The sequence below is a fragment of the Crocodylus siamensis genome, chromosome 6 (assembly GCF_052110815.1).
Source record: "Crocodylus siamensis isolate JL-2025a chromosome 6, ASM5211081v1, whole genome shotgun sequence".
Lineage (NCBI taxonomy): Eukaryota > Metazoa > Chordata > Crocodylia > Crocodylidae > Crocodylus > Crocodylus siamensis.
In genome coordinates, this window is record NC_143400.1 from 18,578,959 (window position 1) to 18,722,769 (window position 143,811).

The following is a 143,811-nucleotide window of genomic DNA, read 5'->3' on the forward strand; positions in this document are numbered from 1 at the left end:
CTGCCGACTCATGTTCATCTTGGAGTCCACTAGGACTCCAAGATCCCTTTCCACTTCCGTGCCACCCAGCAGGTCATTTCCTAGGCTGTAGGTGTGCTGGACATTTTTCCTCCCTAGATGCAGCACTTTGCATTTCTCCTTGTTGAACTGCATTCTGTTGTTTTCTGCCCACTTGTCTAACCTGTCCAGGTCTGCTTGCAGCTGCTCCCTGCCCTCCGGCGTGTCCACTTCGCCCCATAGCTTAGTGTCATCTGCAAACTTGGACAGAGTACATTTCACCCCCTCATCCAAGTCGCTGATGAAGACATTAAAGAGTATCGGTCCAAGCACCGAGCCCTGCGGGACCCCACTGCCCACACTCTTCCAGGTCGAAACCGACCCATCCACCACAACTCCCTGGGTGCGACCCTCCAGCCAATTCTCCACCCACCGGACTGTGCAGTAATCCAAGTCACAGCCCCTTAACTTGTTCACCAGTATGGGGTGGGATACCGTATCAAAGGCCTTCCTGAAGTCCAAGTATACGACATCCACCCCTCCTCCTGCGTCGAGGCGTTTTGTGACCTGGTCATAAAAAGAGACTAGATTGGTCAGGCACGATCTACCTGCCACGAACCCGTGCTGGTTTCCCCTCAGCATAATTTGTCCTGCTGGGCTCTCACAAATGTGAGCCTTGATGATTTTCTCAAAGATTTTGCCAAGGATGGAGGTGAGACTGACTGACCTATAGTTACCCGGGTCCTCCTTCCTCCCCTTCTTGAAAATGGGAACCACATTGGCCCTTTTCCAGTCCTCCGGGACTTGACCCGTGCGCCACGAGCATTCAAATATTCCCGCCAGTGGCTCTGCAATGATGTCAGCCAGTGCCTTCAGTACCCTCGGATGGAGCTCATCCGGGCCTGCCGACTTAAAGGCATCCAGTTCCTCCAAGTGACCCTGCACCACCTCAGGGTCCACGCATGGAAGTCTGGTGCCTTGCTGCTGCCTCCCTACACTCCCAGTGAGAGACTTGTCATGCCTCTCGCTTAGGAACACTGAGGCGAAGAACTCGTTGAGGAGTTCAGCCTTGTCCCCTCTGTCCGTCACCAATTGTTTCTGCCCATTTAGCAGGGGTCCTATTCCTCCCTGGGCCTTCCTTTTACTCCCTATATATCTAAAAAACAATTTCTTATTGTCTTTTACTTGGGTTGCCATCCTCAGCTCCATGGTAGCTTTGGCCTGTCTAACTGCCTCCCTACAAGCACGAGCAGAAGAGGTATATTCCTCTTTGGTGATCTCTCCCTGTTTCCACTTTTTATGTGCTCCCCTTTTGGCCCTTAGTCTGCCCTGGATTTCTCTGGTCAGCCAGGGAAGCCTCCTGGCCCCTTTCCCTCTTTTACCTCGCACGGGGATCGTCTCGCTTTGTGCTCGAAGGATAGCTTCCTTAAGGCACAGCCACCCTTCTTGGGCTCCCATCATTTCAAAACTACTACTCTGCAGTGCATCCTTCACTAATCGCCTGAGTTTGCTGAAATCAGCTTTCCTAAAGTCCAGCACGTTCACCCTACTGGTTACCTTACCCACTCGACAGTTTGTGATAAACCTGGTTGAATGTAGTATCAGACTTAACTGATTTGGCTCAGACTGCTTTATGCAGTGTCTGTCCCAGACCCCTTGCTGGTTTAAGTTAAATCAGACTCTCCCAGCATCCTGGCGTGCTCTCTGAGCTGGGCGGAGCTCTGCTCCAGTGAGGTGGGCTGACGCCTCCTCTCTGCTCTCTAGCGCAGGAGTTGTCAACCGGGGTATATGAACCCCCAAGGGTACTTAGAGAGGTTGTAGGGGGTAACGCGTGGGTGGTCAGGCAGGCAAAGACGGAGCACACCCCGGGGCACAACAGCGGTGTCTCCCCTGGCACCTTCCCATACTTTGCTTCTTGCCTTGGGGAAGGGGAGGGGCACGCTGTGCGCTGCTGGCCCCATGCAACACACTGCAGCGCCTCCCCACCCCACACTTCAGCTCATTCTCTATTCCCACTCCCAGGAGCAAAACCAGGCGGGGCGAGGGCAGCGGCGCCCCTCCTGAGGAGCCTCAGCAGCCTGTGAAGCTGTACATGCAACCGGCCACAGGAAAGCAGTGTGGGGCATGGCAGTGGCAGCATGGGGCAGTGACAGCCACCACATGCAAGACCCACCCCCCCAGCCAGCTGGTCAGATGGCACATGTGCGGCCCTCCCCTCATTCTCGATCTGCCCTCCCCTTTCCCCCCCACACACTTACCTGTTGGGGTATGTGTGTCTGTGTCTGTGTGTGTGTCTGTGTCTGCATAGTTTCATAGATGTTTGGGTTGAAAGGGACCTTAGCAGATCATCAAGTCTGACCCCCTGCCCTCGGCAGGAAAGAGCGCTGGGAAGCCCATTCCAGGTTTTGGCAACCCTTACTGTAACAAAGTTCTTCCTGATGTCTAACCTAAATCTGCTCTCCCTCAGTTTGTGGCCATTATTCCTAGTGACTCCAAGGGATGCCCTGGTAAACAGAGCATCTCCTATTCATTGCTGTGTCATCTCCCCCCACCCCCGATGAATTTGTAGCTGGCCACAAGATCATCTCTCAGCCTTCTCTTGCGGAGGCTGAAGAGATCCAGGGCCCTCAATCTCTCCTCATAGGGCTTTGCCTGCAGGCCCCTAAATGTACTAGTGGCCTCCTCTGAACCCTCTCAAGGTTGTCCACATCCCTCTTGAAGTGTAGAGCCCAAAACTGGTATGTGCATCTCTGCACGTGTGTGTCTGTGTGTATCTGTGCCCACAGGCGACTGGTAGGGGGAGCATGGGGGGGACACATGCCCCCCCGAGACTGACCCCTAACTCAGCACTGCTTAGGATGGGGCAGTTTTTTTGCTGCATTGGCCAGCAGCATGTTGCGGGGAGGGTGGGGGGCACTAAGCTGCGGCACAGAAGTATAGGAGTGGGGGCTTTTGGCCTGCCTCCAGACCCACCCACAAATTGTGCCAGATGTGTGCAGCTCCTGCCCCTGCCTCTTGCCCCAGCCTCACTCCCTCCCTCACCACGGGGGCCTCAATCTGCACCCCCACACACACACACACCCCTTAAAGTAAAAAAATATAAAGGGGTACATGAGCTGAAATTTTGAGTCAGAAGAGGTACTTGTTAAAAAAGGTTGAAAACCCCTACTCTAGCTGAAGCAAGGGCAGGATGTGGCCAAGCAAATTCCCCTCTCCTTCCCCTCTCCCTCCCTCCCACACCTCCGCTGACAAACCCTGGGGACTGCAGCTGGGTTTTGCCAGCCCCAGCCACACCTCCATGGCTTGCTTGCAGCCAAGCAGGGATGGAGTTAATTCCTTCCTCTGTCCCCTCTCTACCCAGAAACCCCTGGGGATTTGGCTGCAGTCTCTGAGGCTTGCCTGCAGGCAGGCAGGGATGCACCTCTGAGCCCAGAGCTAAGACCTTCAGGACCAGACTAAGAGGTGGGAAGTGCTGGCAAAGACATATCAATCATCACACAGGCTAGAATTAAGGGAAGTTGCAGACAGCTTCACCAAAGAATTCAGACAGCTACATTTACATTATAAAGCAGAACATGTAAAAGCTGGGAATACCTAAACAAAGCCTTTCTGAACGCCTGGCTGTAAGGAGACACTCAGAATAAGTAAAACCAATTTTTGTCTTCCTGGTTTACATTTTAAGTTAAACTAAGTTGTCTATGCTGCGTTTTACTGGACTGTATCTTAGCTTAGACAAAGATTTTTGGTAGTTCCCTGTTGTATGCTTTGCAAATTGCTGTGTTCAATACATGCTTGCCTCAGAGAAAGAACTTTCTTCCCATCCCCACTCCTCAGTCTGGCAGCAGTCTCCCCTCTCCCCTCACTGGTGGCTGGCATCCTGTGTGTTGTGCTAGCCATGGCTGGTGCTTGGCCACAGTCCTCCACTTCAGCTGGGAAGGGTGAGAGCTTTGGAGGGTGCCTCTCTTCCCTTCCCTTTGGCAGTGGTTGGCAGGCATGCTCTAGCACTTCCCAGCTTCTGGCTTGAGCCACTGCAGGCACGTGGCTGCATTCCTGATTTAACAAAGAATGTCTGTCCAGTTATTAATCAGTTTAAGCTGTGCAACTTAGACTAACCTGCAAAGAGTGAATCAATTCAGGTTCAGGCTTTTTGAATGTCTGTCCCTACCCTTAAGGTCCAGGAAGTTCTGATTCAGAGGCCATGTCTGTCACTCCTGTGCTCAATAGTTCCTCATGTTCCTTCTTTCCTAAAATGATGTGTTCAATCCCTTTTTGAATCTGGCTAAACTGTCAGCTTTCACTGCACCTGTGGGCAATGAATTCCCCACCTATTACATGCTGGATGGGAAAGAACTTTTTTAATTTTAAACTTACTACCTACCAGATCCATTTTGTGACCCATAGTTCTTGTCTGGTGAAAGAGAGTCAATCATAAGTCCCTATATACTTTCTCTTTGCCATTTAATATTTTGTAAACATTTATTGTGACTCCCCCCCCGAGAAGGCAAGAGCTCCCTAGAACCTGCATCTTTGGCTTCCTAGACAAGTGCTCTAACAACTCAGCTATTGGAGATTAAGCATAGGGGGAGGCCCTACTCTTACTCTCCCCCCCTCCTTTTGCTTTCCTAGGCCTTACAGTCATGTACAAATGTAGCTAGCTAGCTAGCTGCCTAGCTGCCCAGCCAACACGTGACTTAGTCCATGTGCACCTGTATTGCAGGGGAAACAATTTCAAACTGTGATTAAGCTGCAAAAATGTCACTTGTGTGGCTAAAGATCTATCATTTTATGTACAAAAGGAAGCAGAATCCCACTCCTGGTGCCCCCCCATTCTATGCACCGTGTCAAGGTAGCTAACCTGAATTGCTTTTAGCTGTGTCTGCAGTCACTCCAATGACTGTATAGGCAACCTAAGCCCCTACCTGGTCACTGTGAATCTCCCTTTTGGAGAAGGAGTGCAAGTTAGGTGGGAAGACACTTCCATCATACTGCATACTGAGACAGCGAATCCTGACCAGTCTTCACAGGCCAAGAGATGTTGGACCTATGCTTAGTACCAGCTCACACACCCTTGTATTTTCCAGTCCTATTTGGTGATTCATTTAAATCTTGATTCTTTTTCAGTGAAGGCTTACCAGAGCAAAAAGAGACAGTTAACAATACTTTTAGGCAAGCCTCATTTTTCACTGTTGAAATGTTTATTCTAACGCTGCCTGGTTATGATGATCTATTAACAAAAGCAGCAGGCAATGCAAGGTGCTTCATTTCATTGTACCAGGGCTACATTCATTGTCACTATAATGCCATTTTAATTAAAAGGCAGCACATAAGCACAGACAATAGGATTTTTCTACCACCAGTCAGAAAGGAAAAAGTACACTATGGGCGCATCTACATGAGACACTTTACTGCACAGTAGAGCTAATTATTGTGCAGTAAGTATCTGTATTTACACGTGCACGTGCTTACTGCACAGTAATTGGCTCTAATCATGATTAAATTGCTACCTGCAAATGTAAGTAGCAAATTTACTTGAGATTAGTAACTGTACAGTAGTGCACATGTATACCCCTGACCAGGAGCAAATGTGCTCCTGGTCAGCCATGCAGCAGGAGGCAACAGGGGTGGGAGGTTGCTCCCTGCCCCAGGAGCTGCCTGCTGCTGGGCCACAGGGACAATGTCCCCCTGCCCTGGGAGCAGGGAGCTCCCAGCCTCCACTCTGTAATCACAGGGCCAGCACTGGGAGATCCTTATCTCCCAGTGGAAGCTCTGTAGTTGTGGGACTGGCACTGGGAGATCCTTATCTCCCAGCCAGAGCCCTAACAGACCAATCACTGTCTGTTAATTTTGTCATTGGTCTGTTGATTAACCACCATTTTATCATTGAGTGCCACCCTTTCCCTTGTGGCCTGGAGGGCTCTGGCAAGGGCCAGGGGCTACAGGCTAACCTGAAAGCCACAGGGAATTAGACCTATGCTTGAGTTCAGGGTTAATTAAAGTTGTGCTTGGGTGAATTCATATCTGCAAACAGCATATATATACATTTTTATGGCTGTAAGATATCTATTATTGTGTAACATTAAACTGTACACAGTTAAGAATCACTGTGATTCCTGGTTTGCTCTGCTCTGCTCTGCTTTGCTCTGCTGCGTAGGGAAGGAGGTGAGCTAGCCTACAGCTAGGCAGGCACACTCCCCATAGCATATACTGAGGTGGCCAAAATACAAACTGCGGGCTAGATCTGGCCCACCAGGCCATTCTATTCAGCCCATGGGGCCCCTAAATCATTTTGAAAATTAATATTTATCTGTTCCTGGCTGCCTGTCAAAAACGACAGGAGACTGGGGCAGTAGGACCCAGGGGGAGCTGCCAGCAGGATCAAGCGACTGCAGAAGCAAGTCCAGCCAGGCTCAGCTCCCCCTACAGCCCCGCCTCCCCCAACCTGAGCCCCAACCAGAAGCCTCTGCCTATCACGGACTCCTGGAGGCTTCTAGCCTTGGACTGCTCTTGCCTCCCCACACCAAAGGAAATACAGATAAGGAGGAGGGAGAGAGGCAGGGGAGGACCATGGGCAATCACCCCAGTCCTCATGGCCAGCTGTGCCAAGCTCCCACAGCCCTGGCGCTGCAGCTGGGAACCACATTGTGGCAGAGTGCAGTGGGCTGCACTGCTCAAGCAGGGAGAGGAGGGAGCCAGCCCAGCCATGTGCTCCTGCCCTCCCACTCTGGGCCCCACTGGTGCTGGCCCCATGCTCCTAGAGATCCTAGTGTCACTGGGAGATACTGGTGTCAAAAAAAAAAAAGCACACCATGAAAAAAGCAGCACACATCACATGTGGCAGCAGTGTGTGCTACCAGAAATGGAGCCTGGCCATCCAGAGCCATGCTCTGCCTACTGGCCAGGCTCCATACAGCAGGATTGGAGCTGCTGCTGCCCTGGGAGGCCCCCAGGACCCCAGGTAAGGCTTCTGGTACCAGCACAGGTCCTGGCTTCAGCCTCCCCTATTCTGCTCAGGACAATTTGGTGTGTGCCAGAGTGCATGTGCAGAGGCATGTCCTGGGGCACAAAGCAGCAGCACAAATATGTACCACTGCTATTTGTATCATGGCAAACACATGCCCATGCATGTGGAGGCATGCCCTAAGTTCCTGAAGCACTTGGATATGGGGCATCTCAAAGGAAGGCCCTTGATTTTGAATGGATGGAGGAGTCTGATGTGCAGCCCTACTTAGGGTCCAAAGCTGCAGGGAAGAATGGGGTTTCAAACACATTCCACTGCTCATTGTTGCCTCTTCCCTTGCTCCAGGCACCTCTCTGGTTGGCCACTGGGGACATTTACCTTTCTCCATTGACTGCATAGAGAAAGTATCTGCTTAATCCTGCTTCTCTGAATCACCTCCTGGGGACAGGTGACTAATGGTACAACATGCTGAAGCTGGCTTCACGATATACAGCAACAAGCCTCTCAATACTGTGCCCAGAGCTGGAACGAGCACTTCATAATGATGTTAAGCAATTGGAAAAAGTTCAGAAAAGAGTTTTAAGAAGATTCAGGCCCTGCAAGTCTTGACATATAACAAGAGATTTTAAAGTTCAGTCAGTTTTTCAAGGAGGTTTAGAGAGTATTTGCTCCTGGTTTGCAAATACTTTCATGGAGGCTCAACCAGCAAAGACAGTAAGCAAATCCACTGTCTTTTCAACAAAACTCTACTAGATAAAACAGTGTGACCCAGCCAGTAAACACAAGGACATTCACTAGATAAAGCATGCTGCCAGGAGTGGCACTGGAATACACATCAGCTTTCTCTCTATAGTTATTTTCAAGGCGAAAAAACCCCCCAAATTGGTAAATAAATGCATTCTAACAGTGTTATTTATTCACATTATCTACTCTTAAATTCTTCTCTTTGCCAGCTGCAATTTTAGTCCCAAAGTTAACTGCATACCTACAAATCTGGATTCCCCTACTTTCGTTGCTGAAAATTATTTACAGAAATAAATAATCATGAAATGAAGGCATAGAAAGAGTCATGTAGGCTAAATGAATGAATTCCACCACCTCCTAAAATCTCTGCCTGGATCATTCTGTCTTTTCCCATAGATGCCTAAAATTCTGGGGGCTAAAAAAAGGTTACATAGATGCCCAAAGTGCAAGTGTGAATTCTGCTGCTCACTATAGGTGTGTAAGTGCTCCCATGATAAATACAGGAGCATGCCTAGGCAGCCACAGAGCAGAATGACTTGCAAGTCTGTGTGCAGGCAACCCAGGGTCCAGACTGGCTTGTGTTCAGTCTGGCTGCTCACAGGAGTGACGGGAGGGCACTGCCCCGCTCAGTGCCACGTCCTGCCTCTACCCCTGACTCTGCCCCAGCCCAGCACACATAGCAGTAGTTTGCACACAGGAGACTGCACAAGGCTAGACAACTCTCAGGAGCCCCACAAATACACATGGGAAGATAGGCACTGCCTCTGTAGGCCTCCAAACAGTCAGTGAAAAACAGCAAAGGCGATGACTAAACCCAACTGGCATTCTGTTGTCCTGGGGGTAACTACATCTCTGGACCATCAGCTTGGCTGTCACCTCTCCCCCTTCCCCTATTTCTGTTGTTGGAGTGAGTGTGAATGGAACAGAGTGAATTCAGGAGTGGAACCGGGGACTTGCTCAGACATCTGGACCCAATTCTCTCCACCCCCGTCATCCTCGATGGGTAGATGGGGTGTCAAAGATCCCCTCCCTGTTTATCTCCTGCGGCAGGCCCTGCGAGGCAGGCAGGAGTGAGCTGGGCCTGTGGACCAGCTCAGCTACCACACAGTCTATCCAAATGGCCTGAAGGCTTTAACTGAGCTCCCAGTGGGCTGGGCTAAGTGGCACATCTGCAGTATAGTAATAGGGCCCAAAGAAAGAGTGAGAAACTGGTATCCATGGATAAGGTGAGGGACGAGGGCATGGTGTGGACAGAGCCTGGGAGGTTCATGTTATCTTGTGCTCTGACCCCTGACCCCAGGAGCTTGGCAAGGCCTCAGGGGCTGCCTCCTTTATCCTTTGCCTGTCCTACTCCTTCCTCAAGACTCCCACCCTGCTCCCTTCCACCTCTGGCTGCCTTGGCTTTCCCTCCCAGCTCCCCACTGCTCTTTGGTTGCATGTTCCCCTAATCTTCAATCCAGCCTCTCCCCCTGGTCCCTACGGCAAGAGTGAACACCCTAGCTGATCTCCCTGGGGTTTCCTCAGTCATTTCTCTGGTGCCTGCCTCATTTGCACCTGCCTGGCCCTGCCCTACAAGAGGCCATGGCCCTTGCCCCCTCCCTTTACTGGCCCCAAGTTTAGGGAGACTGCTGAGGCACTCAGCCCTCTCACCTGGTTTGGAGGCAAAGTCTGTATAGCCTCATTTTGCACATGACTTCATTTTTCTAATGCAGAGGGCTGGAAACACATAACTGAATGTCTTTGTATTACAAACAGCTGAACATAAAGATGTACAGGTCATTCACACAGCTATCTTTAGCCACATCCAGGACCTCTGCACCAAAGTCACCCCAGACATGGGGAGACCCATGGGAACAAAAATTAAAATGCCCATTTAGCTAAGTCATGTATGTACCTACCACCTAACAGAAGGCCACACTGAGCATCTCCCAGGTGCTTACATTTCGGCAGTGCCAGTGGCAGTGGCAGTGGTGGTGGCAGGGCAGGGGAATCCTTCCAGTATGGCTTGCTGCAGACCACACACCCCTGCTCCTCTACTCATTCCCCACATTGTGCGCCAAAGGAAGTGCCAGGCTGAGCTGACCATGTGCTTGTAGCAACATCACCCAGCCACAGCTCTCAAGCACATGCAAAGTCAACACTTTGTCCTTAACTGAATCATGAACAGTAACTATGTGCAGAACTCATAATCTTGTGATCAGCAACACAAATGAGAGGAAGGTTGCCATATGCCAATGTCCCTTACACCTGTGACAAGACTGAGTGCAACCAAAGGGAGTGTAATAAACCTGTATTCTCAGCATTTGCTGGGATCTCATGCCCCGTAATCTGTATGCACCCCAGATCTCAATACATGCATGTCATGGAAATGCTGGCTGCCCATTTTTGCTCACTGGGAATGACTACAGCTGAGACTCAGGGGGAGAAGGGGGGAAACTCCAGCATCACACTGCAGTGCAACAGAACATCCACTTCTGCTAATCCAACCTCTACAAGCTCCACCTCTGCCTCCCACTCTCTCATGCACACATTTGCACCCACAGTCCCCACATGCACACATCTTCAAGTGGATCCCACCACCCAGGGAGAACCAATGAAGCAACTCACACATTCAGTCTCTAACTCTCAAGAATGCATGTAGTTGGTAGGAGCACCTGCAAAACCAAACAAAGCAAAGATTGCTGCAACAAATGGATAGGGCAAAATGGGGCCCAACTATGACCATGCTTTTCTCCAGGCCAGAAATTATGGGAAGAAGGCCCCCACCACACCCTGGGGAAACTAGAACCCAGGTGGTGCCCTCTCCCTGTCATGTGGCCTCAGAAAAAAAACTTCCAGGAGGTGCTAGCCAGCAGCTCCAGGGATCCAAGCAGAAAAACAGCAGCAGAGTAGGACCTACAGATATGCAGAGCACTGTCCCCCTTCCTGACTGCCTTGCCTCCACCCTGTGATGAGTCACAATCTCGTCATTTCAGTACCACTGCACATCTACCTTTCTAAGCCTGTTTGTCTACCTTTCCTCCTGCATGCCTGTCTGCTCTCCATTCTCATTTCTCCCTGTTTTGCGAATCCTTTCCTAACTAAACCCCAAGCACCAGCCCCAACGATTATCATGAAACGGGCATGCTTTTTGTTACCATCATATCACTCATTTTATTGCTGCATTTCACCCTTTCCCCACCATGGCCTTTTTTTTTTTATTTAGATTGTCAGTTCTTTAGATTGTCAGCTACTGGCACTGAAGTCTAGTGCATTGGAAGCTGCTCTTGGTTGGCTCCCAGGCACAATGACAACAATGACCAGGTTGACAGTAATGATGAAGTAGAAAGCAAATTCATAGTGCATTTGACTTGATATGCATGATGCTTTCATTAAGAAGCTCTATCAAGTAGATGAAGAACAAGGAGGGTCTTAATATTTGTGTCTACCTAGCTTATTGAGAAACCTATGGTGAGAAAGAGAAAATGCATACTGGTCCCAGGACCATATTCAAGACTAGAAACTCCACACATGTGGCTGGTGTGTTATTCTGGATCTTAGGAAGAGGCAGGGAGACTCCTTGTTCTCATTAAGCCTTTATTGTAACAACTAACCCCTGACCCAAAATTGTCAACCAGCCGCTTCCTGTGGATGACATCCTCTTTGGTAAGGGAGTTAACTCTTACTTCTACATCCCCCTTTCTCAGGGGAAAACTTGATGCAAACTTAGTTACAAAAGGAACCTAAACAAAGTGGAAATATTGGAAGTCTATTTGTTTAGACCAGATTAATTCACAGGTCTAATCTCTGGTGGAACTGAGTCACATCCAGACTTAGTGTGGTAAACAGGTGAAAGTTGACGGAGATGTTTTCAGTTCCTACGGCAGAGACCATTAGGTGTCTCCATCCATATGAATGAGGGGTATCTGCCCAAGCCTGGAGGATCTGAGATCCCTGGATTTGGGATCTAAACTTCCTGCTGGCGTGAAAGAGCAGGTACATGTCTTGAAGCATGCCTGGTGGTCATAGTTCTGTCTCTGGTGGTCCTTTATCTGTTTGTCTTTCTTACGAAATTCCTGTGGATCAACAAGTTTTGGAACCAAGTCATTGATCATACTTGGGAGGGCTGTACGGAGTCGACAACTTTTAAGCAATTCAGTTGGTCTCCACCCATACTCCAATGGCGATGAGCAGCAGATCAAGAGTGCCTCATAGAGATCTTCATTCTTCTGAAGCAAATTCTTCACAATCCACACCTCATGTTCTACTTCTTCATTACTATGGGGGAAATGTGGACTGCTGGTGGCATGCTGAAAGTCATACTGGGCTGCAAACTACTTAAACATGACTCCATAAAATTGTGGGCCATTTTCAGTTCTTAAAACTGAAGTTATGCCATGGCATACAAATATACTTTTAATTCCCATTATAACTCTTGCTGTTGTGGTGCTCTGTAATTGTACCATCTCCAAGTAATGGGAATAATAATCATTACCAATGAGCAGGGATCTGGGTCTTCCTTTTCCCACAGAAAAACAGAGACAACCACAGATTTCCTGTTTTTAGCAGAGAAAACATGGATTTTTTCTTTTAGGAGAGAAACCTGCAGATTTCCCTGCTTTTGCAAAGAACTCTGCAGGCAAGCTGAGCTCCAGCCTGCAAGACCTGTTTGCAAAAGGGGCAGGAAAAACCCAACCCTGCCCTGAGAGGCAAGAGGAGGGGGAGAGAAAGGGGAACGGTGGCGCCTGAGGCATTTAGTTAGTCCCAAGTGTTGGGTCAGGCTCCATTTCCTTCTAGAGCCTGTGAAGAGGGAAGTGGGGCTTGCGCGTGCTGGTGTGTTGTGGGGCAGGGTTGGGGGGGTGAACAATCCCCCCCATACAAACCCCCAGTCCTCACTGGAGTGCCTGGCTTTATACCGATGAGGACTGGGGGGGTTGCCCGGAGGAAATCACTGGTATAAAGCCAGCCACTCAGGTAGGGATCAAGGTTTGCAGCTGGCCAGAGTGCCGGGCCAGCTACAAGTGAGGCATGGAGGTGCCGAGCCCAACTGAGCCACTAGCATTCCACATGCCAGCAGGCTGGCACTCCGACCAGCTGCAAACCCCTGATCCCTGCCACAGTGCCCAGCTTTATACTGGCGAGGATTGCCACTTGCCCGCAAAGCCCACCCCCTAGCCGGCACGCAGCTGCCACCACCTTGCACCGCTACGGAGCCGTGCAGCCGGTTGTGGGGCATAAGCAGTGGTGCACTGGTGGCCGCTGCATGCAAGGCCCTCTCCCGCCCACCCCGGCTGGGTGGTGTGTACGTGGCCCCCACACAGCAGCTGCCACTGCACTGCCGCTGCCCTGCCCTGTGCCACTTGCCCGCAAAGCCATGCATGTGGCCATGGGATGGTAGCACAGGGTGCAGTGGCAGAGTTGTGATGGAGGCCTCCATGTGCAAACCCCCGTTATGTGGGCCGGCATGTGTGCAGCCCTCAGAGTGGCACCCCTGCCCTCACCCCCTGGCCCTGCTCCTGGGAGTGAGCACAGGGGCAGGTTCCCTGCCTTCTTAATCTAATCCCCCCAGCACCTTCCCTTTCCCCCGCCCTGCCCCACCTCTTCCCCCCACATACACTTACTTGATGGGGTGGGTATCAGTGTCTGTGTGTGCATCTGTGTCTGCATGTCTGTGCTTGTGGGTCTGGGGGACTGTTGTGGGGGAGTCAGGGGCATCAGGAGGGCTGAGGAGGCTGTGGGGGGAGTGCAGGACACCAGCAGTGCTGGGGGGGTTTGGGGGAGCCTTTAATTTTTATCACAGATTTAATTAAAGAATTTGCAATTTTTAATCAAAGGAAACCAGGATCCCTGGCAATGAGGTAAACAAAACCCTTCCAGGTGAATACATCAGCTCCCAACATCTGTCACAGATGGGCTGGTAAATCAGTCGTAAGGTACAGCTCCACATGAACTGGTCAGTGTTGAGTGCAAACCTTACAACTGACCACCCAGTTCTGTATGTCATCACAGATGGAGGGCCACCAAACTGTCTGGCAAGCCCTGGCTTGATATTTTGTAATGTCCTGGTAAGCATCATGAATCTTCTCTAGGATTTCCTGGCTTAGTGTTGACGGTTGTGTACTCAGTACTCTGTTGTGGAACATGACATGGTCTCTGACAAATGGAGACTGAATCGCTCTTGTTGGTACTTCTCCAGTTCGCAGTTCTTGAATCTTACTTGAGGCCATCCTTCCAAGCAGTATTTCTTTATCTTTTGGCAAGAGGAATCAGCTTCCTGAATTTCCTGAATTCTCATTTGTAGTGACACAGATATAGGTATCCCATTCACAATAACATCCACATAAACAGCAATATCTCTCTCCTGGTGGAGTTCTTCCAGAGAGAGTGGAGTCTGTAATGGTGTCCTAGAAAGGGTTTCAGCTGTTTGTAACTCTTTTCCCAGGATGTGTACTATATTGTAGGTGATTTCAGCCTTCTCTGGATTCTTGGTGGAAGTTCACTGAAAGAGTTGTCTCCTAACAGAGACACGAGTGACTTGTGATCAGTTTGTGAAGTAAAATTCAGGTCCACAAGGAAAGCTCAGAGTCGCTGTGACAGAGCACCTTTTGGGTGTCTTTCACTTTAAGGGCTGGGAGCAGGCAGCTGGCAGGTGCTTAATGAGGGTGGCCATTTTAGAGCCCAGCTCTCAGGGCTAGAGCAGTAGTTTTCTGCTAGCCACCAAGGGAGTAACAACGCCAGGCTGAGCTGCTCCTTCAGGAACACTTTGGAGGTAAGGGAAGGAGCTATAGGGATAGCAGGAGGCTCCTGGTGCTGGGCATGACCTGAAACTGCACCCTGATGCGGGGGGCAGGGGTCTGGTGGAACTCTTTGTGGTGTGGGAGTCCTCAAGAAATGCCAAGCCAGTTACCTCCCCTGGAGTGATGGACTAGGCATACCGGGTAGAGGCATCTGAGCCTACAGGGCTGTAAGACCCTGGGAACCTAGTGAGAGGGAAGAGTTAAGGCCAGGCAAGCCTAGAGAGAGGAACCTGAGCCTACAGGGGTGTAAGACCCCAGGAACCCAGTGTAGGGGTGGAGTGTTGGCCCAAGGAAAAGGCAAAGTGACCCAGTGAGGGGTAGGGGCAGAGTAAGCCCAGAGTTTGGTAAATTGCCTGGCCACTGTGCAGATGAGGGTCAGGGGAAGAGACCCAAAAGGCTGCACCAAGGCTGGCCAAGGAGTGGAGAGTTAAGCCTGATGGCCTCCGTGGTCGCTCAAAGGAAGCAGGGTGAGGTGTATATGGCACAGAAATAGGGCCATGTGAGAGAGTCCTGGTGAGAGGGGGAGGAGTGTTAGAGGCCCCTGTGAGAGGGGGGGCAGGGTGTGTGAGGCCCAAAATAGGGCGGTATGCAAGTGTAATTATGTAATAAATTTGGCCCGGCTTCAAGCCATACTGGTAACAAACTGAATGACATCTGTGAGGCATGGGACATGATAAAGGGAAGGTCAGAGTCATGTAAAACCTGCCTTTGGCATCAAGGCACTTGAAGGGCAACCTCCTGCCTAGTACCATCTATGAACTTATTTAACAACAAGGCATGGCAAGAGAGGTAGGCAGGTGGGTTGCCCATAGACAGGTGGTGGGCCGGTGCTGGAACCAGGCCTGGGAGTCTTCCCTTGTCATAACCACTCACATGTCCATGTAACTGCTAGTGCTGCTTTTTCTATTTGTGCATATTGAGTTTCAGGTGGAGCAAGCACATCTTGACGCAAAAGCAATAGTGGCTTAGTGGCCCACTTCCTGACATTGTTGTAACACTCCTCCAAGCTCATATGTCTGCTGCAATATGAGTTTCTCATTTTGGATCATATTGGGCCAGTTTCAGGGAAGAACTGAGTATAGATTTGATCTCATTGAAGCTGACTGCTGTAGTTGTCCCCAGAGTGATATGTTCTTGTCACTTAAGGGGTCTCTTAAAGGCTTTGTTATTGTGCGTTCCATGAAAGGAAGAGTGTATCTTTCTCTGCACACATACTTGTTCAGCTGTGTGAGGTCAACACATCCTAATCTTACCATTGAGTTTTGGCACAACCACCATCCCAGAACACTAGGGAGTAGGTTCTTCAGCCTTTGTAACTACTCCCATTTTCTCCATGCATGTTAGCTCTTCATTAACTTTGCCCATTAGTGGCAAAGGTATCCCCCATCTTGGAGTAGTTAATGCATATGGAATGGCATCGGCTTTTAGGCATATCTGATGTTCATCTGACATTTTTCCCAGACCAGAAAAGACTGATGGGTACTTGGTTCTGTAGTACTGCTCCAAGGATTTCTGGTCCACTATTTCATCGAGTCACTGGACAAATTGAAGCACCTGTATTGCCAGTAAGCCAAGTAAAGGCACAGCAAGATTACCAATCATATATACATCTCAGCTTCAGTGTCATCTTTGCATTTAAATCAGGGGTTTCAACCTTTCTTAACAAGTGCACCCCTTCTATCTCAAAGTTTCAGCTCATGTTCCACTTTATATTTTTTTCTTGTTTTTAATGTTACCAATTATGTTCCAAGCCACTGCCACCCACCTTGAGCGCAGCCCTGGCCCAGCCACCCACTGGGAAGAGCCCAGCTCTGCCCTGACCCCAGCCTACATAGGTAGCCCACCGTCACCCTGCCTGCAGATCTGGGGTCACATGACCCCCATGGCCTCCTGGGGTGCATGCATTGACGGGAGCCATCACCTCACCCCCCGTCCCCATTCCTCCAGGACAAGCTGCTCACGGCTCCATTCTGCACCCTGTCATGGCTGTGCAGTGCCTGCCCCAGACCCACTCCCTCCCTCACCACAGGGGCCTCAATCTGCAGTCCTCCCCCCCACCGCCCCTTCCCTCACAATAGACTTACCAGCCGACCTGGCTGTTCTCCATGCTGCTCTCCCAGCTCCCTACATGCTGTACTGTGGCTGCACATGCATGGGGCATTTATCGGCCACATTATCAGCCAAAAAAAGCCAATTGCCTATACTTGTACATTTGTTCTGCATACCCTCTACGACCTTTTTAAGTACCCATAGGGGTACGTGTACCGCCAGTTGATAACCAGTGCATTAAAGGATCCCAGTACTTTAAGGGTAGTGTTGCCTGGTCCCCGTAGCTGTTTAGTAGGCCTGTGCAAAGTGGCTAGTATTGGCTTTGGATTCGGCTGATTTGGGGTGTGGCAGAAAGCCACCTTGGTTTCTCCCCAAAATCTCTGCCCTGTGACAATGTGATAAAATCTCAGTGCTGTGACCATTTGAGTAGGGTGGGCCCAGCAGAGGAGCCCACACCCTTACCCTGTTTCTTTAGGTAACTTGAGCTGGCTGCATTCCTGAGGGAGGGGGGAAACCTGCTCCCTCTGCCCATGTGACTGGTACCTGGGTGAGGGGCATCTACCTGGTGGGCTGGAATCTGCCCAGTAACAGGTGATATATTTCAAATTGGTTGGCTGACAGCCAACCAGGGCTGGCCTCCACTGGCCCAGGTGAATGAGGTCACAGGGGCTATATAAGTTAGGACAGGCAAGGAGGCAGTCTCTTCGGCCATGAGGTGAGGCAGCAGCCATGTGGGGGACACAGAGAAGCTTTACCATCTAAATTGGCTCTCTCCCCCAAACTCACAAGCTAGAAACTGCCTGCCTCCAAAGGGAAACTTCACCAGCCTCTGGAAGATGCATGTGAGTAAGCTACTCGAGATCTCATTGGATATCTAGCTGGCAGTAACTCAGATACGTGATCAAAAGGCTACCTCAGCCACACTGTTTGCTCTTTAGGATTTCTAGGATATTGCTCAGTCTTGTACCCTATTTTCACCCTACCCCTGTAATCAATAAAGTCTTCCTTTGTGAGTGGTGTGGGAGGCTTATTGAGGGGTGGGTCTAAATTATGCCTAAGAGACCCCTTAGGTCTGCGGACTAAGGGAGACTGTACTTTTTGCCCCCGGACATGGGGAAGTGCCCCAAGTGCCTGTACTGGGTCGAGTACCCGTAGGACATTAGGCCTGTGTTTCCCCAAGGACACAGGGCTGGGAGTGAGTCCATTCTTGGGATGGTGGCCGCGACATTACCCCCAGGCTAGCATATGTGCTCCAGGAAGGGCTCAGGCCAGACATAAGGCGCCCCTAGGGAGGCATTCGGAGCCTGGCAGGTGGTCGGGCGCAGGGAGGTGGGCGGCTTAACGCAGGAGCGCCCCCTACTGGCCCGCCACATGGGCCACAGTGATTTGATTCTGAAACCAACTTCCAAGCGAAGTGGTGCTGGCTCCTACCCCGGGGGTCTTTAAGACAAGGCTTGACAATCACCTTGCTGGGGTCGTTTGACCCCAGTACTCTTTCCTGCCATGGCAGGGGGGTGGACTTGATGATCTGCTCAGGTCCCTTCCAACCCTACTAATTATGATTCAGTGAAGTGGCTGAATCTCTGAATTGGCCCAATCCCCTACCCACTCTCCCAGCCCCACCAATGGCTGCCCTGCCTGGCCCCAGCTCCCAGGTCTTTGAAAAAAAAAAAAAAGCCCATCGCTCACCAGCTGCTGCCAGGTGTGGGGGGCGATTCCCCACTTCCCCCTACTGCCCTGCACTGCATGGGGGCTCTGTCACAAGCCCCCATTCCCCCGCCCACTCTCCCAGCTCCCTGCTCTTTAAAAAAAAAAAAAAAAAAAAAGCCAAGCACTCACAAGATGCTGCCAGGTTGGAGGGGGTGAGCCCCACTGCCCCCCACCATGTGGGGGGTTCTGCCATGAGCACCCTGACCCCCACCTGCTCTTCCAGCCCCATCCATGGCTGCCCCAGCTCCCAGCTCTTAAAAAGAGCCCCAGAGTCATTGGATGCTGCCAGGATGGGGGGCGATCCCTGCTGCCCCTCCCCCCCCCCCCCGCTCTGCACTGCCTGGGAGGTTCTGCCACAAGCCCCCAGAAGCCCCAAGGCCACTGCAACAGCCGATGGGTGGGGACTTTAAAAAAAAAAAGAGCCAGAAGCTGGGGCGGGTGAGGCAGCCATGTGGGTCCTGGGAGAGAAGGCAGGGGTCGGAAGGCTCTTGGCAGACCCCTCCCACATGGCATGGGGCAGTGGGGGTCAGCAAGGATCACCCCACCTGCTTGGCAGCATCTGGTGAGTGCCAGGCTTTTTTTTTTCTCCACAAGCTGGGAGCTGGGACTTGGAGAGCAGGTGGGAGATGTGGTCTCCTGAAAGAGACCCCTATGCAGCACGAGGCTGTGGGGGAGCAGTGAGGATCACTCCCCTGCCCGGCAGCAGCTAGTAAAGTGCCGGGCTTTTTTTTCTCCAAAGACTTGGGAGCTGGGGCCAGTCAGGACAGCCATTGACAGGGGGGTGGTCTTCTCTCAAGTTGGACCTGAAATCAGAATCCCAAGTATTTGGAGCAGATGTACTTCATCACAAAGTATGTCTGGAAATGTACCTGAAGAAATATGATAAGACAACACTCTTAAGTGGGCTGTTGCCCAGAAAACACCCTCTCTTAAAGATACAGCTTTCAAGAAAGCAAGTGAAATTGCAGGGCCTATGTTGAAAGATGGTTATGGCTTCATGCTTTCTGAAGTAAGAGATCTCCTAAATGATTTGGTGGGTAGTGACATAATAAGGAATAATGAAGTGAAGATGCGTTTACAAAAGTGCCATGGAGATGGGATACATTTCAGTTATTCAGACTGCAAAATAATGAGCCTATAATGATGCTTTCTGCTGATTTAACACCAGATTAAATCATTAAGCACATCAGAAAAGTAGATACCGTTAAAACAGCAGAAAAGGACATATGGGAGTCCTTTAAGAAAGCAGATTCTGGAGTAGAAGTTCTGTGATTCTGAAGAACTGAGGTCAATTTGGTCAAGAACTCAACTGCCAAACGAACTTGTCGCATTTTTCTCAGCACTACTCGGTGTAAGTAAGGGGGAGTGTTAATATCCAATCCGATGCCCGAGGAACACCAGCATGATCTGTCAAAAGAAATGCCAGAAAATAGCAGTGATGAAAGTGATGGTGAAAAGTGAGAGAAGGGGACATCTAAAAACTTTCATATTAAAGCAAATCAACCCTAAATGCTAGAGTACTGTTTTAGAGCCTATATTACGCAGTTCATAATGGCTGGAAGAAACCTCACTTCAGATCACGACTGGCCATGCAATATACAATAAATGCAAAAGCAGAGAACTGATTACTGCCATGAACAAGTCATTAGTGTCTATAACCTACAAAAAAGTGCAGCTTTTTGGCAGGAAACTGGTAGCATGCATTGTTCATAGCAGTGCTCATGGGGAAACTCCTTTACCTGCTCATTACAGAAAAGAACACTTTACACTCATAAAACATTGAAAATGTTCATGGTCAACGTTTATAGATAACACTGATCTGTGGTGTGCAGTTTGCAGTGCACAGGGAGCACTCTGTTTCAGGTGAAGCCTGGCCCCAGTGAAGTTCCAGTAAAGCCAAGAATTTCTGAAACCGAAATGACCAGAAGTGGAACCCATTTAATGAGTGAGCTGCAGGGCCAGAAAATTTGACATTACAGACGAGCACCTACTAAACCTTGACTACCTGGAGATTTCTGGGTTGATGACTCCCTTATACACTTCAAACACAATGTTGAACCACAAGCAAAATTAGAGTTTGTTCTCTCCTTGGTGAAGAATGGGATTCCAGATGAAAGCTCATCAGCCGCACCCACTCCTACCCGGCTGGATATCATGCTTTACTATTAAGAGTAAAAAGACCACTGATGCATATTGGTTTCCTGACACTAATTCCAAAACCTGTTACAGGTTATGCAACAGTTTATACAGCCCTTTGAAACCTTCAAAGTGTTCTCTCTCAAATGAATCAGACATCTCTATCTGTCTTTTGTAATGAGGTAGTACAGGCAACCCCCGCTTAGTGCTGTTTCACTCTAACGCTCATTTTAAATTGATACCCGATTTCATTTAGTGCTCAGCAAGTTTTGTTATAATGCTCACAGTTGCCATCCTGGGTCATAAAATACTTTCAGTTTCACTTAACACTCATTTTGCTTAATGCTTGGTTTTTCAGGAACCAATTAAGAACACTAAGCGGGGGTTGTCTGTATTCCAGATAGTCACAGATGTAATAATGTGTAACCCATTTGAGTTTACAGATATTGTTCCAATGATGGGAAAATTTTCATTGTGCTCAAGTTGTCGTGCACATTATTGGGAAGTACCTGCATGGGGGTGGTGCTTAGGGGGCTTTGGTGGAACGTGATGTATTTTGTGTTAAAGTTGTGGAATCATTTATGAAAGGCAGTCACTATGTGAGGTCATTCAAGGGATTTCCCATCTTGTCAGAAGTCGTATAAAAACCGAAATGGGATGCCTTCTGGAAAATCATGCCCACTGACAAGTATTCTACAGTATTCGAAGATGCACAAAAGCTGAAAACATCCTCTCACAGCTAAGGATGCAAAGACGCCTCAGGACACCTATGAAAACCTTTTACTGCTGATTAATGATCTTTGTGAAGATTACAAGGCTTTCAGCACTTCCTCTCAGGCGAAATCTGAAATGTGCAAGTATTGGGATAGTTTCATCAAGCTAGTTCAGATGCTCAAAAATCTGGTAGCCACTGATAGAGAAGGTGGTTGGGAGTCACATGTTCAAGCTGTACAGGACCTCCTCCCTATGCTTAGAGAATTGACAGCATTAAAATTACTTGCACTATTCATCTTGGTACCTTGAAAATATGAGAGATCTCCAGGCATGACATGCAGATGTGTACCAAAAATTTTTAGATTGCCATTTGGTTACCCAATGACAGAACAGGTCATTCCGTGCAGTTTCTCCTGATATGAAGCTGGAACAAACTATTCAGAGATCTCAAAAAAGTGCTGGTAGAGGTATAATTGGACAGACTGGGCAACAAAAAAAAAATATGTTAATGAATGTGAATTTGTTCATCGTGAAATTCTCACAATCAGCAATACATTCTGAGAATTAACAGGGTCTGACAGAACTAGATATTGTGAGACATGCACTCACAATGAGTTGCCTGGGAGTTCAGCCTCAAATATTGCATCATGTGTTTCCTGTGTGTTCCCGTTCATGGAGGGTAGAGGGAATCCATATATCATATCCACTCAGACAAAACTTAAGTATTTTCCAAGAGAGGTAGCTGAAAGACTGCTTTCATTCAGAGAACATGTGAAAGGAGGCTTATATGCAGTTCTAATGATGAATGTTTCATTAAGAAAACAAACAAAGGTTTTGGATACTGTAACAGGTCACCCTCCCCAGTGCCATCCTCTGCATTATCCGCGCCCTATGTGGGGTGCCCTTGGAGTCCCCTTAAGGTTTCTCATGTCCCACTTTCTACTCCCCTGCCACGTCTTGATGGAAATATTATACCAATGTTCTAGTAAGTGGGAGGCTGCCTATTGTTTTTGTATGCTGGGGTCCTCCACCACCACTGGCCTTGACCCCAGTCTCTCTAGCTAGGCCTCCCTGTCCAAACTCACCAATAGGGTTTGACGCCGAGGCTCTAGCTCTTTAGTCTTGGGGCTCATGGCCCTCCTTTTTGCTCCAGTCTGGAGCCCAGCCTCCCCCACCCAGAGGCCTGTCCACTGGCCCCATAGCCAGGGGTCACGAGTTCAAAGCCAGGCAATGGCCTCAAACCTCTACCATACCAGTCCAAAAAAACCCAAACAAACACATAGTTGCACCAGGTCACCCTGGCCTTTTAGGACTGCCCTCTCTGGTGCCAGGCCTGGGCCCCTGAATACTGCACCCACACTGGCACCAAAGTCCCCACGCTATAGTGGGGCTCCAATGAGGCCTCCTCCTTCCCCAAGTAGCCTCACCCAAACCACTGGTGTTATTCAATAACAAAAAAATATAAACAGTCTGTCCATGGGCTATAACCACCACCAAAAAAATATGATTAAAGAAGGCAGCATGCCAGCATACATTTACTCAGGGGGTCGTGCTTCTGCTCCCCACCATCAGCTACAGTCCTTCTTCTGGGGTTGCTGCTGCTTCTCCAGGGTCCTCAGTAGTTCCCCTCCTCCAGCCTCTGGACCGCTCATCAGGCCTCTCTGTGGCGCTCTCATACACACTCCTTCCCCTTTGGCTGCTGGCCTTTACTGCTGCCCAGCCCAGGGTTTTTATAGTTCTGGCCTGCCCCCCCGCTTCTGGTCACCTGATCAGGTGGCCTGGCTCAGATTTTAACCCCCATTTTACCAGCCTGCTGTGTGCAGAAAGTTCTGGTTTTAAAGGGGCTGACCTGCCTTCTGGTAACAGGACTAGGGTTCCCTGTTTCAGATACCATTAAGAAGGTTAAATGTCCACTATTTGTTTATGATGGAGATAAGCAGGTAGAAAAACCTAAAACATCTGCAGCATTGGAAAAGAAATCCTACTCTCCAGCTGACAAAATCCTTGACATAGCAAAGGATCGAGGAGAGTTCATCAAGAACATACTGAAGAATGATCTACTGCCATATAACACGGTATTTGATGATTGTGGCCTTCATACTAAACCAACCAAATCGGTTCTTTTAGAAGAGCTTGAGGGAAAACTGCAGCCATCTGATTACAATTTCCATCAGAATAGCAACAAAAAAACCTGTGGTAATTGTAGACTTTATGTCTCAAGTATGCCAAGTCTGAAGCAAAGAAATGAAAACTTTTCAAGAACCTTTCAATACCATACAGAGGCAAGCTATCCAATTCCAACTGGTTCAGGGGTAGATATCGTGTTTGACAGTTATGTGAAGTCATTGAAAGAAGGTGAATGAGAGAGAAGAAAGACACCAAAAGAGTTTGTAAAGCTGGATCCTGACACTCCTTTACCTGTTCAGATGGAGAAGTTTTAGCCTTCTTCAGCAAACAAAGAATTATTATAACTATCAGCCAAACAGTACTTTTGTGAAAAAGGAAGAGAGAGTAGCATATATACGACAGTATTAAGTGGAACCATGACAGGAGAAAGTGAGAGAAGGGAGGCCATCATTATCACAGATGATGGAATTCATCTATCTAATCATCTGTCTGCTGCTCTAGAAGAAGCAGATACTCAACTGGTCATCCATTTATTTGCTCTAGTTTCACATGTGTCATAGTGCTGTCTAATGATACAGATGTTGTTGTCCTTCTTTGATATCTGTTTCAACTGTTTGAAAAAGGACTTCTGGAACTTTGGATTACAGTAGGCTTGGGTGATAGTGTAGGATTTGTTCCTTGTCACATGCTTGGACAGAAACTAGGACCAACTTTGTGCTGCATTCTTATTAAGGCTCACATTCTCACAGGACGTGATGTCATCAGCAAAGTGAGAACAAAACTGTCAACATCGAATGCATCAACAGAGAAATTCCTTTTTGGTTTTGCTGAAGATAGCCCACTTTATGAGGATGTAGTTAACAGAGCTGAAGAATACCTTGTTAAGGTCCTACTGCTATCACTTCATTGCAAAACAGTTGATGAGCTTTGTTTGCACTGTACACAAGTAAACTGATCTCACAGCTTCCCCCCATTTCTTTATTCAAAAGGGACATCTCAGGAGATTGTTCTTTGTGGCACATGAATGCTTTATCCTGGATGATGGCAGCTACAGATGTAAGTATTTGAAAGTTTTTGGGTGTTACAAAGACCTGACAATGGTCTTTTTCCCAACAAATATCTCCATTCTGTTCCTGATGAATTATTATTGACATGTAACTGTGCAACATGCAAAACTGCAAGATGCAGGTGCCAAAAAATTACATTTGTTGTACTGAATACTGTATATGAGGATGAAAATTGTATAAGAAAAACCAACTAGTCTATTGGATGGTGTGTTGGATCACCCCAAAAAGTTACAAGAAAAATTCTTTCTATAGTTACATTAATTTGTTTAATATCAAGTTGTATGTTATGGCACTTCTTATGAATTCCATATTGATATTCCAGTTTTATATACAGCATTTAGATTTCAACTGCTATGTAAGAAAAAAATTCATAAATAAAGTAACAGTGATATAATTTGCCTTGAGAGAATTGCAAACCCTACTTCCTTTTGCCACTGTGACATTGGAAACATCTTTATTGGATTGTTTTACCTTGAAACATTGGGTTGGGCACCCAGATTACCTTCGTACCATGCGTGGAAGAGGAGATACCAGTCACCAAAGAGCAACTGTTGTCAAGTTCAGAGATGGCATCCTCCCACATTCCATGCACTGAACGGTGAAGTCTACCCAAGTTTTTTTTAACCCTTCACATGTGTTTTCTTAAGTACAGGTGGTTACCTTAGGCAGTTTTGACTTTTGTATGGGGGTCTATGCCAGGGACAGGACTATAGCTGCTCTGCAGCTGGCAGCACTTGATGGAGAAGAGTTATTGTATCTATTGCAAATTGACAGACATTTCACATCATTGGCACCAAAGAACATATAATGCATGCCACAGTGCACTGGCTTCTTTGTACTCCTGTGGTAAATAAGCTATTTCTTCGGGCTGCATAAAACAGCACCATTCTGTTTCGACTTCCATTTTGACGTTATGACGAGACAGTGTTTTGTTTTGAGTTTCATTTTGTTTCAAAATCACTGGTCCATTTTGTTTCCTTGAAACAGAATCAAAACAGTGAAACAGTTTCAACATTTCGCCCAAGGAGAAATCCCTTTTAGGTTTCGCTATAGGCTATAATTGGGGAAGCATGAAACTGTCTATAACTTTGTCATTTCTTGCCTGATTCAGATGAAACTTGCAGGGATTTTAGCCCCTTCTGAGGCCATGAATTCTGCCACATTTCAAGGCTGCTGACAAGCAAAACTCATGACATGGGTGACACTGTGTGTGTGTGTTAAGGCCCTCACAGGTGCTGGGGCCTCTACATGACATGGTACAGTGCTCCAATAAGGCCTTCTCCTCCTCCCATACAGCCTCAGTCCAGTCCACCACTCTAAATGACAACAGGTAATAAGTTTATCAGGGGTGACCACCAGTATCTGGGGGAACGTTTGTTCACCAGAGCGCCCCAACGGATGACATTTCAGGCTGGACATAAAGAAGAATTTCTTTACTGTCTGAGCCCCCAAGGTCTGGAACAGCCTGCCATCAGAGGTGGTTCAGGCACCTACATTGAACACCTTCAAGAGTAAATTGGATGCTTATCTTGTTGGGATCCTATGACCCCAGCTGACTTCCTGCCCTTCAGGTGTGGGGCTGGACTCGATGATCTTCCGAGGTCCCTTCCAGCCCTAATGTCTATGTCTATGAAAATAACTTAGTGAGCACTAGCACAGTAGCACCAGCAGCATCTCAGGCAGCCAAACTGTATCAGAGCCTTTCTTTCCACTCCTGCAGGAGATTCTTCTCCAGCGTGTGTGTTAAGGTGCGCCCTCACTGGCACTGGGGCCTCTACGTGACATGGTAGTGTGCCTCCTCCCCTATAGACCCATCCAGTTCACCCCTTTAAATGACAACAGGTAATACTAATAATAACTCAATGAGCAGCACAGTAGCACCAGCAGCATCTCAGGCAGCCAAACTGTGACAGACCCTTTCTTTCTTCTCCTGCAGCTGCCAGAGAACTCTCCCTGCCAGCCCCAGCCCTGGGGCTTAGATGTGCCCAGGGCCCTACATCCTTCCTGTCAGGTGCTAGGGGTGTTGGTCTAAGGACATGGCACTGGCAAACAAGCTCCTTTCCTTTGGCTCAATCTAATCTGGTATGTTTTTGCAGACCAGCTATTCAGAGAAATACATCTTAGCAAGCTTTTGGGTTGAAAAACCCTTTGTCAGGCCAAGGAAGCACCTGCAGTTGGTGTGTGTGTTGTTCCTGGATGGAAAGAATAGTACAGAAGTCAGAAGCTGGCATGCAATGCAGGCAAGAAAGCCAGTCATTGAAAATAGAAGTGGAGGTATCAGGGCTGGAGTGAGAGGGTAAGGGGGACATAGCAGCACAGAGGAGTCACATATCTGGCAGGTTGTATTGTGTAATAAATCCAATGTCTATACTGAGTCCATGAGTTTCTGTACCTAGGAGGCTGATGAAGTGAAGTTCATAGGCCCAGCTGTGAAAAGTGTTTTGTAAATTCAAACAAGCACCAAACCTTGCTAACCTAACCTGATCACCAGAAGACAACTTCCTACAGCTCAAAACACAAAACCTGACAACAATCTCCAGTACCCCCACAAACTGCACACCAGAATCTATCAAAGACAGGAATACCCAACTGCCTGTGGGGGCACATTTCTCAAAAAAAGAACCATTCTGTCTCCAGCCTCTCAGGCCTGAAAGGGAATTTACAAACCACTTTTCACAGCCAGGCCTATGAACTTCACTTCATCAGCTTCCTAGGTAGTAGGTACAGAAACTCATGAACTCAATATAGACAGACAAATTCTGACACACTACAACCTGCTGGACATCTGACTCCCCAGGTACCTCTCTACTTTTTCCTGCGCTGCTACATCCCCCTACCCCCAATCCCAGCCTGTCCCTTACCCCTTGATGCATCCATTTACATTTTCACTGGCTTTCTTGCCTGCATTGCATGCCAGCCTCTGGCTTCTTTACTATTCCTTCCATCGAGGAACAGCACACAGACACACCAACTGCAGGTACTTACTCAGCCTGACAAAGGGTTTTTCAACCCAAAAGCTGTCATCCAGGGCAGCTAAGCTGAGCATACCTGGAGCCTCACAACTCCACTGCAACCAGCAAAGCCTCTGACCTGTCAAAGACATGATGTGTCTGGGCTTTTCCCAGCCAGAATTGTGTGCATGCCTGTGGTAGTTAGCAGTTATGGTGCCTCCTATCCACCTTTCACCAGGGGATCCTTGGTTCTAGCATTTCCTAGGGCTGCCATGCCACCAGCAGTTCCACAAGCCCTCCCCAACCCTGGCAGAGTGCAGTTTTAGTGGTCATGCCCAGGACGTGGGACCTCTTCCTTCCCCATAGCCCCAGCCCATACCTCCAAGTTTATCCTGGCACAGAAGCTCAGCAGGGATATGTTCTTCCCCTGCTGGCTCGTGATGCAGTGAGTGACCCCTCCAGCTCTGAGAGTGGGGCATTAAATGGCTTCTAAAAAATGAAAAAAGGAAATAGGTGTGCATGGAGTGAAGAGAGTGGCATTCACTCCATCTGCACCTGGAGCTTGGGAAACTCCAGCAGCAGGAGGTTCACTTTGAGGAACACCAGCTGCTCCACCAAACTAGGATCCAAGGAGGTGTGGTGCGGTATCACTGCATCACCAGCGATCCCTCTCACTCAGAACACTGGTCAGTGGACAGGACAGGTGCTCACAGGCAACTATAGCCAGATCTGGCCACATCTGGCTATGGCTTGCCCAGTAGGCCAAGGGGTCACACAGCAGTGCCTCCACATCCTCAGCAAGATAGGCAGCCACCAAGGCCTGAGTGCTACATGCCTGATGGTGGGGTCTAGTGCCTCTGGACCCCACCATGGAAGCCACGCCCTTAGCCCACATTGGCAGTGCCTATGGTGGAGGAGGAGACTGGATGGTGTGATAGCATGAGACAATGGTTCCCCCTCTTCCATGTCTCCCTGCCTCTGCCATTCTGCCTCCCTGACTCTCTTCACTTGCACCTCCATCCACTGATTCAGGTTTTGGCTGCTGCATATGCTGCCCTTCACCTTTGGGTCACATATGTGCTGCAGGGTGTTCAGCTCTGCCTGTTTGTCCTGCAGCATCTTGCCCCGCTTGATGCTCTGACGGAAGTAGCCTGCCACCTTCCTGCATTTAGAAATGAGCTTGCTGGTGGTGCTGGCACCTTCACCAGCAACCCTGTCCCCCTCCAAGGTGTCCCTCACAATGAGGTGGGTCTTGTGTGCTACACAGCAGATGCCAACAAAGTAGGCATCACAGACCACCTTGACCATATTGGCCCCATTGTCAGTGACCATGAACCCATGGATAAGCTCACACTGCCCAATGAGCCACCCCTGCACCAAGCAGTTCATGGCCCCCTTGAACTCTGTTGCTGTGTGGGACTCATCCATCACTTCAGCTTGAAGGAGACCCCACCAACAGCTTGACTGGTCACACCAGTGCCCTGTGAGAGAGAGGTAGGAGTGATCTCCACCTTGGCTACTCCAGATGTCCAAGGTGAAGTGCAAGGCCATCTGTGGACCTGCCTTGCACAGCTTTTCCCTCAAGTACTCCCTGCATGCCTCATACAGGGAGGGCACCACCATCCTGCTGAAGGTGATATGTGTGGGTACTTGGTAGGATGGGGCCATGAGCGCCATAAGCCACCTGAACCCTGGTCACTCAACTGAGGAGAACGGCTGGCCATCGACAGCAAGCATCTCCCCAGTGCTCTGGGTGATCTCACTCACCCTTGCAATGTGCCCCACTTTCTGTCCACCTTTTCTCCTTTGTTCCAGGGTGGCCTGCCTCTGCTTTGAGGGGACGGGAGCTTTGGAGTGAGAGAGGGACTTCCCTTTGGTAACACTCCCACTGGTGCCAGGTTGAGGAGGAGCAAGGGCAAGGGGGTGGTGCTTGCAGAGATGCATCGGCATCCCTGTGGTGCTCATATGTTTTGTTCCCTTGCCCCAGCTGGTTTTGGCTCAGCAGTGCAGGCAGGTAATATATGTGGGATCATCTGCCACCTCAAAATGATCACAGACCACACTACCTGCTCACTTCTGGGGTGCGGGTGCATGTGTGGATGCTACACTTTCCCCCTCCTCAGCAGGCAGCGGCACAGCAACAGGAGGAGAAGACAGCTGAGCCGCTTGCCTCCGCATCCTCTACCTCAGCCTCCTCTAAAGTGCCTTCTGGGGAAGGAGACCCTGCTCAAGAGAAACTTGAGGGGTGTGGTGCAAAAACACAGCTGATTCCCACTCCTTCCCCAGAATTTCCCTTGCTAGGGCTCTAAGATCCAGATCCAGATCCAGCTCTTCTGGCACTGGAAGGCTCAGCATAGGAAGTGAAATGGGGGTGGAGGAGACTGTCATGCTCATGCTGGTGCTGCTGCTGGTTGTCATGATGTTGGTGGGGTGTGGGGGGAGTTATGGCTGTTGCTCTTGGAGGGGATTCAGTCTCAGGCACAAGCACTAGCACTGCTCCCTTCTCCTTGCTGCTTCTGGAAGCCTCATTCTTGCCAGTTGTAGGAAAGATGCTGTGTTTAAGTTTGGGGGTAGAACTTACACCTCTCCCTTTACCCCCTCTGCTGCCCCTCCCTAAAGGCTTGCCAGCTGCCTTTCCACCACACTTCATGGTGTGTTTCATAGTGTCTCATTTTTATACAAATATATAAATGTATCTGCATTCCTATATAAATTCTATAATGTGTATGTAAAATGCTGCAAGGTATAAATATATAGAATTAAAATATAAATGTATCTCCCTTCCTATATAAATTCTATAGTATAATATCCAATATAATTATAAAATTGAAAAAAATAAATCAATGAATATAATAATAAAATAAAAGGGTCTAGAAGAAAGAAAAAGGTATTGTGGAATCCCACTTGCTAGGCTAGCAAGTAGGAAATCATTCAAATCAATGCTAGTAGTAGCCTTCATTGTCTAACATTCCTGAGCTGCTAGAAGATACCTCAGTAACTGTCAGACCCCAAGTTAGAAAGCAGGCCAGTTTAAACAATGCTGCCTTTTATGCTGCTTTTCTGGCTCTCCCCCAGAGGACTGGGATTGGAAGGGACTTCAGGGAAGGATCACAGTCACTGGCCAACTACACAGTCAGTATGAGAGCAGTCCTTCACCCCTCTTCCCCGCTCTTCCCCCTCCCTCTCCTTACTTTCTGTTTCCCTGAAGGCAAGCCCAGCTTGAGCTTCGAAACTTGAAACGTTTTGAAACTTTCATAATGTTTTGACTGCCCTTATTTCATTTCAAGGCTGTTTCAAAGCCCTTTGTTTCATTTAGATTTTGCTGTTTCAAGCTCAAAACAAGTTGATGAAATGAAACAGCCAGCAAAATTTCACACAGCTCTACCCTCTCTCAAAGGGTGGTGATAAGGTTGGGTGGGAGTAAGCTTGGTCTTTATGTTTGTTTCCAGGTGTTTTTGAGGACTTCTAAGCTTTTCTTGACAATCAAAATACAGGCTTTGCACAAGCATCCCAGACAATACAGGCAAACCATATGGTCTGTGCCATGCAGGAGACCAAATTAGATGATCAAAAGGACCCATTCTGGCTTTTAATCTGTAAATGACTCCATGGTCTTCCCACTCCAGACAAATACACACAGTAGTTTGAAAGCATTGCTTTTACTCTGCAAAGCCAGGCTTACAATGCCAGGACCACCTGTGTCTTTTCCAGCATGAACACAAGACCTTGCTTGATGTAAATTCTGTTGAAACTGACAGTTCTGTTCCGACAACCATAAAATGTCACTGGTAAATATTTTCAGTTACAACCATCGCTCTCTGCATGGAAATGAGAAATTGGAGAAAAGTCACTAGGTCATCTCACACTACATACCCAGCTTAACCTCACAATACTAACTGCCAAATGTATGATTATACCGAGCTTCCTTTGCCTGGCAGGGGTGGGAGAAAAGATGTGTCACATGGGTAAGTGTCAGTTGCGGAAGTGTGCAGAGGGTCTCCAAGGTCTTGGCCAACTGGGTGGGCCCCCACTTATACAAATGGATGAAATAACCAAACATTAAAAAGGGAAAAACCATAAATGCCAGGAGAAAGGAATAAATCAGATCTTCAGAGGGTGCTGGTGCCTATGCTGACATAGCAGAATTAACTCAACCTTACCTACGTTCAGCCTCCTGCAACCAGCTTCCTGATTATCAGGGGCAGGTATCACCTAAGTGGAACACGCAATTCAACAAGATTGTTGTACTGACTGCATCTATGAAATACTAGGCACTTCTACACATGCCCCTGACTGCACAATTTAACAAGTACTAAATGCAGTAATTGGCATTACTGTCCCAGCAGTGCATGGGTCATTTTAAACCCTATTGTGTAGTAGCAATGAGCTACTACACAGCGGGCTACCTACATGTGTGCATTTGCTGCACAATAACCAAAATCACCGTGCAGTAGAAGCATGTGTTTACATGTGCATGCCCGTACTGCACAACATGGCGACTTATGCTGACCTCAGTGTAAATTTGATACTTGCATCATGTATCAAATTTATGCCCTATTAGTTACTGTGTTATAATGCACGTGCAGTAACATTATGTGTGTGGACTGATTTGGGACTAACTTTAGTCCCAAATCAGTCCACATACAGCATTAATACACTTTAAACACCTGCATGGGTAGATGCCAACCTATCCCAGATTACTGCACAGTAATTTACTGCACAGTAAATTTAAGCCAGCATAAATACACATGTAGACACACCCTGTAGTTCATTGCTACTGTGTAGTACTGTCAACATCCCAGTTCATGCCTACCAATGCTACATCACCGTAGCGACCAACTACATCACCATATTGTTTCACTACAGCAACTTGGCATCTCATGCAGAACAGCTCACTGAAACACATTCCTTATTCCTGACTTGCTGCTGCCATCCACTGGCCACTATATAGAATACAGAGGTCTCATTTCATTCCTTATCTTCCTAGGCCATCCTGTGGTCAGCCTCACCTCAGTCCCTAGAAAAATCATGGAGCAGGTCCTTAAGGAATCTTAAGGAATCTGTTTCTAAGCACTTGGAAGAAAAGGAGACAATTAGGAACAGCCAACATAGATTCACCAAGGACAAGTTGTGCCTGACCAACCTGATTGCCTTCTATGATGAGATGACTGGCTCTGTGGATGGCCATGGAACAGGGTAGGCCACAGAACAGGGTAGCCGTGGAATGGGGCGGGCCACCCGGGCCATGGCCTGACCAACTTTTAGCATGTTTATTTATATAACCCACAAATGTGCAATTGTCATTCTGGTTAAAATTGTATAGCTATTCTTTTAACTGCATAGCTAGCTAAATTAATGTGCTAAAAGCTGGTTGGATAGAAAACTGGGTGGATTGTCAGGCTCAGAGAGTAGTAATCAGTGGCCTTCTGTCTAGCTGGCAGCCGATACAAAATGGAGTGCCCCAGGGGTCAGTCCTGGGGCCAGTTTTGTTCAATGTCTTCATCAATGATCTGGAAGATGGCTGAGTGCATCCTCAGGCAAGTTTGCAGATGACACCAAGCTGGGGGGAGTAGTAGATACACTAGAAGGTAGGGCTAGGATTCAGAGAGATCTCAACACATTGAAGGATTGGGCCAAAAAAAATCTCATGAGGTTTGATAAGGACAATTGCAAAGTCCTGAACTTAGGATGGAACAATCCCATGCACCCAGCTGGTCAAAACCTCAGAGATCTGAGTGGCTGGTTGGCAGCTCTGCAAAAAAGGACCTGGGGGTGACAGTGGACAATAAGCTGAATATGAACCAGTAGTGTGCCCTTGTTACCAAGAAGGCTAATGGCATACGGGGCTGCACTGGTAGAAGTGTTGCCAGCAGATCAAAGGAAGTGATTATTCCCCTCTATTCCTCACTGCTGAAGCCACATCTGGAGTCCTGTGTTCAGTTTTGGGCTCCCCACTATAGAAAGGATGTGGCAGTGGTGGCCTTAAGGTTGTTGGGTCCCTAGGCAAGCAAGTCATTTGGGGCCCCTTAGAGTCTAAATTTTGATGACCTACAGTTGTATTGTGGATCCTTTTAATAGCCTTTGGGGAATTAGATAAATAGTCAAGTGTTAAAACTGCAAATAGAGCCACTTCCTTGCAACAAATTGATGCACAGAAACATTTGTTGCAAATTTTTGGGCCCCCCTAAAGTGTGGGGCCCTAGGCGGTCACCCAGTTATCCCTCCCCTAAGGCTGCTACTGGAAGTGGACAAATTGGAGACAGTCCAGCAGAGGGCAATTAAAATGGTTAGGGGTCTGGGGCACATGACTTCTGAGGAAAGACTGAGGGAACTGGGCTTATTTAGTCTGGAGAAGAGAAGAGGGAGCAGGGATTCAATAGCAGTCTTGAACTACCTGAAGGGTTGTTACAAAGAGGATGGAGCTGGACTGTTCTCAGTGGTGGCAGATGACAGAACAAGGAGCAATGGGCTCAGGCTGCAGTGAGGGAAGTTGAGGTTAGATATTAGAAGAAACTTTCTCGTTAGGAGAGTAGTAAAGCACTGGAACAGGTTACTCAGGGAAGTTGTGAACACTCCATCCTTGGAGGTTTTTGCAACCCAGCTAGGCAAAGCCTTGGCTGGGATGATCTAGTTGGGCATGGTCCTGCTTTGAGCAGGCGGTTGGATCAGATGACCCCCTGCGGTCACTTCCAACTTTCATTTTCTATGATTCTATTATTCTAAGGCGTAGTAGGCACCTTTGAGACAAATGGAAACCATCCGTGACCAAACAGCCTATAAGGCAGTCAAACAATGGGCACTCTAGTAAGGTGTTTGGAAAAATACAGTAAGTTCTATCATAGGCAACGCATGATGGGGGGGCACCACATGGGGAGCACATGGGAGCATGGGGGATTGCCCCACACTGGCCAGGGAGTGGGGGCACGGAGAGAAGTGCCAGCCAGTGCCCCCCCGAGATTGGCACCAGCTGGGGAGTGGGGTGCTGAGAGAAGCGCCAGCAGCACTTCTGGTTTTGCTGCCAGCACTTTTGGGGTAAGCAACCGGTCGCTGGGGGCCCTGCTCCCTGATCGGTGATAGGCCACTGGTGCCCCCCCAGACTCAGGAGGCACCAGTCTCCCATGAGTCCTAAAAGGGTTTAGTGACCATGAAGTCATGGAGTTGGGAGGGACGTCAAAGGTCCGGTCACCTACACGAATGTACCATCTCAGACAAATGATTATGCACCCTTTTTGACATCCCCAGTGAAGGAGCCTCCACATCATCCCAGGGAAGCTTATTCTGACTGGTAGGAAGGTTTTTCAGACAGTTAATCCAAATCTGTCTTGCTGCAGTTAAAAACCCAGTGCCATAGCTCATATCCTAGTTGTAGTAAGTGTTCTGTGTTTTTTTATTATTATTTTTTATTTTATTGTCATTTTATGAACATTTCTCCGAAGGAAGGATTAAAATCTGCAGGCTTTCTTTAAGAAGAGCGTTTAGCGAGAGGTCTGGAATGCATGATGTTGCGGAGGGGCGAGCAGGAGGCTTAGACTCTGTTATTTTCTATACTATTTCTACAGCACCCTTGAGAGTGCCACTGAGCAGCTTGCTCTGCCCTGACCAGACCCAGAAAGGAGGCCGGGGAGCCCTGCTGAGTAGTGGACACCCTTTCTAGAGTCCAAGGCCTGGAGAGCAGTGCATTTCAGAGCTCGGCAACGTGGGATGGGAATAGATGGGAATGGATGGGCGGTTGGTGCCTCTCAGCATCGATTTTAGGAGTGCAGAGGATGTAGCACAAACTTTTTTTTTTTTTTTAGTTTGCGTCTGAGGCCAAATGAGCCAAAACTAATTCCATATCCAAAAGTCCAGAAGTATAGGTAGCCCTACAACCGGCAAACATCCTCCACCCACACCTGGGGCTGCAGATGTTTCCAAAACCTTTGGCAAACATCCTAATTGCAGGCCCAAGCCCGGAGGCTTGGGGCTCGGATGCCCCCCGAGTTTTGCTTGGCCTTAGCCATAAGGCCCTCGGAGCAAGCAAGGGAGGAGACTCCCATTTCCATAAACTGGACTAAAGCGCTGCACCTCGCCAGAAGAGCAGTTCTCCTGCAAAGCAGTTCAGGAAAACTGCCTTCTTGAATATAGATACACGGTGTTTCTCCTGCGAGGTTAAGAAGCCACTATGCTTGATCTGAGCCTTCAAGAGGCCGACAGACATGCCCAGTGTGTCTCCTTTCTGTCTCTCTAGAGTCTGGCCTTCTAGGAGGAGCACCTAGCAGCTAATGGGAGCCAGGTTTTTAAGAGCAGGTTGGACAAACATTTGTCTGGATTGGTGGACAGGCATGATGGCATCCGGAGTGAGGGCTGGATGAGGTCCCTGCCAGGCTGATTTCTCTCTGCTCCTATGATGAGGTTGATCCTACATGAAGAAAGATTAAAGCTGTCTCAGCTCCAAGTCAGACCCACTTCAGTGAGCATTTCCCTCAAAACCCCAGATGGCGGAGGGCTAAGTGCTGGCCCTAACAAGCTGGTGTCATTTTCACCCGGGACACTTTGTTCTTGACACGGACGATTCCTGCATGGATCTTCCGCAGCTTGGGTAGCGGCGCCGTTCTGTGGCCGTGAGTCCCACAAGGCCATTACTTCTTGAGTTGAAAAATCATTTATTTTTGCTGGCTTTAAATGTGCTGCCTTTCATGCTGGCTGCTGCAGAACGAGAGCAGCTCGGTGCAAATGCCAAGACAGTCTCTTCCCATGTCCCCCCATTGTGGCAGAGCTACGGGGTGCAGAGAAGGGCTGGGAGACAGGTCCCAGCACCCAGGCTTTCACCTTCCCTCTCCTGCTCTCCAACAAAACTGGCCCTTTAAGCTTGTTTGTGGTTTGCTTTGCCCGGATTAAAGGACCTTCCTGCCGCCTCCCCCATCCCCATGGTAACCCGATGCCATGGGGACACTGCCCTGCCGGCCTCCCAGGAGCAGCCTCCAGCTGCAAAAGTGCTGGAGCAGAGGACAAAGGCAGCCCGGGAGAGAGGGAGGGAAGAGAAGAGCCGGGAAAGTGCATCAAGGGGCGCTGGGAGCAAGGGATGGAGGAGAGAGCAGCCCAGAGCACCTGGGCAGAAGAGCCCCAGGTAGGAGCCAAGACACAAGGACAGGACATATGCAAAGGGTATGTGTGTGTGTGTGTTGGGGGGGGCCTTGCAAATACTTGGGTAGAAGTTGAGCCCAAGGGACCAAGGCACAAGAAGAAGAGCTATACAAAGGGTGTATGTGTGTGTGTACACATGTGTGTGCGCGCGCTTGTGCAGGAGATACGCAAAGGGAGTGGTGTGTGTGTGCATGTGTTGGGGGGCCTTGCAAATACTTGGGTAGAAGTTGAGCCCAAAGGGTGCAGAAGGGCAAGGGGCTGCTGTAAAGGAGCAGGAACAAGATGCGCTGGGCCACGGGCATACAGAACGCCCACCCCGGGGCACAGAAGTCACAGGCCCGGGGGAAAGAAGCCGGGCTTGCACGGGGGAACTGAGAAGTGCAGGCTGGTGCCTTGGGTGGACCGCCGGGCAGCTCAGGCTGTGAGCCCTTGGGGTCTCGGGAGCTAAGCAGAGCCAGGCCTGCTCAGGGAAGTCTTGATATTGGTGGCTGAGGAAGGGACACATGTCTGCCTGGAATTAACCCTATTTCCAGATTGTGGGGGGGTGCTGCTTGCCACCCTGGGAGCAAAGCATGAAACAAAGGGGCTCATTTGGCAAGAATAACGGAGCACATTTTGCAGATGCGTGTAGGAGCCCGGTGCGCTGGGCCTCAAGGCCTGAACCCTTTGAAGCCTGGGGAGGATCCTTGCTTCCCAGCTCAGGCCTGTCTCTGCTGAAGTCTAGCCTGAGTGATTACATTATCCCCAGGCAGATCCCTCCTGTACTTCAGCTGAAGAAGTTATTCCCCACTGCCCGTTTTCCAGCCGTCTGTGTAGCATTAATATTAGCAAGGATCGTGTGCTGAATACTAAGTACTGCACGGAACAAAGAGGAGGCATTTCCCTTCGGTCGGGAAGCTTAAAATCAAAGTGCTGCTGGCTTAGAGCAGCTGCTAGACCTCGTTCTAGTGGTAGCCGTGGACCAGTAAAGCTTCCATACAAAATGTGCTTATTTATGTGTATGCAGAGAGGACCTGACCCAGCGATCAACATTTGAATCTCACAAATTCTCCAGCCCATCTCTTGCGGTGCTTTGGGAGCTTGTGTGCATGGCAGATAAGCTATGTTTAATACTCATATTTCTACTCACACTCAGGCTGACCATAGACTTTCATTACTTTTGCTTGTGGGACACTTTTCTGTTGCAAGCAAGCTGTTGTCTCAGATTTAAGCAGATATGGGTGTGTGGACACTAGGTGTTGATATTTGGTACCCTTCCCAACAATGGCTCAGGGCAGCTAATGGGACGAGAGCAAAACAACTCCTAAAACAGGAGAATGAACAAAAGAACAAACCAAGAGAACTGAACAAGTCACAAAAGCCAATACGGTGTCAAAATAAAAGAGAAGTCCTCTGAATGAGTGCTGTACTTGCTGGGATTTGTCTTTTACCATCAGACCTGAAACAAAATTGGGGGTCAGATTCTCAGTTGCTCTAAACCAGTATAACTACATGGACCGCGGTGGAGCTATGCCATTGAACATGAGCTGAGAATTTGACTTTTGGTCTTTAATGGTTGCTGGAAAAAAAGATGATTTCAGCCTGGAAATAGCACAAGCAGCTGTTCCCTTTCATAGATATTATGGCCAGAGGTACCGTCAGCTTCTGTATGCCTTACAGTTAAGGCAAACTAGATCTGTCATGGGTCAGGGCTGATCACACCTTTGATTGCATCCCCTTAGGCGTTGGGGATGTCTCTCAACTTTCCCTGTCCACTCCTTATACTGGGACCCTGTATACAGTGCTGTAGCTCCTGGGGTCCCAAGTGCCAGGACTCAGCAGCCCCATCTGGACAGGGATACATGCAAGGCTACTTTTTTCCTAACTGAGCAGAGATGAATACAGGGCCCCCAAACAGCCACTCATTGATCACTCACAGTAATAAGAACAAAACCTGACAAAAGAGAAGGGGTTTGACCACAGTAGAAAGTCTACATGCGTGTCTGTCTTGCTGTAGGTTTACTGAGACCAGACTTATCCCAGACACCCCCACCTGTGGAGCCTGGGGCTTTCCTTCCATCAGTCTCTGGTCCTGTGTCCTGCTCTTCATGGGCCACCTTTTATCCACCTTAAAGGTCTTTGTTCCTCTGTCCCAGTTACCAATTCAGTTATTCTCAGCATGAGTGGAGGTCAAGCTCCCAACACTTACATTGAGCTTTTAAGTATTGTAAATGGGGCTATCTAAAGCTTTTGTCCCTGTAGGAGCAGTCAGTGTGCTGGAATAAATGTTTTGTAATCACAGATCAAACATCACAATATGTCTGAGCCAGAGACTATCTTAGCATGGTAGGAAACAATTCATCTAAGTCCCTAAAACTTAAGGTTTGCTTGATTGTCAGACCCTCCTCGCCTACAAAGAATGTAACCCCCTGTACCCCTGGTAGGCTGCACGAGTAACTTAATATACTTAATGAAACTGGATTTATGGATGCTTATCTCACTACCTGGATTAGTTTTTGTGCCCCTCTTTGTTCCTCTGGGTTTACTGCCCTTTGCTTTGCTCTCAGCACTGCTCCCATCTCTTCTCTTTCGCTCTCCCCTCCCTTATCTTTTGTATTCTGCTTTCTCTCTCATTTCACTGTTTTTCTTCCATTCATCCAGCCTCTGATGAAGTGCACTTGGGTTTACGAAAGCATGTGCTCTCTATATACATATACATCTTATTTAGTTATGCCATAAAGGTGCATATCACCCCTGCCTTCTAAATTGTGTTAACATGCACCAAGTATGTATCCGTGTAGCTACGATGTGCAGAGTCCTATATTAATCGGACAGCTCTACAGAGCTGTGTAAATAGCCATGATTAAAAAAAATTTCTAACAACTTGGGGGGGACTGGGTGTTGCTTAAAGGTCTTAAAAATGAGTTTGTATGTACACTCTTCTTTATCAGAGAGTGTTGACAAATAATAAAAGAGATGTAGAAAATAGATCTTCCTGGTTGACAAATAATAAAGCGATGTAGAAAATAGATTAAAATGATAAATTATTAAAATGCAAGGAAAAGAAAGAAAGCCTGTGTGTACATGTGCTAGCCTGTGATTGGATGGTTCAAGGAATCATGCATGGATAAAGAAGTATGTTTTCAAGAGAGCATTGGATTTGTGTCCCCTAGCATGTGGCCCCTCCCTTAGCTAGCCTGCCCAGCCGGCTGACGATAAATACAGACTGCTTGGTTTATGTGCAACGTTGAACCTGCAGCAGTGGGGCTGGAAGAAGCATTTGTGGGGTCTGGAAGCTGCAACACACAATAAAACCCAAACAGATGAATATATAAAACTAGTATTTCATGAATATTATATAGACAGGATTGGGGACAAAAAAATTCAACTTGATTTAAATGTCAAATGACAGACAATCCCCCCACTTCACCAAGTAAATTGTTCTAATACTTGATTACTATCACCGTTAAAAAATTGCACCAGTTTGAATTTGTTTTATTTCCTTTTGTGGCTCCTTGATCTTGAGAAGTCTGAATTCAATCACATCACCCTTTCCTGAACCTTTTCCAAACATTAATGTCCTATTCAAAGCTATTATACCAGCACTTAATGCAGCTGTAGAGATAATACTGCTTTCCCACTTACTTGATATCCCCCCATAGCCATCCCAAGCTTGCATTTGCCAGCCCTGTAGTTATGACCTGTAATCATGGGGGTGAGTGGGAGTTGAGACAGGGTTTTTCAAAGGTACAAAAAGCCTTATCCCCCGGTGACTTTTTCTGTGTGAGCCGAGTACTTAATTGCCCTTTCTGCAACTTAAAATACCCCCAATTTTGCTGCTAGAATTACCTTGCCATAGTAAAACGCATAGGTTTTGTCTGGATCCATATTAGTTTTTAAACACTCTCCCCCTCTCTACACTTTTGGCCATTACACCCTCACACTCATTGTCCCAGTCAGTTGTGTCATTGTAAAATATTTCTTTTCCTTTTATTCTGTTTGAGGTCTTAAAGTGGCACAAGCATTGCAAAGCAATTCAAGGGCCTAGATTAATTTAAAATGTTTAATTCAGAGACATACAAGCAATGGCTCATGGAGCACTGTCATCTGGCCCACGGTGCTGCCCCTAGGTCTCAGAGCAGACCTGCATGCACAGCGTGCCCTGAACAGGCCCGCAGGCCCCATGTAGCATGCATCAGTCCCAGCCCCGTGCACTGCATGGGTCAGGGCTGGGCTCGGGCGCACACTGCATGGAGTGCCCACATGAGACTGACCTTGTGGCCTGGATCTGGTACATGGGGCCAGTCTGTGGGCCCAATCTGGCTGGCAGACTATCCCCATGCCACTCATCTAAGACCACGGGGCTGATGAGCTTGATGCCCTTAGTTTAACTCAAGGGTGGGCAAAATACAGCCCATGGGCTGGATTCAGCCTGCCAAGGGATTTTATCTGGCCCTCAGTGGGTCCCTCAGCCCTGCCTGGCCCTGGTATGGGGAGCAACCTGGGCTGTGGCATGTGCAGCCGGTCCCACCATCCCCGGGCGTGTGGAGGGCAAGGCCAGTGCGGCAGCCAGACTGCACTTCCCAGCAGCTTCTGGCTGCTGCCGCTAGTGTTTCCACCACTGCTGGCCCAGCTCCACTGCCCAGGCACCCTGACCTGCCTGCCCCACATCCATCTGCTGGGCTGAGCACACCCTGCCTGCGGGGAACCCCCACTCACCTGCTCCATCCGGCATGTCCACTGGTGGCCCAGGCCAGGTAATATCAATTGCCTCCAGCCACCCTCCACTGTGCCAGGGCAGGTCAGCTGTCCCAGCCCATAACTGCTCACCCAGATGTCTACAGTGGGCCAAAATAATTACTCCCCCCCCCACGGTTTAACTGATGTAGTTTAAGGTCTTAGATAGTCTGAAGTAGCTTAAAGGCATGAACAAACACAACTTTGTAGAGACTTCGCAAGAGGAGCGCGGGAGAGCCTGCAGCAGTTGTTAGCCAGTAACAACTATGCCTGCATGAGCCTGGAGCAACCCGGCACAGCAGAACGATCCCACATGTCCAGTGCTTCTGTCCCAGCATGGCTCAGCAGCTCACCGATAAGCTCATAATCCACCCAGTAACAAAATGCAAGGTTCACATTTGAATTTATCACAGAGAAACCAGGCCACCATCCTACTGAGCAGACTCAGCAAGAAGGGGTAAGTCAGCAGGGGCAGAGTTAGGTAGACCTTTGAGTCAGAAGCTTACGCTTAATGAGCCAGGGCAGAGGCGTGAACCTTTATATCAAGTAGATCATGCTGATCCACATGCTTGTCGGTGCTCACAAAAGAACTGTAATAGGCTGCTGTGACAAGCCTGGCTTTTCTAAAAGGCAATCATATCTCTTCCCAGCAAGTTCTGCTCATCCTTTTGCTGAACAGTCCTTTTTTATTATTGTTTCCACTAGGCTGCCAGGCACAGAAATTAGACTTATTGGCCTGTAGTTCTCTGGGTCCCCTTTGGAGCCCCTGTTTAAAGACCTGAAACCCTCTAGAACCAAGGCAGCTGTTAGCAATAGATCGCATACTACAATAATAGTTTTGCATTTTCAGATCTGAACTCCATCTGGACACTAGGGTGAATGTCATCAGGTCCTGGTGATTTGTTACCGTTTAGCTTACCAGTTTCCCCTAAAACCTCATCTCCTGACACCTCAATTTGGACCAACTCTACTGATTTGCCCCCTGAAAAGAATGGCTCTGGCATGGGAAACTCTATACTTCTGTCCATAATAAAGAGTGATGGAAAGAACTTGCTTTGTTTCTCAACAGTGTGCTCATCCTCAAGGAAGTTTTTTCAGGTCTAACGCAGACATTGACAACCAGTGACCCATGGGTAGAATCCAGTCTGTGAAGCCATTGGATCCAGCGGTGGAGCTGGAGGGCTTTCAGCAACAGAAGCTTTGCCCATGCTGCATCCCAGTGGTGGAAAGAAGTGGCAGTAGGTCCTACAGCCAGCCTTCCTTGGACCTGAGCTGGGTCATTCTGACCCACCACCAGAAAAACTGCCCAGCTACCCTTCAAATATCCCAGTCTCCTGTGTTGCAATTTAAGGCTGTTTCCTTTTCTCCTGTCTGTGTATGCAAAAAAAAACAAAAAAAAAAAAATCAATGGATCTGCCTCCACTTTATAACAGCCCCTTTCGTATTTGAAAAAAAGTTGTCAAATCCTCCTTAGTCTTCTTTTCTGTACATTAAACAATCCCAGTTCTTTAACTTTTCCTCATGTTTTCTAGACCTCTGCTCCTGTTTCTTGGTCTCCTCTGGCCAGATGAAGAATGATAATGTTTGGCCAGACTCATGCCAAGCTGCATCATATCAGCAACATGAAGCAGGTGGCTTGCAATAGAGATAAACGGTGAGTGTGTAACAGGATTTATCATCTGAAGGTGGGTGCGAGTCCCCCTGGTGCCACTCTAACCCATGTCCTCTGCTTAATCTAGGTACCTCACTGTACTCACCTGCCACACCACTGGCTGCGTCCAAATGAGCGCAAACATTTGGTTCCCTGGGGACAACTAGTAGTGGGACACCTTGTGCCACTGCTAGTTGTCCCCAGGGAAGGCCCGTGCCACATGCCTTCTAGCACACAGCAGGTTACCCTGGGTGCTGTAAGGGAGGCTGGGGCTAGCACAGTTGCTGGCCCCAGCAGCTTTACGTGGGGTCTGGGGAAGCTGCAGCCATGGCATGCCTGCAGCTTGGAGCCTGGCCAGGAGCTGAAGTGTGGAGTTGCCAACCCTCCCAAATTGGCCAGGAGGCTACTGGAATCAGCATCAATCTCCCAGTGACTACTGAAAGCAATCTGGAAGATTAATGTTGTGAATGGGTCGAACAGTACAATTGATGACTAAAGGTACACCAATACATTGGTCCCATATCGGATTGGCACTGATATAAAGAAAATTGACAGTATCAGCAATCAGCTTTTGTTGGCTGACGCGCCCAGTAATGTTGCTGATAAATACCCCGTGCATGCATGTAGCTGCCGCACAGCATGCAGGCAACCAGAAGTGCAGCCCAGCAGCATGGAGAGCAGCCAGGTCCAGCTGGTAAATCTGTTGGGCGGGGGGGCACAGATCGAGGTCCCAGCAGTGAGGGAGGGAGTGGTCCTGGGGCTGCACAGCCTGGGCGAGGCAGGGCATGGGATGGAGCTGTAAGCAGCTCATATAGTGGGTGTGGGAAGGAGGTGGCAGCTCCCACCGCTGCATGCACCCCAAGAGGCCTTGGGAGCCAGGTGCCCTGGATCTGTCCATAAGGCGAGGGTAGGCTGCCGCTGTGGGCTGAGGCCAGGGGCAGCACAGGGCTCTTCCTGGTGGAGGGGTTGGGCTGGGGGTGCACTTGGGGCAGGCAGCAGTGCTGGGAGGGGGGGGCTACAGTGAATTTTGGGTTGGCTGCACCCTCCCTATAGCCCTGCTCCCAGCACTGTTGCCACTGCCCACCCCAAGGACAGCCCATCCCCCTGCCAGGAGGAGCTCAGTGCAGCAGCCTGCCCCTGTCCTGTGCACAAATCCAGGGGCACATGCCCCCCGTACCCTCCTGGACTGCGCATAGCAATGGGAGCTGCCACCTACCTCACTCTCCAGACAAGCCACTCGTGGCTCCCTCCCACTCCTTCTCTCACTGCAGGGGCCTCAATCTGCCTCCCACACACCCCTTCCCTCCCCTCCCCCCTTGCCCCTTCCCCCACAACAGACTTACCAGTTGGACGCTGCTTTCCAAGCTGCCCAACTGCATATCAGCAATCAGATCAGTATCAGTCAACATGACTTGTTAAAAATTGGTTTTCACCCCCCCAAAAAAAATCTCTATTGGCCCACCTCTATTACTGACATGATGTCATGTTGGGGGGGGGGGAAATCTCTTGGAATAGCTTCAGTCAGAAGTGGCAGCCCTAGGCAAGCCAGGCTCCTGTTTTGAGTGGCACATGCTGTCCCAGCATGCTGTGCCCTGCTTTTTTTCCCTGAGCATTTTTTGACCCCTGGATCTCATCTAAATATGGCCATTGATGTTATTTTTAATCCAGGAGGCTGCCCCAGTCCACCAGAGTGATTCCTTTTCTCCTTAGCTCTCTCTCTAGGCCTTGAGCCCTCAGCTCAGTCCAGTTCACTGAGCTCTCACCAATCAAGTTCAAGTTCATTGGACTCTTGCCTCTCAGCCTCAGCCCCAGTCTCTAGAAGTGCTTTGTCAACTGTAGCCCTTTCCATAGCACCCACAGTGGCCTCCTTGTGAGGCATGAGAGTGATTGAAGGGGCACAATTCAAAATGCAGTGATCAAAACTCTAGCACAACTCCTTTGCAACTGAGGAGCCTTTCTAAAAGCCTTCCCCAGGTTTGTGGTGGGCCAGTAGGGAGAGCTCCTGCATTGAGCCTCCCACCTCACTATGCCCATCCACCTTCCGGACTCTACAGGGGTGCCTAAGCCTGGGCAGACCCACTTTAGAGCCCCACCACAGAGTCCAGAGGTAACGTGTGCTGCCACCACCCCGAGAAGGGACTGTCTAGGACATGCGTCCTCGGGGAAACGCAGGCCTAATAGTCCTATGGGTACTCGACCCAATACAAGAACTTGGGGTACCTCCCCAAGTCAGGGGCCAAAAATAGTCTTCCTTAGTCCACAGACCCAAGGGGCCTCCTGGGCATAATTAAACCCACCCCTTAATAAGTGTCCTACACCAATCACAAAGGAGAACTTTATTGCTCCTGACAGGGTGAGATAGAATAGGGTAAGAGGTAGAGCACTATCATGGGATTACCACTGAGCAAAACAATCTGGCCGAGGTAGCCATTTGATATGCAAATGCATCACTGTGAGCTGACTAGCTCTCTAGAAACACTTACAGGCATCATTCAGAAGATGGTAGAGATCTGGGTCAGAGATTTCCAGAGAGAGAGCATTTCAGATGGATCAGACTCTCTCCCAGTGTCCTGATGCTTGTGCCATGCTGGTAAAATGGCTTCTTCTCTCCTTCTTCTTGGACCAGGCCCTTATATAGCCTTTCTGACCTCAGCAGCCCAGTCCAATAGAAGCCAGCAGTGTTGGCAACTAGCCAACCACTTTAAAAAGCATCACTGGTTAACTGGGCAGGGGCTTTTCCCTCCCCCCACTCAGGTGACCAGAGGGACGACACCCTAGGCACCAGGCTTTTGTCACATAGGCAGGGAGGAAAATCCCCCCTCCCTTAGGAATTCAGCCCCAGTGTCCCCAGCTGACAGGGACAGATTCCTGGGGAGAGACACAGACAGTGGCATTTCTGCCACAGGTTCCTACCCAGTCCTGCTAGCTTCTGTCAGCTCTGGCCCTCCTGGGCCTACTCAGTTCCCTTAATCTCTGGTACCACCTCTCAGCTTCATGCAAGGACCTCCTTCTGCTTGCACAGGCTGAGCCAGACTCCACTTCCTAGCACAGCTTCCCTCAACTCCTACCAGAGAGTTTCTGCTTCTAGCTCTGTCTAGGCCAGACTGCCTAGCTGTAGGGCTTATATAGCCCCTGACTCCTCCTTTTGGTCATCTGCCCTGGGATCCTGGCAGCAGGCTGCAGATGTTTTCCATTGGTCTCTTCAGCAGCCCCTTACTAAATAAGCTGCCAGCTGCTTATTATCCGGGGCTCTGCAGCTTTCTAACTCTACCGGTAGCAGGGCTTGACCCCTGTTACAGAGTGATACAGACAAGCAGCATAGTGAAGTTAGCATAAGAGGATGAGCTGCGGGGCAGAGAACAGAAGTGAAGGAAAGATTCAGAAGAGGAGCTTACAAGATCTAACATGTTAAAGGAAGACAGTTAAAGAAATGAGGTCATACTTTCTGCTTCCTTTATATACCAACACACCTTGAGCATAAAACTGATGCTGCGCTGACAAGGTACCCTGCCACTTTTGCCACAGGAAAGAGAAGCAGACTTGCCACTGCAGTGCCTTGGGAACAGTAGCAAGACAGATGCATTTAATCCAACTGTTAAAAGATTGTGAGGCAGCTAAAGGAGAACAAGGTGATCAGGAAGAGCCAGCATGGAGTCACCAAGAGCAAGTCATGTCTGATCAACCTCATTTCCTTCTATGATAATGTGACAGACTCTGGATGCAGGGAGATCAGTGGATGTGATATACCTTGATTTAGGAAGGCTTTTGACACTGTCTACGATGACATTCTCATTAACAAGCTACGGAAATACATTCTGTAAGGTAGATACATAACTGGTTACATTACCATGCTCAACAAGTAGTCATCAATGGCTCAATGTCTAGTTGGAAGGAGGTACCAAGTGGGGCTCCCCAAGGATCTATCCTGTGTCTGGTACTGTTTAGTATCGTCAGTGATGATTTGGTTGATGGGATCAAGTGCACACTTAGCAAATTTATAGATGACACCAAGTTGGGTGGAGTTGCAGATACTCCAGAAAGTAGAGCCAACATCCAGAGTGACTTGAACAAGCTGGAGAAATGCTTTGCAATCAATCCGATGATATTCAATAAGGACACTTGGGACAGAATTATTAATAATTCTGCACTTGGGACAGAATTATTGCATGCACAAATACAGACTGGGAAGTGACTGGATGGGCTGAAGCTCTGCAGAGAAGAACCTGGGGGTTATGATGGACCATAAACTGGATATGAGCCAATTGTGTGGTCTTATCGCAAAGAGACCAACAGTAGGTTGGATTGCATTAACAGCCGTGTTATTTGCAAATCAAGACAAGTGATTCTTCCACTCCGTTCAGCACTGGTGAGGCCAACCCTGGAGTACTATGTCCAGTTTGTGGCCCCATGCCTCAAGATGGACTTGGACAGGTTGGAAAGAGTCCATCACAGAGCACCAAAATTATTAAGGGCCTGGGATGCAAAACTTACGAGGAAAGGCTGAAAGAGCTAGGGTTATTTGGTCGACAGAAGAGAAGTTTGAGGGTGGGGATTTGATAACTGTTTTCAAATACCTGAAGAGCTATTAGGAAGAGATGGGGTTTTCTCTGTGGTTGTTTGGGACAGGACTAGGAGCAATGGCTGTAAACTGCAGCAGGGGAAATTTAGGTTGGCGACTAGGAGGAACTTTCTTGCTATGAGGAGGGTAAGCATTGGAACAGGCTGCCCAGAGAAGCTGTAAGTTCTTCATGCTTGGAAACTTTAAAAAGCAGGTTAGACAGACAAGCTGGGATGGTTTAGTCAGGGATGATTTTGCCAGGAGCAAGGGGTGGACTAGATGATCTTGTGAAGTCCCTTCCAGCCCTGCTTTCCTATGATCCTAAGAATATTTATGTGTAGGTGTCCACTGGCCATATGGTTCAGGCCTGCCTAATATCACCTGCATTTTTTGTGACATGTATGCATCTTCCAAGTTTGTCATGCATTTACACATTTTTTACAGGTATGCAGACTGTCAAGATCTCCACCCTGTGTGTGATATGTGCCAGCACAACTGCTGCTGCTCCGACATGTCTGCCAGATATTGGAAATGTCTACATGTGATGCTGACTGTTCAGTAGCCAAAAAATACTGTGTAGTAGTGCATCACAGCATGGACAGTGCTAATATGCTGCTGCACATCATTATTAAGCTATTCTGCAGTAGTGTGACCTAAAAAACATTCGCTGGCACTACTGTGCAGTACCTCTAGTTGCTGTTCATTTATTTAGTATTTGCACAGTAGCATCTTGTGTAGATGTGCCCTGTGTTTGCTAAACAAGGGATTAAAACATTTGCAAGTTGTCCCTGCATATATTTGTACCTACAAAATTATACTTAAAAATGTGCCACTGTTTCATTCCAGTCTGATTCAGAAAACCCACTGAATAGTTATCTTGTTTTTAAGAGGCTGAGAATCATAGATTCATACATATTAGGGACTAGACGGAAACTTGCAAGATCATTAAGTCCAGCCCCCCTGCCATAGGCAGGAAGTCTGCTGGGGTCAGATCACCCCCACAAGATAAGCATCCAACTGCCACTTGAATGAGTCCAGAGTAGGGCTTGCACCACCTCTGGGGGGGAGTCTGCTCCAGGCCTTGGACACTTGGACCTTAAAGAAGTTTTTCCCTATGTCCAGTCTAAATCGGCCTTCCAGAAGTTTGTGGCCATTAGACCTTGTTATCCCTTGGGGAGCCCTGGTGAACAACTGCTCTCCCAGTTCCTGGTGCACCCCACTTTTGTACTTATAGGCTGCCACCAAGTTCCCCCTGAGCCTTCTCTTCTCCAGGCTGAAGAGTCCCATGTCCCCCAGCCTTTCCTCATAAGGCTTGCTCTCTTGGCCTTTGATCATGTGGATGGCCCTCCTCTGGACTCTCTCAAGCTTATCCATGTCCCTCCTGAAGTGGGGGGCTCAAAACTGGACACAGTACTCCAGCTGCAGCCACACAAAAGCCAAGTAGAGCAGGAGGATGAAGTCCCTGGTTTTGCTTGAGATGCATCAATGGATGCACGCCAGAGTTTGGTTTGCTTTGCTGGCCACAGCATCACATTGGCAGCTCATGTTCATCTTGTGGTCAATCAAGACCCCCAAGTCTCTTTTGGTCATGGTGCTAGCAAGCATAGTACTGCTGAGCCTATAAGTATGATGCTGGTTTTTCCTCCCAAGGAGCACCCTGCACTTCTCTGCATTAAATGCCATCAGGTTTTTGTCCACCCACGTTGTGAGCCTGTCCAGGTTAGCCTGTATCCTCAACCTGTTCTCCAGCGTGACTGCTTTCCCCCGTAGTTTAGTGTCATCTGCAAACTTTGCCAGTCCACATCTGATGCCCAAATCCAGAACATAAATGAAAATGTTGAAGAGTACTGGCTTGAGTACTGAGCCCTGAGGGACACCATGAGTCACCTTGCACGATGTTGATTTGCTCCCATCAACCAGTGCTCTTTGGGTCTGACCCCAGAGCCAGTTCCCCAGCCATTGGGCCATGAGATGGTCAAGACTGCAGTTTTCCAGCTTATCCATGAGGACAACATGGGAGACCGAGTCAAAGTCCTTCTTGAAAGCCAGATATATGATATCAACCTCGTCTCCCTTCTCCAAGCAATGCAGCAGTTGGTCATAGAAGGAGACGAGGTTGGTCAGGCAAGACTTTCCAGCAACAAAGCCATGTTGGCTGGCACTCAGAAAGTTGCCTTCTCTTAGCCTGCTGCTGATGGAACCATTGATAATTTTCTCCAGGATCTTTCCAGGGATGGACTTCAGACTAATTGGTCTGTAATTCCCTAGGCCTTCCTTCTTTCCTTTCTTGAAGATTGGGGCCACATTGCCTCTTTTCCAATCCTCCAGTACCTCTCCCGAGCGCCACAAGTTTTCAAATATCTTCGCTATAGGGCATGCTATGACGTCCACCAGCTCCTTCAGGACTCTTGGGTACACACTGTCCAGGCCCACAGACTTGTGGATGTCAAGTCTTTTGAGGTGTTCCCTCACTTGACATCAGTTGTGTGCCCATCTCCCATCCCCAGGATGCTTTGCGTCCTATCCGACAGGGTGACCCCTTTGGACAGGTAGAAAACTGATGCAAAGTAGTCATTTAGGAGATTCGCCTTTTCCTGAGTGTCAGTCATCAGCTGTCCCATTTGATTTAGCAGGGATCCAATGTTGGCTTTGTTCTTCCTCTGACTTCCCACATTTCTAAAGAAGGACTTGTTTGTTGTCCTTAATTCCCATGGCTAACCTGAGTTTGGTGTCTGCCTTGGCTTTTCTGGTCTGCTCTCTACAGGTGTGGGCTAGCGCTGTGTAGTCCCCCTTGGTGATGACTTCCATTTTCCATCCGCTATAGGCTTCTCTTTTTAGCTTCAGGATGTCTAAAAGTTACCTATTGAGCCAAGGGGGCACCTCACCCCATTGACTGCACTTCCTTCGGGATGGGATGGACTTTCCTTGTGCTTTCAATATTACATTCTTATAGAACAACGATTCCTCGTGGGCTCCCCTTTCTCAAGGGCCAAGGTCTCTGAGTGCCTGGTTAACCAGCCTCCTGAGTTTTTGAAAGTCAGCCTTCCCAAAGTTGAGGATTTCTGTTTTACTGAGACACTTGCCTACCCTGCATTGGACAGAGAACGTGATCAGTTCATGGTCACTGTCACCAAGCTTCCCTTTGACCCTCAGATCATTAACCAGATCATCCCCTTTGGCCAGAACCAGATCCAGCAGTGCCTTTCCCCTAGTCGGCCCGTAGACCATTTGCATTAGGAAGAGGTCATCAATGCATGCGAGGAAGCTACACAACCAATCAGATTTGGCTGTGTGCTCTTCCTGCAAGATGTCAGGGAGCTTGAAGTCCCCCATGACAACCAGACATCTGGACCTTGCAGCCTCAGCCAGTTCCCTATTGAATTCTCAGTCCAGCTCTTCCTCTTGGTTGGGAGGTCTGTAATAGACTCCTACAGTTATGTCCCCTTCCCCATGCTCCCCCCATATTTTAACCCAGAGGGTCTCGAGACACCCTCCTTGGTTGCTAAACTTGGTTTGAAGGGAAGCGTATTGCTCCTTCACGTAGAGAGCTACAACCCCACCCCTCTTCCCAACACAGTCTCTCCTGTGCAAAACATAGCCTTCTATACCTACAGACCAGTTGTAGGTGGAGTCCCACCAGGTCTTCATTATCCCTATGAGATCAAAATCATTGTCATTCAGGAGCAGGCCCAGTTCCTCTTGCTTGTTCCCCAAACTCCTGGCATTTGTGTACAGGCAGCTGAGCCTGCCATGGGAAGCCCTGGGCTTCCTGTGCACTGGGACATGACTTTTCCTTGGGCTGTGTTCAGAGTGGGTTCCCTTGGGCTACTTGGTCTGTTACTACTGTGGCTGTTGTGACCTGGGCTAGAACTGTTAATTGATCGCCTGTCCCCCGTAATCCTAGCTTAAAGCCCTGTCAAGTAGGTCAGGAATCCTGGCTGAGAAGAGCTTCTTCCCTTTCAGGGTGAGGTGGAGGCCATCTCTCCCCAACATGCCACTGCCTGTCTCCCTAAAATGAGAACTGTGATCAAACAAGCCAAACCCCTCGCTATGGCACCTTCGCCAGAGCCTTCAATTGACCTCTCCAATACACCTCTCCCTCCAAGACCCATGACCCGTGACAGGAAGGATCAAGGAAAAAAACTATGTGTGCCCCCAGACCCATGAGTCCAGCCCCCAGAGCCCTGTAGTCACTCATGACCCAGTCAGGATTGTTTCAAGCTGTGTCATTGGTGCCCACATGGATCAGTAGCATGGGGTGATGGACGGAGGGCCGCATGAGTTTGGGGACCCTCTGTTACATCCCAGACACACGGACCTCGGAGGCAGCAGACCTCATGGGCTAAGGGGTCAGGGCAACAGATTGCTCCCTCAGTCCCCCTCAGGAGGGAGTCGCCCACCACGATTACTCTGCATCATCTTCTGGGCACGGTTACTGGTGGCCCTCCATCCTCGCATGCTGAAGCTGGCAGCTCGGCTGGCTCTGCTGATGTAAGGCGTTCAAAACAGTTGTGCAGATCCAAGGGAGTCATCACCTGGATGCAGTGTGTCCTAGGGCCAGGGACTACCTTTGTCCAGGTAGCCCCTGACTGGACTTCATGGTGCTTCTTCATGCTTATTCATGTCTGCCATGGAGTCATAAGGCATCTGGCGGAGAGCCTGGAAGTAGGCATCCAGTTCCTTCTGTCAGCAGATGGAGGACTGTATCCACTGAGGTTGTTGACCAGGGGCATTTCTACACCCATTAACGCACCATAATTATGGGGATATATTTGGTAGCCAGGGTGGTCTGAGACAAAAAGAAATGAAAAGCTCTAGAACTCTTGCTTCAGAGATTATACCTTTTATTAGACTAACTAAAAAATCACAAAAAATCTTTTTCTGGAATCTTTTGGGCACAAACGTCCTTCCTCAGGCTCAGGGAAAATTAAAGATGGTAAAAAGTCCTCATAGGTAGAAAATAAACTTGATTTTTGTACAGAGGAAGCTGAAGGTGGAAGTCTGCTCCTAGGGGTCCAGGAGACCATCTTTGTAAGTTGCTCTTTGATGTGCAGCTAAGGCAGGATTCTTTCCCTGGTGGTGTCAGATGGCAGAACCCTTTCTGCATGAGCAGGAAAGACATCTGGGGTTAGACAACCCCAGCCAGGTGACCGTCCTGGCTTCTCTTGAAGACCTCAAGGGTAGATGGTTGCACCACCTCCAGGGGGAGCTTGTTCCATAGTCTGGACACCCTAGTTGTAAAGAAGTTTTTCCTAGTGTTCAGCCTGAAAATACCTTCCAGGAGTTTGTGGCTGTGGTTTCTAGTTTTCCCCGCCGGGCGCCTTGGTGAACAGTTGTTCCCTGAGCCCCTGATGTACACCTCTGATATAGCAGTAAGCCACATTCAGGTCCCCTCTCAGCCTTCTTTTCTTTAGGCTGAAGAGTCTGAGATCCCTCAGCCTCTCCTCGTATGCCTTGCCACAGAAGTCCCTGATCATGCGGGTGGCCCTTCTCTGGACCTTCTCGAGCTTTAGCACATCCTTGTTGAAGTGTGGTGCCCAGAACTGGACGCAATACTCCAGCTGTGGCCACACCAATGTTGAGTAAATCAGGAGAATCGCTTCTTTCGATTTACTGGAGATGCATTGTTTGATGCATGCCAGAGTTTTATTGGCTCTAGTGGCTATTGTGTTGCATTACTGGCTCATATTCATGCTGGGGTCTATTGTTACTCCCAGATACCTCTCATTTGTAGCGCTGGTCAGGTTAGTAATGCCCAGCCTGTAGGTGTGCTGGGGGCTCTTCCTTCCCAGATGCAGGACTTTGCATTTCTCTACATTGAACATCATCTGGTTCTGTTCTGCCCAACATGCCAGCCTGTCTAGGTCTTCTTGTATCCGTAGCTATCTGCGGGTGTGTCCACACAACCCCATATCTTGGTGTCATCCACAAACTTGGCCAACAGGCTTTTCACCCCCTCATCCAGGTCGTTGATGAACATATTGAACAGCACTGGGCCAAGTACCAACCCCTGGGGTACACCACTGCCCACACCTCACCAGGAAGACACCGATCCATTCAGTTTTGCACCCACTAGATAGTCCCACAGTTGAGTCCAATATCTTCCAGTTTTCTGATCAGTACTTTGTGGGATACCAAGTCAAAGGCTTTCTGGAAGTCGAGGTATATGATGTCAACCGCTTTTCCAGGTGATGAATCACCTGATCATAGAAAGAAATGAGGTTGGTCAGACAAGATGTGCCCGCAACGAAGCTATGCTGGCTGTCATTCAGTATCATGCCTTCTGCAAGCTTGTCACATATAGACTCTTTGATGAATGTTTCTAGGATTTTCCCTGGAACAGAAGTTAAGCTAATTGGCCTGTAGTTTCCCAGGTCTTCATGCTTCTCCTTCGTGAAGATGGGCACAACATTGGCCGTCTTCCAGTCCTCTGAGATTTCTCCAGAGACCCAAGATTTTTGAAAGACCTTTTCCAGGGGCTCTGCAATTACTTCAGCCAACTCTTGCAGCACCCTTGGGTGGAGTTCATCCGGTTCTCCTGATTTATATGTCTAACGTCTTTAATTGATCATACACCAGTTCTATGGCAATGGTGAAAACAGTGTCAATCCCACTGTGCTCTTTCTGTGCCCTATCTGACATGTTGAAGAGCTTAGCAGGGAACTCTCCAGTAAATTAAATCACAAAAGGGAAGCTTATAAGAAATGGAAACTTGGACAAACAACTAGGGAGGAGTATAAGAGTATTGCAGAGGCATGCAGGGATGAAGTCAGGAAGGCCAAAGTGCAGTTGGAGTTGCAGCTAGCAAGGGATGTGAAGGGTTACAAGAAGGGTTTCTATAAGTACGTCGGCAGCAAGAGAAGGATGAAGGAAAGTGTGGGTCACTTACTGAATGGGGAAGGCAACCTTGTGGCAGAGGATGCAGAAAAGGCTGAAGTGCTCAATGCCAATCTTACCTCAGTCTTCCCAGGCAAGGGCAGCTCTCAGGCTACTGCACTGGGCAGCAGTTTGGGGAGGAGGTGAGCAGCCCTTAGTGGTGAAAGAACAGGTTAGGGACTATCTAGAACAGCCAGATGTGTACAAGTCTATGGGGCCAAATGGGATGCACCTGAAGGTGCTGAGGGAGTTGGCTGCTGTGCAGAGCCACTGGCCATCATCTCTGAAAAGTCATGGCAATCAGGAGAGGTCCCAGTTGATTGGAAAAGGGCAAACATAGTGCCCATATTAAAGAAAGGGAAAAGGGAGAGTCCCGGGAACTACAAACCAGTCAGCCTCACCTCAGTCACCTGAAAAATCATGGAGAAGATCCTCAAGGTATCCATGTCTAAGCACTTGGAGGAGAAGATAATTTGGAAGAGCCAGCATGGATTCACCACAGACAAGTCATGCCTGGCCAAGCTGATTGCCTTCTGTGATAAGGTGACTGGCTCTGTGGATGCAGGGAGACCGGTGGATGTGGTGTACCTTGATTTTAGCAAGGCTTTTGATATGGTCTCTGTGGTAGGCCAGTAGGGGTGTGCCTGTGCTGAGCTACCCGCCTCACTGCACCCCACCAAAAACCAGGCTTTGAATGCCTCCCCAGGGGCACCAACTTCTGACCAACCCCCTTCCTGGAGCATACCCACAAGCCTGGGGTAGTGCTGCCACCACCCAGACTCAGGTCTTTGTCTGGGTCCTGTGCCACCCAGGATACATGGACCCTGTAGACCTTGGGATCTTGGAGTGCTTCTGTTAGCCTGAAGCCTAAAAAAGTAGCCTTCCTTGGTCAGCTTAGCCAAGGGGGCAAGAAGACTTGCCCAATCCCTCTCAAGCATGTACAACATGGCTGGCCTTATTCAATAGAGAAGGTAGGCATGGGGAGGGGTACAAGTCAGAAGAGTAGAAAAAGAATAACAAACAGAGAGGCTTGGTAGCCCTTTGATATACGACTAGATTAATCTAAGTTCCTAGTTAAGTTTCTGGTAAAGTACTCACTATTCCATCCAGGGGCTGATTGAGCCTGCTCTAGAGGCAGCGTGGCTTGCTGGCTGCATCCCCACAACATGGCTCTCTTCCCTCACCCAGGATGGAGGGACCCTTAAACAACCTTTTTGACCTCATCACTAAGTTCCCACCAGAAGCAGCCCCATTGGCTCCTACCCAGCACTTCTAAATGACATCACCTTCCCAGGTGGGGGGACTAGTCCCATGACCTGCAAGAGCGGGAGACAAAGGGAGCAGGTTCCCCCTCCCCCAGAAATGTTTCCAACCCAGGTCACAACTCAGTGTTAAATGAATCAGATTGGGGAGGAGCTGCCTGCTCACAGCAGTGAGGCAGATGGCCGGGTGATTTCTCCACAGTCTCCCACAGCATTCCTGTAGGCAAGCTAAGGAAGAACAGGCTAGATGAATAGACTGTAAGGTGGATAGAAAACTGTCTGGAGCATCGGCCTAAGAGGGTGCTTTCAATGGCTCCATGTCTGGTTGGCAGCTGGTATCAAGTGGAGTGCCATGGAGGTTGGTCCTGGGCTGGTTTTGTTCAATGTTTTCATCAGTGACCTGGAAGATGGCACAGAGCGCACCCTCAGCAAGTTTGCAGATAACACCAAGCTGGGGGAAGTAGTAGATACACTAGAGGGTAGGGCTAGGATCAGAGAGACATGGACAGATTGGAGGCCCAAAGCAATCTCACAAGGATCAACAAGGACAAGTGCAAAGTCCTGCACTTTGAACAGAACAATCCCCTGCACCGGGACAGCCTGGGGCTCACTGGCTGGGCAGCAGCTCTACAAAAAAAGACCTGAGGGTGACAGTGGACAATAATATGAGCCGGCAGTGTGCCCTTGTTGCCAAGAAGGCTAACAGCATCCTGGGCTGCATTCATAGATTTCATAGACATTAGGGCTGGAAGGGACCTCAGGAGATCATCGAGTCCAGCCCCCTGCCCAAAGGGCAGGAAGTCAGCTGGGGTCATAGGATCCCAGCAAGATAAGCATCCAATTTACTCTTGAAGGTGTTCAATGTAGGTGCTTGAACCACCTCCGCTGGCAGACTGTTCCAGACCTTGGGGGCTCGGACAGTAAAGAAATTCTTCCTTATGTCCAGCCTGAAACGGTCTTGCAGGAGTTTGTGACCATTCGACCTCGTCATCCCTTGGGGCGCTCTGGTGAACAAACGTTCCCCCAGATCCTGGTGGTCACCCCGATAAACTTATAGGTGGCCATCAGATCACCCCCGAGCCTGCGCTTTTCCAGGCTAAAGAATCCCATGGCTCTCAGCCTGTCATCGTAAGGTCTGTTTTCCTGACCTCTGATCATGCGCGTGGCTCTCCTCTGGACTCTCTCAAGCTTCTCCACATCCTTTTTGAATTGTGGAGCCCAAAACTGGACACAGTACTCCAGCTGCGGCCTCACCAAGGCCGAGTACAAGGGGAGAATGACGTCCCGGGATTTGCTTCTGAAGCATCTATGGATGCACGCCAGCATTTTGGTCGCTTTACTAGCCGCAGCATTGCATTGGAGGCTCATGTTCATCTTGTGGTCAATGATGACCCCCAAGTCTTTTTCTTCTGTAGTGCTAACCAACATAGCACTGCCGAGCCTATAAGGGTGCTGCAGGTTTTTCCTCCCAAGGTGGAGAACCTTGCATTTTTGCATTGGTAAGTGTGTTGCCAGTAGGTTGAGGAAAGTGATTATTCCCCTCTATTCAGCACTGGTGTAGCCACATCTGGAGTCTTGTGTTCAGTTTTGGGGCCCCCACTACAGAAAGGATGTCGACAAACTGGAGAGAGTCCAGTAGAGAGCAGCAAAAATGGTTTGGGGGTTGGGGCACATGACTTATGAGGACAGACTGAGGGAACTGGGCTTATTTAGTCTACAGAAGACGGGGGGGATTTAATAGCAGCCTGGAACTGTTCAAAGTAGTGGCAGTCAGGGCAGCTGGATCTGGAACCAAATTCCAAGGGAAGTGGTGATGGCTCCTACCCTGGGGGTCTTTCAGAGGAGGCTAGACGTCTACCTGGCTGGGGTCATTTGAGCCTGTTTTTTCTCTCCTGCCCGGCAGGGGGTCGGACCTGATGATCTACAAGATCCCTTCCAACCCTACTTCTATGAATCTATGAATCTATAACAAAATAAAGAGCAACAGTCTCAAATTGCAGCAAGGGAAATTTAGGTTACATATTAAGAAGAATTTTCTCGCTAGGAGGGTAATAAAGCACTGGAACAGGTTACCCAGAGAGGTGGTGGAGTCTCCATCCTTTAAGGTTTTGCAGACCTGTCTAGACAAAGCTTTGGCTGGGATGATCTACTTGAGGATATTCCTGCTTTGTGCAGGGGGTTGGACTAGATCTGACCTCCTGAGGTCCCTTCCAGCCATAATTTTTTATGATTCTGTGATTAGCGCAGTTTTTGCCTGCCATGATAATGAGCAGTAGAATTAGTCTACTGTGTCTTTAGCGTCTCGTGTAGACATGCCCAAGGAGGAGGATTTTCAAAAACATCTAAGCAATTAAGGAGCACAGGTCCCTTTGAAGTCACTTACCTGTGTTTGAAAATAGCCATCTACAGATGACTTATCACCTTATCATTGAAGGAAATCAGGTGAGGTCCTCAGTTCTGCTCTGAGTCCTGCTCTTGTTGGCGCAGGAACTTTTCCAGCTGTTTATCCCTTTAATCCAATGAACACTGAAAGTAGGAGGGCAGCTTCAAGAGGAGGGTTGGGGGCAGAGTCTGGTTAATGCTTTGCCCGTGGACTGGTGGTCAGAATTTTTTGCTGGGAGTTTCATTCTCCCAGTTCAGTCAAGGCATATGCTTAAGAGGAGGGCAGAGGAGGCGCTTCAAGGATCAACTTGAAAAAATACAATATCAGTATCAACTTATGGGAGACTGTTGCCCAGGACTGGCCTGAATGGAGTGAGGATCTCAGTACTCTGCTGCAAGGATCTCAGTCCTTTGAAACCTTAAACAACAGCAGGAGATGGAAAAACGAGAGCAGCAGAAACAGAATGTCAAGGAGTAAACCAAGAACTCAGAGCCACCCACCCCACATGGAAATATGTGCCCGAGCTGCAGTAGAACCTGTTGATCCCAGATACGCCTTGTCAGCCACCTTCAGACCCACAGATAAGTCAATCATGGAAGACAATCATGCTTGACTCTGAGGGATTGTGATGATGATGAGAGTATTTTGCTGAGAGACAGGAGATGTAGGGACTTCCCTGGTGGTATGCATGTACCTGGGTAATTCTGTGTCCTCATGCAGCTGCCTCACTGAAGTGCAGCCCTGCATGCTCTGTAGCCTAGCAAGGGCAATGCCACACTGCAAACTCTGTCTAGGTTCCAAAATTGTGGCTATATACGGGACTTTTAGGCACCAAAAAAAGTGAAATATGAGTTAGTCCTAAATGTTTGGGAAAGTTATGGTCCAAGTTTTCCTTTCTTGCTGCAACGTGCGTTGGTGTCTTGTCTTTGTGGTGAGAAAGGAAGACCTTGAACTATGCCCTGAACATAACCAAGACAGGGGTGTTTCCCTGAGTCTGACAACAACCTAAAATAATATCCGGAAGATGTAAATTGTCACACACATCTCTGGGATGTTAAATGTAGATCACATAAACTTAGCATTGTTTGCTGTGTCGCTGTTAATTATATTACAGAAACATCCATCTCTTGTGCTTATCCCACAGTCTCAAACTATAGCCAAGACTTCCCCAGGTGCAGGAAGGTCCAGCTGTGCAGTATCACCCTTAATATTTTGCATTACAGCCAGAAACTGATGAAGCTGGAGTGTTGCTTGAGGCAGTTTTTAGAGACAGAAGTGAAAGCTTTATGAAATATTGCAGATACTTGTGGTCATAGATTAACACCCCTACTGTGACAAAGTCCTGGCAAAACCTCAGTGGTGATGTTGTCACTGTTACTCTGACCTTTGTTTCCATTTTCCATTTGTACAGAATAGACAGTTTTAAAGAGAAAAAGAAAGTAATGATTTTAAAAGTATTGGTTGTATTACCTCATGCTGTCTTCAGATTACTACATAGAACAGAAATGCCTCCTACCACTGGTCCTTTTGATGACACTGGATAATCAGAGGCAAAACTAACAGATGTTGCACCCTGGGAGGTGCCAAGCACCAGCGAATGGGTAGTTGTGCAGGGGAAGAAAGCAGTGAGTCTTCCCTGATCCAGGAGTCAAAGACCTCTGGCTGCCTGCGCTGCTGTGTGCCTGCCCCCACTGTTGCTGAACTAACGTCCGTGGACCTGACAGTGCAAAGATGGTATTTCCTGGCATGGAAACAGCTCCTTGGGGGCTTGCCATTCTGGTGCCACCTCTAAGTCATCAGCTGGGGCTGGTGCCCTGATCACCCACCGCTCATCATGCTGCTGTTGGTAACACAACTATCAGCAGAGCCTCTGAAACAGCGGTGTGATTATATCTGATGCTACCTAAACATTGCTCTTGTAAAGTTTTTCTAGTTGCTTAAGGAATCAGAACTCATGGTAGCGATGATATCTTTTATTCAACCAACTAGATTTTTGCAAAAAAAAAAAGTTATTTGCAAGCTTATTTAAAAGCTAGTTGTTTATAACTTTTTGAGACTCCTGGGGTAAAGCTTTGTAGGGGAAAAGCATGAACAGCATAGCTGCTTCTGAAAGCACAGGCAGTGAAGGCTGGGGTAAGGGAATCCGGGGTTTGAGTCCTAGATTCACAGATTCATGGATGTTAGGGTCGGAAGGGACCTCAATAGATTATCGAGTCCAATCCCTTGCATAGACAGGAAAGTGCAGGGGTTAGATAACCCCAGCCAGATGCCCATCCAACCTCCTCTTAAAGACCTCCAAGGCAGGAGAGAGCACCACCTCCCTCGGGAGCCCATTCCAGACCTTGGCTACTCTAACTGTGAAGAAGTTCTTCCTAATGTCCAGTCTAAATCTGCTCTTTGCTAGCTTATGGCTATTATTTCTTGTGACCCCCAAGAGCACCTTGGCAAGTAGAGCCTCACCAATTCCCTTCTGCGCCCCCATGATGAAGCAGCCACCCATGATAGGCAGCCACAAGGTCACCTCTCAACCTACTCTTGCAGAGGCTGAAGAGGTCCAGCTGCCTTAGTCCCTCCTCGTAGGGCTTGGCCTGCAAGCCCTTAACCATATGAGTGGCCCTTCTCTGGACCCTCTCCAGGTTATCCACATCCCTCTTGAAGTGTGGCACCCAAAACTGGACACAGTATTCCAGCTGTGGCCTGACCAGCGCCCGATAGAGGGGAAGTATCACCTCCTTGGCTCTGTTTGTCATGCATTTGCTGATGCATGACAAAGTGCCATTAGCTTTGCTGACAACTCGTGTTCATCTTGGAGTCCACTAGGACTCTGAGATCCCTTTCCACTGCCGTGCTACCAAGCAGGTCATTTCCTAGGCTGTAGGTGTGCTGGACATTTTTCCTCCCTAGGTGCAGCACTTCACATTTCTCCTGTTGAGGGCAATAGGAGAGAGGCACCTGTGGCAGGCCAGTAGGGGGTGCTCCTGTGCTGAGCCACCCACCTCACCATGCCTGACCAAAAACTATGCTTCGAGTGTCTCTCCTGGGGCACCTACGTCTGGCTGACCCCCTTTCTGGAGCATACCTGCAAGCCTGGAGTAACCACTGCCACCACCCAGGTCCTGGTCTCTGGTAGCGCTCTGTGTAGCCTGGGGTACGCAAACCGTGAAGACTTTGTGGGTGCTTTGCCCCCAGCAGAATATATCTGGGTGCCGCTTATAGCCTGAAACATTAAAAGTAGCCTCCCTTAGCTAGCCAAGCAAAGGGAGCTGTAAAGCTAATATCATCCTTTATAGCACATGCAGCGAGGTGTGCTATAACAGATGGCTTTATTGATCAAAGAGGGAGAACATGGGGAAGGAATACAAAACAAACAGAATATTGAAAGGAAAATGCCTTGACCAAATCAGTATAAGGTTGTTTGGCCCTTTGGATACAGGTCTAGAACACTTAATCCTAAATTGCTGGCTAAATTTCAGGTAGGTTACTCATGTGTTCATCTTGGTTCTGTGTTACCAAAGATGTCTCCCCTGGTCATGTAGTCATTTTGAAGTGTAGTAAACAGAGGCGGGAGGGGGGGTTGGCCTGTGGCCCTGCAGCAGTGAGACAGGCAAGGAGGCTGATTTCTCCACAGCACCTATTTCCATTCACCCCCTTTATGAGTCATAACCCGAAAATAAACACCTTCTGGATCATAAATGTTTTGGCAGTTTTTTCCCCAGATACCTAGCCTCAGTTTCCCTGTCCTCAACATCAGATTGCTAATACCCATGTCCTCCCTCATCTCACCCCACCCAGGTCCTCTACTTCCCTTTTTGCAAACTCATGAGATACACATAAAACTCATATACACATAAAAAGTCAGCCCTTCAGCAACTTAGAAATCTAAAAAAATTCATAGGTGCTAGGGTCAGAAGGGACCTCAAACAGATCATCAGTTCCAACCCCCTGCCAAGGGAGGAAAGCATGCTGGGGTTGGGTCAGATGACCCCAGCCAGATGCCTATCCAGCCTTCTCTTGAAGACCCCCAAGGCAGGGGACAGCACCACCTCCCTTGAAAGCCCATTCCAAATTTTGGCTACACTTACCATGAAGTTAAACTATGCTTATCTGGGATTTGAACCCTAAGTGAGACTCATATCCCTAAACCAAAGAGCCAGGAGACTTATAAGCTAGTGGTGTAGGTACCTAACAATGTGTAGGTGCCTAACAATGATGATAGATGCCTGGAAGATATATAAAAACTGCCTAAGCATCTTGGGGACAGTACTATCACTGACCCCCACTGGCCTTTGTAAATCCCATTCAACACACCTCTGCCTCTGTTAAGTGCCCAAATACTTTTTAGAATATGCCCCTTAGCAGATGCTTCTGCCTGCTGGTCCAGTCAGCTTGCTGCTCTTCAAGCACAGAAAGTGGGAGGTAGATTCTCCTAAGAGCAGGAACTGCACAGATTTTCCCTGGGTTGCTTCACAGATGACCCTGTGCTTGTCCCAGCAGAGAAGGATGCCAAGGCAGGAATGCAATGGAGAGTTTGTTCCTATAGCATATGGCACTGCAGGCATTCCTGGTGTGCCATTGCCTAGGGGATGATCCAGAGAGACTGCCATGATGTAATCCCATGCTACCCCTAGTGCAGCTCACAACGGTCCTTACAGTTTCTTGCCCCATCTCAGAATTCTTCCTGTTCTGCCAAGATCCCTCCGGTTCTGAAGTGGCTGGATGCATGCATACCGTCCCCAGGGTTGGCTCCTAACAGTCTTATAGCCATGATTTGCTACCTATCTCGTGATGTGGTGCACCTAATGCAGCCAGCAATTGTGTTGACTTTCTGCGCCATCATGTCCAACTGGAATCATTTGAGATTACATCCTCTCATTACACTCCAGCGCGTTGCTTCCTTTTCCAAGGTTTTCTAGATGGAGCTTCCTTGGCTCAGTCTCATTTGTTTTTCCCATAGGTATAAACTTGCTATTTCCCCTTGTATTATGTCTCACAGTCCTTGCTAATGTATGCTATATGTCGTAGTTTGCTGTAATCACTTTAACGAAGACGAGCACAAAGAGAATTCATTTCAAAGTTTCTTGATCTGGTTTACAGCAACTTCTTCTTCACGTGCTCTGTTACGTACACACTAAACCAGTTACTTGCCACACTATGCTCTGGACATGCACCCTGCTGTCAGCAGTCATATGCATCGAAGGGATGAGCACCAAACAAGTCTGATTATGGTCAGACCCTCCTTCCTTAGGGAGACAGACCTGCAGCTCAGGTCCCAGGCTCCTGTGATCCTCCCACAGGGGCCTTCAAAAATGTTTCCAAATTCTCTCCATAGAAAGAGGCACGCCAGGATATTTCCAGTCCTGTATATGTCCAGGAAGTTGAGCCAGATGTGTTAGAAAGCAGTAAGAAAGCATACCATTGCTGCACAGAAGCACTAAAAACTGCTGGGGGGAAAGGGAAACGGAGGGAAATAAAATAAAAGTAATAAAACCCTCTGGATTACTTCTTTCACTCATGGCACCATGCTGCAATGCTGGGCCCTTATAGCACCAGTTCTTTATGGTAACAGCCTATCTACTTCCACATCCTAAAGCCCCAGGTGAACTCTTGGCTACTGGATATGTAATAATAATAATAATAAAGCAAAATTAAAAAATTAAAAACATCCATTAACATTCTGCATGCCAAGACTGTTAAAATAAAATATAAACACATTTTCTTCTGTTTCTCCTTGGAAAAAGCTACAACTTTCCCCATTTTTCATTGTGACAAACTGCCAGCCTAATCTATTAGCGATAGAGATATGAGGATGAGCTCTAGGGAAGGGGAAAGGCAAAGGAGGTTGCTGAATCCTACTTTCAGCTTTTAATTCTGTTGCTTTTGTTCTGGGGATGCTGAAATGAGCCTGTTATGGATGCAGTGGTTAATCCCACTCCAGGATTTAGCTCTGTCCTTGTGAGTGATGGAGGTGCTGTGAAGGAGCCTGTCAGGTGTACAGAGGGCAATCCTAGATCCAGGTTTTTGTTTCCCCACTCCTCCTGCTGCAGATGGAGATATGGATCATATCCAGAATTATTTTGTGCCCCTGTGGAAGGAGGGCTTGGCGGAGAAGAGCCTGCTCTCTGCACAGGGAGGTGGATCTCAGTTCCAGGTTTTCCCTCTGCCCATGTAGCTGTACAGAAATAGCAGGATGCTGAGATTACCCTGCAGTGATGCAGAAGGTATGTGCTTTTTCAGTTCTGATGCTGAGACTGAGCTTGTGGTGAGGTCTCTGTGGCGCAATGGACGAGCGCGCTGGACTTCTAATCCAGAGGTTCCGGGTTCGAGTCCCGGCAGAGATGATCTCCAGGCAGGTGTCTCTTTTAACCTGCTAAATGCTCAGGTACAGTGGCTAATTAATTATATTTATGTCTCCTATGGGGCTTTTAGAAGGAAAAAAATGAGTTTTCAGATAGCCTCTGTGCTGCTGCCTCTCATAACCCTCATCACTGGCTGGGTATCCTCCTCTCTTCCCTGTATATTCTTTCCCCTTGATTCCACCTTTCTCCATTATTGGGTTTGCATTTGATGTTTATTTCCCGTTTCCATATTCTAACCCCAATTCCTCTTTAAATACTGTCGTGTCACCTGTTCACCAAGGCCATCATTTTCTTTGCTATCTAGGAAGAAATATAAAAATATACTACAACCATATATATAGAAATATAGATTGGACATATCCTGTGCCATTCTTTAGGAAGAAATTTTTAGATGCCTTTGTTGTAGCCGCTGTTATCCTGGTAAGTGCAGTGTCTGCTCAGTGCATGGACATGGCTGTATTTTGAAAGCTAGCTGTGTCTGTGTGATTTGGGCTTCCTATCTTGTTCTCACAATCTGTGCGTCTTTGTGTTAATCTTTTTCTGCACGTGAGGTTTGTTTGCTTGTTGGATTCCTTTTGCATCTGCTCATCGTGGCTCATATTTATTAACTGAAGGCCCTGTAATGTTTCTATATCAAAGCTATCAGTGCTATGTAGGAAATTTATGCAAATTACATAATCAGATAAATTGTATATTTATACTCTCCTGTAGGACTCCACTCCATTAATGGGCATCACACCCTGTTCCCAGCAGATATAAGGGAGGACAAATGAGGGAGCTAAACAAAACTTAGAAGCATCCAACATGGATAGGGAGGAGCTGATAGGTATTTTTGGATGGGCGGTTGGTAGCTGGCATGCATAGACACAGTACAGGGTCAGCAGAGCTCAGGGAAGGGCTGCTTGTTGCTTTTCTATAGCTACCGGAGGTTTTGGGGGTGATTTGGTGACAGCTGAGTCACGTCTCGCTGGGGTGGTTGGTGCAGGGTGCATATTCTGGGAGGGCTGGACACACCTGGTGGTACAAAGTTACTGCCAGTGGGGGAATGAGAGAAGCTACTGGGAACGCGGCGGTTGGTGTTTTGGGGATGTGGGGTGCTGGCTATGTCATAGGGATGTGGGGCTGTCCAGCTGGAGGATGAGGTGGTAGGTGCTAGAGAAGCGGAGTGGCCTCTGGGAAGGAAGAATGGCAGGTCCTGGCTGGTTTCCACAAGATTGTTGTTTGGTTTGGGGGATTTGTGGTGGCGTGTGAACGGAGGTGCTGCTGGGTGTTGGCGAGTGAGTGGGGGTGCTGGCTGACTGTTGCTGAAGCATTTCTTTCTCCCAAGGAGGGGAGCCACAGGAAAAGTACATGTATGAACTGAATGGGCTTTTCAAGCAGGAGGCAACAAGCAGTCCTGGACACCTGCAGCCAGAGACCCTCTTAGGAGTAGTTACTACCCAAGTTTTGGGAGAAATGCACAGACTGCGCTGTGCCTCACAGTCCTGCTAAGACTCCAGTAAGGACAGAACTAATGTGAGGCAGGAGCAAAAAGGAAAACATCGCTGTGCGCCCTCTAGCCAGGGGTTGTTTTTTCTGGTAGATATAACCACAAGCCCAAATGAGGCCCGTAGGCCAGGGATGCACTCCTCAAGCCCAGGAGGAGGTGGCTGAGCTTTAATCCAGCTACAATGTGCTCCCTTGGCGTTTATGTCCACTGAATTTCTGCACCTCGTAGATAGCCACCTGAGCTGCATTGATGGACATTGCCTCACTCTTCTTTGTTCTGCCACAGGTTATGGAACAGATACCTGGGAATCCATGGAAATGGTATCAGATCATTGCCACTTCAGTGCCGCGGACATTATATTAATGTCTTTTCCCTGGATCCCGAACTCAGTCATCTTGTGGTTGCTGCTGCCCAAGTTGCCATCCACTTCCACATCCCCCACTAATTCTTCCCTGCTTGTGAGCAGCAGGTCAAGAAAAGCATGGTCCCTAGTTGGCTGCTCCAGCACTTGCACCAGGAAGTTGTCCCTTGTACTCTCCAAAAATGTCCTGGATTTGCTGTGTGCTGCTGAATTACCTTCCCAGCAGATGTCAGGGTGACTGAAATCCCCCCCTGAGAACCAGGGCCTGTGATCTGGAAATTTCCACTAGCTGTCTGAAGAAAGCCTCATCTACCTCATTCTCCTGGTCTGGTGGTCTATAGCAGACACCCACCACAACCTCCCCCCTCTATCATAGCAAGCTCCCAGTAGTGGTGATGTGAGGAGCTGGTACTTCCCCAGTCCCATCACAGACGGCTGTTTACCGTAGGCATTTCTGTTCAGTTTGTATTGTTCATAATCCAGATGGTAAGTCACAAAGCAAAGGCTGCAATAGCTTAAACCACAGTACTTTGGGAGACTGATGGTTCTGAGAACTACCTTTGAAACCCCAGAATCAAATCCCAAGGTGCAGAATCAAATCCCCTTTGGTCTATGGGGAAAGTGAGGAACCAGAAGACTGCTCTAGCCTTGTCCTGGAGCATGGCATCCATGGCCCCATTCACTTTATAAGGTCTCACAATCTTGGACCGGAAGAGTACCATTTTCTGGTAAAGTAACTGAGGCTGCACTCCATTTCTAGAGCATTTCCTGATGTGATGCCCTTGGCATTTGGCCAAGAGACATCATCATTTGTTGGAATGACTATCTTCGTTTTGTGTATGTGACTACACAATTGATAACTACTGTTCTGGCCTCTAGCCTAAAACTTCCTCCCTGAAACAGTTTTTAATTACATGATGTATCTCCTCTGTTTTCCACAGGATCCACATCTCCCCCAATGCAAAGAATGGAAGGGAGCTCCAGAGGTCACGTCTAGTCCAACCTCCTGCCTGAGGCAGGACCAGCCCTGTCCAAACCATCATATGCAAATCCATAATCTAAACTCTTAGTAAAAATACCATCAACCCTGACACAACTTAATACATAACACCCTAACTTTCCACAGGTAAAACAGGGGGACCACAGCAGCTAACATCCTGCTTCTATAGAGGGTTGTTAATATATGCTCAAGAGATCCTAGGTAGAGGCCACATTCCCCCTCTATTGAGAAGACAAAAATCCCTCCAGTCTGTACCAACCTGACCACGGGGTAAAATGTCTTCCTGACACTAAATATGGTGGATCAGTCTGACCCTGAATGGAGGGGCCAGACCTCTAGCAGGAGGTTCCAGCAGGAGCATTGGCACAACCTAGCCACCATCCCCAGCATCAGCCGCAGCCACCAACCAGTGTTGCTGAGGAAAGCTTACAAAACACCTGACGTGTAGCAGAAGGGAGGCCAGGAGAAGGAGAAGAGGCAACCAGCAACGCTTAGAAATATGGGGAATACCCATGGTAGAACAGTGTCATTGCTCAATCACCCCAACCAGTGGTTGTCCAACTTCTTGAACACCTCCAGTGACGGAGAGTCCACAGCTTTTCCAGGTGTCTTTTCCACTGCCGCACTGCCATAACAGTGAAGATGCTTTTCCTGATATCCAACCTTAACTTACTTTGCTGTAACTTCAAGCCGTTGGTACACATACGCCTCTCTGCAGCAAGAGAGAAAAAATACTTTCCCTCTTCTTTATGGCAGCACTTCAGGTATTTGAAGCTATCACATCCCCTCTTAAGTGCCTTTTCCACAAGCTGAACATGCCTAACTCTTTCAACCTCTCTGCATATGACTTGTTTTCCAGGCTCTTGTTCATCTTTGTTGCCTGCTTCTGGACTGTCTCTAACTTCTCCAAATCCTTTTTAAAATGTTGAGCCCAAACTATATACAGTACTCCAGATGAGACCTAAGTAGTGTTGAATAGAGAGGCATTATCACCTTCCACATCTTGTACCTAATGATTCTACTGATGCACCCCAAAAAGGTATTTGCCTTTTTTGCAGCTACATCGTACTGCAGACTCATATTGAGTGTGTGATCTACTATAACTCCTTGATCCTTCTCAGTAGTGCTGCCATCCTGCCAGGTATCAACCATTTTGTATTTCTGGTTTTGGTTATTCTTCCCAAGGTGCAGCACCTTGCATTTAACTTCAGTCTATTAGTATCAGCCCAACTTCCCAATCTGTCAAGATACTTCTGAGTTACACTCTCATCTTCCAGCGTGTTCACAATCCTTCCCAGTTTCATGTCATTTGCAAATATGCTCAAGAAGCTTTCTATGCCAACATCCAAATCATTAATAAGAACATTGAACAGCACTGGGCCAAGGACAGACCCCTGTGGGACTCCACTTGAAACCTCCTGCCATTCTGACATGGACCTGTTAATAATTACCCTTTGCTTACAGCTATTGACTAGTTGCCTATCTACCTTGTAGTAGGCTTATCCAGCCCACAGTTTTCCAATTTTGTTTATGAGAAGGTTGTCAAAAGCTTTGCTGAAGTCCAGATACATGATAGCCACAGCCTTCCCCTCATCCACCCAAGTAATTACTTGGCCAAAGAAGATCAAGCTTGTTTGACATAATTGACATAATTTCTTCTTAGTAAATCCATGTTGGCTGCTCGTAATCAGCCTTTCCTCCTGCAGATGCTTGCAAACAGCCTTCCTTAGGATATGTTCCAGTAACTTCCCGAGTATTGAGGTGAAGCTAACCAGTCTACAGACTGGTTCCCCAGGTCCTCCTTTTTTACTTTTTTTAGGACAGACGCTATATTGGCTCCTTTCCACTCCTCTGGAACCTGGCCCATCGCCCACAACTTCATGAAGATCATTGCCAAGGGCTCAGGATCTCCTCCGTCAGTACCCTGGGATGAAGTTCATTAGGCCATGATCATTTAAATTCATTCTCAGTGAGTGAGACAGGCTTGGTTAGAGACTAAAGCTGTTATCTGTAAGATCCTTCCTTTATTCATGATGGGAAAAAAAGGGGTGGGGGTGGGAAGTATTGCAGTGAAGCAGGAGAATTGACTCCTAAGCAGCCACTCACCTTCTGGATTTAGAAGACATCTGGGCAAAGCTTGATCTGACTGTCTGCACACCAGAGAGAACGTGTGGGTCGCAAAGACTTAGCAGCCGTGAGTGCAAGAGAAAAGGCCAGAAGGGAACGCCGAGTTTCACACTCAGCATGTGGTGTGGATGCCATGCAGTAAACACAGCCTGGAGACATGTTTGGACCGATTTAGATAATAGAAATATTGAAGGACTGCCTTAGCCACTGAGCAGTATCCTGTGTGAAACAGGTTTCCAGGGAGAAAAGAGAACATATTCATGCAACCAAAAACTGTATCAGCACGTACACACAAGAAGGCAGGATTAGTCCCACAGTTGTGTTCCCTCTCACTGGGCTTGTCTATACATGGCCCTTTTATGTGGGATTAGCCTAAAATTGCCATTTTTAAGGCACGTTAAGGGTGCAAGTCCACACATGCATGCCCTTGATGTGCTTTAAACATGGCAATTTTAGGCTAATCCCACTTAAGTTTGATACCTGTTTAAAGCAAGTACCAAATTTAGGCTCACATAGCTAAGTCACATTAGCCCACATGTAGACGCTTAATGCATATTAACGCGGTGTGCATCAATGGACATGCACCACGTCAATACACATAAGCGCAGCTATATGTGGGCTAATGCGACTTAGCTATGCGAGCCTAAATTTAGTGCATCTATGTGTAAATATGTGCCTAAATCACCTTAATTCTCCTTAAACAAAGGTGCATTAAGTTTAGGCACATATAATTACACATGTAGACATGCCCACTGAGGAGTTGGGTTGTAGCGGGCAGGGGCATCTCGGCTCTACCCCCCGTTTTCTGGCCAGACCACATAGCAGTGCTTCAGTGAGCGGAGGAGATGGAGCACAGTGGCACACTGCTACTTTAGAGGGCCTGGAGCAAGAAGAGGACCCATGACTCAGAGGGATGCCTCAGTGCTACAGTGCCTGTTGGAGCCACTTGCAGAGTGATACAGCTTAGACTTCATAGCAGTAAGAACCAGAAGGGAACATCTAAATTGTACTGTCTGTATATCACAGACCATCAGGTTTCACCATTGTCCCTGGGCTAAGCCTAATGACTTGTGTCTGAATAATGCTTCTCTTAGAAAAAGGTGTCCAATCTTGCTCTGAAAACATCAAGAGATGGAAAATGTTTCACTTCCTTTGGGCACTGGTTTCAGTAATCAGTCACCTTCACTGTTAACAAATTATGCTGTTTCTAATTTGAATTTCTCTTGCTTCATCTTTCCACCACTGGTTCTTGTTCCACCTTTCTCTGCTATAATAAATTGTCTTAGAGCACCTCTCTGTGTCAATATTTAGCCACTATAATCAATTTACCTCTTAATTTTAATTTTGATATATTAAAGACATTGAGCTTGTCCAGTTTCTCACCATGAGATTGTTTCCCAAACCAATCTTGTGGCTACTTTCCTGTGCCCTCCCCAATTCTACATCCTTTTACTACGTGGACCCCAGAAATGGGTGGATAGCCAGTATCAATCTCACCAGTGCTGACACAGAGGTAAAAATCAGCTCTTTACTCATTGACTTATTTAAACATCAAAGACCATGTCAGCTCCTTTTATCACAGCATCACTCTGTTGAGTTGTTTGTTCATTGTGATGCCTAAAACTTTTTCAGAGTCACTGCTTTTTAGGATACAGTCTCCACACTTTAGACATAGCCTGTATTTCTTATTCTCGGATATATGATATCATAGTTGATGTCATAAAATGGATTCATCTTACTAAACAGTCCTGATGGCTCATGATCAAACTTGCAACAGCTATGACCATGTACAGGACCCAATGAAAAATTGTTATTTCTATCCAGATATCAAGGTTTATTCACATTGGAATAGGTCCTGTTACATCTATTAGGTACCTAAATGAGATCCTATCCCCAGCCTGCTCAAATCTCTGAAAGATCATTCATGCACAAAGTGGGTGGATCTTTCTCCTAGGTGTATTTTTGTGCCTTAGACTGAAGATTAAGATAATGGCATTTTATAAAAGTAGGTCCACTAGCATTTTTCAGGACCTTGAGCAGGGGGGAATAAGATCACCTTAGGTGCGTACATCAACTTACACCTATTGTAGGTGGAATAGGATCTAGCCCTTAGTGTCAAAGGAAATAAATGACAGACACACACATCACCTCTTTTCAAAAGCGATCCATGTCATTTCAGTTATACTGCCAACCACAGATGGTGTTTGTGTATGCAGATCAGTGCCCCACATATGTCAGAATAAAGTTCCCAGGCACCTTAGTGTCAAACTGATCTCCCCACATCAGGTAGAAATTGCCTTCCTGCAGTAGGGCTCTCTAGCTAACTTACTTGTGCGTCTGTCTCCCTGTGCCTCCTCCAGCCTACAGCAAGTAGATTAGCCCAGCCCGTTCATGAGACTAGGGGAGAGCAGTCAGATTTAAGCTCAGGCAGATCATGCCCCTATCATGTACCATAGACAGAAGTCATGCCTATGTCTGTCAGCTCAGGCCCTGACAGTGGAGATCAGAGTCAGGGAGAGATTAAAATGACTTGCCGCTGCATATGCACGGGATTCGTATCTGCCTCTGTGTGTTTCCGAAGGAGAGCATTGTGGCAGAAAGCCACCTTGTTTCTCCCCAAAATCTCTGCCCTGTGACACCGTGACTAAAATCTCTGAGCAGCAACCATTTGATTAGGATGGACCCAGCACACAGGGGACCGCACCCTCGGCCTGTCTATTTAGGTAACTTGAGCTGGCTGCATCCTGAGGGAGGAGGGAAACCTGCTTCCTCTGCCCATGGGACTGGCATCAGTTACCTGGGTGAGGGGCATCTACCTGGTGGGCTGGAGTCTGCCCAGTAACAGGTGATGTATTTCAAATTGGTTGGCTGACAGCCAACTGGGGCTGACCTCCACTGGCCCAGGTGAAGGAGGTCACAGGGGCTATATAGGTTGGGAGGGGGAGGAGGCTCGCTCTTCTCTCTTCGGCCATGAGGTGAAGCAGCAGCCAAGCAGGGGAGACAGAGGAGCCTTGTCATCGGGACCTAGCTCTCTCTCTCACCCCCAGACTCCAGAGGGGAAACGGAAGAACTCTGGAAGATGCTTGTGAGTAAGCTGCTCAGTCGGATTAGATATCTAGCTGGCAGTAACACAGATGCGTGATCAAAAGGCTACTGCAGCCACACTGTTTGCTCTTTAGGATTTCCAAGATATTGCTCAGTCCTGTACCCTAATTTCTCCTACCCCTCGTAATCAATAAAGTTCTCCTTTTTGACCAGTGTGGGAGACTTATTGAGGGGTGGGTCTAAATTATGCCTAAGAGACCCCTTAGGTCTGCGGACTAAGGGAGACTTTGCTTTTTGCCCCCTGACTTGGGGAAGTGCCCCAAGTGCCTGTACCGGGTCAAGTACCCGTTGGACTGTTAGGCCTGTGCTTCCCCAAGGACGCAGGGCCGAGACAGTCCCTTCTCAGGGTGGTGGCAACGATATTACCCCCAGACTAGTGAGTGTGCTCCGGGAGAGGGGTCGGCCAAGCATAAGGCACCCCTAGGGAGGCATTCGGAGTCTGGAAGGTGGTTGGGCGCAGGGAGGTGTGCGGCTCAATGCAGGAGCACCCCCTACTGGCCCGCCACAAGCACAACCTGCCCTCCCCTGTAGCTCCTAGCCTGCGTATCAACATCACAACACACCTCTGAGGTGTGTGTTGGCTCCACATCCCTACTGTGCATAGCAGTCTGATCAGATCCCTGGGTGTGTTAATGCCGTATCAACCCCAATGCAGCCAGCAGAGTAAGTTGAGCTAGCAATGACCCTGTGTGTTACCCTGGACCCTGTGTGTTATATGGACTGACCCAGGAACTTCACTTCTGTCAGCTTCCCCATGCAAAACACGACCAGAGTGTCCTATGTGTATGCCGGACTGTGTGTCCTTCTGATTTCAGCCCATTATGTTTACTGGCCAGGCATGTGCCACGTGCATATCAGTTTAATGATGCCACAACCCTGTGTCTCCAGGATGGACCAATCAACCAACAGCAGGTGTATCTGGGCTAGATCTGCCTCAGTCAGATCCACCCCTTTGCCTGCGTCAGAATCAGACACATCCACACAGAATTAGAAAATCAGGGCTTGAAGGAGCCTCTGGAGGTCAGTCCCCGAGTCTGACACCTGTCCAAACCATCTCAGACAAATGCTTCTTGGGCATAAAATCTCACTTTCTGCAACTCACCTCAGCTCTCTTGCTCATAAGCCCTGTCCTGAGATGACCTCATGATTTTAAAGCTTGGTGCAAAGGCATATGACTGCCACCATTTTCTGGGCCCCTTCCTCAGAAAGTTGACTCTTCAAGAGCAGTGCAAACACTCTGGAGCACCCACTCACTTCAAACAGGTCCAGCAGTACCACAGCCTGTGTGGGTCTGCAAAATACTCCAGCAACTGGGCATCAGGGATGGGAACAGAGTCCCATGTCCCCTTCAGAGGAACCAGAAAACCAGACAATGTACAGAGATCACAGCAAATATGGCAATGCATGGGCACAGCTGTGACTGGCATCAGCACCAGACCAAGAGCATGGTGCAAGAGGGCTTGTGACACCAAGCGGGTCATTGGTGGCCTCTGGTGATGTGTGTTTTTTTATAAGGAGCTCTCTTGACTCCTCAACAGGGATGACTCTACTGAGCCCCACTTTGTGACAGGGAGGGGACAGAGCAGGACTGTGAAACAGCTCTGGATCAATCCATAAACCAGGGGCCATCCCAAGAGATAGCCATACTTTGCCCCGTCACACCTTCCCTGCGTTGACGGCCTACTGGAAGTGCAGGTAATGGGGGAAGGCCCTGAGGCAGTTTGCAATTTTACCAGGAGATGGTTAAAACCTTCAGTCAGTCCATTCAGTCCTGGGTCGGATACAACGTTTGGCTAACAGGTGTGCAGAAGCAGGTACCAATACTGCAGGGGTGGCTGCATCCTGCTCCCAGCCTCCTCTGCCCACACCCACCAGTGTGGGTAGATCTCACTTATGGAGCCTCTTTAAAGTCCTCAAAGTAGGTAAGAACCGCTCTCCTTCCTCTGTGCTCAAAGGTAGGTCCCCTCCCCTGCCCTTCCCCTCTCCCCTGCCTGCTGCTACTGCTTTCCCTGCTGTCCCAGGGACAGGGGAAGCTACAGGGAGACTCCTGCCCTCCCCAGACAGGCTTTGTGGGGCTGACCTCAGCTGGGAACAGTGATGGGGTAGCAGCAGTGGGTGGGGGCATTCCCCTTTTGCTCACCTGCTCCTGGGGTACTGGGCAGGGTGGGGGAACACATCCATCCCTGCTGCTGCCACTGTTGCTGTTCCTGGATGAGCCCAGCACCGCACCACTGCATCTCCTGGGGGTTGAGGGGGAGGGAGGTCCTAAATGGAGCACTGCTAGGATGCTCTCTGTCTGCCAATGGGGTGGCTGAGAGAGGGCTGTGCATCCCTCTGCACATACAGGTTCCCTCCGCATCTCCAGACCCAGCTTTGTCATGGCTATAGCATCCCTCCTGGCCAGGGAAAACCCCTACAATCAGGTTAGACCAGTGGTACTGGCAGTTCTCCATGTGGGCATGCCAGTCTTCAGCAGCCACTCCTGGGATGATGCAGTCATGCATGGAAGAGGCTCTTCCTTACTCTGCTTTTCTCTCTCCCTGTTCTGACTCTTTGCGGAGCTCTGCTGTTGGGTTGCAGCTTGGGCTGCCAGCAGCATGAGCCTGGGAGCAGCAGCAGACTCAACAGGTTCATAAGGAAGCTGGGAACCTATGAGCAGGGAACAACAGCAGACCTGGACAGGTTGGACAAATGGGCAGGAAACAATAGAATGCAATCTAACAAGGAGAAATGCAAAGTGCTGCACCAAGGGAGGAAAAATGTCCAACACACCTGTTGCCTAGGAAATTACCTGCTCGGCAGCATGGAAACAGAAAGGGATCTTGGAGTCCTAGTGGACTGCACTGCAAAGCTAACTGCACTTTATAATGCATCAGCAGATGCATGACAAACAGAGCCAAGAAGGTGATACTTCCCCTCTATTGGGTGCTGGTCAGACCGCAGGTGGAGTAGTGCATCCAGTTTTGGGTGCCATGCTTTAAGAGGGATGTGGATAACCTGGAGAGAGTCCAAAGAAGGGCCACTCATATGGTTAAGGGCTTGCAGGCCAAGCCCTATGAGAAGAGACTAGGGCACCTGGACCTCTTCTGCCTCTGCAAGAGTAGGTTGAGAGGCGACCTTGAGGCTGCCTATAAATTCATCATGGGGGCGCAGAAGGGACTTGGCGAGGCTCTACTCACCAAGGCGCCCCTGGGGGTTACAAGAAATAATGGCCATAAGCTAGCAGAGAGCAGATTTAGACTGGACATTAGGAAGAACTTCTTCATAGTTAGAGTGGCCAAAATCTGGACTGGGCTCCCAAGGGAGGTGGTGCTCTCCCCTACCCTGGGGGTCTTCAAGAGGAGGTTGGATGGGCATCTGGCTGGGGTCATCTGAACCCAGCACTCTTTCCTGCCTATGCAGGGGGTCAGACTCGATGATCTGTTGAGGTCCCTTCCGACCCTAACATCCATGAATCTATGAAGCTGCATTGAGCTTGAATGACTTGATGACAAGTTGTGAATGGATCCACTTCTCATGTAGTACAGGTTCCCAAGATGCTTGGGGTGCCTTTGCTGACCCTGAGGTATGGGGTCTGTGGCAGGCCAGTAGCGGGTGCACCTGTGCTGAGCCACCATCCTCATTGTGCCCCACCAAAAACCAGGCTTCAGATGCCTCCCCAGGGGCACCAACTTCTGACCAGTCCCCTTCCTGGAGCACACCCACAAGGGTGGGGCAGCGCTTCCACCAACCGGACTCAGGTATCTGTCTGGGCCCTGTGCCACCCAGGATACACAGGCCCTGTAGACCTCGGGATCTTGGAGTGCTTCTATTAGCCTGAAGTCTGAAAGTAGCCTCCCTTGGTCAGCTGAGCCAAGGGAGCAAGAAGTCCTGCCCAATCCCCCTCAAGCATGTGGCTGGCTATAATAAGCAGTTTTATTTGGTAGAGAGGGTAGGCACGGGGAGGGGTACAAGTCAGAAGAGTAGCAAAAGAATAACCCTGAGCACACAGAAAGGCTTGGTAGCCCTTTGATATGTGGCTAGAGTACATTCATCTAAGTTCCTGGTTAAGTTTCTGGTAAGTTACTCACTTCTGGATCCTGAGTATGAGAGAGAGCTGCAGAAGTCCATGCTGCTCAGTGTATGTCTTTAAAAAAAATGTCCTCTCTCCTTCTTCCTGAAGGGGACCTCTTAAATAGCTCTTCTGACCTCATCACTCTATTCCCACCAGAAGTAGTCCCATTGGCTGCTGACCAATGCTTTCCAATGACACAACCAACCAGAAGAAAACTAGTCCTATCACCTGCAAGGGCTGGAAACTCTTAAGCAAAGAAAGAAGAGCTCCCCACTCCCAGGTGGTTGCCTAGCAACCAGGTTGTTAGACACATGACTGAGGGAAGAGGCTGAGAATAGGCAGTCCAAAAAGTAAGGAGGCCGGGAGGCGGTTCTTTCCCAGGGTCCACCTAAAAAAGGAATCCACCCCTCAGGCACGCATGGGACTCCCCACAGGCTGTCAGTGTGGTGTTGGAGAGGGATTAGTCTGGAGAAGAGAAGACTAAGAGGGGATTTAATAGCAGCCTTCAACTCCCTGCAGGGTGGTCCAAAGAGGATGGAGCTGGACTCTTCTCGGTGGTGGCAGATGACAGAACAAGGAGCAATGGTCTCAAGGCAGGTTTAGGTTGGATACTAGGAAAAACTTTCTCACAAGGAGGGTGGTGAAGCACTGGAACAGATTCCCCAGAGAGGGCGTGGTACAGTCTCCATCCTTGGAGGTCTTTAAGACCCCGTTCGAGAAAGCCTTGGCTGGGATGATGTAGTGGGGGCTGGTCCTGCTTTGAGCAGGGCGTTGGACTAGATGTGACCTCCCAAGGTCCCGCCCAACCCTCGTTTTCTAGGAATTTAGGATTCTACTTTACGTGTCACTGCCCTCAGATCAACCCTCTGTGCTGTGTGTATAGCCACACCTGCCTGCCTGTGTCCAGCAGTAGGATCTGAGCCCCACCATGTGTATCAGATGCAAATCAACCCCTTTTGTGTACTAGCCAGATTCATCCCATATTTGTGTGGACCCCCTTGTGTATATAAAATTAGAATTATTTCAGAGTCTGATAGATAGCTATGACAATATGAATCACATGTACCCCCTGTACACAGATGTCAGATTAGTTCTGCCCCTGCAGTGTATCACAACCACATCACATCCCCAAGAGCATTGCAGGCAGAGATATCTCCCTCAGGCCCTATGTACGTAAGTCAGATTGATCCTTGTGTGCATTAGACCTGCACACCTCCTTTCTGGGGAGCAGGACCAGCTGGATCAGTCAGCGGGGGCTGCCTGTTGCTTTTTCAGGCCCTGGGGCCTGGGAGCATGGCCACCTCCCCATGTGGGGTCTGCTCCCTTTTGGGGTCTCTGGCACACCAGCTGGAGGAGCTCCAGGCTGCAGTCCAGAGACTGCGTGCCATCCGGGACTGGGAGCAGGAGATAGACCCCTACTGCCAGGCCCTTCTCCCCGGGAGCCGGAGGGTAGACCACCGTCTCCCTCCAGGACAAAGGAGGACTCCGGGACCTCCCGCTCTGTCCAGTCAGGGGCATGGACAAAGGTGGTCAAGCCCCTTCCCCACCGAAGCTTAGCAACAGGTACGCACCTCTTGCAGCTCCAGCAGAGCCTGCGAGTTGACAGCTCCCACAGGCAGCACAGGCTCACCTGCAGTCACCGCCCCTGCTCTCCCCAAGATGAAATGTAAGGTGCTTGTCGTGGAAGACTCCATGCTGCGGGGCACTGAGGGGGCAATCTGGCACCCTGACCCCTTAGCCCGGGAAGTCTGTTGCTTCCTGGGGGCCCGCATCCGGGACATTGTGGAGAAGATCCCAAAGCTTCTCCAGCCCACAGACCACTATCCCATGCTCCTTATCCATGTAGGCACCAATGACATGGCTCGGAGCACCCCCAGCCAGGTCATGAGGTGCTACAGGGATTTGGGAGGCAGGCTAAAGGGTCTGGGGGCACAGGTGGTGTTCTTGTTGATCCTCCCAGTCTTGGGGTATGGGCTGAGGAGGGAGAGGAGGATTCATGTAGTCAACCAAAGACTGCAGTGCTGGTGTCATTGGGAAGACTTTGGTTTCCATGACCACAGCCCACTCTTTGGCGAGAAAGGCAGCGAGCTGCTGGGAAGAGATGGCCTCCACCTCTCTCCCTTGGGGAGGAGGCTCTTCTCAGCCAGACTGGCTGACCTGCTCCACCGGGCTTTAATCTAGGCCCATTGGGGGACGGGGGACTACCACCACTGTTGGCCCACTGAACAACACTTGCAAAGCCAGCAGACCAAGGCACTTAAGGGAGCCCACCCATGCCCCAGCCCTGGTACAATCTGTGGGCAAGGCAAGAGCCCCCAAGGGGACACTTGCCTGCCTGTACACAAATGCCAGGAGCTTGGGGAACAAGCAGGAGGAGCTCGTCCTCCTGCTCAATGCAAATAATTATGATGTCATTGGGATAATGGAGACCTGGTGGGACTGCACCCATGACTGGACCATGGGTATTGATGGCTATACCCTGTACAGGAGGGATTGTGGAGATAAAAGGGGCAGGGGTGTAGATGTCTATGTTAAGGAAAGTTATGCATCCCTGCAAGCTGATGTTGGCGACCAGGGTGGACTGGAGACCCTCTGGGTTAAAATCCATGGGGAACACGGCACAGGGGACACAACAGTTGGAGTCTACTACAGAGACCTCTCACCCAAAGTCCTGAGTTTGACCAGGAGTTTGCCTAGGAACTGGCTGAGGCCACATGCTCCAGGACCATGGTTGTCATGGGTGACTTCAATTACCGGGACATCTTGTGGGAGGATCACTCAGCAAAATCTGAGCAGTCACAAATCTTCCTCTCATGCATGGATGACCTCTATCTGACTCAAGAAGTCTATGGGTCAACAAGAGGCAAAGCTCTGCTCAGCCTGGCACTGGCTACTGGGGATGACCTAATCGGCGACCTAGTGATCAATGGGAAGCTGGATGACAGCGACCATGAGCTGATCACCTTCACCATCCACCATAAAGCTGGCAAATCAGTCAGCAGCACAGAAGTCTAGCACTGATGGCTGTGTAGTAATGTTTCTGCCTACCATGTGGGGGGAGCTGAGTTCAAGTCTCTGGTGGGGTGGCTTGGGGGAAGTGAACTAATAGGAAGAATTGCTTTTTGGAACGAACTTCCAAGAGAAGTGGTGCTGGCTCCTACCCTGGGGGCCTTTAAGAGGAGGCTAGATGCACACCTTGCTGGGGCCATTTGACAGGCGGTTGGACTCAGTGATCTGCTCAGGTCCCTTCTTACCCTACATTCTATGAGACAATAAAATGCCCTTTTTCAGGTATGTGGGGAGCCAGAGGAAAAGCAAGGGCAACATTGGACCCCTGCTGAACCAGATGAGGCAACTGACAACTGATGTCCAGGAAAAAGCCAACCTATTAAATGGGTTTGCATCAGTCTTTCATCAGTCCCATGGGACGCCCATGCCCACTACAGCACAGGGAGGTGAGGGTGAGGGAGATCCCCTGCCCTCCATTAATGCTGACATTGTGAAGGAACACCTTGAGAAGCTGAATACCTTCAAGTCAGCCGGCCTTGACAGTCTACACCCCAGGGAACTCAAGGAGCTGGTAAGCGTCATAGCCCAGCCCCTGGCATGGATCTTTGAAAACTCCTGGTGCTCTGGTGTAGTGCCCGAAGACTGGAAGAAGGCCAATGTGGTGCCAATCTTCAAGAAAGGGAGGAAAGTGGATCTGGCTAACTATAGGCCTATCAGCCTGACTTCTATCCCAGGGAAGATCTTAGAAAAGTTTATTAAAGAGGCCATCCTTAATGGACTGGCCTATGCCAACATCCTAAGGGATAGCCAGCATGGGTTTCTTGCGGGTAGGTCTTGCTTGACCAATCTCATTTCCTTCTATGACCAGGTGACCTATCACCTGGATAAGGGAGAAGAGATTGATGTCATATATCTTGACTTCAAAAAAGCCTTCGATCTGGTATCCCACGATCACCTCTTGGCGAAACTGGCCAATTGTGGCCTTGAGTCCACCATGATCCACTGGATGGAAAATTGGCTCCATGGTCGGACCCATAGGGTAGTAATAGATGAAAGTCACTCATCATGGTGTCCTGTGACCAGTGGGGTCCCCCAAGGCTCTGTCCTTGGACCCATATTTTTCAACAGCTTCATTAATGATGTGAACATTGGAGTCAGAAGCGGACTGGCCAAGTTCGCTGATGACACCAAACTTTGGGGGAAAGCATCCATGCCAGATGAAAGGCGGGTGATCCAGGTTGACCTGGACAGGGTCAGGAAATGCGCACATGAGAACCTGATGGTGTTTAACACCAAAATATGCAAGGTTCTCCACCTTAGGAAGAAAAACCTGCAGCATCCTTATAGGCTCGGCAGTGCTACGCTGGCTAGCACTATGGAAGAAAGAGACTTGGGGGTCATGGTTGACCACAAGATGAACATGAGCCTGCAATGGGATGCTGCAGCTAGTAAAGCGACCAAAACGCTGGCTTGTATCCATAGATGCTTCTCAAGCAAATCCCGGGACGGCATTCTCCCCTTGTACTCGGCCTTGCTGAGGCCGCAGCTGGAGTACTGTGTCCAGTTTTGGGCTCCACAATTCAAAAAGGATGTGGAGAAGCTTGAAAGAGTCCAGAGAAGAGCCATGCGCATGATCAGAGGTTAGGAAAACAGACCTTACGACAACAGGCTGAGAGCCATGGGGCACTTTAGCCTGGAAAAGCTCAGGCTCGGGGGTGATCTGATGGCCACCTATAAGTTTATAAGGGGTGACCACCAGGATCTGGGGGAACATTTATTCACCAGAGCGCCCCAAGGGATGACGAGGTCATAAACTACTACAAGACCGTTTCAGGCTGGACATAAGGAAGAATTTCTTTACTGTCTGAGCCCCCAAGGTCTGGAACAGTCTGCCAGCGGAGGTGGTTCAAGCACCTACATTGAACACCTTCAAGAGCAAATTGGATGCTTATCTTGCTGGGATCCTATGACCCCAGCTGACTTCCTGCCCTTTGGGTGAAGGGCTGGACTCGATGATCTTCCAAGGTCCCTTCCAGCCTGAATGTCTATGAAATCTATGAAATCAGACCCCACAGGAAGCACCAGAATGAGATGCCCTCCCCCATTTGTAGCACAGCGAGAATCCTCATATGTGCCAGAAAATCAGATCAACCCTTCTGTGTCTATCAGTCTTATCTGAACCACAGCCAGCTCAGCCCCACACATGTGTCAGAGTCGAATTGCACTCTGCAGGTATAATCAGAAATTTGATGTGGAATGGTATCCTGAACAAATCAATAGCATTGATGGAGCTTGATAAATTTATGAAAGAGATCATATGATAGACCAGCTCGGGGGGGTGGGCAAAATACAGCCTGTGGGCTGGATCCGGCCTGCCAAGGCATTTTGTCTGTCCTGCAGTAGGTCCCCAGGCCCCGCCCAGCCCAAGCACGGGGGGCAGCCCAGGCATGTGTGACAATTCCTTCCAGCTTTTGCTGCCAGATGCAGCCCTGCTGACCAGGCACCCTGGCCCATCTGCCATGCACCCACCACCACGGGTACTGGATGGAGTGGGCAGGTGGGGTCTCCATGGATCAGGGGCACAGCCAGGCGTCCTGCTCCCAGACGCGGCTCCCCACCCACCTGTGGCCCCATCCCATCGACCCAGCTGAGCCTACCCTGCCCATGTAGGGTCTCCATGGAGACCCCAGGATTGCTGGGCAGTGACAGCATGGGGCTGGGGACTGGGGCAGAGGTGTGATCTGCTCCCTGAATGCCCCAGCCCACCAAACCAGAGCTCATTGGAGGGATGTGCAAGGAAAGGATCATGGCTCTGTCCCAAGCCTCAGTCCCACGATGTCACCACCCAGCGATCCTAATCCTGGCACTGGCCCTGGCCCCACCTTCCTGTCCCACTCTTGGATGCGGTTCCCTCTCTGCCTGCTGCCCTATCCCAGCCACCCCGCTGTGCCCAGGGGCCACTTAGGGAGTTTTGGTGAGCTGCTGTGATAGGGCAGGGGTGCTAATCCAGCCTGCAACAGCTCACTAAAACTCCCTAAGCGACCCTCCAGCCAAAACAATTGCCCACCCCGGGTATAATAATGGTAATCAGAGTATGTAACATCTGGTTTTTCAGTATGTGTTACTCCTACAAAGCATTGGAAGGGAAACTCCAAGCTCTGTGTTGGGGAGAGCTGGTAATCCCATGCTCTAGGGGGCCAACCTGTTTGGCAGGTATTCCACAAATTAGCCCCGCAGTCTCCCCAAGTGCCAGTCTGATCCCTGTGCCCTACCTGCGAGCTTTCTGCTTCTTTCCCTCCACTTCTTGCCTGATTTGTTGCTTTGTTTTCTGTTTTCTGCTTCCTACAATGTCTGCCACTGTGCGGATTGTCTCCACCCCAACCTGCCGCATGCCACATAAAGAGACTGCCTAGGTTGGCTGCCACTGCTTTAGGGTATCTGCTGGTTGCCTAGAGAATCCAGGAATAATTGTTTTCCTTCATGAATGAATGATTTGGCTGCTAGGCTTCTCCCCCTTCCTGTGAAGCATTGCCCATTGAGAATCATAGAAAAGTAGGCTGGAAGGGATCTCAGGAAGTCATCTAGTCCAGCCCCCTGCCGAAGGCAGGATTATCCCTGATTAAATCATCAGTTACATGTTTGTCTAACTTGCTTCTGAACCTTTCCAGTGATGGAGATTTCACAGCTTCTCTGGGTAGCCTGTTCCAATCCTTCACCACCCTCATAGCGGGAAAGTTCCTCCTAATATCCAACATAAATTTCTCTTGTTGCAATTTATGACCATTGCTCCTTGTTCCTTCCCTGTGGCTACAGAAAATAGTGCATCTCCATCTTCTTTCTAAGCACCCTTCAGGTATTTAAAGACTGTTACCAAATCTCCCTTCAGTCTTCTCTTCTAGAGACTAAATAATCCTAGTTCCTAAAAATAAAAGAACTAATCCTAGTTCTTTCAGCCTTTCCTTTTCAGTCAGGCTTCCTAGTTCTCTAATAATTTTTGTTGCTCTCTCTCCTTGATGCTTTACTACAGCTAAGGTTGGGAGTATAACTGGGATGTGCTGGTACTCCTACTAGTACTTAGGAAATGTTCAGGTGTTTGGCCCGCAGGGGTTTGTCATGTTCTCGGCAGCAAGCCAATATCCAGTTTTGGAGACACGAGGTAATGTTTCCCCCAGGTCAGACCAACAAGGACTTGGGGTTTTTACTTTTGCATGGGTTGTACTGCTTTTCCTTGGAAGACTGGAGTGCATTTTAACCTCATAATTTCCTGTCACAGAAGTAGCAAAGGCTTTGTCTGTGTCCTTGCCTTCCTGTTCTTTTCCTACCGCAGGTTATTTTATTTATAAATAAATACATGGAAAATGAGAGTGTGGCTTCTTGTGCAATGAGTGGGCAGGTCTAAAGTAGACATGTGTGCAGATGCTCTTGGGGAAATGGTTGCATACAAGTGCAGGGGCCTGAGATGCCTGTTCTTGTGCTCTGTTTCTAAAAATAAAAATATGAACCCCCTAATAATTACATGTTTTCACTTGAGTCTTGGGAAATAGCAGTGACTACAATGTGCCCTCCCAGCACTGCCACCTGCAAGAAGATACCTCTACAATAAACGATGACATAGAAGAGGCAGAGGAGCGCACTGAGTCCCAAAGAACAAAGGCCAGGCTGTTTGTGATGACAGAGATCTGAAATGGCCGGCCTGGAGAAGGTCAGGTGCAAATGGATCAGTATCCATGCAGAATGCAATGGTGTTGTTCATGGACTATGTGTTAAATCAGGATATTCTACTGGGCTTGAAAGTAAAATAGCATCTTGTTACTATTTTAATGCTGGTCAAGAACATCAGGACCTCAGTTCCAGCCAACACGCCAAAGGCCATATTGTATTTAAAAAAGTAACCTAAGTTAACTTAAATATTAACAAACAAATACCTTAATTTAATAACATAATTTAACTTTTACAAAGACAGAAACACAGACAGACTTTTCTTTTACTTTTTATATAGGCTTATTAAGGGGGAAAGGGGGTAACAATCCAACAACAACAACAAAACCACTGCCCATGCAGGGGCCCAAGTAAAATAGATAGAGCCTATAGCTATGGCCCACAAGCCCTGCCCTCCCAGTCTAAAAACAAACAGCTAATACAACAACAGCCCGCTCAGACCCCTGCTGGTACCCGGGAAGGGGCAAACAGTATCACAGTGTGAGGACTAAACAGATGCCCTTGACGCAGCAGAGCACCCCCTGGATGGCCCAACATGCCTGGAAGGCAGGTGCTGTCCGCTGGAGGACCGTGCAGTCAAATGCCAGTGTCCGGCATGCCCAGAACTGAGTCTCAGGGCATCATCAGAGCTGGCCCCAGTGAGCCAGTTCCTGCAGCTCTTGAAGATGGCAATTGGCCAGGCAGATGACACCCCCCTCTGCCGCCCCATATGGGAAAGAGAACAGATAGGTGGTCTCCAAGAGGTCCAAGTCCAATGCCTCAAACAAGGTGCCAAGGGCAGCAAAGAGCGGCAGCAGCTGGGGGCACCCAAGGAAGACATGAAATAAATCCTCCTTTACCTCCCTGGGCAAAAGGGACAGGCTGCCGATACAGTCGGGTCCATGTGGCGGACGAGAGTGTAGGGGCCAGTATCCCATGCAGCAACTGCCACTGGAGGTGACCAGTCCATTTGGCAATGGGTAGCTTATAAAGAGTGCACGAATCAGGGTGAGCTGGTGCCAGTGCCGGTGCCACTAGGTGCCACCTCCACATCTTGTCAGGTCAAGTGGCAAGGACACAAGTGTGGTAGACACAAAATGTGTGCAGGGCTTTCTGGGGAAGTATGTCAAAGCAAATTCCAGCATCACTGTGAGGATGCACAGGAAGAGGCAATAAGTTGCCAGGCCTGCCACCCAAATTGCTATCCATGGCCGGGCCAACAGGCAGTGGTGGAAAGGGCTGTCTGGAGACATCTCTGGCAGGGATGTCCTGCCGCACTCGGAGGTAATCCTCGATGGCAACTGCTGCTTCCGCGGGGAGGGTGGCCCACGCATCCCCCAAGAGACAGGCCATGCAGCCGACTGAATGCATGCCCAGTTGGGCAGCCAGAGCCTCAACTGACCGGGCCATATTGAGATGGTGGCTTAACCAGACTGTATGTGACTGGATGAGAGAGTCAGCAAGGCTATCAGACCCGAGGCTCAACAGCCTGTGCTGCAGGGCTGGGTTGTAGACAAGTGGCTCCTATAGCAACTGTGGAAACTGCAGAAGGGCAGGATCCAAGAGAAGGAGTTCTTGGTCAAACCTGAGGTTCCCTACCCAGCACAGAAACACACAGGCCAGCTGCTGCCAGGGAGGGCGGTCTTCACAACAGAGGAGTCTCTGGGGAGCCTGCAGGCAGAAAGCAGCCACCCTCGTCAACCAAGCCCTGGCCTCCCTCAGCCATAGGCAGATAAAGAGCAGCTCGGGGGAGCCAATGGCGTCCGTCCCAGAAGAAGTGTACTAGCAGTCTTTGAAGTTGTTCGAGTAAATATAGCGGGGAGTCCAACACAGCACACTAGCGCCATAATGTTGCAGCTGCCAAATTGTTCACAATGAGAACCCACCCATGGTAGGAGAGACTGGGCAAGTGCCAGTGCCAGTGCCACTGCTGCAGGTGCGCCTCCACCTCCTCACTGCTGGGAAGACTGATGGGCCGAGGAATACCCCCAGAGCTTTAAGGCCCTCGCACTGCCAGGCAAGACCCCCAGGCAGGTCTGGGGTAGTGGGGATGATTGGTCCATGCACCCAGGAGTAGGGCATTGCTCTTAAGCCAGTTAAGCATGCTGACGGTCCACCAGTGACTGGACATCACCCTGACTGCTGAGGAGAATTGTCACATCGTCTGCATATGCCATCACCCTAACTGATGGGCCAAACCAGAGGTCAATGGAAGAACGAGGGCAGTCAGGCACCATCACAGTACATGAAGCAGTGGTTCAATGGCCAAAGCATATAGCATTCCTGAGAGAGGGCAGCCCTGGCAGATGCCCTTGTGAGCCAGGAATGGAGCACAGAGCTTGCCATTCACTTTCAAAAGATTGGAGACATCTCAGTACAGTACCCGGAAGGCAGAGGTGAAGACCAGTCCAAAGCCAAAGGCCTGTAGGGTCTGAAAAAAGTAGTTCTGGCTAACCCTATCAAAGCTTTCTCCTGGTCCAAGGAGATGAGACTGACATTCAGTCTAAATTGGTCCATGGCTGTCACCAGGTCATGAAGCAGGAACAGATTATCCTGAATGGTCCTGCCTGGTATGCAGTAGCTCTGTTCGAGACCGATGACTGTGGCTATGACAGTACGCAATCAATTGGCTATGGCTTTAGCCAGAATTTTGCAGTCAGCACACAGCAGGGATACTGGCTGCCAGTTCTTAATGCAGCCGAGGTCCCCTGTCTTTGGTAGCAGGGTGAGAACCGCCCAGCGACAGCTGACAGGTAGGATTTTATCAGCGAGGCTTTCATGAAACACATGCAAGAGGCAGGGGACAAGGAGGGCCCAGAAGGTCTTATAAAACTTGGCAGGCAGCCTGTCGGGTCCTGGGGCTTTCCCCATGGTGAATCTCCCCATTGCAGTAATGAGTTACTCCAAGGACAGCTCTCACTCCAGCTCATCAGCTGCCACTGGGCACAGCTTGGGAAGGCCATTGTGCAAGCACTTAGTGGACTCTGAGCAGAGAGGTTCAGCAGCATACAGGTGTTGATAGAAGGCTACAGTGTGATGGTGGATCACAAAAGGATCCACGAGTATGCAGCTTGTGGTGGGCCAGTAGGGGGCGCTCCTGCGTAGAGCCGCCCACCTCCCTGCGCCCACCCACCTGCCAGGCTCCAAATGCCTCCCTAGGGCGCCTTATGTCCAGCCAACCCCTTCCTGGAGCACATACGCTAGCCTGGGGGTAACGTCGCCGCCACCACTCCGAGAATGGACTCACTCCTGGCCCTGTGTCCTCGGGGAAACACAGGCCTAATGTCCTACGGGTACTCGACCCAGTACAGGCACTTGGGCACTTCCCCAAGTCCGGGGGCAAAAAGTACAGTCTCCCTTAGTCTGCAGACCTAAGGGGTCTCTTAGGCATAATTTAGACCCACCCCTTAATAAGTCTCCCACACCGGTCACAAAAGAAGACTTTATCGGTTACAGGGGTAGGGTGAAAATAGGGTACAAGAGTGAGCAATATCCTAGAAATCCTAAAGAGCAAACAGTCTGGCTGAGGTAGCCTTTTGATCACGCATCTGGGTTACTGCCAGCTAGATATCTAACCAGATCTCGAGTAGCTTACTCACAAGCATCTTCCAAAGGCAGGTGAAGTTTCCCTTTGGAGGCAGGCGGTTCCTTGCTCATGAGTTTTGGGGTGAGAGAGCCAGTTTCAGATGGTCATGCTCCTCTGTGTCCCCCGCATGGCTGCTGCCTCAACTCATGGCTGAAGAGACCGCTTCCTCGCCCATCCTAACTTATATAGCCCCTGTGACCTCATTCACCTGGTCCAGTGGAGGCCAGCCCCAGTTGGCTGCCAGCCAACCAATTTGAAATACATCACCTGTTACTGGGCAGATCCCAGCCCACCAGGTAGGAGCCCCTCACCCAGGTACCAGTCCCGTGGGCAGAGGGAGCAGGTTCCCCCTCCCTCAGGAATGCAGCCAGCTCAAGTTACCTAAAGAGACAGGGTGAGGGTGTGGTCTCAAATGGTCACAGCACCGAGATTTTATCACATTGTCACAGGGCAGAGATTCTGGGGAGAAACCAAGGTAGCTTTCTGCCACACAGCTGTCCAAAGTCTTGAGATGGTCAAGGATTTTCTGCAGCACCCCTAGCTTTTCCAAGTTGAAAAAGAACTGGGTCCGGGCATCAGCCTCTGCCAGCTCTTGGCAGTGGGCACAAATCCTTGCGCCTTGGGTGGTGCCCTCTGCCAGCTCCCACAAATGCTTCTTCTGAAGGTTAAGGTTCTCAAGTAGTCCTGTGTCTACACCAGCATCACACAGAGCCACCTCAAGCTTTGCTACATCCTCCTTCAATCCCTGGACATGGCAGTGGAGTTCACTCACTGCCAGCTGTGTGTATTGCTGGCAGAAAGGTCTGAACTGTGCCTTCCCCACATCCCACCATTGCCTCCGGGAGGAAAAGGTGGTTCTTGCAGTCTCCCATGTCTGCCAGAAATGAGCAAAGCATTTATATATGTGAGTATCTTGCAACAAGCTGGTGTTAAAGCACCAGGAGGGTGCCCAGGAACACACTCTGCCAAGGAGACTCTGCTCACAGTAAATAAGACTATGATTGCAGAGTCCAGATGGAATAATGCAGCTGCCATGCAGGACTAGCAGGAAATGCCTGGTGACGTAGATGTGGTCAAGGCGCACCATGGCAATCCCTCCAGCAGTTGCCTTTATCCAAGTGTACTGCCTTGTGTCAGTATGGAAATGGCACCAGATGTCCACAAGGTCCCCTCCCTCCAAAGCTGTCCTCAGCCGCCGCGCTGAGTTCCCATGGGGTTCTGGCCCATTCCAGTCACACCATTTGTTGACCGTGCAATTAAAGTCCCTGCCCAGGAGGAGAAGGTTGTCATCATCAGCTGCACTCCTTAGAAAGTCAGCCAGGGTCTCAAAAAAGGCTGTCCATTCTCGCCCAACAGTGGGCGCATAGATGTTAATTAGGAGGAGGTGATGTTGTGCCAGTGTGATACAAGGAGTTAGCAGGCAGCCAGGGATGACCTCTTGGGTTACCACTGAGTCAGGTGTCAGCTGCAGTGATTAGAGGATTGCAACTCCTGCGCTGAGAGAGGTGCCAAGGCTCAGGAAGGCATGGCCCTTGTAGGCAGCATGCCAGTCAGCTTGACTAGCCGCATCAGTATGGGTTTCTTGCAGAAAGGTGACATCCATCTTTTTTTGACGCAGGAAATCAAAAGGTGCCACCCACTTCACAGGGTTTCTGCAGCCGTTGGCACTGAATAAACCAAAGGTTGTGGCTGCCACGTGGGAAGGGTGTAGAAAAGGGGGACAGGCAAAGCCAAGAGGAACAGCAGGGAGGAGCAAGCATGGAGGACAGGGAAAAACCCAGGCCTACAGCTTGCCAGCTGGTCCTGATCTCAACAAGCGCCCAGCATCGCTCGCAAGCTTGCTTAAGTGAGAACTATATCGCTGCATCCCCGCAGTGGAGTGTAGCACCACTGCTGCAGCCTTAGCAGACACCACAAATGTCTTCAGTTCTGGGAACCATTTCGGTATATGTTGTGCAACCCTCTGGTGGTGCTTCATCTGGTCAAGAAACTTAATGAGGCTTTCAACCAAGTAGCCAACACAGGGAGGTTCCTCAGCAGCAGGAACAGGTTCCACCTCTGGGGCGGGGATGCTCCCTATTGAGGGGGACACCTTAGCTGAATCAGAGGATGCCACCTCCTGAGGCAGGACTTCTGTTAACTCATCCTCAGAGGCAGAGTCAAAATCTGACCCTGAGGAGGAGGAGCTGTATACATCAGGCACTGAGAGCCGTCAAGCCCCAGGAGGAGTGCTTGCCCCTCACCAGGATCCTCAGCATCAGGGCCTGTGGAAGCAGCATCCTCCAAGGGGGCCTGGGGGGGGCATCAGTCCCTGATCTCTTGGGTGGGGTGCTGAAGAAGCTGAGAGGTGGGGGAGGGCTGTCGGACTCCACCACCACTTCCCCCACCCGCGGGTCACCCCCAAGAACCACAGGGTCCAGCGGGGATGCCGAGGAGGCAGGCAGAGACAGGGGGGCCTGCTCACTACCTTCATCTCCCCTTGAAGTGGTGGGGAGGTCTTGAGGAGGTAATGAGGCACCAATCCGCCATCTTACCACTGTCCTGGGCTCTCCTTTGTCCCCGAAGCACAGGGGTCCACAGCATTCCCACTGGCATTCCCACTGGTCCCATGCTGTGAAGTTGGTTGTACCACAGCATGTACACAGTAGTGTGCACTACAATTTGGGGGGGTAAGGAGGAGATTATCCGTATTACCCATGGAGTGGGTAGGGAAGTACTCCAAGTGGCTGCCCGTGCCTGATGAGAAGGTTGGCACATTGGGCAGCGCAAAGGCATCTTGCATCTGGCTGTCTTCCCGCTGTGCCCCACACCTAATTTACGCTACATCATATAGGGCGTTTCCCCTAATGCCTTTGTAAAGGCCTAATGGCTGGTGATCTACTTGATAAGTGCCCTCAGCCACAAGACACTGGCCTTGGTCAAGCTGGTCCCAAGACAGCTATCACCAATTTTGGGATTCATCTTACTGGGTGCCTCCCTGTATCATCCCATCCAGCACCACAGAAGATTTTCACCTAGCCCCATGTATGAAAAATAAAAATACAGGACACTTTTCAAAGTCCTTTTGCAATGCTTTATTTCTATCAGAGATTTTGAAAAAAATCCTAAAGTAGGTAGAGAGAAAAAAGAGATATAGACCGTGAACCTAACCTGGTACACAGAGCCCCCACCCAGCCCCAGGTAGATTGAAGTGCAATCTGCTTTGTGAATACTGGGTTAGCAGTACATGAGGGAAGGAGAAGACTACCAGTCTCGGGGGGGTCATAGAAAACTCTAGTCACGAGAACCTGCTCCCCCACTAGATGCCCCCTCCTGCACCCTTCCCGGCTCACAACAGCATCCCCCTCCTACTCATCATCATCCTCCCTGAAGCGCCCTGGGACTCCTCTTGCATCTACTCAAGGCACGGCTCCGCTTTGCAAGAGACTGGAGAGGTTTTTGGGGTGGGCTACTCTCAATGCTGCTCCCAGTACATCAGCATTCATGAAACTCTGTTACAAACTCCTGTCTGAACCTTTGATCCCCCCTCAAAATGAGATCGACCTGCTGATTTAATTCCTTAAAACATTGTACCATGTCATTTTACTAGCGCATTTCACAACCTCCAAATTGGCTTGCTCACCATGCTTTAACACATCCAACACATCTTTCAACTCGGATGTCATTTCTGCACTGGTCGTAGCTATGCTCTCAGATGCATCTGTCAGTAGATGAAGAATACTTTCCTGAGCTTCTCACTGATTTTTTTTTATAATTACATTGACATTAAGCATTAGCAGCTGCTCTTGAAGATGAAGATGAAGGAGCAAATGTCCTCAAACAAAAACAAAGATCTCATCAGTTCTTGAACATTTGTAAAGAACGGTGAGTCATTCTTAAATTATTAAGAATAATAATTCTGAACAATTACCCGCAGGCGGTTGCAGCAGCCAGCGGCCACGTGCCGGGGGTGAGAGCCTGGAGCTCTGCTCCCCCTGGAAGTGTTACAGCCCTGCAGGCACACGTGGAGTGCCCGGGTGCAGTGTCTGTCACAGGGAGTGGCAACGGTTCTCCCTCTGCCCCCCCACCCCGAATTTATATGAGTGTAAATCTGTAAAACAAAAAATCCAGAACACTACTAATACCAGTACTGTTACTATTACTTACAAGTCACCCTTCACAAGGATAGCAGGGTCTCCATCTCAGGACTCTGCCGTTGCCTCCCCGACACAGCGCTCCCTTTGGAACCTGACGAGTCCTGTGACACGAGGACGGTCGAGTCCTCATCATGAACAGGAAAGTTATTTCTTTTGAGCATCTGTTGAGCCTCCTGGGTGTCTGGTACCAAAACACGTGGGTTCACTAGAGTAGAGGGGAGTTCATTTCTGGCTGCATGCTGAATCAATCCCTTGATCAGTCTCAAGAGAGGCCGTCGGTCTGTGACTGATTCTGTTCTCGAGGAGGGGGCTGACTGCGTGGGACTTGCAAAGTTGCTGTGGCTTGACAAGTGCTTTGGTGCCATGGAGTTTCAGGTTCCTTGTGATCCTCTTGTCCCAAACATGGTCAAGCAAGCCTCTGAAGCATTTCTTTTAAGGATGAAATACAGCTTGTCATAAAATAGAATTGTTTTACGTGAGGGACCAGACTGAGAATTATTGCCCTTTACGCAATGGGAGGCACGCTTTAGGGTCTTCATCTTACTGTGACACTGCTCCCAGTCACGTTTGAAGCCAAGTTGCTCTAATTGTTCGGAAATAGAGATGTAAACATGTTTATTCCTGTGGCTTCCCAGTTGTGTCATGACACTCCCTTCACTCCAAATGTCAATCTGCCTCAACTTCTGCATAAGTCCAATTTGGTCCTGTGAAGGATCCATCACATCTTCCAAATTTGACTTTTCTTGCTCCCCTACATGGCCAGCAAAACATAAAGCCGAGCAGATGATACACACTACAGCCTGCGCCTGCTGTTAGGACCTGTTCTGGGACCTGTTCTGGGACGTGTGAACCTTTTATCAAGAGAGGCATAAAAGAAGTGGGATTTGTCCAATCTCCAGACATTTGAGGCAATTCTTCACTTTTGATAGTCTAGCCCATGGCATTCAGAAGCAGACTTACACTACTATTGTGCTGGAAATTCTTGAAAATGTTGGGTGATCACTTCCATTTCCTTTAGATATGTGGACATTCATTTCCTTTAGATACGTGGACCAAAACATATCCTTTATGAGCATTTTCCATAAAGGTGATCGGGGCTCGCTCTTACAGTGTGTGTGGGAGGGGAAGGGGGAGATGTACGGTTCTACTGATGAGATTCAGCAACTTGATGTACCTCTGGTCTGGTATTTTAAAACTCATGAAGAGCCAACTTCATGGGTTTTGCCATGAAGAGGATGCAGTTATTTGAAGTGGGGAAGCTGCTCTCGCATTGCAACAAACAAAAAGCCTGGTTGCCAAAGACTATAGCTGCTTCCTGGTCATACACGTGTGTGTGTGTGTGTGTGTGTGTGTGCGCGCGCGCGCGCGCACGTGTGTGTGTGCGTGCGCATGCAAGCTGGAATGCTGTTGGTCTACAAGTGGTAAAGCATAGGCAAGATGAACACAACCCCAGACGTAGTGGGGCTCAATGAAACTTGGTGGGATCTAAAGCACAACTGGGTGGGGACGCGGTCAGGAAGGCTAACTGCACCTTGTCATACATCCATAGATGCATCATAAGCAGGTCCAAGGAGGAGATCCTCCCCCTCTATGTGACGCTGGTCAGGCCGCAGCTGGAGTACTGAGTCCAGTTCTGGGCGCCGCACTTCAGGAGGGATGTGGACAACACGGAGAGGGTCCAGAGGAGGATCACTCGCATGATCAGGCCCCAACGAGGAGAGGCTACGGGACCTGAACCTGTTCAGCCTCCACAAAAGAAGGCTGAGGGGGAACCTGGTGGCTGCCTATAAACTTGCCAAGGGGGACCAGCAGGCAATGGGGGAGTCCCTGTTCACCCGGGCGCTACCAGGGGTAACAAGGAACAACGGCCATAAGTTGACTGAGAGTAGATTCAGACTAGACAACAGGAGGCGCTACTTCACACTCAGGGCGGCTAGGATCTGGAACCAACTTCCAAGGGAAGTGGTGCTCGTTCCTACCCTAGGGGTCTTCAAAAGGAGGCTAGACAACCACCTAGCCCGGGTCGTTTGACCCCAGTACTCTTTCCTGCCATGGCAGGGGGTTGGACTTGATGATCTACTCAGGTCCCTTCCGACCCGACCAACTATGAAACTATGAGAAGCAGCCTTGGGAGCAGTGTGAGACTGCTTGGTGGGGGGAAGGGATTTTGGGTGGGGGGCAAGGGGCACAAGCAGGGCATCCTGCCATGTACCCCCGTCCTCATTTTGTTTTTCTGGCATGCCGGCACTCTGGCACCTTCCAAGGTAGGCATTGTGGTGTTTTTCGGAACGCTGGCCAAAAAAAGTTGCCTACCCCTGTTCTAACACATACACTTACATACACACATGTAACCCGGGTACACCCAAGGGTGTGCCCTATTCTCAATTGTATGGGATGGGTGGCAGGAGGGGGTGCTGTGAGAGGGATGCAAGAATTTCGAGCAGATCACACTTTCCTCTATAGAGTTAGTCCAAGCCCCAAGTTCTTAACTACATGCAATTTGAGTTATAATATACATAAACATAAAACTAAATATCATTTACATATATTTACACAGTGAACATTAACCCATAACCAAGGGCAAACCCTAAATAACACTATTTACCCGTCACAACAAAACAATTTCAGCAATATCAACACAATACAACATTTCAATTACAAAATATAAGGCGCAAACAGGAACAAACTTTATATCATCTATTCCTTAATATAGTCCCTGACCCATGGCAAGAGATAGTCCTCCTTCCAGTGGGGTCCCTTGTGGAGGAGGTGTCCAGGAAGCACCAGGGGCTCCTCCCCTTAGGGCCTTAACTAGGCGGGGGGGGGCTCACCTAGCCCCTTCTGCGGGTTTGTCTCCCACAAATGTCTTTCCCCTGTGGGACCCAAGGGCCCAATGACTCAAGCTTCCTCAGGTGGCGGTGGTCAGGGTGCAGCTCGACGGGGTCTCCTCTGCTGGAGCGCCTCTCCAGGCCTCTCCTGCAGCACTGGGCTCCTCCCCACCCTCAGCCCTGCACTGGGCACCGAGGGTTCAGCTCCTCTCTGCTCCTGCACCACCGCTGCTGGCTCCTGGGTGCTGGGCCTCATGCTGCAGCACTATTATTACCCTGTGCCCTGGGTTCAGCACCAAGGGCTATTTTAACACAGGCCAGGCCCTTCAGGCTCAGGCCATCCACCCTGACGCTGGATGGCTAACCCGAGCAGCCTCTGCTGCTCCCTGGCTCCCAAGCCCCAGGCCCGTGTGCTGCCCTGCACACCGTGGGACCTGGCCAGGGCCTGTGCTGCCTCACTCCAGCCCCCAAGGCCCTTGCCCCATGCACTGCTCTGTGCACTGTGTGGCCCACTGGCCCTACCCGGGTTGCAGGCTCGAGCTGCCGCTTGCAGCTCCCAAAGCCTGGGCTCTGTGCACCGAACCGTGCACCATGATGGGCCCAAGCAGTCTCACACAACTCCCAGGGCCAGGTCTCCCTGCACCGTCCCCATGCGCTGTCAACAGCCCTGGTGCTCTGTGCCCCCCACCCAAAGCCCCTTCCCCCCAGCCCTCCTGCCTCTTGCCCCCCACCCAAAGCCCCATGGCTGTCAGCAGCTACCTCAGCTCTGGGTAGCTGCTGGAGCCCGGGCTGCTTCCAGCAGGACTTGCAGCATCCCACCTGCCTGCTGGGAGCAGCCCAGGCTCCTGGCTGGCAGCAGCTACCCGGAGCCGAGGCTGGCTGCAGCCGGGAGACTCCAAACAGCTGTGCCAGGCTCCGGAGCCCAGGCATCAGTTCTGTACTGGCGCGTGCACGTGCGCCTCAGTGCAGGCAGTGGGGGAGGGGCCTGTGGCAACATCACCCCGGCCTCTCCCCCCCTCCCGGCACAGAGCTGGTGACTGGGCTCCAGAGCCCAACACAGCTGTTTGTAGCCAGCCTGGGCTCTGGGCGGCTGCAGCAAGCAGCGGACAGGCTGCAAACAGGTGCGCCGGGCTCCACAACTCTGGCATCAGCTCCATGCGTGTGCAGTCATGCTTGTGTACACTTGGGCATTTGTGTACACTCAGCCCCCCAAGTCTCCCATGCAACTTGCACCCAGGAAAGGAGAGTGGCAGAAGTGCTGTGGCTGGGCATTTCTTGTCCTAAAGCACTGCCTGGCAGGAAGGTAGGACTGAAAGGGCATGAGAGTAAAATTGCTCTGACATGCCCTTTAGCCCTTTTACTAGTTATAGCATAATAAGCCCTTACAGGGTAAATTGCATCCACATTATTTATTTAGCCATCTTAAACTAAGGAAAAAAAATTAAACTAGGAACATTTTTAGGGACTAAATGTTGAGTACATGTACAAGGGCCCGAGAAGAGAAAACTCAGAGGGGATTTAATAGCAGCCTGAAGAGGGGTTCGAAAGAGGATGGATCCAGATTGTTCACAGTGGTGACAGATGACGGAACAAAGAGCAATGGGCTCAAGTGGTAGCAAGCTAAGTTTAGGTTAGATATTGGGAAGAATTTTCTCACTAGGAGGGTAGTAAAACACTGGAACAGGTTACCTAGAGACAGGCTCCGTCGTTGGAGGTTTTTAAGACCCACTGGACAAAGCCCTGGTGGGGATGATCCAGCCAGGGCTGGTCCTGCCTTGAGCAGGGGGTTGGACTAGATGTGACCTCCTGAGGTCCCTTCCAGACCTCATTGTCTATGATTCTGTGATTCTATCACCTCTCACATTCAAGACGCTGGTAAGCGGGGGTAAACTTAACCTGATAGACTGGAAGAAAGAATCACACGGGGAAATTTTGTGGTTGGAAAATTGTGAGGTTTTCCCTTGATATTTGAGGGCCTGATTTTTGCCCTTATCTCCCCGTTTGTTTTGTCTGGGTAGCCCTGCATTATATTCTGACTCTCTCTCCTGCCACGTCTTGATCTATTTTGATGTTATCAGTCAGGAGGTGTTACAGTTGCAGCAGGACACCAGCAATCTATCTAGATTTTTATCTGCATTACACTCTCTCTTCTAGCTCACTTGGACAATACCCAAGATTTTAACTATCAATTGAATCCAAGTTTTATATGGGTTGATCAATTCTCTTTATTATTGATTTTTTTTTCTTCTTACATCCACAATCAGTTCACAGCCAGACAGTTTTTGACTATTTCAAACTGTTTTATATACTTTTAGCTTTTCCTTCAGACACTTTGTTGCATCTCATCTTTAAAAAATACACAATTATGTAAAGTTAACTACAGAATTACGTGACCAGGTATATTACTTTCAGTCTCTTTCTTTCTCCCCTTTTGTTTCACAGAAAGGTCTTATCTTAAGGAGTCCTTCAGGACAACCCCATTTTTTTTTTTCCTGTACAGGTGTGAGAGTAGCCAGGAACCAGGCTCTTTCTCTCATCAAACACATCTTCTCTGGTACACAGGACTGGCTCCTGGGATTTCCATGTCTCAATCTTTTTCCACAGCTTCTCCTCATCTGAGCCATCATTCCCTCCTCTCTCTCACTGCGCACCGTGCCATCCCTTGCGGGGTCTCTCAATCTTAAAGGAACAGCTACTTTGGAAATGGCATTCTCCCGGCACAATCTCTTTCCTTGTTCCAGCTACCTCATTTACAGTCAGTCCCTCTTCACACAAATATTAATAGCTTAGGAAAAGGAATGTGCGCCTGTTTTATCTGTGTTGGAGTAAAAATGGTTGAATGTAAAGGACCAGGTGAACCCTGTCTTTGTTTCCCAGCCTCCCTTCCTACAGCGTAAAGCATATAAGGGTACAAATGTGGCAAAAGAAAACTGGAAAAAGATTGGCAAGGAATCAGTGCCTCCATGACCTGTGCAGAGGTTTTCAGTGGAGTGACCCTGAGATCCAGAGTGAAAAAGGAAGCTTGGGAAGACTCCAGACAGGAGCTAGTCCAAGGCTGCATTGCAGTTTGCCAGCAAACCTCAAAGGGAAAAATATATGTGAGTAAACATCTCTATAGAGGGTCTGGGTTGAGATTTCCTGCCCACTAGTTCCTAGAAGAGCTGGAGTCTCAGAGCTTTCTCTTGGGCAACATCAAGCAGTGTTCTGGGTGGCCAGGTCTGGCAGTCACTCAGGGTCTGAGGGGCCAATAAAAGTTGGGAGAAGAGTGTGAAGCCAGGGGGTCCCTCTAAGAAGGTGAGTGAGAAAGCTGCAGGGTCAGGCAGAGCATGGAGTGGGAGGGTGAGGCAGGTCAAGAAGCCAGGTGATCAAGCTGGGAATGAGCTTGAAGGAGAGGCTGAGTTAGGAATCCAAAAGGCCAGGCGGTGCATGGAGCCAAGGACGAGACAGGTTGGGTAGTTGAGAGCCAGAAGATGCACAAACTGTGAGGAATAGCAAGGTGGAAATCCTTACTGTATATGGTGGACCACAGCACACATTTCAGTGAGAGAGGACTCTTGGGAAGGGTTGGCATCCACCTCATGCAGAGGGGTAAGTCCCTGTTCTGGGCCAGGATGGATCTTCTAGATAGGGCTTTAGACTAAGATTGCTGGGGGACACGGAAACACTGACTGAAGCATTCCCAAGTTCAGGCACATGGGAAAGCTCCAAAGCTGGGGACACCAGGAGAGCCTCTTGCAAGAGCTGAGGGAGTGGCTCTCCCTCAGTGTGACATGAAACTGAGGGTCTCAACTGGAGGACTCAGGTGCCTGTACACTAATGCCAGGAGCATGGGGAAGTAGCAGGAGGAGATAGCCCCCTACTCTCCAATAGGCATGATGATCTAATAGGGATTACAGAGACCTGGTGGGACTCCTCACATGACTGGAACATAGCTATAGAGGGCTACATCCTACACAAAAGGAACCAAGTAGGGAAGAAAGGTGGAGGTGTAGCTTTCTATGTGAGGGAGCAGTACACCTCCTTGGAGGCCAACATCAACTCCAAAGAAGTGCGGCTTGAAACCCTCTGGGTCAAACTACAGGGTGGGGGCGCAGTGAGAGAAACTAAACTGTAGGTGTATACTAAAGACCACCAAACCAAGGGGAAGAGCTTGATCTGGAGTTCTCTCAAGACCTGGCAGAGGCCATGCACACATGGGACATGGTCATCATGGGTGACTTCAATTACCCAGATATCTCTTGACAGGAACACTTGGCTAAGTCAGATCAGTCACATTGCTTCCTGACCTGTATTGACGAGCTCTACCTGACTTAGGAAGTACACAGGCCAATCAGATGTAATGCTCTCCTAGACTTGGTCTTGGCCAAGGTGATCTGGTGAGCGACTTCAATATAGAGGGTAGCCTGGGCGACGTGTGAACCATGAAACCATCATGTTCACTATCCATCACAAGAGGCAAATCAGCTAGCAGGGTTGAAGTTTGGACTTCAAAAAAGAGAATTTCAACAGGCTCAGGGCAATAGTAGGGGAAGCACTGCAGGACCAGGGACTGAAGGTGAAAGGAGTGCATGACGAGTGGTCATTCCTCAAGGACATGGTCCTCCAAGCCCAAAAGATGTCTATTCCCATGCAGAGGAAAGATAGTAGAAGGGATAGTAAGTCCTCTTGGCTTAATAGGGATATCATGGGCTTCTTGAAAAAGAAGAAAGAGGCATACAAGCAATGGAAGCTTGGGATAGATCCCAAGGAGGATGATACAACAATGGCCTACACTTGTAGGGAGCAGTTTAGAAAGGCTAAGGCAACGACTGAATTTAAACTAGCAACAGAAATCAAGAACAATATGAAGTGTGACGGACTAGCTGGCAGTGACTTAGCCCAGGGGTTATGAAAAGGTAAAAGATGATTGGAGGACTTGGGATTCCCTTTCCTCACCAATCAGGCCCCAGAGACTCACCCTCCATGTCCCCTGATTGGCCCCTTGGGTCACCTGGAGGGGGATAAAAGGGGCAGAGTGGCTGACTCAGGAGAGACCAGCAAGGGACCACAAGGAAGGAGCTTCAAAGAGCTGAGCCAGCAGGGCAGGAGCAGTTGCCCCAGAAAAGCCTGAAGAAGCAGGGATCGCAGGCAGCAGTGGGACCCTCAGTGCACAGCGTGCGGCTGGCAGGAGCAGCTCCCCACTGGGCTCTAGGATCCCCTACGAGAGGCTACAGCCAGCAGGAGAGGCTCCCCAGCTCCTGCAAGGATCTGAGCAGCAACCTGAGGGGTTTCCAGCTCTGCTTCCAGCTCCTCCAGTCAGAGGCTGGGCAGCTCGATGTGAGGCCGGGGCTCCAGGAAGGTCAAGACCCCTGGCAGGCTGGAGCAGTGTCACCAGTGGTGGGTGTGTGTGACAGTGTTCCTGGCTACCACATGGGAGATCTGGGTTTAAGTCCCAGCTGAGGTGACTTGGGGTAAGGGAACTCACAAGAAGCAAATTTTGCAGTGGAAAAGGGGCCATTGTGTTCTCCCCCTCCAGGTACCTAGGCCCTATATTTCCTTGTCATTAGATATTTTGTATTTTGTGCCTTTTTATATTTCACCAACCAGTATTGTTTGCTTTGCTGTTTGTGTTTTATATTTTGTTAACCCTGTTTTTGTCAATGATTGTAAGTGTCTAACCTTTGCTGAATCCTGCCCCTTTGGGGCATTGTAGTGTCTGCTATACCCTCTGATTTATGCCTGTTATATTCACAGTATTGTTCCCTCATTAAAAGGTATATGGTTAAGTCCCCATTGGTGGTCTGGCTCTGCTCTATAGGGGGAGAGTCCCTACACTTCCCACAGCGCTTGTGCCCCTGCTTTGATCCCTTCAGTTGGAGAGGGGGCACCTCTTGGAGTACCACCCGGGTTACAGAAGTCTTTCTTTAGATATATAGGGAACAGGAAGCACGGGGCCATTGCTTAATAACTCAGGACAGCTAGTTACCTACACACAGGAGAAAACTGAACTCCTGAATGACAACTTTGCTTCTGTATTTCACCAGACTATGGGTAAAATCGTACTAGATAATGTTCAGAATGGGTATGATGGGAATGACTGCCTTCCTACTGTTGCCATTGAGCTGGTGCATGATCAGTTAGAAAAGTTAGACATTTATAAGCCAGCAGGATTGGATGAACTTCATCTGAGCATGCTGAAGGAGCTGGCCAAAGTCATTGTGGGACCTCTAGCGAAACTCTTCCAAAACTCATAGCACTCGGAGGAGGTCCCTGAAGACTGGAAGAGGGCCAATGTTGCGCCCAGCTTCAGGAAGGGGAGGAGAGAGGACCTTGGCATCTAGAGGCCAACTAGCCTAATATCTATCCCAGGGAAAATCCTGGAAAAATTCATTAAGGAGTCTATGTACAATATGCCTGCAGAAGGTAGGATTCTGAATGACAGCCAGCATGGCTTCATTGCGGGCACGTCTTGTCTTACCAATCTCATCTCCTTCTATGACCAGGTAACTCGCCACCTGGGTAAGAGAGAGGAGGTTGACATTGTATACCTAGACTTCCAAAAGGCCTTTGATCTGGTATCTCATGATGTTCTTATGGGAAAATTGGAGGATTGCGAGCTTAACTGCTCAACAGTCAGGTGGGAAGGAAGCTGGCTGTGAGGTAGGACCCAGAGAGTTCTGATGAATGGATCTGTGTCGTCCTGGCAAGAAGTGGGCAGTGGTGTCCCTCAGGGGTCAGTGCTTTTTAACATCTTTATCAATGATTTGGATGTGGGGTGAAGAGCTCACTGGCCAAGTTTGCAGATGACACCAAGTTATGGGGGAGTGTGGTCACACTTGAACATAGGCTGCAGATACAGGCAGACCTAGACCGGCTGGCAAGTTGGCTGGATCGGAACCAGATGAAGTTCAACATTGAGAAGTGTAAAGTGCTCCACCTGGGGATGATCAATCCCCAACATACTTGCAGGCTTTGTGCCAAACTGACTAGCACCATGACTGAAAGGGATCTAGGGATAATAACAGACTACAGTATGAATATGAGCCATCAGTGCAATGCTGTAGGCAGCAGGGCAAACAACACTCTGGCCTGCATCAACCGATCCATCTCAAGCAAAACCAAGGAAGTGATTCTTCCACTTTACTCAGTACGCAGTTGGAGTACTGCATCCAGTCCTGGGTGCCGCACTTCAACAAGGACATGGAAAAGCTTGAGAGAGTCCAGAGAAGGGACACCCAAATGATCAGAGACTTGCAAGGCAATCCAAAAGAAGAAAGGCTGAGGGACTTGGGCCTCTTCAGCCTAAAAAAGAGAAGGCTGATAGAGGACTTGGTAGCAGCTTGCCGCTACATCAGAGGAGTACATCAAGGGCTTGAAAAACAACTGTTCACCAGGGCATCCTTGGGGAAAACCAGAAGTAATGGCCACAAACTCCCGGAAGACCTCTTCAGGTTTAATATTAGGAAAAACTTCACAGTTACGGTGTCCAGACCGGAATAAGCTCCCTCCCGAGGTGGTGCAATCACCTACCCTGGAGATCTTCAAGAGGAGGCTGGATGGTCACCTCACTGGGGTCAGCTGGCCCAGTTGTCTTTCCTGCCTGGTACAGGAGGGCTGGACACAATGATCTTGCGAGGTCTCTTCCAGCCCCTAACAACGTATGAATCTCTGAATCCCACTTCCCTGAATCTCCTCAGTATTTGCCAATTATGTGTAAAGAAATCACCTCTCCAGCAGCAAACTCAGATCAGCCATAACTGACTCAGCAAGATCTTACACACAGAGATGAGCCATGGTTCACTTGGTTTCTAGTATGAAATTTTCAGCAATAGGCCTTGTCAGAATCACCAGTTTCCACAACATGGGCCCTATTCTGGAGGGGAGAGGATCTGTTCTTTGTTTCAGATGTAAAACCTTCCGTGTAATTGTGTTAAAGCACAACTTGTTCAAATGAACCCAAAATTTGACATATCATTCCTACATTAATCCACAACTCATAAGGTTCCTTCCAACCCTCTGATTCTGCGGTCAAAAAGGTTGCATAGTAGAGCTGTGTGAAGCTTCAGGTACTGATTCGATTCAGAGGAGATTCGGCCCGATTTGGTGGCCAAATCTCCAGATCCGAATCGAATCAGAGGACCAATAAAAAGGTCTGAATCGATTTGAAGCTCTCTGAATCTTTGGAAAAGATTTGGAGAGCTTTGATGATTCGGGCAGTCCCTGGTGGCTGCAGCAGGAAGCTGGAGCCAGACATGGAGCTGGTAAGTAGGGGGCAGGGGAGGCTACCATGGGGGGACCTCAGCCAGGCCCCATTTCCTGGCTGCTCCCCAGCCCCCCTGAGCACCCCGACCCCTGCCCACTCCCCCAGCCCCACCATGGCTGCCCCACCCGCCCCAGCTCCCAGTGCTTAAAAAAAAAGCCCCTGCTTACCATGTGCTGCTGGGCAGGGGGGCAATCGCTGCTAACCCCCCACTGCCTGACACTGCGTGAGGGATTCTGCATGAGCCCCCTGACCATCCCTCCCGCTGTTCCAGCCACCCCACCCCATGGCTGCCCCAACCACCCCAGCTCTGGCCCTTTAAGAAAAAAAATAAAATAACCCCTGACTCCCCAGATCCTGCAGCAGCCTCGGGGCTTCGGGGGTCTCGTGGAAGAGCCCACCATGTGGCACAGGGTAGCAGGGGACAGCGGGGATTCCCCACCCCCCACCCCGCTGGGCAGGAACTGGTGAGCCCAAGGTTTACGGGGGGAGGTTTCCTTCAGGGGCAGGGCTGGCCCGAGCAGGACACCCATGGCAGGGGCTGGGACAGTGGGCGGGGAGTGGGGGGCTCATACAGAACCCCTCACACAGCGTGGGACAGTAGGGGGCAGTGGAGATCGCGCCCCCACCCAGCAGCACCCGGTGAATTGGGGCTTTTTTTTTCAAAGTGCCAGGAGCTGGGGCAGGCAGGGCAGCTATTTGCGGGCTGGGAGATTGGGCGGGGGATGGTCCTGGCCTGGGTGATCTGGAGATTCGGAGATTTGGCAGCAACTGAATCACCAAATCAGATTCAGCTGGATCAATTCGGGACAGTGATTCGAATCACCGAATCAAATCACTGTCCCCCAAATTGGCCAAATCCGGAGTGAATACTAGCCACTTTGTGCGGGCCTATTGCATAGCTCTATGCAACTGATTTGCATCCGTTGTCATTGAGACCTCCACCAACTGTTGTTTAATCTGCAAGTTTTAATACAAGGAATCATGACTCTTTCTATCATTGTGGAAAGTATTGTTTCCTAACACTTGGGGCTGCTCTAGATTGCCTTGTAAAGCAAGCAGGAATTCAAATCCCCGCTATGTCTTGTTTCTCTTACTGTTTTGCCCCTGTCCAGAGAGGACACCTGCACATGTGGGCACTTTTGGGAATTCTAGCCCAGCGTGTCTTTGCTGGGGATGTTCAACCGATCTCTATAGCTCCTATGGGAAGACAATGATCCCTGTGCTTCTAACGATGTTGTTTTTGAATGTGTCCCCAATCCTCATCAATGTTGGTCCCCACAGGAGTGCAGCCTGGAGTCGCAACAAAGAAGTTTAATTAACAGGAAATTACAAAGAAAGTAATGCTGCAATAGTTCTCTCCACCTCCTGGGCACCATCTCTCCCTCGTTGAAGGACATTGGTCTCTCCTCCCTCTCCCAATACTGAGATTCTTGGCCATCACCAAGCTATTATAGGAGTTTTGGTTATGGTAGGTCATAGTTATGCTAAATTATAGTTAATCTAAGGCACCACAAAGGGCCTTAGGAGTATCAGGCTGCACTGACCGCTGGATGTCCTGATAAAAGATGCAGTGAGCCAAAATGCAGATTCAGAATAAGAAACAGTTGTTGAAGAAATTGAGGAATAAAAAGAACTTACTTGTAAAGTGAAGACAACAAAAGGCACGCCCTACTCAGTAAGGGATGAGCGGAAGAAGCTTTCCCAGCTTGAACACCCATTCTAAGTGTGAAGTCACACACTACAACTGGGGAATGGTAAGCAGTGTTGGCGTTAGAAGCAGTCACACGTTAAGGGTTAAGACCCTTTTTTTGCCAGTGCAGCTCTGCTAGAGGGCTGGTGAGCAGGAGCATGACTAGGAGCCAAGACACCCGGATTCTCTCTCTGCTCTGCATGGGTGGAAACGGGGATCGGGAGCAGGGAGTGGTACATCCTGGGATGCTAGAGGACTACAAATTGATCATTTTATCTCTGTGTAGCAGAATGAAATGACCCTAACATGAAGTAGCTAGCATGACCCAGACTTAATCCTGCACTGAAGTCATAACTCTGAGCTGCTCAGAGGGCACTTAACATTTAATGTGCAGACGCTTGCATTTTCAGTATCCTTAGTATGGTTTAAGTGGAATCCGTACCTTCACCCTGAAACTTCACTCTAAATATTAGAAACACTTTTCTTATTTCCAGGTTTAAATTGTTCGCAAACAGCTCTAAGCACCTCCATTTCCTAAGCATGCCCTGGGAAAGTCAAGCATCAAAGAAGGGATCTAGAAAACCCAGCACACAGTGCAGGGAAGTGCCTGGGGCCACTAATAAGAAAAGCATGCATGGACTCTTAGGTCCCATCCCTGAAGAAGAATGAAGTGCCCAACTCCACAGTACCAGAAGTGTCCCCCTCAACTTGAGGTCCACAGCCATGACCATTCGCTTGGCCTCAGGCACCTAGGGCAGCCTTTTCTCTCAAAGCCTACCTGGGAAAAGATATGGGGACCCAGTAGCCCAGCTGATAGTACATGCACTGAGGATGTGGGAGACCTTGGCTAAAATCTGGGCTAAGACTGGAAGGGTGACCCTGCTCCTGTAATGGGGACACTTATCTGCCAGAGTGGATAGTAGAATTGCTTCACAAACTGCATTTTGATGGCACTAGGTATAACAGAACGGTATCTTAGGCATCTCCATTTTGGACTGCAAAATCAATAGGTGCCTACACCTGGACTTTTAAGCATATTTAGAAGAGATCCAGCTTAACCAGTCAGTTGCTGAGCCCAGTCACAACCCAGCTCAGAGCTGGGGAGGTGCTTACATTCTGCTTAAATCCCCAGAGAAGCATAGTTCATTGGGTGCCTACAGAGCATGCCTGACATCCCTAACACAGAGTTCATCCCCAAACACAGCCTTGGCCACTGCCACACAAAAATTCAGTTGCTGAAGGTATTTCCTATCAGTTGTATGATAGCCTAGTGGTTAGAGCACGCCCCAGAAATAGGAAGCCAACGATGTTAGAGTTAGTGTCCCCCCTCTGAACTAGTGGAGGTACCAGCTGTATGGTCCTGAGTCAGGTGCCTATGTTCTGAGCATGGCTGAGAGGTTGGCCGCAGCCCTGAGCCTAGTGCTTCCCATAGGTTATCAACGGGTACTCTGAATTGCTCTTTGGAGATATGTTTCCTTCCCCATTGAGTGTATAGGGATCTGAGGTGCCTAAGCCTGTTAGTTTGGACCAGGGCTGTCCAACCAGCAATTCAGGGGCTGCATACAGTCTGTGAGGATTTAATTTACAGCCCCTGAGATCCCATCCAGACCCCACAGCGCCCGGGGTCTCCCGTCTCCACCTCCTGCCTCTGGCTTCCACTTCCTGCCCCTACCCCCAGGGCCAGTGTGGCACAGCATAGCCCATGTGATGGAGGAGCCTGCAGCAGGGGCGCCCATGGCCGAAGAGCTGAAGATGGGGGAAAGGGCACCCACGCAACGCCCTGGGTTGGACCATGCTCCTGGGGCTAGTGCCTGTTTTAAGTAGGCTGAAGCATACGGGAACACTTTGGATCTGGCCCTGAGAAACTCTGTTTGCAGTTGGTTTCAGTGTGCTGTGGAGCAGTGGTTTTGAGGACTTGCTTGTAGCCTTCAGTGCTGATCTCCTCTGCTCGTACTATGGGGGTTATGGGCCTATACCAGCATCTGCTGACAGCTTTCACTTCAATGGCTTTCATTTCGTCAAGTTTTGTGTCCTTAATTCATACAGTGTGGAATTGCCTTCCCTCCTCCTGCTTGTATCGCTGATGATTGCATTAAGCTAATTACCCCTCCAGGAGAAGTGCTGCTTGGTCTCATGCCATGACCAGAGAAAGAGTGAGCCAACTTTCTTCCTACAAACAAGCTAGTTACAGCAAACTCTTGGGTGTTCTCCTGTAGGCCTAATGGCTCCTGCCGGGCCCACTGCTACCTTTCTACAGAGACTGTGCTTCCACAAAAACAAGCTAATGAGGATGGTCCCAGAATTGGTGACATTATTGCAGGAGTAAACAAAAGCAGCAAAGAGGGTTTATTGAAGAAAACTCTTTGCAAACCAGTCCCGGTGCTTCTCCTTTTCACTCAGTCCCCACCAGAAGGCAAATTGAAAATGTTTTATATTACTATCGAGAGGCTTGCAGGCTTGGATCTAATTAAAGGGGCAGCAACCTTTGTGACAGCCCTAATCTGCAAACTGCCTGAGACTTTGGAAAGAGTCTGTTTGTGACAACAGGCACCTGGGGCCAGATCCAGACTGCTGTCACAGGCACTGCAATGCCAAAAAATGAAGAGCTTTGTCCCGGAAGAGTGAAACAAATACAATCCCTGCGCACTCAGTGAAGACAGTCAGTCACCTCCAAGGGTGAATCAGGTCTCTAAGCAGGAATGCGCCAACACTGAGCCAGTGTGAAATGCCAGGCCCAGGACTATGTCTGAAACCCCACTCTTCCTTGGACCTTAGGCATCTGACCAGAGCTGCACACTTGCTCCTAGATGGCAACCATCTAGTCTTTGGTACCAACAGAGGGAAGCGATTCTTAGCCCAGATTTTAGCCAAGGTCTCCCACATCCTCAGTGCATGTACTATCAACTGGGCTACTGGGTATAAAGGTCCCCATATCTTTTCCCAGGTAGGCTTTGAGAGAAAGGGCTGCCCTAGGTGCCCGAGGCCAAAAGAATGGTCATGGCTGTGGACCTCAAGTTGAGGGGGACACTTAACTATAATACTAGTAATAATTCATTAATTTAACAATTTAATATTTAATACGTTATTCTAATTAATTGTTAGACATTAATTAATCTAATATTAATCTGATATTAAATAAATTAATTATTGACATTAATTTAATAATAATTGTAATAATTAGTTTAATAATTAGAAGATTAGTTCTAATTAAATTAGTTCTAATATTAGTTTCTAATATTTAGAGTGAAGTGGTGATTTCTCTGCAAATGCCTGTACCACTCCCTGAGGATCCACTCCAATGAGCAGTCTGGCTGCACCAGTTTAGCTGAAGGTGTTGGGCAGGGGACCCCAGGGGTTCCCTAGCAGACGTGTCTGATGCGTGTCCCTCAGGCTGTCTGAGAGGACCTCGTGCTCAGGCTCAGACCTCCACAGCTTCTCAGCGCCAGGATGCAGGAGACAGACTTGTGCAGCATAGCTTCCAACTGCATACTTCTGCCCACTTTTCCCCTGTTGTCCGAGGACCCAGCCCTCCCTTGGTCTCACTCAAGAGCCCAGCGCCAAGCGGCTGAGGTGCCAGAGCCCTGGTGTGTGCAGCTCCATGCGTGTTGTGTGAGGCAAAGGTCTCTGCGCGTGGCCGTGGTTCTCACAAGCAGTTCGGAGTCCGGCTGCCCAGGGGCTCCATGAGCGTGCCCTGAGGGGCCAGCAACATGCCCTGAAGTGAACAAAACAGTAGGATGCTGGAAGGAGGTGCTGGAGAGCAGGATTAGCGAAGGGTGCTGGGGGTCCCCACCCTCACTAGGTAAGAGTGCCTAAGTGCAGACACCTGCAGTGACCTGCCACCTGCATTTCTCTGGCAGGGAGAAGGAGAGGTCCAGTAGCAAGGCTTGCAGGATTTGGGTTTGTCCCAGTCAGATGACAGCTTCAGTTCTCCCCTATAAAAAAAAAAGACTTGTGTTTCTACTGTCTGTAAAGCCAAGTTCTCATGAGGGTCTTGAAGACCTCCTAGACATATGGTCAGCCACTGGCCATCCGGAAGAAGTCAACTTTGCTATGTTCTGGGAAAGGATTGAGGAACCCCTCTACAGAGTATGCACTGGGGTTGGGTTTGGATCTTCTTCCCTGCCGAGACAATCGGGAAGCAAGAGGGAGAATCAAGCTGTAGTGCTGAGCAAGGAGCACTTGCTCCTCCTCACCTCTCTGCTGGTCTCTTGCCTCCTCCTGGCTCTGCTGCAGCTGCTGTATGACCAGGTCCATGGAGGTCTCATGAGCCCAGGCACTTAGTATAACTTGCTACCTGTGGTGCACAAAGGCAGTGTGATTGGTACCCAGAACCACAAGCTGTGCAGCCACTCTGTCTGCTTTGGAAAGTCTTCCCAAATGCATCTTCAGGCAATAGAGAAGGTGTCTGTGCCATCTTCAGAGTAGCTCCCTGCATTCGAGGAACTTGATTCTGAGACAGCCCGTTGTCTGCCTTGTCCAGCAGCACATGGGTGTCACCTGTGAGTGCATCTTCCTCAAGGATGTGACGGTGGCCACATCACCAGCCTGACTGCAGGATGCAGTGTCTGTGAACTGCCGCTGCTGGAACCACCCATGGGGGCAGGCCAAGTACCCATCTGCTTCAATGGGCAAAGTTGTGCCATCCACCTCTGCCCACGTAAAACAGGGCACATTTCCAGAGGAGCCCATATATGACCACAGGAGCAATGAGAGATCTGTACAGCTAGACAGGTGAAGCACTGGAACCTACTCATATAAGCCAGGACTCTTCAGGAGCTACGTCTTAAGGCATTCGTACATGACACGGGGATTTAATTCTCCCTAAATTGAAGCGTTTTTTTTCAAAAACACCGCTTCAGTTTAGGGCAAAGTAAACCCCCGTGTCATGTACACCTGTGTTGAAGCCCAATCCTTACCTGCCTCTCCAGCAGCTGGGAGGGGAGAGCGAGCTGCTAGCGGGCAGAGCAGTCCCTGAGCTGTAGGGGGGGTGCTGGTGCTTCCCTCCATGGCAGCAGCGGTACCGCATCAGGCAGCGCCCGCCCACAGGCAACCCGACTGGGGAAGTCCCAGGGGGCTCCACAGCTGCAGAGGGAAGCACCAGGCCCCCCTGCAGCTCAGACAGGCAGGCAGGCTCCGGGGGGGGCGGGAAACATCAAGTCTGCCTTTTTTTTTTCTTCTGTGGAGCCTGCCTTCCTGGGCTGCTGCTGGGCTGCCTGCATGGTCTGCCTGCACAGCCCCTGAGCCACACGGAGCCCGGTGCTTCCCTCCACAGCTGTAGGGTAGGAAACTAAAACTCCTTGGAGGTGTTTTATTTTGTACTACCCCAAAGTCATTTGCTGCATCCCAAAGTCATTTAAGGTGCATCACACCACTGAACGTGCTACAGTGGCTGGCATTAATGCACAATACACCGCTGAATGTGCAAACAGCAATGCCATTAAAGCAGTGCAAAAGGCATTTAACCCACTTTAAACCAGCTTTAAAGTGTTGTCTACAAACGCCCTTAGATGTCTTAGCAGTGAAATAGGATTTTGCCTAGGCTGTCTACTACAACATCAGATATGTCTGGGTATTTGGTCCTAGATCCCTGTCACGTCTGAGTCTTGTCCGGGGTGAAATGAACATGGTGGAAAGTATGCCAAGTGCCCACTACTGCTCTGAGTTGATTGTAATTGTCCAACTTGTTCCTGGAGCCATTCAGATGCATGGTCTTGGAAGGCAGATCAAGCTCTGTTAGGATGCTGACTTTCTGAGTACTTCTCTGGCAAACTGAACCTATCCGTGGTGCTCTCAGGCTCTTTGTACATAGGTAGCACCCTCTACATCCTCCTTTGGACTGAAATGGAGGTGGCCCAGGATTAATAGTATCATAGTGATTAGGGTTGGAAGGGACCTAAACTGATCATCAGGTCCAACCCCCTGCCCTGGGCACGAACAGGTGCCAAGGTCATATCACCCCAGCCAAATATCTGTCCAGCCTCCTCTTGAAGACCCCCAAGTTAGGAGAGAGCACCACCTCCCTTGGGAGCCCATTTCAGAGCCCGGCAGCCCTCACTGTAAAGTAATGTCTCCTGATGTCCAGCCTGAACCTTCTCTCTAATAATTTGTGGTCGTTATTTCTAGTAACCCCAAGTGGTGCCTGGGGGAACAGAGCCTCCCCCAATTCCCGTTGGTCCCCCCTGGTGAGTTTGTAAACAGTTACCAGATCCCCTCTCAGCTTGCTCTTGTGGAGGCTGAACAGGTTCAGGTCCTTCAGCTTCTCTTCATAGCGCCTGCCCTGCTGCCCCCTGACCATGCAAGTGACCTCCTCTGGACCGTCTCCATGCTGTCCACATCCCTCCTGAAGTGTGGCACCCAGAACTGGACGCAATACTCCAACTGCGGCCTGAGCAGTGTCACGTAGAGGGGGAGGATCACCTCCTTGGACCTGCTCGAGATGCATCTGTAGATGCACGACAAGGTGCGGTTAGCCTTACTGACCACTTCTTCACATTGGCAGCCCATGTCCATCCTGAGGACTACAATGACTCCAAGATCCCTTTCTGCCACTGTATTGTTGAGAAGGGAGTTCCCCAGCCTATAGGTGTGTTGCTGGTTCCTTCCCCCTAGATGCAGCACCTTGCACTTGTCTGCATCGAATTCCTTCTATTCTCATCCACCTACCTCTGTAATTTGTCTAGATCTAGCTGGACTCTGTCCCTCCCCTCCAGGTTCCCACCTTGCCCCACAACTTGGCGTTGTCAGCGAATTTGGACAGCACACTTTCCACCCCCACATCAGGTCACTGATAAAGATGTTGAACAGGACAGGCCCCAGGACCAAGCCCTGGGGGACTTCACTGCCCACTTTCCTCCAGGTCAAAAATGACCCATCCACCACCACTCTTTGGGTGTGACCATCTAGCCAATTTGCCACCCATCTAACTGTGTTGGCATCAATGCCGCAGTCACCTAGTTTTTTTTAAGAGAATGTGGTGGGAAACAGTGTCAAAGGCCTTCTTAAAGTCTAGGAAGATGGCATCCACCCCAACACCCTTGTCCAGGGACTTTGTGACCTGATCACAAAAATAAACCAGATTAGTCAGGCAGGACCTGCCCTCAGTGAACCCATGTTGGTTGCCCCTGAGCATTGTGGCGGGCCAGTAGGGGGCACTCCTGCGTTGAGCCGCCCACCTCCCTGTGCCCGACCCCCTGCCAGGCTCCGAATGCCTCCCTAGGGGCGCCTTATGCTCGGCCGACCCCTCTCCCAGAGCACACTCGCTAGTCTGGGGGTAACGTCGCGCCACCACCCCGAGAAGGGACTGTCTCGGCCCTGTGTCCTCGGGGAAACACAGGCCTAATAGTCTGACGGGTACTCGACCCAGTACAGGCACTTGGGGCACTTCCCCAAGTCAAGGGGGCAAAAAGTAAAGTCTCCCTTAGTCCGCAGACCTCAGGGGTCTCTTAGGCATAATTTAGACCCACCCCTCAATAAGTCTCCCACACCGGTCAAAAAGGAGAACTTTATTGATTACAGGGGGTAGGGGAAACTAGGGTACAGGGTTGAGTAATATCTTAGAAATCCTAAAGAGCAAACAGTGTGGCTGAGGTAGCCTTTTGATCACGCATCTGTGTTACTGCCAGCTAGATATCTAATCCGACTGAGCAGCTTCCTCACAAGCATCTTCCAGAGGCCGGCTGAGTTTCCCCTCTGGAGTCTGGGGGTGAGAGAGAGAGCTAGGTCCCGATGGCAAGGCTCCTCTGTCTCCCCTACTTGGCTGCTGCTTCACCTCATAGCCGAAGAGACAAGAGCGAGCCTCCTCCCCCTCCCAACCTATATAGCCCCTGTGACCTCATTCACCTGGGCCAGTGGAGGTCAGCCCCAGGTGGCTGTCAGCCAACCAATTCGGAATGCATCACCTGTTACCGGGCAGATTCCAGCTCCCCAGGTAGAAACCCCCCACCAGGTAATTGATGCCAGTCCCGTGGGCAGAGGGAGCAGGTTCCCCCCTCCCTCAGGACTGCAGCCAGCTCAAGTTACCTAAAGAGACCGGCCAGGGTGTGGTCCCCTGTTTTGGGCCCACCCTAATCAAATGGTTGCTGCTCAGAGATTTTAGTCACGGTGTCACAGGGCAGAGATTTTGTGGAGAAACAAGGTGGCTTTCCGCCACAAGCGTTACCTCCCCTGCTGGGCCCCCACAGATGTGCTCCTTGATAATTTTCTCAAAGGTCTTCCCAAGGACCGAGGTAAGACTGATTGGCCTATAATTGCTGGAGTCTTCCTTTCTCCCCTTCTTGTAAATGGGGACCACATTGGCCCTTTTCCAATCCTCTGGTACCTGGCCAGTGCCCCACGAGTGCTCATACAGCCATGCCAGGGGCCCCACTATGACCCCCGTCAATTCCCTCAGCACCCTTGGGTGAAGAGCATCTGGACCTACTGATTTAAACATGTCCAGCCCCTCAAAAGTTCCCTAACTAGGTTGTCCCTGACCCTAGGCATGGTGGTGCCTTCCCTGGGTCCGTCCACTGTTCTAATAGGGAAGATGTCCCGGTCCCTGTTCAGGATTATGGAGGCAAAGAATTTGTTAAAGAGGTCAGCTTTTTCATTTGCCGCTATCACCAGATTGCCACGCCTATCCTGTAGGGGCCTCATGTTACCCAGTGCCTTCTTCTTACTTCCTATGCATTTGAAAAAGGACTTTTTATTATCCTTAATTCTGGTCACTAGTCCTAGCTCCATCTCTGCCTTGGCCTTCCTAACAGCCTCCCTGCAGTCCCAAGCAACAGAGGTATAATCCTCCTTGGTGATAGCCCCTTGCTTCCACTGTTTGTACACCTCCTTTTTTGCCCTCAGGTATCCCATGATGCCTTTGCCGAGCCATGGGGACTTCTTAGCACTCCTGCCCCCATTGGTACACAGTTGGACTGACTCCCTTTGAGCTCGAAGGATCATCTCCTTGAGGAACAACCACCCGCCTTGTACTCCCATCTCACTGAAGCTCTGAGACCCCAATGCCTCTCCTGCTAACCTTCTTAGCTTACAGCCATCGGCCCTCCTGAAGTCAAGGGCTTCTGCCTTGCTGCTTGCTTTCACCACCCGGCGCTGGATAGTAAATTCCAGCAAGTGATGATCACTGTCGCCCAGGTGGTCGAGTACTCGCTGACCCCCACCAGGTTGTGGCAAGGACCCAGTCCAGCAAGGCATTTCCCCTGGTGGGACTATGCACCTCCTGGGTTAGGTGGAGGTCCTGTACCCCAGCTAAGAACCTAGATGAGCGGTCAGACCTCGCTGACTGCTCCTCCCAGCAGATGTCTGGGTAGTTTAGGTCACCCATGACAGCCACATCATTGCTGTATCTGTCTCTGGTTTTGCCCATGTTTCCTATTGCCACAACAGATCTCATAGCTGGTCCAATGTGGTTCCTTCAGGGATAAAGAACACATGAGTTTTAGTACAGTTCACGGCCCACTAATGGATAACAACTAGAGGCCCAATCTTCAGCTGGCCTGATGGGGCCTTACAGCCATCTCCTCCTACCTACACAGGGCCTCCCTATCTGCCATTTTCACAGGACTTTAGATGTGCTAAGAAAACTTGGCAGAAGCTAGAGGGTTCTTGTACACTAGCAGCTGGAAGGTCCCTCTGACAATCTTGTTCTATGGGAGATAGAGGTGAGTATTCCTACTCTGAAGGGAGGCCACGCTGAGACCTGGCAAGGGCTGCGGGAGACGGGGAGATGGAACTGCATGCCCAGCAGCCAGCCAGCCAGGAGCCTCCACTGCAAAACCGCCTGAGCAAGGCAGCGACACTGGAGCCAGGGAGCCATGCCATGATGCAGCCAACCTCAAGTTCGGCACTGCTGATCCCCATCCTGTGTGTGACATGTATGCAGTGCCTGGTGACAGACCCACAGGAGGCCTGCTCGGTTTCCTGGTGGTGACCTGTGTGCCACCTGCACAGCCCAGGGCCAGGAGACGTTTGCAATTCAGCAGCAGCCCAGCAAGGTCTGCTGAGTGCCAAGGCCGCAGAGAAGATGATGAATCGAGGCACGTTGGCCCTAGGACCTCTAGGACTGGCATAGGGATTTAGAGGCCAGGGCAGGCTGGTGCCCATGGTCTGAGCAGGGACCCTCTGGATGAACCCAAGCCCCAAAAGGTGTGTGTTTTGGGGAAAGGGAGTGAGAGCTGTAGCTTTTCTGTAAGAGAGGGGGTGCAGGTTTGGATGGGACTGAGGTGGGGCGGTGGCAATGGGTTGGGGGGAGTGTGTGCAGGAAAGGTTTCTTGTAACTGGATGTGAGCGGTGGTTGGGAGGCATTCCTGGGCCTGGCCAGAGTTTGCTGCATGGGGGTTTGGGCAGGGAAGCAGTGGTCAGGTGCGGGGGGGAGGGCATTTTGGGGTGGTGTTTGGGGAAAGTTGATAGTGCATCATCTGTTTACCGTAAACCACTCTGAGCCATTTGGATAGACTTTTTTTTTTAATTAATAAAATGAAAAGTAAATTATGCCTGTGTAATGGCCATAGCTACATAGTGGCAGTTTTGAAGTCAAAACGAAGGAAACAGACTCTTACCCAAAGACTTACAGATAGGTGGTGGTGGGTAATGGACACTCATTCACCTAGTGGGAGAAAAGGATTTTGGCCCTAAGGTCCCCCTGCTTCTGATGCTTAGTGCCCCTCCCTCCACCAGTGCCTCCTGGTGCCAACCTGCCTCTCACCAGCCAACGTGGCATGCAGCTTTGCTCTCCCAGTGTGCCCAGTGGCTCTTTTATTCCTTTTGCACATCTGTCTTCACCTGGCTTTTCACCTGGTTTCCAGTTCAGCTTTTCAGGCCACCATAGAAATACCATGGCTGCCTTCTGGTAAATGAGGCAGCCCTTAACTAATCTTTCTGCCATGTTGAGACCCTTTGCCTCTGGACTGGACATGCCCTAGGATGTTATTGCCTGGCTCCCCAACATGCATAAATGAGCAGTTTTCTTTGTTTCCAGGGAGGATGGCATACCCAGGGAGCCACAGGTATTGCAGCATTACACACAGCTCACTCAATGTTACATTCAGAGTCCTAACACCTAATCACCTCGAAGGACATCCAGCTGTCATGGAAGTCGGTGCCCAGGCCCTGATTGTACAGGTACTTCACAGCAAAGCTCTGTTCGTGTGTGTTGTCGTCTGACTGGAAATGTGGAGACTGCAAAGCACAATAAAACGTACTGTTACAACAGCTGTGGGCAGGAGGGGGCACAGTGGCCTGTTGTTCAGGCATGATGATATTTTGTGCAAACTTGGTGCTTATCCACCTGGAATAGAGAATTCCTGGGAGCTTTGCTGCAGTTTCTTCCAAAACCATAAGCCGAGGGAGTGCTTGTCCTCTTACGTCTCTAATAGCCCGGGCAAACGAAACAACCTTTTCTGGAGCAGCAGATAAATCTAAGGAAGGGCTCCTCTTTCATCCAGAGCCGGAAGCACCTTGTGTGAGGACACAGTGGGGTTCTGAAAAAAGGGGATGTCGCAGGTTAGTAGCCAAGCAATGGACTTGATGTTCTTTTTCTGTTGAGGGTCTCACCAAGACACAAGCTCCTTTTCAAGTGACATGTTCACAGTGCTCCAGATTTTATGGTAAAGCTGTATGTTCTGCACCAGCATGGTGCACAGCCTGTGTTCACATAACCAAAGTCTATGCAACACTGTCAGTTTGCTATCCCTGCTTTTCTTGCCCCGGCAGGATGGCTAGCTGAATGGAGAGAAGAGATGGTGAGTATTAGAGATGCATGGCATTTCACTCTAAGAGTTATCTAGAAAGCCATCAAAGTTTCTGGGCTCTGAAAACCTCACCTTGTTCATCTCAAGGAAATACATCTCCAGAGAAAATGTGCAATTTTTATTGCTGGATTTCAAGAATACAGCAATAAATATTGGATGAAAGTTGGTTCTAATAAACCAGAACTGCTGTCTCTTGATGGAGATTGCTCTTCAGTGATGAATGCACTGTGTTTCTGTGACTGCTGTCTCAGACTGAAGACTTCAGAATAAAGCAAAGGAAAGGATTTAATTCCTAAATTTATTGGATTTGTTGAACACAAAATGATTCATGACTAATTACAGGATAGGAGATAGGGAGGACTCCATTTCACTGAAGTTATGCTCATACAAGTTTATACCCCCTTGTGCTCATGGTTGACTGGGGATAAAATATTTGGGGACCTATATTGGTAGCATCTCTCTGATTCATCGGATGCAGCTTTCCAAAACACATTAATGAGAACAGGCATCATTCTGTCTGTAGTTAAGGGTGAAGCCAGCTTTCAAGCAAAAGGCCCTTAGTCTTTGAAAATTAATTCAGCCTGAAATAAAAGTTTCAAAAAGATCATTCAAAGCATTTTAGTTGCAAGACATTCACAATGAGGTTTATATAAGTGCTCACGATTCCAGCCTCTACTGGACAATTGCTGAAATCCAACAGCTTCATTTGGTTCCCTAAATGGGAACTCTTGATGTTGAGCTCTTAAAATCTAACCTGAAAAAATTACTCAGATTTGAAATGTTGACTTTTGCCTAATATTTCTGTGTCCCGCTCTGTCAGAGAAAGTTGCAGGGGCTGGTTTGCTGTACCTGAGCAAAATAAATAATGAATAATTTTTCTGACAGCTTATCTTCCTTCTCATTATTTTTTCCTGTTTAACTAGGATTGCAGGGATGCCTGCCACTCTTGTGAGCAATCAACTTAGATGCTTCTTTGGATCCATAAGCAAAGTGGCCAGATGAGAAGCGTGCGTGCTGCTAACCAGTGTAACAGGCGGTACGCAATTCCTAGGTGGTCTGGAGCAGGGATCACAGCTCCCTTCCCAGCAAGCCATTCTCAGGCTGCCCTTTCATGTACGTTTTTTACAGACAAGGTAGGGTGTGGGTTGAGACTTGAAGGAGGGCAGACTGATTTCTTTTGGAATTAGCTTGACTTCCGGCCAGATGTGGCACAATAGGCTAAATTAAATCCCGGTGTGATTCTACGGACTTCAGTGGTACACTCTCACCTGGAAGCAATTTAAAGAGACCATTTAACAGTGAGCTGGCAGAAATGATAATGAACAGGATGGAGGTACCTTGATCACTTGGCAAATAATAAGTGTTTGATATAGTCAAATATAAAGCTGTATATCAAGAAACAAAGAATTAAGGTCAAATTTAGGGATGTGAATTCTGGTAGTTTATCAGCTGAACACAAGGCTCCAGTGTTACACTGTGACCAAAAGGTCCATTGTGATTTTTTTATTTTTTTTTTTGGGGGGGTGTATAAATAATAATAAACTACCAGAACTGAGTAGGAAGAAGGAGATTATATCCCCTCTGTATTTGGCTGCTGTGTTTGATATGAATGGACATTTTATATCACTTAATAAACTCTAGAGGACTGGAAATATGCCTTTCAGTGCAAGACTCCAGGAGACAGATCTATTTAGTTTATTTAAAAGTTTAAATGTTGTGGGGTAACTTGATCACAGTATGTCCATGGGAACAGGAATTTTATAATGCAGTCCTCAGCCTAACGGATCAAGGTGCAGTCGGCTACAAAAGCTGGAGGATGAGCTTTCTTTTAAAACACTCAGAGCACCCTTTCAAAAGCAGTGTAGTAGTCAGCGCACTTTCAAGGGATGTGGGATACCTAGCTTCAGTCCAGTGCTCTGTGGGGGTTTACACCTGTACCTCTGACCCTGCTGTAACTGTCAGACAAGAGTCATGGTGGGCAGGAAATCTTCACCCCTCTTGATGAGTTTGTGTCACAAGGCAGAAAAGACCTTAACCTTTATTGTATCAGAAAGAGAACGTAAGACGCAGCCTGACTATGTAGGCTTGGAGCATCAGGGGTGGGGGAGAACTAGCTGCTGGTCTCTGCTACCAAGACTCTGTGTGTGTGTGTGTGTGTGTGTGTGAGAGAGAGAGAGAGAGAGAGAGAGAGAGAGAGAGGGAGGGAGAGAGAAGCAGTCACTGGCTAAGGCAGTGGGGGCCTACCTTTTTGGCAGGTGTGCTACAAAAAATTACCGCCACACCTTCCACAAGTGCCACTCCCGTCCCTTTCCCCTGCTCACTGAGCTGCTCTGATTCTGCTTCCTGCCCTGAGCTCCCTGGTTGATTCTGCTGCTGCTCTGCTTTCTGCTCCCTGCTCTGTGCTCCCTGGCCAAGCTGCTGCTTTATTTTCCGCTGTTTGCTCTATCTGCCACTGTGCTGCCTGCCCCCACCCTTATCTGTCCTGTGCCACACACAGAGACTGCCCGTGCCACTTGTGGCATGTTTGCCGCAGGTTAGCCATCCCTGGGCTAATGCATGGAAAGAGTTTCCTGGCTGTTTCAAAGCATAGTCTAAGGCACCTGCCTTGTTGCCTCGGAGTTAAGACCCTTACCTCCAAAGGCACCTAGGTGCACATTTGAATTTTTGAGGGCCAAATATTTTTCACAGTTGGCAATTTAAGATTTTGAAAATGTTACTATATGTGACTTGGCAAAGGAGAGATGTAAAATGTGTGGCAGAGAAGGAAAAGTAAAGCATTGTGCAATCTACAGAAAACAAACACCCATTCAGGTGCAAATCAGTATTATAGCTATATGGGCCTGCTGGTGTAATTAAGGAATATGGAAGTGGAGCCTTTTGACTGGAAGGCACTGTGAGCTACTGAGTTAGCCATTAGCTATGGAAAGAAAACATACTAGGTCTGACATCTTTGGATGCCTGGAAATATTTGGATACAATAGAAACTAAATGACACAGTCCCTTAGGTCTCTTTTTAAAGATTAAGCTTTCATTTTTATTGCCCTTTTTACCAGCTTTCCAATTGACTGGAAGCAGTGTAGGGCTTATGCATAGCAAATATGCATATCTTTTCATAGGCACACTGAATGAGGCAGGTCATCTGAGAAGTCGTTATTTTGATCAGTGCTGCTCATCCTTTTAATGCAGCCATTTGAGGGTTTGTCCCACCAATTAGTTAAAAGTAACCTCCATAAACAAATTAAATATGCTTTTCAAAATGTTGGGAAATTCCTTATGAAAGCATTGTTAATATCCACATAGCGAATGACATTGCTGTCATGAAGGTGGTTTATCCTTATCTGGCCTCAGAACTTAAAATCAAGAGGCTCAGTGTTTAAGGATTTAAACTGCCAGCATAATAGATGTATTATTCTTGTCAAAGTAAGAAAATATCCAGCCTGGCTACCTTTACACAAAACAAAAATAAATAATATCATTTCAGCAGAGAACTCTGAACTGAAGAATTATATTAAACCCTTGTTAGAAGGAAGCAAAGAAGTAGGACAAAGTCTTCTGTATGGACTCTGGGCTGCTCTAGTTAGACTACCTCTCAGTGGGCATGTCTACATGAGACATTTACTCTGCAGTAGACTAATTAGCTCTGCAATTACTGTCTCAGCATCTACCGTGTGGCCCAATTAGGCTGCAGGAAATGAATAAACTCTGTGGCAGAACGTAGGCACTTAAGTCTTAAGACCTGATTCAGAACATCCCGCTAGCCCCGGCAAGCAGAGAGACTCCTTTGGATGGCAGAGCCCCCCCAGCACCTGGCTTCAGGCTTCTGCATATGCACCAAAGTCTCCAGTCTGAGCAGTCACCTCCTTCCTAAATTCTGTTGTGCTCCACGCTGGAGGAGTGCTGTTGGGAAGGAGTACTTAAAGCATGCTGCATGTACACCATCATCACTAAGCACAGCCATGAGGACAGCATAGACATCTGCGGTCACTCAGAAGCAAGTGGGGTGAGGCTTTTTCAAGCCTAATGGGCAGCTCGCTTGCCCAGAGCATAGCGCATCCAGCATTTGTGCAGGGAGCCGCAGGGGCTGACCCCGAAGGCCCCTTCTAGCTCCAGGACTCTGTGACCTGGGTTCTGCTCCTGCCAGTTTGGAAACTCCCGGATAGACCTCTCACCTTTCCTAGGGGAGTGCTGCAACCATTAAGCTACAGGCTAAACTGGGTGGAAGCAGCAGGCCCACTTGAAGCTGGGCCACCGTGCAGCTCATCATACAGCCTGAAGCAAGCCAAAGGGAGACTGTTCTGCTAGGAGCAGGAAGATCTAGGCTTGTGTTCCAGCTCTCTAGACCATTCACCATTTTACACTCAGCTGGCCGTAGATTAAAAGAAATAAAAAAATCCAAAACAGAAATAAGTGGGGTCCAATGGGAATGGGCAGAAGAGGATCTCTATTTATAACAACAGGGGAACGGTGATGGGGATCCTTGCTTGGGTCATTGCAAGATGTGGGAGAGGTTGTGATTTCTGCTGCTCTTTCTCTGTGTTCTAGTTTCCCACATCCTCCTAAGAGTAATACAGGAAAGAAGGGGAACAAGATGAGGAGGAAAGGAGGTGATGGGTCGTTGGTGGGCTCAGCCTCAAATGCACCAAGTCTAAGTAATGATTCTTTGGGTACTTCCAGCACTTTGTTCTATTGATCCATCACTTGAGAGACGTCTGGAGTTGAGTGGTACTCCGAGTAGCCCAGGGATTATAGTCTAATCCCCTGGCAGTATGGGAATCAGCAACCAGAGCAGGGTAACTGAATTCATCATCATGGGATTCCCAAACCTTCAGGACTTCCGTGCCGTCTTCTTCATCCTGCTGCTTCTCATCTACTTCCTCACCATCCTTGGCAATGTGGTGATTTTCACAGTCATCCGGTCAGATGCTCGACTTCATACCCCTATGTACTTCTTTGTCAGCACTTTATCTTTCTTGGAAATCTGGTATACAGCAACTACTATCCCCAAAATGCTGTCAAACTTACTCAGCGAAAGGAAAAGCATTTCTTTCACTGGGTGCCTCGTACAGACATACTTCTTCCATTCACTTGGAGCCACTGAATGTTACCTGCTTACAGCAATGGCTTATGACCGGTATTTAGCTATCTGTGATCCCCTGCACTACCCTGCCATTATGACCACAAAAATGTGTGCTCGGCTGGCTGCCGGCTGTTGGATTTGTGGCTTTATATGTCCAGTTACTGAAGTCATCTTGATCTCCAAGCTGCCTTTCTGTGGCCCCAATAAAATTCAGCATATCTTTTGCGACTTCCCCCCTCTGCTGAGCCTAGCCTGCACAGACACTTCCATCAATGTCCTGGTCGATTTTATAATCAACTCATTTATCATTCTGGTGACGTTTCTGTTCATCATGGTGTCCTATGCCAAGATTATAAAAACTGTATTGAAAATACGCACAGCTAAGGGGAGGAGAAAGGCTTTCTCCACTTGTGCTTCTCACCTAACTGTGGTTCTGCTATTTTTTGGGAGCATTACATTCATGTATGTTAGGTTGAAAGAAAGTTATTCCTTGGATTATGACCGGGCATTTGCTGTGATTTATGCTGTTTTGACTCCTTTGGTCAACCCTGTCATCTACAGTCTACGGAACAAAGAAATATTGAATGCAATAAAAAGGAAAATCCCACACAAAAGAATGATAAACACCAGTGCATAGCGCTGGCATCCTATGTGAATGCTTCTCCTTCCAAGCATCTGATCCTGCGGCCTGGCTGAACACCGCTGCGGGTGCACAGGTTCCTTTCTGCCTTCTCACCAATCTGCTCCCAGTTTTGGTTGTTCATTCTCACACATCTGCAGCCTCTCTTTCTCTTTCAATTCTTCATGTCTTTTTTTCTGTTATTGTTACTTTATTTTTGGCACGTTTTGCCCCTCTTTTGCTCCTCTCCTTCCTAACTGTTGTTTTAAGGAAAAGTCCAGAAGACACAACTGATCCAGCTAAGCTGATCCAAACTGAACCAGTTTAACTGATTCAGCTTAATTGCTTACAGCTATTAACAAAGAGACTCAATCATCAATCAACTCATTCTTTGTTCTCATCCTTTAGAAAGGGCGTGCTGAGATAGTTGTGGCGCTGAGATGGAATGGTCTCGACTCAGCTTTTAGACCTTTATGTCTCCAATCTATAGCTAGCTACACTCTTGTGCTTACAGTATACAAAATGCTTTCTTTGCTGTGCCCCAGACTTTTATCTCATCTGTCACTCATGTTCACCGTTAGCAAAAACACAAAATCTTCCTTTCAGTTTTGCCTTACTTTTTTCTTGTAATTGTATCTTTTTGGCATGTCCTACTCAAGAAGAGGTAGTTCCAGGTTTTTTCAGCAGACTGGTTTGTGCTGGCTGCTAATCAAAGCATCCAAAGTTACAGAAACACCTAGAAATGTTGCTTACTCATTCAAACTGTAAGATCAAATATGTTTTCCAAAGAAAATCACACATTTTGTCTTTTTTGATATTCTACACGTAGTACTAAAAGCAGGATCAACTTTAATGCTATCTCCTCCTATGAATTAAACATTATGGGAACATGGTCACATATAGCTTAAAAGACAAAGCATAAACTAATGATAAAATGCTCTGGTCAGTGCCCTCCCTTTTGAACTTTTTTAATGTTTTTCATCTTTTCTCCTGCAATATTTTCCATCTCTTTCTCCTATTATTTATTGTGTTCCTTCTCATTTCCCTACAGCCCACGCCCCAGGAAAGGCAGTAGCAGGAGCTCTCTCCCTCTGAGAACAGCAGGGTCTTCTCACCCCAAGAGGCAACAGAACCAGCACTTACTCCAGCAGCCAGAGTGTATCCGCACAGGTGGAGGGGTGGCACCTGCTAAGACCTTCCCCTTCTACTACACCCAAAGTCCACTATCAAGGCAAGGTTGGTGGGGTCTTGGTATTGGCACATCTGAGGTTTTGTCTCCACTCAGAGTGGTCTCAACTCAGAGTTGAAGGTGCATCATCATCAAATTTAGTTAACATGGTCCGAACCTTCAATGTGCATGGAACTATATAAAATGAAAGACGTACCAACTTGCTCAAATTAAAGCCTGAAGGAAGGCAGGCCCAGCCCTAGTTTCTGATATATAATCACATGACTCCAGGTAGTGGTCCCAGAACAATGACTTGGATTGTGCCTCAATCTAGCCACCGTTTAGGAGCCATTTAAGGATAGCGGATCACAGCATCTTTACACAACTCTGGTTTGCTACTGGCAGCAGCCATTCAGGTACAGGTTATAAAAGTCCCAAATGCTTTGGCGATACCACCAGCCCTTCATGTCTTTGAAGCCTCACCCTCAGGGCCTCCAGCTTCATGGCTGGTAGTTACAGAATTATGTCCTCTGCACTTCTCACTTCATGTTGCACCAGACCTACAAATTGTGTTTCATGTTCCTCTCTTTCCTTTCCTTCACTTTCCCTCTTATTATCTTCTCCCCCCTCACATAAGACATCCCTGTCTTAGTTTAAACCCAAAATTTAAAAGAACAGTGGAAGAAGGACAAAACTATGTACCCTAAAAATGCAAGTCTTATTTCTCATGTCACTCATCTGTCACCTCCTGGACATGGGTTTTGTCTGTGTGCTGCCTGGAGTCTGAGCAGTATTGGGCAGGAACCATGTGAGCACAGAAATTTGCTGTGTTTATGTATACCTGTCAAAATCTGCACCTGGCACTGATACTCAGAAACCTGACTGAGGACTCCACTCATTAAAACTTTTAAGCATATGTGTAAGTCCATCCTTACTTGGCAAAACACTTCAGAACACACTTAATATTATGTTAAAAGTAAAGATAAGCATGCGCTTAACCACTTGATAAGATAAAAATATATTGCTGAATCAGGGCCTGAGTAATGACGTGCTGTATCTTCCCATACTCAGTGGACTATTGCGTAGGCAGCCATCAATCCTTTCGATCCACATACTGTTTACATTTTCACTGGTAATAAATATGATCAAAAAGAAATCATGTACTTGGAGCTTGTAAATCACGGTCTAGATGAACAATACATATGTACACCAAAACCTTTCTGAGTTAAAACTGTAAACATTTTACTTTTGTAGAAAGGAACATACTGATGATGTGCCATATATTTTCTTTTATAAAGTAATTCTTAAAGTTTCTAACACTATCTTAATACACAGTTGAGACTAGAATCTGCAGTTATTTCATTAACCTCACAAGGTCTTCTAAGTCCAGCCCTCTGCTCAACAAAGAATCATCCTTGACTAAACTATCCAAGCCAAGTCTCTGTCCTACCTGTTCTCAAAAACTTCCAAGGATGGAGATTCTACCATTTCCTGGGCAGCCTGTTCCAGTGCTTGGCCACCTTCATAGTTAGAAAGTTCCTCCTAATATCTAAACTAAATTTCCTCTGCTGCAATTTGAGTCCATTATTTCTAGTCCTGTATCCTAGGGCCACAGAGGAAAGCCCATCTCCATCCTTTCCATAATTGTCCTTCAGATATGTGAAAACTCTTTTCAAGTCCTCCATCAGTCTTCTCATCTCCAGACAAAATAACCCTAGCTCTTCCAGCCTTTCCTCATAAGGTTTTCATCCCAGACCCCTAATCACATTTGCTGCCCTGCCCTGGACTCTTTCCAATCTGTCCACATCCTTCTTGAAGTTTGGGATCAAAACTGGACACAGTACTTCAGGGGAGGCCTCACCAGAGTTGAACAGAGTAGAAGAACCACTTCCCTTGATTTACAAGTGACACTCCTGTTACTACAAGCCAAGATGCTTTGGCTTTTGTTACAGCAACAGGATACTGTTGGCTCATATTTATCTTACGGTATATCGTAACCCCCAGGTCTTCCTCTGTAGCCCTGCGACCTAGCCACTCATTCCCCAGTCCATATTTGTGCATAAAATCATTCCATCCCAAGTGCAGGACTTTGCTTTTGTCCTTGTTGAATTTCACATCCTGGATTCCAGACCATTTTTCCAGGCTAGCCAGGTCTTTCTGTATCCTGGCCCTACTCTGAAGTATCTGCAACCCCATGCAACTTGGTATCATCTATAAATTTGCTGCGTGTTTTTCAACGTGTGGTCCGCGCACCCCTGAGAACCCACAGATTATGTCTAGAGGGTCTGCAAAAGATGACTACGATCAATCAAAAGTATGTGAATACCCTCATTTTCCAAAAGGATTCACACCTTCATTTTTAGGGGTCTACAGATGAAAAAATGTTGAAAACCACCGATTTAATGAACACATGATACAATATAAGACCTAGAATAGACTCATGGGGAACTGTAACTGATTTGCCTTTGGCCCACCCACCTTCTTTCCTGCCATGCCTTGTTGTTATCTAATTAAGGATCTTAATTAGGCAGGAGGCTGCCCATTTTCTTGTCCCAGTGCCAGGGGGCACTATCTGTGGCTCCATTCCTCCCCTACACCACAGCCCAAGCCTCACAGATGGCATCCAGAGATGTTACTCTCACCAGCCCCACACTGGGCCCCAGAATCCTCCAATCAGGACCTCTCTAAGATCCCTCCATTCAGGCAGCCAACCCCACCCTCATTTAGGGCTTGCTTAGCTCCCTGAAACTATTTCCCCTCTTGGGTGCGGCCCCCCTGGGACCTTTGGCCACACAGGCCCTAGCCTCGCCTCCAAGGCCAGTCAGAACCCCAGGCCCGCAGCTCTGGGCATCCCCCGCAGTGGGCCTCTGGCCCTTTTGACCATTCTGGTCCTGGCCCCAGCATTGACCAGTTGAGGGTACTCTAAGTCAGGCCTCTGTGCCTCCAGCCCACTCTCTCTTTTGGGTCCGCCCTCTGGACCCTACTAGCGGGTGACCCACCCAGTTGTGGGAGCTGGGGTTATTAAGGCTCCCCGACCACTGGGGTAGTAACTGGTCTGGCATTTCCTGGGGGCTTCCGTGCCACTGAGAGCCCCACCAGGCTACCCACTCCTGGCAGGATGCAGTTTTAGGTCATGCCCAGGACCAGGAGCCTCCTAGCCATCCCCTACAGCTCCTCCCTTACCTCCAGGTTGTTGCAAACAGCCTTGCAGCCAGGCAGTGTTGCTGCCTGGCCTGCCAGCAAGGAACTGATCAGTTTATATAGGCAGCCAGGGATCTAAAACGACCACCGCAAGCAAGCACCTGCTGGCTGCTTGGCTCAAGTCTTGAAGTGGCAGGCACAAACAGTACCCTGCCACAGGAACCTTACTTGATGCCTCCTCCCACTAGACATTGAGCCATTGATGACTACTCATTAACTATAATTGTGAAGAAATCCCCCTTTTTTTTTGAGTGTCTCTGGCTGTGTGTCTTCTTTGGGCTGTATGCTTTGCTTCCTCCCATCTCCCCGTTCCTGTGTCCAGATTCTTCGTCCTAAGTTTCCTACCAAGGGATCTGCTGGACCAGTTTTGTGACACTGGTCACTCCACCAGGGGTTGCTGATGATTTGTAAGAGGATTGAGCTACAATGTCAGTGTTCATAGGTTATCTGTTTCTTGTTGGCGCCAGGTGATGAGGTCAGAAAAGATATTTAAGGGTCAGGTCACCTGGTCCGGAGGTTCTTCCTCCGGGGAGGCATTTTTAGAAACACAAACAGAAGCATGGGCCTCCAGAATCCTCTAGATGTATATGTAAGGATCTTACCTGACACTTGTTAAAAGAGCCAACAAGCCCATTCTATTTTGTTCAAGGCAGTTTTTTTTTCTAATAGTTTTCTATCTTGTACTCCTTAAGAAAAGATACCTGTTACAATACACCTAGCTATGAATGTTTGAGAGGAGGGACAGGACTTTTCGCTCCTAGCAGAGTGTGGCTGATTATTATCTGATTCTGTCATACCTGAAAAGATCCTGGGTGGCTCCAAGCTACAAGGAGCAACCAGAAATACTACCTGTGGGCAAAGCACCCACAAGGTCTTCAGGGTCTGTGTACCCTGGGCTGCACAGAGCCCTAACAGAGACCAGAGCCTGGGTGGTAGTAGCAATTACCCCAGGCTTGCGGGTGTGCTCCAGGAACGGGATCAGCTGGACATAGGTGCCCCAGGGGAGACACCAGAAGCAGGGTTTTGGTCAGGCATAGTGAGGCGGGTGGCTCAGTGTAGTAGTGCCCCCTACCGTCCCACCACAATAATGATCTAACCAGTTATGTGTCTTCCTTGCAGTACTTTCTCCTAATCTGTTTTTCCTTAGCTTCTTAATAAGAGTGGCATGGGAGACAAAAGCCCTGCTAAACCCGAGGTATATCACATCTACTACTCAGCCCCCATCCACACAGCCTGTCACCTTATTATCACTAGGGGCCTACCTAAATCGCAGTTTTTCATATTTCATGGCAACCACAAAAAACAGCATCCACAATTGCTGTGATTGCCAGGAATTCTTCACTGGCCATGATTTCCTGCAAAAACAGTCAGTGGCAAGGGGCAGGGCAAAAAAGAGGTAGTGACGTAGACTGAGTGAAGGAGCGCTCTGCTAATCACTGGTTGGGGCAGCATGAGCCATTGCCATAGTAAAGCATAGGCATAGCTACTCCTGTATCATCCCTGACCAGTGGCTATCCAACCTCTTCTCGAACACCTCCAGTGCTGGAGAGGCCAGAGCTTCCCTGGGTGTCTGTTCCACTGCCTCACCATTGTTCCTGATAGCTTATCTAAACTTATTGTGCTGCAAATTCAAGCCATGGATCTGTGTCCAACTCTACAGCGAAAAAGAAAAAGTGTTTTCTCTCTTTATGGCAGCCGTTCAGGTATTTGAAGACTGCTATCATGTCCCCTCTTAAGCACCTTTTCTGCAAGCTGAACATGCCTGTTTCTGTCAGCCTCTCCTCATATGACTTCCTTTCCATGTCCTTTATCATTTTTGTCACCTGCCTCTGTACTTTCTACAACTTTTCCACATCCCTTTTAAAACTATAGAGCCCAAAACAGCACACAATAGAAACCAAACAATGTGTTTATGCTACAATTTAAATCAGAAGACTGGCCTCTATAATTTTGCTTATTTTCAAAGTAAAATGTGAACCTACTTGTAACAGGGGCTCAGGCGGGAGCCCTGTTACTAAAGTAGTTTCAGGTTAGAGTGATCTGACAATGCCCTAGCCAGGTGAAGGGAATCACACCACTGGGGGCAAGATAGGGTGATTAGTATACCACGACTGAGATAAAAGTGGTGATGGGGGATATACAGTTTGCCTTTGGGCACAAAAAGAGGTACGGAGAGGAGTCTGTCTCAAAGGATCGGGAGGACGGGGAGACTGCCCATGAGCAGGAAGGATGCCAAAAATATGGTGCTCGGAATGACTTGACTGTTCAAATTGAGGCAGGCTATGTACCGGTGAATTACAGCATCTCTGGTGAGTGTGGGAAAGCTGGGTCTTCATGGGACAGCCTGGCAAGGGAACCCCAGATAGAGAGGGTTCCCCCTAGAAGACATGTGGGCTGGAAGAGCTTCTCTAAGCCCAAGATCGCCTAAAAGCTTTTCTGGCACTAGAAGCAGTGGCAAAAGAGACAGCGGAGTGGCCGTTATCTCTCTTAAAGGGATAGTCCTTTTGAACGCGGAGAATGCATCTGATTAATGAGGCCGTTTACTGAGAGACAATATTTCTTACAAAGTATTTGTAAAGACTTGGGAGCATTGAGTTCTTATCTATAACTCGGAATCCCACTGCTAATGAGGCAATTAGTGGGACTGTTGTTGCCATCTAACCTCTTGCAAAGAAATAAAGCCAACTTGTTCAAAGTTAACAACAGAGTGATGGGAGTGTTTCCTAACCCCATAAGATCACTGATGCACTCTTTTTTTTCCCATCTAAGTCGTGGCAGGTGAGTCCAAAGGGAAACCCCGTTAGGAACATTCACCCGCTCACACTACTGTATTCATGTTAAAATTTTCCATCATTAAAGATGTGAAAAATGAGAGTGCTTCTGATGGGAGAGGACAGTCTGACCTAGCAGAGTCTATCTGTAATTTCATAGTTTCATAGTTTCTAGGGTTGGAAGGGACCTGAGCAGATCATCGAGTCCAACCCCTGCCATGGCAGGAAAGAGTACTGGGGTCAAACGACCCCAGCAAGGTGTACATCTAGCCTCCTCTTAAAGACCCCCAGGGTAGGAGCCAGCACCACTTCTCTTGGAAGTTGGTTCAAGATCCTAGCCACCCTCACCGTGAAGTTGCACCTCCTGATGTCTAGCCTAAATCTACGCTCTGCCAGCTTGTGACCATTATTCCTGGTCACTCCTGGCGGTGCTCGGGGGAACAGGGACTTCCCCGGTGCCTGCTGGTCTCCTCTGACTAGTTTGTAACAGGCCACTAGATCCCCCCTCAGCCTTCTCTTGTGGAGGCTCAGGTTCCATAGCCTCTCCTCGTAGGGCCTGCCCTGCTGCCCCCGATCATGCGAGTGGCCTCCTCTGGACCCTCTCCATGTTGTCCACATCCCTCTTGAAGTCTGACCAGTGCCGCATAGAGGGGGAGGATCACCTCCTTGGACCTGCTCGAGATGCATCTGTGGATGCATGACAAGGTGCAGTTGGCCTTCCTAACTGCCTCCCCACACTGCCGGCCCATGTTCATCTTGGCATCAATGATGACTCCAAGATCCTTTTCTGCCTCTGTACTGACAAGAAGGGAGTTCCCCAACCTGTATATATGGTGCCGGTTTTTCCTCCCCAGGTGCATCACTTTGCACTTGTTGGTGTTGAATCCCATCCTGTTCTCATCCGCCCACCCCTGTAACCTGTCTGGGTCTGATTGCAGCCTATTCCTTCCTTCTAGTGTGCCCACATCCCTCCACATCTTAGTGTCAGCAAATTTGAACAGGGTGCTATTTACCCCCTCATCCAAGTCACTGATGAAGATGTTGAACAGTGCGGGCCCAAGGACCGATCCCTGCAGAACCCCACTGCCCACATCCCTCCAAGTCAAAAATGACCCATCTACCACCACTCTCTGGGCGCGGCCCTCCAGCCAGTTGGTGACCCATTTGACTGTGTGAGTGTCGACACCACAGTCCCCCAGTTTCTTAATGAGAACGGGGTGAGAGACAGTGTCGAAGGCCTTCTGAAAGTCCAGGAAGACTATGTGCACTGGTACCCCTGTGTCTAAGGATTTGGTGATCTGGTCATAGAAGGCCACCAGGTTGGTCTGACAGGACCTGCCGCTAATGAACCTGTGTTGATTGCCCCTAAGCATAATCTCCCCTGCTGGCCCATTGTGGATATGCACCAGAATAATTTTCTCAAAAAGCTTGCCCAGGATTGAGATAAGACTAACTGGCCTATAGTTTCCCAGGTCCTTCTTCCTCCCCTTTTTGAAGATGGGAACCACGCTGGCCCTCTTCCAGTCCTCTGGCACCACACCAGAGTATAACGAGTGCTCGTACAGCTGTGCCAGGGGTCCTGCAATGACCTCAGCCAATTCCCTCAGTACTCTAGGGTAGAGATTGTCCAGACCAGCTGATATGACTACATCCAGTCCTTCCAGAAGTTCCCTAACTAGTTCCTCACTAACCCTTGGCCTAGGTGTGCCTCCCCTGGGATCTAAGCGGGGCCCAGAAGGAGGGTGACTGTTCCGGTCCCTGCTCAGGAAAATGGAGGCAAAGAAATCATTAAATATGCTGGCTTTGTCATCTGGAGTGATGACCAAATTTCCTAACGTGTCCTGCAGGGGCCCCACATTAGCTGGTACCTTCTTTTTGTCCCCTATGTATTTAAAAAAGGACTTCTTGTTGTCCTTTATCTGGGAAACTAGTCCCAGTGCCATCTCTGCCTTGGCCTCCCTGACCACCCCCCTGCATCCCCGAGCAATTGCAGTATAATCCTCCCTGGTGATGGCCCCTCCCTTCGATTGGGTGCATGCCTCCCTTTTAGCTAGGAGACTTTCCCGGATGCTTTTGGTGAGCCTTGGGGGCTTATGTGCCATCCCACTCCCTTTGATCTGTGTTGGGATTACCTTCCTTTGGGCTTGGAGGATCGTCTTCTTAAGGAGTGACCACTCTTCTTGGACACCTGGCTCCCCTTCCCTCCGGGACCTCAGTGCTTCCCCGACTATTCGCCTTAGCTCATTGAAGTCTGCCCTCCTGAAATCTAGGGCTGCTGCCTTACTGCAGGCCTTTGCCACCTTGCGCTGGATGGTGAATTCCAGCAGGCGATGATTGCTGTCGCCCAGGTGGTCGAGCACCCGCAGCCCCCTCACCAGGTCATCACCCATGGCCAGCACCAGGTCCAACAAGGCGTCTTCCCTGTTGACGCTGTGCACCTCCTGGGTTAGATGGAGGTCTTGCATTCTGGCTAGGAACATACGTGAGCGGTTAGACCTGGCTGACTACTCTTCCCAGCAGATGTCTGGAAAGTTCAGGTCCCCTGTGATGACCACATCCTTTGCCCTAACTACCTCCGTGAACTGATTTAAGAATTCCTGGTCTAGCTCTTCCCCTTGGTTGGGAGGTCTGTATTAGACCTCCCAACCAAGTCTCTTTCCCCACAACTGCTTTGTATTCTAACCCAAAGCACTTCAGAGGGCCCTTCCTCTGATTCTTTCCTAATTGACAAGGATGTGTATTCCTCCTTAATGTAGAGTGCCACACCCCCACCTTTCCTTCCTATCCTGTCCCTCCTGTACATCCTATAGCCCTTGACATTCACCGCCCAGTGATGCGTTGGGTCCCACCACGTTTCAGTGATTCCCACTATGTCTGTGTTGGTGTCAGCTAGCAGGAGGGTAAGTTCCTCCTGCTTGTTTCCCATACTACGAGCATTTGTGTAGAGGCATTTGAGGCCTCCTGTGGATGTGTGCACTGGCCCCCTACTTTCAGCATTACCCTGGCCCCTGTTGCTTACCTGTGTATATGTTCCACTCGTTGGCCTAGGCTGGGCTGTACTTGTGGGTATTGCTTGGTCTGGCAGTCCAATGTTTCCTCTGCCCTTGTCTTCCCCTTCCCCCAACGAGCCTAGTTTAAAGCCCGCCAGAGGAGATCTGCCAACCTAGAAGAAAACACACCCTTACCTTTAGGGGAAAGGTGGAGCCCATCCCATCCAAGCATGTCTCTTCCTGTTATGTGCTGGTCATTGTTGAGAAAGCCAAACCCTGCCTTGAGACACCATTCCCGAAGTTGCCAGTTGGTCTCTGAGATGCACGTTGCATGCCACCTTCCACGTCAGCTCACTGGTAGGATAGGATAGAAAACCACCTGTGTGCCCATCTCCTTCAGCACGCACCCCAGAGTGTGGTAGTCCACCATCAGGCGATCAGGGCTTCTCCTGGCCGCATCATTAGTACCCACATGGGGTAATAATTTAAACCTTTTCTCACAATATTTATACCATCCGTTTTTTTAGTGGAATATAAAGCAGATATGTTAAACAGCTACTAGATACTTTTTATTATTTAATTAGAAAATGTTTAGGCCCTGAAGTCTGCTGTCGATGGTCATCTTCCTTCAAGGTGATGTCTTCTCCAGAAGGGGCTCACCTGGTTGCCCTTCTGTTTCGGTAGGTCAGTTGCTGGATGAGTGGGTGTCACTGAGGGTCATGCTTCACTGCCTTTTATCCCTTTCTGGCAGACTTGTGTGATCCCCCGACATCATCTTGGCTGCCAAATCTGGAGGTCGCTGTCCCATGTGGGTCTTGAGTAGTGCCTGACAGCTGTTTGTCACAGGGTCTCGCCTGCCAGTAGTGCAGTGTCAGAAGTCAGTTTGTGATTTTGATTAACAGTGGTATTGTTAAGGGTTGCAGGAATAGTCAATAGGGTGGGTGCTCAGTCCCAGGAATTAGTTCCTTGACTTGATTAGCCTAAAATGGCTTGTAGAGTAGAATTTTGTAATGGTAAGTTCCTCTGGCTAGGCTATTGTCATTTAATTACCTACTGATCATTATACTGTGGCAGGGCATTGCTGGTGCCTGCCACTTTAAGGGCTGAGCCAAGCAGCCAGCAAGTGCTTGATTGCGGCTGCCATTTTAAATCTCTGGCCGCCTATATAAATAGAGCAGCTTGCTGCTGGCAGGCCAGGCAGTAACATCGTCTGGCTGCAAGACTGTATGCAACATCCTGGAGGGCAGGGCAGGAGCTTAAGGGGATGGTTTGGAGGCTCCTGGTCCTGGGCATAACCTAAAACTGCACCCTGCTGGGAATGGGTGGCCTGGTGGGGCTGTCAGTGGTACGGGAGCCCCCAGGAAATGCCAGGCCAGTTACCAGCCCGGTGAAATGTGAGTAGGGGCACCTTAATCCCAGCCCTCACCATCGGGTGTGCTATCTATACCACTGGAGCAGGGAAGGCCAGGTAAGCTTCAGGGAGTGCCTGAGCCTGCTTGGGGAGTGACCCCATGGGGCCAGGCATGCTTCAAGAAGCACCTGAGCAAGGAATGGGGGATCCCGACCCCTGAGTGCAGGCAGAAGGCATAGACACAACTGAAGGACTCGACTGGTCAACACTGAGCCAGGACTGGAAGGGTCAAAAGGGCAGGGGCCCACCACGAGGGATGCCCATATAGAGCGAAGAAGCTCAGGATCCTGACTGGCCTGAGATGGGGCCAAGGCTTATACAGAAGCCGGAGGTCCCATGGAAGGGGCCACAGCTAATGGGCGAAGGGGATGGTTGAGTCGATTGCCTGAGATGCCATCTGCAAGGCTTGGGCCTCAGTGTAGGGGTGGCCATTGATAGCCTCCCACCTAATTAACAACTCAATTATGTTCCATCAAAGCGTGGCAGGAGATACAGGTGAGTGGCATGCCCAGGGGCAGGTGGGGAAACTAGCCCTGTGGCTAGTTGGGGAGCCCCACTTTGCCACACATACATACTCACATTCACTCAAGGGACCAGCCTAATATAGTAGATTTTATCACTTTACAATTACAATTGCAATGCAGTTTTTTACAGTGGTCCAGGGTGTAACTTCATTCTACAGGGAGTATATTCCTTAAGGGTTTAAATGTATAAAATATAAAATACAAAATGCCATGGCAAAGGTGAGACAGATAAAATATAAAAATGCACTGTGAGAAATATAAAAATGCAATGTGAAGTAGTGAGGACTGTTGCAAGGAAAATTAAATTTGGTCATGTCAAGTTGACCAAACTCCCAGAAGCCTTTTCAAGATGATTCAGAATTGGCAATGACTGTGGCCTGAAGCTAACCCCAGTAAAATACTGACCGCACAATAAAACAGAACAATAGGACTATAATGTGGTGTCCATTGGGACTAATTAAATGTAAGAACAGGATAATAACAGGAAACATAATAGGAAAATATTCCGAGTGTAAGGATATGCTATTGTCTACTTAGAATCTATCAGTTAAAATACTATAATCGGCTTAGCTAGCATTGATGATGGTGATGTCACTAAAGGGTTAAATAGCCTAAGCAACTGAAGTCAGTGTTTGCCACTGGATTTCGGAGGGAGAGGTCTGCAGGGATTTCTAAGGAAAGATCAAGTCTTTGGATGGGAGCAGCACAACCCAGGAAGCTTTCCCAGGGCAGCCGGCTGTGGGAAGTAACTCCTGCGTAACAGCTCTAGACAGACGGCAAAGCGGTGAAGAGTCACGTTAACACGCTTAGTCTTTGATCAGAGCTCCTGGCAAGATTGGCAAGTGCATGCTGAAGACCTGGGATGGCTGCGGGTTTCTGAAAAGTGAGGGGATTTATGCGTACATTCAGCTCCAGGAAAAACCCAGGGGAAGGTGTGGGGCTAGGATGGGGCAGCGGGGGAAATAAAACTTTCTTTGCCCGAACGAGGAATATTTTTTCCACCTGACTCCCTCATTTTCCTGGAGGTGGAGGTGACTCAGCCTGCTCCAGCAGCTCATCCACATGAAAGATAACAGCTTACTAGTGCTGCAGGCACATGGAGCTTCCTCTTCTGCCAGTGCAGGAGCCCCAGACTGCAGGGGTCAGGTGGCAATGAACCTCGTGACACTACATGAGGGGACTGTGGGGTTTGTGGGACAGCACTTACCAGGTGTCTAGCTGGGCCCATCTCTATCTCCACCGGATCCTCCTCTCTCTCCTCCTCCAAGCCTGCTGCACACACGGAGCAGAGGGCTGAGGGGACCCTCCTGGTTCTGCCAGGATCCCACCTGGCAGGAGGAACAATCCCAGGTGTCCCACAATCCCTGCAGGGACATTCTTTCCCCAGGGACACGGCTGCTTCCTGCCACAGTGGGAGAGGTGGCTGCAATGTCCGGTGGAAGCCAGCCTTAGTGCTGGGGTCGTTTCAAGCATCATGGGATCCAGTGCCTGCAGAGTGAACGAGCTTCATGACAGAGCAGCTGTGAAGTGTCCCATGTCCTCAGGAAGGAGCTGGTGCCATGGGACTGACATGCACTGCAGGGGTCAGGACACGGGCAGGAGGCATCCCATCCCTGCTGTGTGGTGAGTGAGGCAGGGAGGGAGGACTCCAGCCTCAGGCAGGGAACGCGCAGGGAGCAAGGAGCAGAGTCTGTTGCCAGAGTGGGGCTGGTCATCCAGGGGACACCTGAGTAGGGAATCCATGCCTGGCTCTGAGCCCCCTGCTCATGAATTGACCAGGCTCCCATCACCTGCCCTCAGGCCTCTCACACCTGCCAGTACCTTTGCAGCAAAAGGACTGAGGTGGGAGCCCAGCCCCGTGACCCATGGACCTGGGAGCACCCGGCACTGCTGGCCTCCTTTGCAAAGTGCCCTTAGGATCACCCTCAGGACAGGCTGCGTGCTTACCCTCATCGGCCACCCCAGTCACCTTGTCACAGAATGACATCAGGTGTGTTCAGCAAGACTGATTTCCCTGAATCCCAACCTACTGGGGCATTCCTGACATTCCCAGCTACTCAATTTATCCCCGAACCCCTTCCTGGTTGAATCCAGCAGAGCTTTGCCATGATCTTGTCCAGGGCTTATGTCAGGCTGGAAATTACCCCAGTCCTTACACATGCCCCTTTTCCGAACATGACACAACCGCAGCACTCATCCCATCTCTGAGCATCTCTTGGGAATTTGAGATTTATCAAGCAGAGACATCTGTGCACCTGGAGCCAATGCCTTTTGGACTCCTAAGTTATCTGGGCCTTATTGCCTATACAAAGTTTCAGCCTGGCTCCTGCTTCTACTCTCAGCCTTGGATTTGCACCTACCTAAGAACATGCAAGTCTCCTGCAGGCAAGGAAGAGGAAAAAGAGAAGTGCGCTGGTCAGGAGTAAGGAAAAGAAATCGATTGTGCCAGGCTTGTGGAGCTGAAACTATAAACAGCCACTGTTCAGGCACTGCTGAGCCTGAGCGATGGTGTCAGGCAGGTCCTTAGGCCACGGTGTCATTGCAAAGTCAGAACAGGCAGGTGCTCGTGTCACGCTCCTACCACCTGTGAGCTTTGACCCTGCCCAGGTGTACTTAGGGCATAAACTACCCCAGGGAAACCTGCCAAAGGGCTGTAGCTGCAGATCTCAGAGTGAGGTGGGAGAGACGGAGACTTCTCATGAGAGCACAGGAGTTAGGGATACAGCCTCGGAATAGCAACTTCCTATCCCCTAAATGCTGGAGGCTGCCAGAAGGATAGGAACCATGGAAAAACCCTGGCCAGCCTCTGTCCCCTCTCCTTTTCAGCATCTACTCTTTGCCACTGTGTGACACAGGATCCTGGGCAAGGTGGACCTTGTATGCTCTTGTGTTCCCAAGGAAATGGAGCCTCTTCTCAGAGCCATGGGCCTCATAAGCAGCTAGAGCCAAGGCATTATCTCCTGATTTGTGAGAACTCGTCAGGCTGCAGTGGATGAATCCCCTTCACTGAATGAGGAGCCAGACCCTCAGCCAGCATCTGCTAAGCCTGGCAAGACTTTCTCAGTGTCAGAAGGACCATGCAGCCACCTCAAAGGTCCATGTAGCTCAGGCCAATGAATTCCCATTGCTTTGAGTCCTGGTCCATGGTTCAGTCTCTGCTCACTGTACAGATCCCAGGGTGAGGACACACGACAACTTCGTCTCTGCAGTCTTGAGCAAAGAAAGGACCAGCTCTCTCAAGCCAGCTGCCTTACATGGGTGCCACTTCAGGGGTCCCAGGCAACCCGCTTCGACCTGTTTATGTCCTGCATCAGAAGCACCCTGTGGCAATGTAGGAACCTTCTGATGTACAGTCACATTAAGCTCGAGCAAATGGACTGTGTTAAAATGTTTCTGAGCAATCTCCAGTCCTACTAGCAGAAAGCGGTAGGAGAGGACAGGGAGGATGCAGCCAACTCCATCTGGAAAAGGGACACGTGGCACAGGCTGTTCAAAGCCCCCTCCAGGAAGGGAAGTGGACAGGGAGAAAAAAAGGGACAATGACACAACTGGACCTGAAGACAGCGAGGACAGCAAGAGGATCAGCAGCAGTGGAAGTGACAGCAACAACGACAAGGACTGTGAATGAACTGAGAAGTGAAACCCCAAATCGGGGCCAGGACTAAGGGACTGTGTTTGGGTTAGGAAAGGGCAGAGGGTGGGTATGCGGGGGCTCAGGGGAACGGGTGCGGTCTTGTAACAGGTGCACAAGTTTCTTAAGGTGGTTTTAAAAAGAAAAGATGCAATGGAAGTCTATGATAGAGAATGTATATATATACCTAAATATATACATAAAGAGATATATTTAAATTTTTTTTAAATGATGTGGGTGCTACTGCAGCCCCTGGGCACAGGTGGCAGGGGAAGCCCATGTGCCACAAACAGCTGGCGGGGGACACAGGGCACCTACTCTGCAATGCATCCCCCTGGCACAAAGCTACGAGTAACTTTAAATAACTTTAGCCTGGACCAGCAGATGGAAACAGACACCACCTGACATCTCATTTGTGCTCTCATAACATTTTTAGGAAGTACAAATGGGAAGAAAATATTCATCCCTGCCCTTTGTTATGCCACAGGAAAGTCAGCAGGGCAATAAATGGCAGTACAAGAATCTGCCACTTCATTGCAGGAGACGTCAGTTAGCTCTGCAGATGATTTAGGAGTAGTGTTCCTGCATTTGTGCAGGGGGCTGGACCCGATGGCCCTCAAGGTCCCTTCCACCCCGTGAGTCTATGAATCTACATCCATGTGAGCTCTGCCATTCAGGAAGGGAGGGCATCGTATCTCCTTCTTTCCCTGTATCCAAATGCTGCTTGCTGCCATTCTCTTGCCTTTTCACCCTGGTTTAGGGTCTTCACTGACAAGGGTGCTTGCTTTAGAACTTATTTCAGAAACCTAAAAACATCCTTTAGACTAGAACTACATCTGATACATTTGATTCAACCAGTCACTGCTGCTAACACTTTAACTAATGCTACAGTATTCTCTATTTGGATTACCTGTGATGAAGGCTATCGTAGAATGCTTCCCTTCAGGCCTTATGCTCCATTGAAGTTGGCTTTTGCTGACCGGGAAAATTGTCATACCTGGAAAGGTTCACTTTGTGGTCCCTCAGAGAGAAGGCATGGGCTCCTGCACATCAGTTCTACCTCTGTAGCTTCATCTCAATCCCCCTGAAAAAGGACAGCGCTGGCAATAGGTGATTCTACATTGCCAGACTCAGCTGACAAGGAAACACTGTTATCTCTGTGGGGTTCTACCTGAATGCAGAATTCAGTACTTCTCAATAAAAGATAAAACTTCAAGTCACTGCAGCTGAGTCTTATTAGCGCATTTCTAAAAGCAGTTCTCTGCACCTGGCCGAGCCCAGTACTGGTAGCCTTGACCACGGGCACAGCTAGGCGTTTGATAACGGGGGGCAGGAGACGCCACCAGTGCTGCAGGGAAGGTGGCAGCCCCCCTCCCTCCTGCAGGCAAACCAGGCCACAGGAGCAGCTGCCAGGGACTTGCTGGAGTCTCTCAGGCGGGCGACATTCCCGCCCCCTGCGCCCTCCTGTTCTCAGCACCTCCCCTCCCCTCTCACCCCCTCCAGCAGGGGTTGCCTCTGGATGCAAGAAGGGGGCACCTGCCTGCTGCTGCTGCTGCTGCCGCTGCTGCTGTCCTCAGCTGGCCCTGAGCCAGGGGATCCCAGCACTGCTTCTGCCAGGGGCTTTGGGGAATGGCAGCATGAGGCTTGGACAGGGACAGTGGCAGTGATGGCAGGCGAGTCCCGCCTTCCAGGGCCTGCTCCCAGATTGCAGGGGACACATGGGGAGACTGCCAGGGAGCAGAAGCGCCTGGAAGCCCACTGCTGCTGCTGCCATCCCCAGCTAACTCAGAGGTGGGAGAGCCCCAGGACTGCTTCTGCTCTGGTGCAGCCAATGGCTGAAGGAACGGCTGCATGGGGTGCCAGGGTGGCAGTAGTGGTAGGGTCAAGTTCTTGCTCTCTCCCTCTCCAGTGTATTCCCCCACTGGCACAGGGGATCCAGCTGTGTGGAGGCCTGGGCAGGGCTGGGGACAGTGACAACAGTGGACAATGCCCCCCTTCCAGAACTCCTGCTTCCTGCCTGCCCCCAGGTGTGCCCGACAGTCCAGAGCCAGGAGGTCCAACCATAGCAGGGACAGGGACTGTGGCAAGGCTGGGATCAGGCAAGAGCAAACCAAAGCAAGGCAGCAGCAGGGCTGCAGTCAGGCTGAAGCAAGACAAGAACCCAAGGAGTATACACAGATGCATCTTTACCCTGCCTTCAGGTATAATTAATGACAGCAAAAGTTCAGGTGAAGACATTGAACCTCCAGACCTCCGCAGGGCTTCAGCCTGTCCGAGTGTGAGAGACCAGTAGGACACACGATGTGGGGACAGATTACCCCAGGTCTGCTGCTGTTCTACCTCCCCCTCCGGAGCAGATCATGCCAGCCTTGGACCGAGACAGGATGCTGGGCCAAGAGCAGGCTATGGGACGGCTTCTGGGCATGGAGTCCAGCCTCCTGCTGCAGGCCGTCACATCGACTTCCCATCACAGATGGGACATAGTCTCCATTCTACAGTTCGTGCAGATACCTGCCATACTGTGCTGACTTCCCAGCTGGCATCATCCACGAGGCCTTGTTCCTGCTCAAACACATGCTGCTCTCAGACCTGCTCCATGGCCAGGGCCAAGGCCCAGAGGAAATCTTCAGCACCATTTCCCATCTGACCCTGCCAGGAGCTTCCAGGCTGTCACAGGAGCCTGCACGTTACTGGATCAGGCCTGGGGTCCCACCCGGCAGCACTTTCTGGCTGGCTGCAAACCAGAGAGAAGAGACTGGTTGCCCAGGCCTGGTACTGTGACATAGAGCTCAGGCCCCGTGTCCCACCCTGCTCCATAACAGCCTGGCAGCCTCCTGCCTCCCCTCGGGAGGGAACCTGCTCCCCTCTCCCTGCCCCGTAAGAGTCCTCAGGACCCAGCTCTGCCCCTTCACACCTGCCTGCTGCAGGCTTGGCTCCCTCCCCATGGTCTTCCCTGGAGCCCAGCGGCTCTCCATCGTGCCCCATTCTCAAGGAGCTTCAGCTGCCCTCCCCAATCCCGTCCCCTCCCCTCTCCTTTCCCCATGGTGTGTGACTCCCCCCTGCCCCCAGTTTGGTACCCAATGGCCTCAATTCTTCCCTACTCCATCTTATCCCCATGGAGCCAGGCTCTGCCCTCACCCACTCCTGTCCAGCCAGGTCCCCCTTCCCCCTCCCATGTCAGCCCCCTCTCATGGCAGAACCATGGGTGACCCAGCAGGTGAGCAGGTTTGTCTGCATGTCTTCCTCTTCAGATCACTCCTCCCCTGGGCATAGGGCACTGTTGTGCCCTAGGCCATCCCCATCTCCCAGGCCATGGGGATGGGAGCAAGGGAGCCCTGGGGATGCACTAGTGCTCAAGATGCTCACAGAGCATAAGGGGCTGGGCACTGCCTTTAGTAGTGCTGAATGAACCACTGCAGCTCTTCACTCGGGTAGCAGCAGCCTCCGCAAGCCACGCATTGTGACTTCTCTGCTGGTTTCCTCTCAAAATCTCGGGTCCCAGTATGGATGAAGAGGGCTGCGCATCCCTCCAGTGAGAATGCCCCTGTCTGTCTCTCTGCTCTGGTCCTGGGCCAGGCTGGGCAGGTCTGTAGCCCTGGGCTGCACAAGGCTCAGGAGCATGCCAGCCTTTGCTAACCTGGGATGAACAGGCACAGGCAATGACAGCAGGGTCTCTGCTTGCAGGGTGGGCAGATTTCACCGAGCTTCAAGATAGCTTTGCCTCTGCTCTTCCTGCCAGAACCCACTACAGGACAGACACAGCCAAGGAGGGCAGTGAGCCTCTTTCCACCTACCCTCTTGCCTGGTGAGGGGATGGGTGCTGTAGGACAGGATCATTGACCCAGCTCCCAGGAGAAGGGCTGAGGCCTGTGAGGGCACCACGCAGCCTCCACCCAGCCCCAGGGCTGTGGTCGGCATTGGTCAGGGAAGGATTTGGCTCAGTGTGGTTCCACATGTAGGTGAACAGGGCATCTGCTGGGTAAGCACAATGCAGGGGGTGTGCAGGAGGGAAAAGGGACAGATGTTGAGTGTTTGAATTCAGTGCTTGCACTACTGTTGTCTCGCTGGGCTGAGCCTGCACCAGCTCAGCTGAACGATGTTTGGCTTGAGGACCCTGAACCAATACCTTCTGGGGTAAGCTGGACTCTCCATGGGGCTATGGCAAAATCAGAAAATAGTACGTTGTACAGCAGTAGGAGGAACATGTGTTAAGGCTTAACTATGTACACATTTAATAAGATATAAAAGTTAAAGGGTTAACATATTAACTAGCAGTAAATGTCATATTATTATTAGCAGTAAATGTTGCGCATCTATGCTTGTGCCCCTATTAAGATGGAGTAAACTACTTAACTTCACAGCAGGATGGTACTTGTAAATACAAGTGCTATCCTGCTGCGGAGTTTTTTACTCCACAGCAATACACGTGTAGGCTCTGACAGGGCTGGCTGGGCTTCAGTGTGGGGCCTGTCTGCCAGCTAGCCCTTCACTGGAGCACCCTTGTCCCCCAGCCAGCCCCTCCGCAGCATATTGAGCCAGGTCAGAGTAGCTCTGGGCCGCAGACTGAGCCCTGGGACCCCCTGCCAGCTGGAGCTGCTTTGAGCTGGTTCAGCATGCTGTGGTCCTGGGCACACATGCAAACGGCATGCCCAAGAGCAATAAACTCATGAACAATAAGGTCTGGAATGTATTGGTTTGCATTAATTGCATGTGTAGATGTGCCTACCATGTAGTAATCTAAGCAGTTACTTCTAGCTTAGAAAGAAAAATGCAGTAACTTCATCTTAAATTATTGGTTATAGCTTAAATATTGAAAAGAAAAGAAATTGTGATTAAACATGCTTAGAAGGTGTGCACACAAAGTTTGTTCTAAGTAGGTGGCATTAGTCTGTCAGGTGAAGATCTGGTATTGAGCTGTTTTGCATGAAATCTCACAGGGGACTGAAACCCAGCAGTGCCTGCCAGCATTTCTAGGTGATGTGTGGGCATATGCTGTACCATATAATGTTTTTTCTACAGTCACTTCTTTATTTCTTGCCTTTTTTCCAGACTTTTGCAATTTTTTAATATTGTGCAAATCAACACTTTACGCTTTAAAATGGTACATAATGGATGTGCAAATACCCTAAAATGTTCTCAGATCATCTACTCCTTGGCATATCAGTATATAGATTGTTTTATTATTTTATCTGTTTTTATGACTGTTGTAGGCCACCTTGAGCTTTTTCAGAGAGGCTGGCACAGAAATCAAATCAATAAATAAATAATGAATGAAATCGCCAAAGCATTCCCGGAGGGGATACTTACAGCTAGGGCTGGTCTCCCTGACGCCTGTTTCCTGGAATATATCTTTACAGGGAGCTGCAGGCTGATTGTTTCTCTCCTTGTGCTGTCAGTAGCAGGCCTCCAATCTGACTTCTCGCAGGTGAGGTTGAGTTTGTGAGAGGAGCTGGGATGGGAGAAGTGGAGGGTAGATGTAGCAGGGAGGTTGGATGAAGCAGGGTGAGTTTGGACTGAGGCTACCCCTGCCATTGCACACTTGTCTCTCTAGCCTGTGGTGCCCTGTCAGGGGTATTTCTGAACTCTGGATTCAAAGTGTTTTCTGGGGCATGAAGGGTGTTTTGTGGTCAGCAGGGGCTGGGGGGGATGTTCTTGTGGACCATTTGGAAGAACTGTGTATTCTGTGGTTGTGCATGATGTTACCAAAAATGTGGTACAGTTTGGACTTCAGAGAGACAAGACTGCATCCCATCTATGATCAGGACCTCTTCTGCAAGCTTAGATACAGAATTAAGGGACAGCTATAATTCCCTTAATGATTACACTTTTTTACACCAAATCAAGATACAACTAACTTCCCAGCGATCCTCCATTTCCTCCTAGCAGGTAGGGTATTACTACGACCCAAGTCAAAGAAAGAAGCAAGGAACAGGTCTATTAGCGTGTACAATCTGCATCATGCTGCCAAACTTTAATTAATTAGACCGTAAAGCACAAGAATAAGCACTTGTCTCAATGCCTATCTAACATCCTCCAACAGCACAATACAGATTCTCATCTGTACCGGCTAGGGAGATGCAGGAGGGAGGAGGAGCGGGGCAAGCAGGTTGACAGCAGATTGTCTTGAAATTGTAGACTTCTCCGAAGTTATATCCTGTCGTCAGTGTTGCTGGGTGGTTCACCAGTCTGTCAAGGGGTT

The 143,811-nt window shown here is 49.3% G+C and overlaps 1 protein-coding gene, 1 long non-coding RNA gene and 1 other non-coding gene across 5 annotated transcripts; all 3 read left to right on the forward strand.

Annotated features, from left to right (window-relative positions):
* The first annotated feature begins 36,209 nt into the window (after window positions 1-36,209).
* Window positions 36,210-72,110, forward strand: LOC149861364 (uncharacterized). 3 transcript variants are annotated; one of them, XR_016443217.1, is made up of 3 exons: window positions 36,210-36,335; window positions 42,601-42,722; window positions 64,033-72,110. It is a non-coding gene; the product is annotated as an uncharacterized LOC149861364 (long non-coding RNA). The 3 variants fall into 3 exon arrangements; XR_016443216.1 differs by lacking the exon at window positions 64,033-72,110 and adding an exon at window positions 47,722-48,058; XR_016443218.1 differs by lacking the exon at window positions 64,033-72,110 and adding an exon at window positions 47,722-48,058 and having other exon boundaries at window positions 36,218-36,373.
* TRNAR-UCU (transfer RNA arginine (anticodon UCU)) lies at window positions 64,063-64,136 on the forward strand. Its single transcript has one exon. It is a non-coding gene; the product is annotated as a tRNA-Arg (tRNA).
* A 48,876-nt stretch (window positions 72,111-120,986) lies between the features above and the next one.
* On the forward strand, window positions 120,987-121,934 carry LOC149861366 (olfactory receptor 6N2-like). The gene has a single exon (XM_090053751.1). It carries the CDS (start codon window positions 120,987-120,989, stop codon window positions 121,932-121,934), a length of 948 nt encoding a protein of 315 aa, XP_089909877.1.
* The last annotated feature ends 21,877 nt before the right edge of the window (window positions 121,935-143,811 follow it).

What these genes read in the sequence shown, in the direction of transcription:
- LOC149861366 (XM_090053751.1), top strand. Translation starts at nt 120,987, where the DNA reads ATGGGAATCAGCAACCAGAGCAGGGTAACTGAATTCATCATCATGGGA.